Below are 144,179 nucleotides of genomic sequence, written 5' to 3'. Positions count from 1 at the left end.
GGCCGCCTCTGAAACATCATGAAGGACTTCCAATGGCTGGCAAGGGGAATGAAGGACTCTGGTCCTCGGCGGTTGTAGATCTTTAAAGGCCAAAGACAACAGATTGGACTGAGCCCAGGAGCAAATTGGTAGCAAGAGAAGCCAACAGACAATCTGCACATTGCAGCTGAATTCTGGATCAAACACTCGGACTGCCTTCAAGCCCCTTACGATAATCTAATCTTTGGGGTTTTTTAAGTGTCCCTCTCAGTGCTAGAAGTATTTGTTTTCTGTGAAAATGCTTGATCTGTTTAAAAAAATAAAAATGCTGGAGGTGGCAACAGAGGAGGACAGGAAAACTGGTTTGACTGACGGCGAGTGTGGCTGTGAACTCGAGAAGTGGGTGTTTGGCTTAGCAGCCAGTCACTTAGATCTCCTCAGTTCCCCAGGAGCCTTTTTAGTTTGTAAGGCTAATCTTATAATTCTCCCCCTCCCCTTGCGTGTGGGAGAGCAGTGCACACTGGTGTAAAAGTTCTGCAGCCCCTGCCTTCCTACGTATCGCGTGCACGCGCAGAGTGCACAGTCCTTGTGTTAACTACAAAGTAACTGAGACATAGACAACAATCTTCTCTTCTGTATACCAGGGGTCAGCAAACTTTTTCAGCAGGGGGCCAGTCCACTGTCCCTCAGACCTTGTGGGGGGCCGGACTATATGTTACCTTGATTATGACCCACATTTTGGGGGGGAAAAACCTTATTGGGACCAACCCCAACGTTGCCCAAATGTGATTTTTTTGGGGGGGGTTGTTCCCTCATACACCCACGCTGCATCCTTTGCGTTTTACGTGTTGACAGTTATTGTTTCTCTCATAAGGCAGGCTGGGGGGCTGAGGTAAGCACGCCATTCCTGTTCATAGCTGTCAACCGTCCCTTATTTGGCGGGAAACTCCCTTATCCCAGCGACGTTTCCCACTGCTGTCCCTTATTGATGATGTCCCTTAAATTTCCCGGGTTTCAAAGGAAGCAGCTCCTCTCCCTCCCTCCCTACCGGCCAGGGAGGAGGGAGGCTTCAACTGGGTTGCTTGGCTGTGTTGCTCACCCAGTAAGGAGTCTAAGAATGACTGGGGGGTGGAGCTTGCATGCCCTGTGCTGATCAAATCAGCCGCGTTGCCTGGGGACTCGCCTTTGCTCAGCGCTTCCCAGCGGAGAGGTGACGGTGGGAACCACTGCTTGAGGCTTCGTTTGGCTGCTAGCTGGGCTTTCTGCCTTTGGCTCGGAGGGGCTCGGAAGCTGAACATACCTGTGCCCAGAAAATCCCTTATTTTGGCTGCTGGTCCCTTATTTTCGAGGCTGCTGGTCCCTTATTTTCAAATCTGTAAGTTGACATCTATGTTCCTGTTAGCCCTGGAGAGCGTGTGCGCATGCGTGGGTGAAGGGAAAAGCCGTTGGCCACGCTAAGTCAGGCTGGCACCGCTCAAGCAAAAACGTTCTTTTCCCTGTGTGAGGGAAGACGAGGCGGCAGCGGCTATTTACCTTTCCCTGGCTCACACCGTGTAGCTAACAAGCGGCCTCCTCAGCAGAGCGCAGAATGGCTTCAGAGTGCAACCGCCCAGGTGCTCCCCGCTTCCTCTGGCGGGGAGCACCGCCGCCACAGACACCTGCGGGCTTCACTCCCAAGGTGCCTCCGAGCCCCTGCCCCACAACCGCCCTTCCTGAGGTCAGTTGCCAGCAGCTCCATGGTGGAAATCTGAACTGTGACTCCTTTTCCTTCTTCCCCACCCTGGAAGAAAAGATTGCTGCGCATGCATGATGGATGAATAAGGGGCTTGTCTCGAGCAGCCGCCTGCCTCACTTTTGACCCCCAAGCCTATCTGAGTCGCAAAAACCATCGCGCGCATGCGCTACGGCCACTGCCTGGATTCCCAGACCGTCTGCGGGCTGGATCTAGAAGGCAATTGGGCCTGATCCGACCTGCAGGCCTTAGTTTGCCGACACATGCTGCATACTAAGATGGGTGTGAGCTGTGGTGTGTGTGTGTGTGTGTGTGTGCATCTGTGGCTTCCTCTATTACTCTTTTAAAAAATCCTCACTACAAATAAAGATTTTTTTGGCCTCTTTCAAGATGCCTCTTGTGTGAATCTTGACTGTAACACTCCTCTGCGTCGGTGTTGTCAAAATCCCAATTCTAAGGAATTTCTCCCACTCTACGTGGGCTTCTAAATGTCACGGAACATGACTCTAAGCAGGAAAGCATGTCCCGCAAGCACATACTGTACAAAGAGAATCATAGAATCGTAGAATTGTAGAGTTGGAAGGGATGCTAAGGATCATCTAGTCCAACAGCCCCCAAAATGCAGGAATATGCAGCTGTCCCATTCAGGGATCGAACCTGCAACCTTGGCGTTATCAGCACAGGTCTTTTACAGTGATGCATGCTTTGCTTGCAAATTATAATCACATACCACTGCTTTTTAATTTTCCTTTTCAAAAAGCCCTGCCCTACAAACCATGTTTTTTTAAAATATCATTTGCATTTTGCAAATGCCATAGCAGTTTGCACAGCATGGTTATTGCAGTCCTATCCATGTCTACTCAGATGTAAATTCTACCAAATTCAACGGGGCTTACTTCCAAGAAAGTGGGGATAGGATCGCAGCCTAAATATCTGAGAACCTGAGGAGTCTCCACTGTGCAAATTTCTCCCATCCCTGCTTCCCAGGGAGTTGCAAAAGATGATAGGTGTTATGTAGTGTAGTTCACCCTGGGCCAACAGGGGGATACTGTATATAGTTTTCACTCAGGTCTGTAGATAGTTTTCACTCAGGTCCGCATCAGTTATTTTAGGTGGGAACTCTGGGCTGTTGTTGTTACAATGTTGACAGCCGGCTGCCTATAAAAGCAGGCCGGCTGAGCTGTTTGCAGTCAGTTCTATTCCAGCTTACAAAATAAAGAGCTACTTGAAGAAATCGCTGTGCCGGCTGCTATGTCAACCCACTACTTAATACTGGCGACGAAGTTGGGATGGATGGACATCAGAGCACAGCCAGATGCGGCCAGCCTCTGAACTGAGCTGAATCACTGAGCTGAATCACAGAGCGAAATCACTGAGCGAAATCACTGGGCAGAACCAATTCAGAGGTGACTGTTCTGGCTAGAGCACCGTGTTCCATCCATCGCCCTTCACGCCGGCATCGGAATCATGGCTTCACTTGTGCCTCTACTGCCGTTTGCGCCAGCCTCTGAATCATGGGACTCCTACCTCGCTCGGTTCGACTGCTACCTCCAAGCCAACGAGCTGACAGCAGTATCAAAGGATCGGAAGCGGGGCCTATTCCTCAGCCTCTGTGGGCCTGAGGTGTTTGAGACGGCCCGAGCATTGGTTGCGCCTGAAGCAGTCCAGGCAACACCATGGGACACGATCCAAGAGAAGCTCCGCAACCACTACGCACCAAAGCCGTCCAAGATTGCTGCCCGCCATGCGTTCTACCACCGGAACCAGGCAGAGGGGGAGTCAATCAACAACTACACCACCGCCCTGCGCCAGGCTGCAATGCACTGTGAGTTCCGAGACTTAGACGATGCCCTGATGGATCGAATCGTCTGCGGGGTCCGGGACATCCATCTACAACGGCGTCTCCTAGCCAAGCCAGACCTCACGCTACAGAAAGCCATTGAGGAGGCTGTGGCCTCAGAAGCTGCTGAACGCTCCGCCCAGGAGATCCGCAAGTCCAGCAGCCCGCGTCTTGCTAGGGAGCCAGTTCTGGTGCATCATGAAGAGGCCAGCAGTGATGAGGCATCCTCCAGTGAAGACGATGACGTGCACCAGACAAAGCGGGAGCGCAGGAAGTTCCAACAGAAGTCCAAGGGCCAACCGGAATGTGCCGGCTGCGGAGGCAACCATTCCCGTGCCAAGAGTCGAGGCCTGCACCACCGGCAGCTAAGGGACACACCTGGGAGACGCCAAAGACACCCTGGTCGAGGGTGCACATCGATCTGGCTGGCCCCTTTCACGGCCGGACCTTTATGGTAGTGGTGGATGCCTATTCCAAATGGCTGGAGGTCGCCCTGATGCCCTCCACCACTACCGAAGCTGTCATCCGGGTGCTGCGAGGCCTGTTTGCAACACATGGGTGTCCTGATGTCCTTGTCTCTGACAACGGACCGCAGTTCACGTCAGGCACGTTTGAGCGCTATCTTTTGGGACTGGGCATCCGCCATGCCCTAACGGCACCCTTTCATCCATCCAGCAACGGGCAAGCGGAAAGAATGGTGCGCTCGGCAAAAGAGGCACTGGCGCGCCTGGACCGGGGAGACTGGCATGAGCGGGTCGCCGAATACTTGTTCGTGCAACACATCACCCCTCATGCGGCCACAGGGAGGAGTCCTGCTGAACTGCTTATGGGCCGCCGCCTCAGGTCACCGCTTGACCGGCTACACCCGGACTTTGCCGTGGCTGAACCCCCAGGCTGTGCCAACACGCCACGGTCATTTGTCCCAGGAAACCAGGTCTTTGCCCGGAACTATGTGGGGGACATTCCTTGGGTGCCAGCCACAGTAGTGGGAGTCACTGGACCTCGCTCGTACCAGGTGGCACTCGAAGATGGACGCTTGTGGCGACGGCACATAGACCAGCTTAGGCGCAGGGTTGGGAACTTGGACACTACCGAGGTGCCCCCAACTGCGCCTGCAGCTCCAGAAGAGACACGTACAGATGGCGAGGCCCCACCTACACCTCCCTCGCAAACTGCCAGCGTGGAGCCGAACCAAGCCGCTTCAGAACAGACTCAGACCACTCCACTTGCGGAGGCTCCACCCACAGCAGCGGATCCAGGGGAGTTGGTTCCAACGCCACCTAGGGTCGCACCACAGCCTCAGCGAGAACTGTGTGGCCCTCCGGACTTGGCTACCAGTCCCCGGCGGTCTGGCAGAGTTTCCAAGCGCCCAACTTATTTAAAGGACTATGTTGTTGGACATGTATCACTGTTGGTCTAAGTATGGGAAATGTAACCGATATGCTTTTGTGCCTAATTGAACCATTACGCGTAGTGCTGTATATAAGGAAACCATTACGATTGTAACTAACGCCTTATCTCGGTGGGGAGGGGTGTTATGTAGTGTAGTTTCACCCTGGGCCAACGGGGATACTGTATATAGTTTTCACTCAGGTCTGTAGATAGTTTTCACTCAGGTCCGCATCAGTTATTTTAGGCGGGAACTCTGGGCTGTTGTTGTTACAATGTTGACAGCCGGCTGCCTATAAAAGCAGGCCGGCTGAGCTGTTTGCAGTCAGTTCTATTCCAGCTTACAAAATAAAGAGCTACTTGAAGAAATCGCTGTGCCGGCTGCTATGTCAACCCACTACTTAATAATAAACCTCAAAGACCTTGAAATCTCCAAGAGTTGCAGTTGTCAGGATATTTAATATGTACCAGGGGGCCTTTTCTAGGTCAGGAAAAGGCATTTCACATTCTGGCACCTTCCTTCTTTTGCATCATTTTCAGCGTAGGCATTGGTCATTATCAGGAAGCGACTCCCCCAGTTTACAGCTGGCAACACCACCTGTGCCAATCTGATTCCAGCCAAGATAACCAGCCAATCATGCCCAGAAGGAGACAAGGAAAATGGACTTCGACTACAATCCTATGCTAGGGTTGCCATATGCCTGGGAAAATCAGGACATATAGCAACCCATGTCAGAAGTCTGTATTTTGCCAAATCTCCTTTAAAATAGCTCAAAAAAACCCTTATCCTATGTAGACTTAGCTGGGAGTAAGTCCCATTGAACTCTATGGGGCTGACTTCTCAGTAAAGATATCTAAGACTGCCCTGTTACTTGCTTGCACGTTTTCTTGGAATTTTATTTCTTTTCCAAAGTGGTATTTTGACTAGTTTTGCAAAGCAGTTTGCTAATAAATTTCAGAGCTTATAAAGGAGAACTAGCTTGCCTACCCACCTGTTTTATAACGCTGTTCCATGTTAATAAATAGCTGTCCGAACCAGATTACCTGGGTAAATAAATGATCTAAACCTAGAAGACTGGGAGATAAATGTGGTGAATTGCTGCCAGAGTAACATGAACAGAAAGGAGGAATGCTTGCTCATATCAAAATGGACATTCAAACTTCTTGAATGGTACTTGTATCTCCACGTTAAACTATATATATGTTCCATTCATTATGAATGGTGTATGCAATCTTCTCCTTTTTCCAATTTGTTATACTTGAAATCTATCATCTACAGCAAAAAGAGCTTTTTGACTCGCATACCCTCCAACAGGGACACGGGTGGCACTGTGGGTTTGCTGATCAGAAGGTTGGCGGTTCAAATCCCCGCGACGGGGTGAGCTCCCATTGCTCGGTCCCAGCTCCTGCCCACCTAGCAGTTTGAAAGCACGTCAAAGTGCAAGTAGATAAATAGGTACTGCTCCAGCAGGAAGGTAAACGGCGTTTCCGTGCGCTGCTCTGGTCTGCCAGAAGCGGCTTAGTCATGCTGGCCACATGACCTGGAAGCTGTCTACAGACAAACACCGGCTCCCTCAGCCTGTGAAGTGAGATGAACACCGCAACCCCAGAGTCGTCCGCGACTGGACCTTTACCTTTATTCCATTATGATTATGATTATGATTATTTCTTGCCCATCCAATTGGGTTGCCCCAGCCACTCTGGGCAGCTTCCAACATATATATAAACATAATAAAACATTAAACATTAAAAAAAAATGACCTGTACAGGGCTGCCTTCGGACGTCTTCTAAAGGTTGTATAGTTACTGATCTCCTTGTCTTGGGAGTCACATAGCTCTATAACCCTCCAACCTTTCTCTGCTGAAAATAGGGACATCCTAACGTAAAGCGAGACATTCCAGGATCAAATCAGAAACTGGGATGGCTTCTGTAAATCTGGAACTGTCCCTGGAAAATAGGGATACTTGGGAGTGTCTGTGAAAAGTCTCTTGAGGTGGGTGGCCTCTCAAAATTCTCAACCGGCAGATTTGGAGAAGCCATTTTGGCTCAGCACTAGGAAGTCCTGTTGGGCTAAACAGTCCTGGGATTGTGCTTGAAATCAGGAGTTTGGATCCAAAGGTGGCACACACACCATAAAGCACGTTTAAAGCAAATGACTTGCCTCAAAGGACTCTGGGGGCTGTGGTTTGTTAAGGCTGCTGAGAATTACAGCTCTGTAAGGGACGCAGGTGGCGCTGTGGGTTAAAGCCTCAGCGCCTAGGACTTGCCGATCAAAAGGTCGGCGGTTCGAATCCCTGCGGCGGGGTGCGCTCCCGCTGCTCGGTCCCAGCGCCTGCCAACCTAGCAGTTCGAAAGCACCTCCGGGTGCAAGTAGATAAATAGGGACCGCTTACCAGCGGGAAGGTAAACGGCGTTTCCGTGTGCGGCTCTGGCTCGCCAGAGCAGCGATGTCACGCTGGCCACGTGACCCGGAAGTGTCTCCGGACAGCGCTGGCCCCTGGCCTCTTAAGTGAGATGGGCGCACAACCCCAGAGTCTGTCAAGATTGGCCCGTACGGGCAGGGGTACCTTTACCTTTACCTTTAAGTTGCCAATCAGAAGGTCAGTGGTTCGAATCCCCGCGACAGGGTGAGCTCCCGTTGCTCAGTCCCAGCTCCTGCCAACCTAGCAGTTCGAAAGCACGTCCAAGTGCAAGTAGATAAATGGGTACCGCTCTGGCAGGAAGGTAAATGGCGTTTCCATGCGCTGCTCTGGTTCGCCAGAAGGGGCTTGATCATGCTGGCCACATGACCCGGAAGCTGTACGTCGGCTCCCTCGGACAATAAAGCGAGATGAGCGCTGCAACCCCAGAGTCGGCCACGACTGGACCTAATGGTCAGGGGTCCCTTTACCCTTTACCTTTAAGGGGTAAACTACAGTTTCCAGAATTCTTTGCGGGAAGCCCTGTGCTTTCAGTGCATTGTGTATATGCAGCCTATAACCCATTGGTAGAAACTGTTGCGCAAGTGCTAGTGGAAGAACATGGGAGAAAGTATCTGCAACTTGCATCGCTGTGTGCCTGCTGCAACAAGCCCACAAATCATCCGCTGGAAAACAAGCTCATTGCAAAGGAATCCTTCATGTCTGGGGGTGCAAACCGTTCCCGATAGGAAGCTGCTTGCAGTAGCGACTGCCAAACCCCAAGCACAACGCGTTCCTTCCATTCTTTCAGAGAGCTGCTTTTAGTGTATTTTTGGTCTCTGTGGAAGCCGCCCAGAGTGGCTGGGGAAACCCAGCCAGATGGGCGGGGTACAAATAATAAATTATTATTATTATTATTATTATTATTATTATTATTATTATTATTATTCCTAACTCTACAAGTTGATGGTTCTCATATTCTTTGATCACCAGTTTTTGCCACTCCCTGTTTCTAACTGCAGTGAAGTTGAGGCTGTCGGCAGGGATGCTACCAAGGGGGGCAACACTTTGGGGATGGAACAAGGACACGGGCCAGCTCCCTTGTGCTAAAATTATGGTTTTAATGGGGGTGGAGTTTTAACTTGGGTAAGGGACGCGGGTGGCGCTGTGGTCAAAACCACTGAGCCTCTTGGGCTTGCTGATCAGAAGGTCAGCGCTTCGAATCCTCAAGATGGACTGAGTTCCTGTTGCTCTGTCCCAGCTCCTGCCAACCTAGCAGTTCGAAAGCATGCCAGTGCAAGTAGATAAAATAGGTACTGCTGCAGCGGGAAGGTAAACGGCATTTCCATGCACTCTGGTTTCTTTCACAGTGTCCCGTTGCACCAGAAGCGGTTTAGTCACGCTGGCCACATGACCCAGAAAGCTGTCTGTGGACAAACGCCAGCTCCCTTGGCCTGAAAGCAAGATGAGCGCAGCATTGGCATAGTCGCCTTTGACTGGACTTAACTGTCCAGAGGTCCTTTACCTTTTTCTTTTCTTTTCTTAACTTTTTAACTTGGGTGGCTTTTATTTGTTTGGGGAGGGTTGTTTTTTAAACTGTTCTTAAGTGTTATATGTTAATTTGTATTTTGTATTTTTTTGGTTTTATACGATTCTACAGACTTTCAAATGTGTTTGTGGGATGGGAAGGTTGTTCTGTGTTTTGTTTTGTTTTAACTATTTACTTGTGTTTGTAGCTTGTATTTTTATCCAGTGAACTGTGCTGAGATCTTGTGAAAAGGGTGGAAGGAGGAGGAGGAGGAGGAGGAGGAGAAGTGCTTTTTTCTAAAAGAATGTTTAGGAGTACTCTTATTTTGACTCAAGAAAATCACTATTTTGTAGTTCAAATTGGGGAAAATAGATACAGTAAATGGACAAAAGTACAAAGATTCACAAAATGTTTAGGAGTATGCGTACCTCTGTGTATCCTCAGAAAAAAGCACTGATGATGATGATGATGCAATGTTTTCTCCACCAGCCCTCCAATGCCCACTCTCCCCTATCCTCAGGAGCTGGGAGCTAATACACCCCAGGTTTTGGAATCCAGAGAAAAATTAGCAACCTATTCCATGCAAACAGTTATGCAAAGGGCAGGAGCAAATGGAAGAACTCTGGATTTCTGTTGATGGTTTTTCCACAACCCTCCGAAAGTCCGAAACAGCCCTTATATGAGTAGATGAGGCTTTCTATTTCTAGAAGAGCACTTTTGGACCGAAGCCAGAATGTCTGTCTGTTCAAAACCAGCTAAGTATACGAAGAAAGGGAGAGGAGGTGTGAAAAGCATTGGTGTCACTGTTAGATTGCGATTGTCTAAGGGCAAATATATATGTTATAATTAGGGGAGATTGTGGGAAGATTATTATTTTTATAAGTTATTGAAATCCCAAATGTCAGCAAAGGAAAAGGTGAAAAATGGCAAGTTAACATCCCCCCCCCCCAAGGAACTGGAACTCTTAGATACCAGAAATGGCTGTTTCTGGGTACCATTTCCAATTGAGTCAATGACACTTCTACAGTGCCCTGTTTCAAATGGTGATACTTTGAATTTTGATGATTATTTCCCACTCTTTCCTCAAAACTGCAATTGTGCTCCTCTAGAAAGAGGACCTTGCCGACAAAGGTCCGTATAGTTAAAGCTATGGTTTTCCCAGTAGTGAGAAGTGAGAGCTGGACATAAAGAAGGCTGATCCCCACAAAATTGATTCTTTTGAATTATGGTGCTCTTGAGAGTCCCATGGACTGCAAGAAGATCAAACCTATCCATTCTGAGGGAAATCAGCCCTGAGTGCTCACTGGAAGGACAGATCCTGAAGCTGAGGCGCCAATATTTTGGCCACCTCATAAGAAGAGAAGACTCCCTCGAAAAGACCCTGATGTTGGGAAAGATTGAGGGCGCAAGGAGAAGGGGACGACAGAGGACGGGATGGCTGGACAGTGTTTTCAAAGCTACTAACATGAGTTTGACCAAACTGCAGGAGGCAGTGGAAGACAGGAGTGCCTGACGTGCTCTGGTCCATGGGGTCACGACTAAACAACTAAACAAGAAAGAGGTAGAATATATACCGTATTTTTCCGTGTATAAGACATGGGGTTTTTTTTACCAAAAAATTAGGTTTAAAATTGGGACTCATCTTATACAAGGGTAGTGCTGAGGGATGTTTTCTTAATTTGGAGTCCCAAAAAATAGGGGGCGTCTTATACATGGGTGTCTTATAGACAGAAAAATACAGTAACTTTGGTTTTGACCATAAGTATTAAACTAGGTGTCAGAGCTGCCCGAGGTCCCAGCTCACAAAGGACCAACGCCAGTTTGTTACTATTTATAAAAGTCTTTATTGAAGTTCAGTTTCAATTTCAAAGCCGCGGCGCGCAGCTCTACGTCTCAAACCCTAGACCGCTGAAGCTCCGTCTGAATCTCCTCCCCCCAGACACCAGTTTAAGACTCTAGCCTTGCTCCACCTCTTCCTTTGCTCTTTCCTCCTCTGGGTCTGCCTGTCCGCTGGGGTCTTGCCCTTCCTAGACTCTTCTGACGCTGAGTCCCCTGAGTCTTCCCCCTGCCTCCGGCGGGCTTTAGGACCTGGTTCCCAATCCGGGTTTTCTGCTGTCCCGCGCGCCTGTACATTAGAACTTGGCGCGCGCGCCCAGCCGGCAACCTTCCTCCTGACCGTTACACTGCTCATGTCACTGCTTCCCCCTTCGGGGAGGCTAGCTGGACCTGACTTCCCCTCCATTCCCTCACTCTCCGATGGAGGCGTGGTCAGCCCTGACTCATCTTCTCTCCCTGCTGGAGGAGACGCTGGCCCTGATGCATGGGACTCTTCCCTCCCACTACGCTCTGGTGGAGGAGCTGGTCCTGATCTCCCGCTGCTGCTTTGGGAGTCCCCGCTGGCCCCTTGCTTCTGGTGCGTTCCCCCTGGGACCCCCCTTGCCCTGGCCATCGGCGCCCCCCTCTGGGAATCTTCTGATTCGCTGGAGAAGCTCATGGAATCTCTCGGGCCACTGTCATACTCCCCTACGCTGCCCTCAGATTCTTCCCCTTCGCTCTCCATTTCCTCTCTCCCCTGTGCCTCTGCTCCTGAGCCCCTGACACTAGGAATCCACAAAAGGGAAAAGTACTGAATGGGGATTTTTTTGGGGGGGGGGTGGCTTGTCTGTTAATATATGGGAGTGTTTTGTATTCTGTCATTCCTCTACATGTTTGACAGTGTTAGATTCAATGAAAACTTTATTATTATCATGCAAAATTATTTCCCCCCCAAGTCTGTGAGATGAATCGTTTCCTCATATTGATATACAGATTAAATAAATCTAAACTGACCGAGGACAGGTTGCCCTCTGTAGATTCATACACCAATAATAAGAGGATAACAGGAATAAAATCCCCCTTCCTACTTGGACTAGCAAGTCCTGCTGTGGCCAAATGGGCCTTTTCAGCAAATTTGTGGCAACAGGAACAAAGGGTACCCAATAAAACAGCTTTGAGGTTATGCTGGGTGGGCAAAATGATATAGCTGAGGCATTAGAGACCTTGACTAAACACGACTGCTTTACTCCTTCTCACAAAGTACGGTACCTCTTCTTCTTCTTCTTCTTCTTCTTCTTCTTCTTCTTCTTCTTCTTCTTCTTCTTCTTCCTCCTCCTCCTCCTCCTCCTCCTCCTCCTCCTCCTCCTCCTCCTCCTCCTCCTTAGTTTCCACCCCACCATTTGCTATTCAGAAAATGAAAATAACTAGTCAAATACTTTCAAGTAGGGTTATTGTTTGGATAGCACTATTCTAACACTATGTCCGTTTTTTTAATGTAAAGTAATGTATTTCTCATGGCCTTGTGAAAATCGTAACTGTAATTTTGCCGGTGAATCCTTTGTGTCTGGGTAGGATTGGAATTCTAGTCGATAACTCTTTGGTTTCTTTCCCCCCAGTAACGATCAAATGTTGGTGGTGAATCGACATGCGTTTTCAAAGTTGGCCAAGTAAAACTCAATAAAAATACGGCATGTGTCCTAACGTATATGGATTTATTCAGATTTCATTCTTTGAGGTACAATAAGATGAAAACATGACAACTCTTTATATTGACGGAAGCTAAGCCTTAAAAACCCCATCAGAAGTCTTGCATTTATTTATTTTTACAAGTTTTAATAGGTTTGTAAAACTTATCTTTTCTCATGTTAGATGAAAGTTTGTTATGTTAATATGTCTAAACACCAGGAAGAACTTTCTGATTCTCACAAGAGGTGGCAGACTCTCCTTCCTTGGATGTTTTTAAGCAGAAGTTGGTCATCTGTCATGTATGATCTAGTTGAGATTCCTGCATTGCAGGGGGTTAGACTAGATCAGTGTTTCCCAACCTTTTTTGGGCAAAGGCACACTTGATTGATGAAAAAAATCTCGAGGCACACCACCATTACAGCCCCGTGACGTCAGCACGCAGCGTCACACCGGGAGGGACGCACGAAAGTGTAAGTTTCAATTTTTTCCCCTCCCCCTTGCCGGGGAACCTCCAAGCTTTGGGGGTGGGGGGGGAGGAGGCAGCAAAGCGAGGGACTGAGGGACTCCTCCAACTCCTCCTCCTGCTCGTCCACGGCCGGGTAGAGCCGCTTGAGGCGCCGCTTGAGCTCCTTCTCCTGCTCGTTCAGGACCGGGTCGCCGCCGTGAGCGGAGGCGGCGTGGGGGACCCCGCAGGTCAGGGCGAGTCGGCTCGGCAGCTGCCACGACAGGAGCAGGGCGGGCGGCGAGGGGGTGGCTGGGTGGGGGAGATCCCCCTCGGATCTGCTCCCTCTCAGGCTCGGTCGGCGCTGTCACGAAGCGAGACGAGGCTGGAAGGCGCCGCTCTCCTCCTCCCTCCGCAGCAAGCGTGGCCTGGCGTGAATCAAATCGCCGCTCCTGTCCCGTGCGCTCAGGTGGGCAGCTCCAAAGGGGCGCCCGCGTGCGCCGGCTTGGGGTGGCTGCCCAAGCGCCTTCTCTCTCTCGCCTCCTCCCACGAGTTCGGGGTCAGCCTCCCGCTCCTCCTCCGCTTCCTCCTGACAGCCGCCAGGGTCTTTGGTCGCCGCAGCCTCCTGTCCAAGAAGCACCTTCGCCCAGGCAAGGACGCGCGCGGAGCTGGCGAGCGCCGAGGGGTGGGGCTCTCGCGCCCGCCTCCCGAACAAGAAATATACCATTGAACAGATTGTTTTGTAATCCTGGCGGGTTCACCAGCAGGTAATAGAGAGCCAGTGTGGTCCACAGTGCTGTGTTGGATTGGAGAGGCTTGTGTTCAAATTCTCATTTCAGCAATAAAGCTTCCAGGGTGGCTTCTGGGTCCGTTGTCCTCTTTCCTGGCCCAGCAAACCTCACAGAGCTGTTGAGAAGATGAAATCAGACATGTTTCTTTTTCACTGCCTTCAGCTCTTTCAAGGAAAGTGTAGCAAATAATTGTTGGGAGCAAAATAGACCGTAACGTTATCACCTGCACGCTGGAATTGATTTGCTTTTTTGCTATGTTATAAGAGGGACGCGGGTGGCGCTGTGGGTAAAAGCCTCAGCGCCTAGGGCTTGCCGATCGAAAGGTCGGCGGTTCGAATCCCCGCGGCGGGGTGCGCTCCTGTTGCTCGGTCCCAGCGCCTGCCAACCTAGCAGTTCGAAAGCACCCCCGGGTGCAAGTAGATAAATAGGGACCGCTTACCAGCGGGAAGGTAAACGGCGTTTCCGTGTGCAGCTCTGGCTCGCCAGAGCAGCGATGTCACGCTGGCCACGTGACCCGGAAGTGTCTCCGGACAGCGCTGGCCCCTGGCCTCTTGAGTGAGATGGGCGCACAACCCCAGAGTCTGGCAAGACTGGCCCGTACGGGCAGGGGTACCTTTACCTTTACCTTTATGTTATAAGAATTTTAATGTCTTATATATACAAAGACAAATATATAAATGTTCATAAATGTACCAAGCAAGCAAATACATAAATGTATAGACCACACGTCTGAGACCCACAGAAAAGGTCCTGAGACCATTTGTCTCTTCCAAATTGACCTCAAATATTCGGTGGCGCTGTGGGTTAAACCATAGAGCCTAGGACTTGCCAATCAGAAGGTTGGCGATTCGAATCCCCGCGACGGGGTGAGCTCCCATTGCTCAGTCCCTGCTCCTGCCAACCTAGCAGTTTGAAAGCACGTCAAAGGGCAAGTAGATAAATAGGGAGCTGGGCATGTTTAGCCTGGAGAAGAGAAGGTTAAGGGGTGATATGATAGCCATGTTCAAATATATAAAAGGATGTCACATAGAGGAGGGAGAAAGGTTGTTTTCTGCTGCTCCAGAGAAGCGGACACGGAGCAATGGATCCAAACTACAAGAAAGAAGATTCCACCTAAACATTAGGAAGAACTTTCTGACAGTAAGAGCTGTTCGACAGAGGAATTTGCTGCCAAGGAGTGTGGTGGAGTCTCCTTCTTTGGAGGTCTTTAAGCAGAGGCTTGAGCACCATATGTCAGGAGTGCTCTGATAGTGTTTCCTGCTTGGCAGGGGGTTGGACTCGATGGCCCTTGTGGTCTCTTCCAACTCTATGATTCTATGATTCTAGGTACCGCTCCAGCGGGAAGGTAAACGGCATTTCCGGGCGCTGCTCTGGTTCGCCAGAACCGGCTTAGTCAAGCTGGCCACATGACCCAGAAGCTGTATGCCGGCTCCCTCGGCCAATAAAGCGAGATGAGCGCCGCAACCCCAGAGTCAGTCACGACTGGACCTAATGGTCAGGGGTCCCTTTACCTTTATTCCTCTGCAAGGTCAAAGGAAATGGGAAGCCTCCCCATTGTTTCTTTGCTCACAAATCTTGTCTCATGGGCACATTTAAGGTATGAATAGGGTGAACCTGTGACCTGGATTCAGGAACTGAGTAGTAACAAAACAAAAGAGTGGCCAGGATGCCCAGGTAATCCAATCAGGTAACTGGGCAGACAGGATAAAAACAACGCACTCAGATTTCTGTTGTAGTCCGCCCCTTCTCTGAAGTAAGTATGATGTTTCTGGGGGTGCTCTTGGGCTCCAGGGTGGGCAGTTCAAAAGTCTATATAAGGGCAGGCACACCTTTGTTCTGGGTCTTCCTCCTTCCTGCGTGTGAGGGGAGCACCCTGTTGCAACAGCTTTAATGAAGATCAGGCTTACTAGCTGCTTTGAGTCTCAATACAGTGGTACCTCGGGTTACATTCGCTTCAAGTTACATACGCTTCAGGTTACATACTCCGCTAACCCAGAAATAGTGCTTCAGGTTAAGAACTTTGCTTCAGGATGAGAACAGAAATCGTGCTCTGGTGGTGCGGCAGCAGCAGGAGGCCCCATTAGCTAAAGTGGTGCTTCAGATTAAGAACAGTTTCAGGTTAAGTACGGACCTCCAGAACGAATTAAGTACTTAACCCGAGGTACCACTGTCTTCTCTGGTTGGCCTCTGTTATTTTCTCCTACTGATGGAAAACCTACCTAGGACTCTATAAGGGCTCTTGTGCAGTGGCGTAGCGTGGGTTGTCAGCACCCGGGGCAAGGCAAGTAATTTGCGCCCCCTAACCCGTGGATTTGCGCCCCCTAACCCTACCCCCCAGATGTTGCGCCCGGTGCGGCCGTCCCCCCCTGCACCCCCCACACTACGCCACTGCTCTTGTGTACCCCATAAGAGAAAGGGAGTAGTTTTTGTTGACAACAGCTATGTGGGAGGAATCCAAAGTATACTTTTATGGAGTGATTTCTGACATTTGTATTGTCTTTCGGGGTTAGGACTTTTTATATGTGTGAGTGCCGTGTATCTTTCCATACCTTCTGGAATGCCCCTATTTCCCTTGCCAGCGCCAGCGCTGCCGAGCTCAGGAAAGAGAATGAACCGGCGCTTGTCCTGAGTTACGACTGTGGCGATGGTTGCGGCATCTCTATGGCCGCCGCTGCCAGCCTCCTCCTTTGTACAGAACAACAAAACTCTGTGTTGCAAACTTAACACAACAAACAATACAAGCAACACGCAGACCAGTATACTAGATAGCACTGTAATTCTTATTGCATAACATACATGATTTAGTAACAAAATCTAAAATGTGTGCACTTGTAAATTCTCTAATATATTTGAAATCAATTGAACACACGTCTGTCAATCTTTGAAAGTCCGTAGAAGTATAATAAGTCTATGGTTGAAACAAAGTAACAGATGCTATCCTGTGGGCTAAGCGGTAAAACTTTTTAGGCGTTAATGGTACCGAAGTAGTAGGTGAATAACAATGGACAGTGATCCCAGATAATCTGTTTCGCTGGAATCTTCTTCAGCACAACCCATACATTAGAAAAATGCACAGGGAGCAGTGGTCATGTGGCTATGTATATTTTTCTAATATATAGCCACATGACCACTGCTCATTGTGTAAATAATGTATATAAGGCAGACATTCTGGGGGAACTTCCATGCCTCCTCACCGCTATGAGCTGAATAAAGAGCATGAAATCCACTCTCGACTCCTAATGTATTTCAATTTCTATACAAGTACAGTGGTACCTCGGGTTACATACGCTTCAGGTTACATATGCTTCAGGTTACAGACTCCACTAACCCAGAAATAGTACCTCAGGTTAAGAACTTTGCTTCAGGATGAGAACAGAAATCGTGCGGCGGCGGCACGAGGCCCCATTAGCTAAAGTGGTGCTTCAGGTTAAGAACAGTTTCAGGTTAAGAACAGACCTCCAGAACGAATTAAGTACGTAACCAGAGGTACCACTGTAATCCTAATCTATGAGTAGAAAGGAAGAGACCACCATGACTCAGCTCATCATTATTATCTTGCTTTTCCAAATCAACTCGTTTGCCTTCGTTATGCAGACCATTGCTACCAGTTCAGCATTCAACCAGCCTAACCAAATATCAGAATGAGCCCACGTGAAGCGGCTCCTCAGTGCTCCCCAGTGTCAGGGACTAGCAACAAAAATCCTTCCATTTTTCTCCTGCAGGCTTACTACAGTCTCCAAATAGCTTCAGCTCAGGCCCAAACACCACAATCTAACCCTTGAGGGGGTGTTAAAGAGAACACAATGTGTCATGCTGCTATATTTACCCTTGGTTAATTGTTAGATTTGCATTGGTGACTGGAGAGGAAGAGAAGGGCTCAAATGGGTCGTTGTTAAAAATGTCATGAGGAAAATATCCCACGAGGATTTCAGGGATAAACAAGAGCAGCCTCAGTCATATAACAAGATCGTCTACTGGTGATTGAGGTATCCGTAGAATGCATATTGGCTTCATAAACACGCATTTCTTTAAAGCACGATCAAAGCACATTCTTCTCCATAAAGAATTCTGAGCATTGTAATTTACCCTTCATAGAGTTGCAATGCCTAGAAGATTTGAACAAACTACAGAGCTCAGAATTCTTTACGGAATTTCCCCCATCCCAGAATATTTTTCTTTTTTTTCTTTCCCCCCGTAAATATTTTAAAATTAATTTTCCACAGTTACGTTTTCACAATTAAAAACAAAAACTAATTCACATTTCTACCAGATTAGATTTATACAAATACATTTTCACAAAACTTCTCTTTGAGATTCTTTGAATCTCTGGACTTCCCTCCATACCCTCTTTTGGTTCCTTATTTATATCAACCAAATTCTTGTGCATTTCCATACTTATATTTTTCCAATTATTATTTCTCTTATGGTAATTTTTTTCTAATTTTCTGCTAGTTGCAAACGTTTACTTCAAATCCTGCCAATATGTCATTCTGTTTACAGTATTTTTGCACATAAACAATGAACGATTCCCACTCTTTTTAAAACTTCTCGTTATCATAGTCTCTGAGCTTTGCCATTAGTTTTGCCATCTCTGCATAATCCATTAGCTTGATTTGCCATTCCTCTTTCGTAGGTCTCCTTCCTTCCATCCATCTTTGGGCTAACAGTATTTGGGCGGCTGTTGAAGCATACATTAGGACACAGGTGGCGCTGTGGGTTAAACCACAGAGCCTAGGACTTGCCAATCAGAAGGTTGGCGGTTTGAATCCCCGCAATGGGGTGAACTCCCGTTGCTCGGTCCCTGCTCCTGCCAACCTAGCAGTTTGAAAGCACGTCAAAGTGCAAGTAGATAAATAGGTACCGCTCCGGTGGGAAGGTAAACGGCGTTTCCGTGTGCTGCTCTGGTTCGCCAGAAGCGGCTTAGTCATGCTGGCCACATGACCCGGAAGCTGTACGCTGGCTCCCTCGGCCGATAAAGTGAGATGAGCGCCACAACCCCAGAGTTGGTCATGACTGGACCTAATGGTCAGGGGTCCCTTTACCTTTACCTTTACCTGAAGCATACACAAATATTTTCTTCTGTTCTTTAGGGAGTTCAGTTCCTATCAATCCAAGAAAAAAAGCCTCTGGTTTTCTAACAAAAGTTATTTTAAAGATCAGTTCATTATAAATCATTCCCCAGAAGCTTTTAATAATCTTACATTCCCACCACATATGATGGACTGTACCCTCCTTTTCTCTGCATTTCCAACACTTTTTAGAACTTGTTCTATACATTTTAGCAAACACATACATCTTTAAAGCACAATCTGAGCACCGTAGTTTACCCTTCATTAAGTTGCAATGCCTAGCAGCTTTGAACAAGCTACAGTGCCCGCAATTCTTTACAAAAAATTCCCCCACCCCAGAATGGATGATAAATACAAATTGTAAGACATGATTGTGGCACTAGCTCATCCAGGAAAAGTACGGTACTACTGAGACTTTCCCAAGCTCTTGTCTCTTTCATGACAAGTTCCTCGCTTGTGGTGCCTCTCCTATGTTTTGATGTAAGGATGAACATAAAAACTCAGATGGAATAAATCAATTAAAGCCTAGCCTGCCCACTGCCACGCAGCTCCACTGGGAACAGAAACTGTCGCTAGAACAATTAAGCGAAATTATTCAATGAATAAATTATAGACGAATCTCTTTTATTAAAGGGATAAAGAAGGATCTGTAGAAACAGGCAAGCAACTACGAACAGTAAACTTTTAATTAACTGCCGAGCCATTTGGAAATCATAGTAACAAAGTGTTCAGAACGCAAGATGTTCTGAACTTAAACTAAAGGAGAGGAAGGGGCTTTGGAGCCTTGAAAGTTCAATCAGCCCCCATATCTACAGTTTTGTAACCCTAACCCTACCCCCCCCAGCTAATGTTTGGGTGTTAGGCTGTTGGAACGAGATCTCTGTATAAATACAGCTTCTTTAAAAAATACTCTAGAATTGCTCACACCAACCACTCATGACCCACCTAACAGATGCAGCACTTTTTACTGAGTGAATGCAAGGAATCAGACAAATAGCAGGGAGGGCAAATGAATGGCTTAACCCTAGACATTTCTCGCTCACCAATCTCAATTCTTTTCCCCCTGTCCAAGTAACATAGTTATTGCTGGCCTATATGGCTTTCTGATCCCTAGAGGACAGAGCAAGGAGACTCTAATGGTTTCTCCAAACTCTTGGTATACCGATGTTGACCCACACAAGCTGCTGCCACACACACAAAAAGTCATCCACAATATCTCCACCCAATCCCCCCTTTCCCCAAAATAAAGGCAAAAGTATTAAGTAAAGAATAAATGTTTATTACAGAAAGAGACACAGAGTGTTCACTGTTGCGCTTTCTCTGTAGCAGAGTCCCAAAACAAAGGGGAAAGCTGTTCAAAGCAGCAAACACACCCTCCCGCCAGCCTGCGTATCATATTAACTGTGCTAGGAACTGTTTGTAGGTGTGGCCTTCAAGGAAACAGCTCTGAGCATGCTCAGAACTCAAGTATGAAATGGGCAGGACAATTCATCCGTCAATCATCTGTTGAATACCCCTGCTGCACATAGAGCCTTATGCAAAGCTTAACACATCAGCAGATAGGTGTTGTAATAGTGATGTTCCCTCAAAAAGGTTTTAGTAAAAACACAGACCTCTTCTTAAAAACAGAGCCTGATAAAACCTACGTCAAAGTTCTGCATATGCTTATTCTAACCAGTTGATCATGATTAGCAATTTTGTGTGTGTGACTAAAATGGCTGTTGTTTACCACACAGCTAGCTCCACGCAGGGATTCAGCAGTCTCCTCATTTCTCATGATCTTCATGTTCTCCACCCACAGAATGCCCATTTGAAGATGTTCTTCAGCATCACTTAATAAAAAACAAAAAAGGAATAATAAAAGCTACACTTCAAGCAGGCTTTATTCCAAAACAGCAGAATACTGAATATGACAGTGCATGCAAACAGCTTATAAAACAGTCTGTGCTAACCTCTTATACCAAGCAGATTGGGCCATTTGCAAAATCTCAATTTTCCCATACCCAAGACAATACTTATCTCTTTATCTAGCTGATTTGTCTTTATCCAGGTGATTCATGCTTCCTGTTACACAATCAGCCATACCCTGCAAACATATAATAGAAATATCAGCAGTTGCTAAACAACATATTTAATGTGAGCCATCTGCAATCATCTGCATGGACTCTAATCACTTCTTCAGCGCTCAGAAAGACAAAGAACACTTGCAAAAGCTGGTGGAAAGTTTCAATGATGACAAGGCATCCAATATCGGAAATCGCGCTGAATCGTGCCATTACTGGTTTCTTTTCCCCTGTCTGCCCATAACTGCATATTACTTAGGGCTCAGCTACATTAGTACTGAAATAGCGATCTGAATGCACTATAAACATGCAACACCAGATGGCACCAAAGAGCAGTCAAATTTAAAAAGTGATTTTTCATAGAGGTTATTCTTTTGTTCTAACAATCTAATTTCTAACTTAATTATAGCATGTGTTTTTCCTGTGTTTAGCTCTGCCCTTAATGCATGTGATTTCCTGGGTGCAGATGTTTTATGTATATATGTATGTATATGCAGTGTATGTATATGTATGTATACGCCGTGCTTTTGGGGGGGGACGCAGGGGGACGCGTACCCCTAAACATTTTATGAATCTAAGTTTGGCCTCATTGAGGATCAGTATTTCAATATGAGTAGGAAAATGAGAGTACCCCTAAACATTTTTTTTTTAAAAAGCACTGTATATATGTATGTACTTAACACTTTTGGGCCCAGAGACTCTCAAAACAATGAACAATGCAGAAATTTTAAATCCTTATAGCAAAACGTTTCAGCTTCCACCTTCGTCAGTTGCTCTGATAAAAAAATGATGCTGTTTCCAAGGTGGATGGAATGCTCAGAAGGGCTTAGAATGATAGAACCGCAGAGTTGAAAGGGACCCTCAGGGTCATCTAGTCCAACCCTCTGCAATACAGGAATCCCACCCACTTAGGGACTAGAAACTTGAACAGGCAATGAGAAATACTAAAAAAAAAACCCCAAAGAGAATAGATTGTGGCTCCTGCAGTCTCCCTCAGTCGTTTTGCTTCCAGGGCTAAACCATAATTTGGTTTAGTGTTATTATGTCCAAATTTGAGCTCGTGCCTTGTCTTTCTCCAGACAAGCCACAAGTGGCAGACCAAGAACGAACATTTTTTACAGGTTCTGGTTTTATTCTGGAACTAGACAAACCATCAGTCTGGGTTTGGACAGAGCACATTCAACCAAACCATGGCTTAGCCACAAGTAGCGTGGCAACAGTAGGAGCAGAGAAGGAAAGCGTCCGTTGCCACCCTCTACTCTGAGAATCTGACTGTTGGTTCATTCTTGCTAAAGTCTGGCTTAGCATTTAAAGGCAACTTGGGTCATAGTAAATTATGGAACAGCTCACTGAAGGCTGCTATGGTTTTCAGAAGGAGAAAAACACTCGTAATTAGTACCGCCACTCCCTCCTTCAGGAGTAAAGCATTAGGTGTTAAATAAAATGGTTCATAAAACATTGCAAGGACAAAACTGCAAATTTCCCAAACGTGATTTCACTACCAAGAAGCTGATACACGACTGAGAGTGGGTGGAAGCAGAGGGGTGGACAATCAGCATTGTGTTTTCTTAGTGACTATGAAAGAACAGCCAGCTAGGGTGATGTAGTGGATAAGGGAATGAGCTGTAAATCAGAAAGTTCTTGTTTCAAACTTTATCCGAGCTATGAATTTAGTGGGCCGCCTTTGGCGAGTCTTGGTCGCTCATAGCCACTCTTCTCCCCTGCAATCAGCAGTATGGAAATGCAAATACTGGCTTATCTTAAAGGGCAGTGGTAAGGATCAGTGATAGATTAAGCACTTTGAAATCCTATACTGTACACATCTGGGAAAAGTCACAGGGAGCTCTGTGGGGCTTACTCCCAGGTGGCATAACATGGGGGGGCTACAGGGGCGGTTGCCCCAGGTGCAAAATAGTTGTTGTTGTTTAGTCATTTAGTTGTGTCCGACTCTTTGTGACCCCATGGACCAGAGCACGCCAGGCACTCCTGTCTTCCACTGCCTCCCGCAGTTTAGCCAACTCATGCTGGTAGCTTCGAGAACACTGTACAACCATCTCATCCCCTTCTCCTTGCGCCCTCCATCTTTCCCAACATCAGGGTTTTTTCCAGGGAGTCTTCTCTTCTCATGAGGTGGCCAAAGTATTGGAGTCTCAGCTTCAGGATCTGTCCTTCCAGTGAGCACTCTGGGCTGATTTCCTTCAGAATGGATAGGTTTGATCTTCTTGCAGTCCATGGGACTCTCAAGAGTCTCCTCCAGCACCATAATTCAAAAGCATCCATTCTTCGGCGATCAGCCTTCTTTATGGTCCAGCGAAATTGTTAGGGGCACACAATGTCAACACCTGGTGCTGCCTCAATATAGCTGCTCCTTTCTGTCGCTGAACTCCGTTAAAAGGGCCTTCTCCATGTGAACCAGGAAGTGACCCCTCCAGATGACAGAAAAACTCTTCTTATCTCTGTGGCTGCAATCTTCTGGGTGACACGGGTGCCATTAGGCAGTTGAATGCGCATGTGTACTTCAGCTATTTCCCTCTCTCCCACCCTCTGTGTGGCCCCGGGCACTAGCAACCTATGCTATGCAACTGGATAGATTTGAAGCAAACCTGGAATGAACCCCTTTAGCACCACGGGGCTAACTTCCAGTTGTGCAGTGATGGAATTAAAATAGCACACAGAGCTTTGCTTTAGTATTGCTAAGTCTAGGCCAGAATGTCCTGCAGAACTGTGAAGATGCTTCTCCGTCGCTTGGGTGCAGGATGGAAAGATGTATGTGTGTAGAAACCTTTGATTTATATGTGGCTAGAACAGAAGGAAGAATAGCATCAATCGGTTCATCCACTTTTGTCTCTGGCCCTGACCAGCACTTCCATGTGACCCCCAGAATGTTCCCAGGATGGAATGTGGACTGGCAAAAATTCCACCCCTGTTGCTGACGCATTTGTAACATCAACAGAAACATTACATTCAGCACAGATGCTTGGATATGGAAGCTTCATTTGTGAAAATTCCTTTAGGTCTTGTCTAGATAATAAAATATCATGATTAGAACAGAAAGTGGTAGAATAATAATAATAATAATAATAATAATAATAATAATAATAATAATAAATTTATACCCAGCCCATTTGGCTGGGTCTCCCCAGCCATTCTGGGCAGCTTCCAACAGAATATTAAAAACACGATAAAACATCAAACATTAAAAACTTCCCTACAGGTGTCTTCTAAAAGTTAGGTGTTTATTTCTTTGACATCTGACGGGAGGGGATTCCACAGGGTGGGCGCCACTACCAAGAAGGCCCTCTGCCTTGTTCCCTGTAACCTCACTTCTCACAGTGAGGAAGCCGCCAGAAGGCCCTCGGAGCTGGACCTCAATGTCCGGGCTGAGCGAAGGAGGTGGAGATGCTCCTTCAGGTATACAGGACTGAGGCCGTTTAGGGCTTCAAAGGTCAGCACCAACACTTTGAATTGTGCTCGGATATCCCATATCCAGCTATAACATGGTTTGTTTTAGCACATTGACCTGACCATGGTTTCTTTGGTGCCAGCAAACCAGGATCTTGAAGTCAGAGTTTGAAGCTGGTTTGTGAAGCTCAGCTGCAGCTAAGCATAGTTAGCTGCTGTTATCACTGAATTCCTGGACCATTGAAAAGCCATATATGGGGCCATTGCTCTGCATTCGAGAGGCTGCCACACCAAGGAGCTGGGAAGGAACATATGAACTTAGAAAGCGGAATCCTGATCAGATCTGAGAGAAACCAAAGCAGACAAACAACTGAGAACGAGAAGCTGTGGTTTTGTATCGACTGACTAGTCATTAACTAGTCCAGTCTTGTAGATACACCCACAACATTTACCAGCCCTGGGGTGGGGTGGGGGACTAGCCTAAGTGCCCACGGTGTCTGTACTGATTGCAGCCAGCATGTAAACCAAGCTGGTTAGCATAGGAGCAATGGTTATATTTCCAAGCTGGGTGTGACATAAGAAACACCCTCTTTTCTGTGGCAGTAGGATGGCAGGACAAGGATGGAGAACTCTACCCCTCCTTTCCCAGGCAGCCGGCTCACCTGCATAGAATTTCCTGTTGCCTATGGGAACCCGGTGTGACAAAGATTTATATTGTTTGATTGTCTTCTGAAAATATCCAATACATTGTTGAATGGTGACACTAGCTGCTTTGGGCTTCCTTAGGGAGGGAAATCAGCCCTGAGTGCTCACTGGAAGGACAGATCCTGAAGCTGAGGCTCCAATACTTTGGCCACCTCATGAGAAGAGAAGACTCCCTGGAAAAGACCCTGATGTTGGGAAAGACGGAGGGCACAAGGAGAAGGGGACAACAGAGGACAAGATGGTTGGACGGTGTTCTCGAAGCTAACCAAACTGCAGGAGGCAGTGGAAGACTGGAGTGCCTGGCGTGCTCTGGCCCATGGGGTCACGAAGAGTTGGACACAACTAAATGACTAAACAACAACAACAAAGGGAGGGGAAAGTGAGATAAAAACATTGAGTGGTTCCCAATCTCTCCACTCTCCCCTCCTCCCACTGCAATGGACAGGCAATTGATGTGGGTTCTGGTTTTGGCGACGAATGCAAGTGGCAGCGTAGGTCAGGCAAGTGAGTGATTTTTGGCAATCCCTCCTAAAAAAAGGCTCCACACTCTGGGTCATCCTCCCCCCTAAAAAAGCTCAACAACTCTGGGCAATCTACCCCCATTTTTTAATTTGGAGTCCCCCAAAATAGGGGGTTCTTACACACAGGGATGTCTTATACACAGGAGGCATCTTAAACATGAAAAAATACAGTAAACGAAGACTCTGACTGTTGCAAACGATCAAATGCCAAAGGACAACCAAAGACTTGCCACGGCTGAAAATGAAACTCAGCATTTCTTCCAGCTTCGACTGGAAGGCGTCCAAGCACGTGATGATGTGGGAACCTCACTAACGCCAACCTGATTCCTACGCTCGGCTTGAGAAGGAACCCAGCTTTGCAGCGGCTTTGCAATAAGTCTTGTTTTATTCCGCTTATAAAAAGATGATGCTCTGATAATTACAGGCGGGATAAAGATCAAACAACGTCACGGGCGCTGTTCCAGCAGCCTCACATTCTACCCAGCATAGAGTAGGAGGCAGAAGCAAAACAGAATCTTCCTCGATAACCAATGCCAACATGTTCTGCATGTACCTACTTTACCAGGAAAGGCGAGTGTGCCACTGGGTTGTGAAGCTTCATCCGAGGTGTGAATTGTGAACATGGTTACCCAGGGTGACCATGGCTGTGCTGGGAATTGAGCTTTCACTTCTCGGACCTAGGTCTAACACAATCCATACCAGGACTCTTATGCCACTAGAATAGTCCTGGCTTCCAATGATGTTCAGTGAACGTTTTCATAGGGGAACAGTTACGGCCAGAGGTGCCAGCTTGCAAGATGTTGTGATGTCCTGATGTCGCATGTACGAGTATCGTGCCTTCCTCCTTATGCCGGGCAGAAGCTTCCTGGGTTTTGAGAAGAAGGCGTCAGGGCTCTGGCAGGATGCTAGAGCCCCCCTGCCTCCTTTCCAAGGCCAGGTAAGCTTTGGGTAGGTGGAAGAAGGGCTCTTGGACCCATCAGAGCTTTGTGCCTCCCTCTCTAAGCTGGGCAGAAGCTTCCTAGGCTTTGGGAAGGAGGCACCAGAGGAACATTAAGGGGACTAGCGTAGGGGGTCTGCACACGGGGTGGGTGGGGACCCGCTATGAATAAGTCATAAATTAGATTGTTATAACAAAAGGAAAGAAAAAACCCTATGTAAAGTCGGATAGACAAAGTTTTGTGCTCTACAGCGCCATCTGGTGCCGCATCTTTACAATGGAGTTTCAACTATATAACTGAGTCCCCCTAGTATACCGACCGCACACCACTGCTGGCTTCCACCAAAAAATTCTGGGAACTGTAGTTGGTTAAGGGTGCTGGTCATTGTGAGGGATTTGCTGACCGCTCTCAGCATCCTTGACCACCCTTGGCCACCCCCTTGACAACTGGGGGGTGGGCAGAATTAATGATTAGTACTTCAAAGTATCAAAATAACTGACCATTCGAATGCAAACGAATAAAGGAGGCTTAGTTTTTTGGAACAGCAAATGGTACCCGGAATCAGAGAAGCAAGAATGTTTGTATCTGGCAGAGCAAGAAGGATGCTGGTGATGTTGCTGTAGGGATAAGCTAGCGCGCTTGGAGAGGGGGCTGCTGTGCACCCCTCCACTGAAGACTCAAGGTTGTATGTAGGTGTCAAATAAACCACATATCATTAAGACATATTAGCCCCCATCGTGCCTAATTTCTCCAATGGAACATAGACTCTGCGTGAGAGCCCGGAACCGCCCCCTCCCCCCGGATTTCGCTACCATTCGGCAGAAAGTGGGGACGGCACCCAACTTTCGTAGCAATATTAACAACAGGGAGGGACACAACAGAGGAAATGCCGCAACTATGCCCTTCCAAACTCACTTGGTGGTTTTAGAGAGTGGATGTGAGCCACGTTTTTAATATCCTAGTGTTCTGATCATTCCACGGCGTTGTGGGAAATTTGAAATGGCAGATCTGTCTCCCATGGGGCTTGCCAATTGCCTGAGGGTGACAAGTGCTGGGGAGACAGAGTTGATGAAATATCTCACCCCCAGTGGCAAAGCGTCAAGGTGTCAAATGAGTTAGGGGCCTGTCTGAAGAGAAGGTAAGTGAGAAACCCGAATGAGGGCATATTATACTACAAAGTTCTATCAGTTTTGTTTCAGTTCCCAGTACAGTGGTACCTCAGGTTACATACGCTTCAGGTTACATACGCTTCAGGTTGCAGACTCAGCTAACCCAGAAATATTACCTCAGGTTAAGAACTTTGCTTCAGGATGAGAACAGAAATTGTGCTCCGGCGGCACGGCAGCAGCAGGAGGCCCCATTAGCTAAAGTGGTACCTCAGGTTAAGAACAATTTCAGGTTAAGAACGGACCTCCAGAACGAATTAAGTACTTAACCTGAGGTACCACTGTATTCTTGTGGGGGGTGGGGGAGTGCCATACCAGCTAAGTAGTATAAGCCACAGCTTCCCCGAAAAATAATGATCTAGATAAGTATGACAGGCTTTTCGGAATTCTGTTAGGTTTCCTTGCCCCATTCTCACAAAATTACAGTCCCCAGCAGGTTCATTAGGAAGAAGGAATGATGATTAAACCCGTTTATAGCCTTTGGCAGTGAAAAATTGCCAGATTATCTCTCCCCTTCCTTTGCTGCCCCCCGCCCCCGTAAATTGTGCAAGCAGAAATGAAGGATGTTTTTGCAATTGTATAAATGAAGTATGGTAATGCCATGGCTCTGATTTGCATAAAGTTTACATCTAATTTGCATGGTGTGTGAAGGAAGTTCCCAGACTGGGGGTCCTGAATATGGTGGTGCTGTGCTGAGACCCGTTCAAAATTGGCAGGAAGAAACCACATGCAGATCATTAAAAAGAAACTGAGTTTAAATTTGCAGGTTGCGGTGGGTGGCTGGGAAGAGATACACAGAGAAACGCCAACAGCAGTCGAGTCCAGCTCTCTTCATGCATTATAAATTTGTATCTTTGGGGAAAGCCCTGCTCTTTCTTGCAAAAAGCAAGAAACTGTAAGCACACTTGGCTAGGCAGAATAGAATTTCCTCTGCGATTGGAAACTGATTGCTTGGCTTGGAGGAGAAATTTGATTCCCTTCACAGCAAAAGGCAGACCTACCTATATTGCACTTTCGGATACAATATATAAAACAAAAGATTGTTAGCCTCCAAATTCTCCAAATTTCACATTGCAGTTCTCTAGCCAGGTAGGCCACTTTATGTGCACAAAACAGCATATTAAGGTAAAAGTACACACTAAAAGGGACGCGGGTGGCTCTGTGGGCAGTTCGAATCCCCGCGACGGGGTGAGCTCCCGTTGCTCAGTCCCTGCTCCTGCCAACCTAGCAGTTCAAAAGCACGTCAAAGTGCAAGTAGATAAATAGGTACTGCTCCGGCGGGAAGGTAAACAGCATTTTCGTGCGCTGCTCTGGTTTGTCAGAAGCGGCTTAGTCATGCTGGCCACATGACCCAGAAGCTGTACGCCGGCTCCCTCGGCCTATAGAGTGAGATGAGCGCCGCAACCCCACCGTCGTCCACGACTGGGCCTAATGGTCAGGGGTCCCTTTACCTTTACCTTACACACTAAAATGCATACAGTCGTACCTTGGTTTTCGAACAGCTTATTTGTTGAACGTTTTGGCTCCCGAATGCTGCAAACTCGGAAGTGAATGTTCCGGTTTGTGAACTATTTTTGAAGCTGAACGTCCGACGGGGCTTCTGCGGCTTCCGATTGGAGCTTCCTGCAGCCAACCAGAAGCCGCACTTTGGTTTCTGAACGTTTTGGAAGTTGAACAGACTTCCTGAACAGATTCCATTCAACTTCCAAGGTACAACTGTATATTTGTGAAATTACACACATGTATTCTATTGGAGAAATTGCTTCGGGGGGGGGGTGTTGAAACCAAAACATGCATGGGGGGGTTTCATTAAAATGCTGCTGAATTTTAAAATCGACTCTCATTTAGGAATAACAATAATCACAAACCGATGTGGAAATGTAGAGAATTGAACTTAAGATAGCAAGAAATGAAAAACTGAAAGAAACCAAAACGGATAGATTTGCTGGTCCCTACTGATTGAACAGGGACGCAGGTGGCGCTGTGGGTTAAAGCCTCAGCGCCTAGGACTTGCCGATCGAAAGGTCGGCGGTTCGAATCCCTGCGGCGGGGTGCGCTCCCGCTGCTCGGTCCCAGCGCCTGCCAACCTAGCAGTTCGAAAGCACCTCTGGGTGCAAGTAGATAAATAGGGACCGCTTACCAGCGGGAAGGTAAACGGCGTTTCCGTGTGCGGCTCTGGCTCGCCAGAGCAGCGATGTCACGCTGGCCACGTGACCCGGAAGTGTCTCCGGACAGCGCTGGCCCCTGGCCTCTTAAGTGAGATGGGCGCACAACCCCAGAGTCTGTCAAGACTGGCCCGTACGGGCAGGGGTACCTTTACCTTTACCTTTTACTGATTGAACAAATCCATGCATGTGGGAGATTATAAATACATTCAAGCATACATTCAATGCACACTTAAAATCTCACTCCAGACCTTCCTGGTCAACCCAGAGTGCAGCAGGTGTGAATGGCCCTCACTTCAAATTCAGAATGGTTGAAGAGGATTTATCTGTCTGTCTCTTTAGTTGTTGTTGTTGTTTAGTTGTTTAGTCGTGTCCGACTCTTTGTGACCCCATGGACCAGAGCACGCCAGGCACTCCTGTCTTCCACTGCCTCCCGCAGTTTGGTCAAACTCATGCTGGTCGCTTCGCGAACACTGTCCAACCATCTCGTTCTCTGTTGTCCCCTTCTCCTTGTGCCCTCCATCTTTCCCAACATCAGGGTCTTTTCCAGGGAGTCTTCTCTTCTCATGAGGTGGCCAAAGTATTGGAGCCTCAGCTTCAGGATCTGTCCTTCCAGTGAGCACTCAGGGCTGATTTCCTTCAGAATGGAGAGGTTTGATCTTCTTGCAGTCCATGGGACTCTCAAGTGTCTCCTCCAGCACCATAATTCAAAAGTATCAATTCTTCAGTGATCAGCCTTCTTTATGGTCCAGCTCTCACTTCCATACATCACTACTGAGAAAACCATGGCTTTAACTATACGGACCATTGTTGGCAAGGTAAAAGGTACAGGTACCCCTGCCCGTACGGGCCAGTCGTGTCCGAATCTAGGGTTGTGCACTCATCTCGCTTAAGAGGCCGGGGGCCAGCGCTGTCCGAAGACACTTCCGGGTCACGTGGCCAGCGAGACAAAGCTGCAGCTGGCGAGCCAGCACCAGCGCCGCACATGGAAGTTTAAGATTAAAGCTGTGGTCAAAATGGTTCATGTTTGGGGAGGGCCTTGTGTGTTGTGGGAACCCCCTGAGAGTGGAATGCATCATCAGAAACCATGTATGCAACTGAACTGTTGGGAAAGAATGAATTGTATTGTGTTCTTGGGCTTCAAAAATATTCTTTGTCCCTGAACCTCTTCCATGGAATGATCTTACCCCAGGGGAGATTGACTGAACAATTATTTAACTCTATATAAAACTAGAGAGAGAGGAAAGAGATTTCCAGATAAGATCTGTAGAGAAGATTATCTCGTGTAGCTAATTGATCTCAGGGTTGGGTTTGTTTTTGAAAAAGAGGCATGTCCCCGCTTGTCCAGCCTTTGGCTTGGAAGCCCTTATTGGTAACCATAGATAAGAGAAGGGAAGGCTGGCCGTCGTCATTCAGTGGTGAGGGAAAGGCACTCTGCACATGCTCAAAGGGCAAAGAGATCACACAAATAATAGCAGAGTCCTGACAATGAGTACCTTTTCCAAGGGCTAAGCAACTGTTGCTGAAAATAAAGGCTTGCTCTCAGACCCCCAATATAGGGTGCAAGCCCCTACTTGTTCCTGCTGCTCCTATTAGTAGGTCTATCTGTGGAATAAGTTGCCATGATTGTGCTAAGTTTCTGTTTGGGGCAGGAACCAGGACATAAAGAACTCAGGACCACCGAGTCTTATACTGTCTAGACCTACTGGTAGATTATTGGGTGATTTAACGTATCCCCCAACTTCCTTTCTTGTTCCCAGAAAACCCCTGCTCCACGCAACTCCTCGCGATCTGCCTGCCTAGTTTTTAAAAGGAACATTTTTTCCTACGAGCACAGCCTCCCCTTCTCCTGCTCCCAACCCGGACCTTTTTCCGCCCACATGGCAACTCTGTTTTGCACAGATGCAAGGATTTCTCTGGGCCAGGCCGCCAACACCTTTTGTCTTATCCCAGGTGAAGCCATGGCTTGGAAAGGAACTTAGCCTGCATTTTCCCACCGGCCTAGACTCTTCCCTTCAATGCTTCAAATGTTATCTAAACGCTACTTTAATTTCTACCATTTCACTAACAGATCCTGTTACAATAACAAGCTAAGAAGAGCCATTCTGAATCAGGACCCTCCAAATGTCCCAGTTTTCCAGGGACAGCTCCAGAATTATAGAAGCTGTCCTGGGTTCTGATTTGACCCCGGAATGCCCCTATTTCCCCTGCTAGGGCTGCTGCTGCTGCCAAGCTCAGGAGGATGAGCCAGTGTTTGTTTCAAGTGGTGGCAGTGGTGGCAGCTATGGCTCAGAGGACTTCTCCATGGCCACCACCGCTGACCTCCTCTCTTGGAGAACAGGAGAGGAGGAGAGGTTGGTACTGCCAAGGCCCAGCCCTTCGTGTTCTGCAGACCAGCTTAGCCTTAGATCTCAGCCTAATGCACTAGGAAAAAAATTCTTGAGTTACCGTAGGCAAAAAAAGCCAAACCAAAAACCCCCAACATTATGGATAATGAAAATGATGGCCTATGCAGAAATGGCGAAGCTGACTGGGCAAATCAGGCACCAAGAGGACAACAAATTTAGCAAAGAATGGCACAACTTTATAGAATATATTAAAGGTCACTGTAAACATTTAAAAAACGTCAGTAGGATTGATATATTACTTGTAATTTAAAATGATAACGGATAAAAAATGAAAATGTAATATTAGATAAATGCAATTAGATGCAGGAAAAAAGCAAGGAAAATTTTGGAAGCCATGCGACGGGTAGAGGTAAGTCTGGGGGTTCAGGGAACCCCATAAATGTATTGATATGTACTATGGTGTTGATGTAAGAGTGTGTGTGTGTGTGTGTGTGTGTGTGTGTAGAAAATGGTTTGTTTTTTTGAAAATTTGAAAATTATTTAAAAACTCTAAAAACTAGGTGCGTCTTATGGTCCGGTGCGTCTAATAGAGCGAAAAATACGGCAACTAGAGCATGCACCACTCTGGCGAGACAGTCTGTGGTCAGGTAGGGTCTCAGCCTGCATACCAGATGGAGCTGGTAGACAGCTGCCCTGGATACAGAACTGACCTGCACCTCCATGGACAGCTGCGAGTCCAAAATGACTCCCAGGCTGCGCACCTGGTCCTTCAGGGGCACAGTTAACCTATTCAGGACCAGGGAGTCCTCCACACCCACTGGCTCCCTGGTCCCCAAATACAGTACTTCTGTCTTGTCAGAATTCTACTTCATTGTGTTAGCCGCCATTCATCCTTCAACCGCCTCCAGAAGATCTAGCCACCAGGCAAATATATGGCAAAAGGTTAAGAAATGGAAATATTGTTAAGAAGGTGTAGTCATAGGTATGTCAGTACTCAAATCTGAAATGTTAAATTGTGTTATTAGTGTTATTGCGGTTTTTGTTGTAGGTTTTTTGTGGTTGTTGTTATTATTGAAAAAATGATTAAATAAATTAAAGAAAGAAAAAAATGGATCCCCAATTGCATGTTTAGGTTAAAAGCGGTATAGAAATTTGTGATTTGCTTGTGTTGTTTTCTGGTTTTGTGCAAATCTTAGGAAACAAAGTGGAAGTGGGAGATAGATACATTTTATTTATACCCCCACCTTCCATTCAAAGGGGATTCTTAGGATGTATCCCCTGTGTGCTTAAGCTGTGATCTACCTCAGAAATTACAGAAAGGTGAGGAGCACGAAGTACGATCTACCGGTATTTTGTCCCGAAGAAATAAATGCAGTCCTAGCTTGTTTATCTTAGCCTTGACAACTGTTCACATTTGTGTTTTTTTTGACAGCTTGCATCTCAACTGATGCATTCTGTATTCATTTACGGAATAAACCAAAATAATTAGCTTGTCTAATCAACAACACACAGGATTTGGTTTGCTACCAGACTTGTTTTCTTTCCTAATTTGCTCTCTTGTCTGCTGCTCTCCCTCTCCTGCCGCTGTCACTCAGACACTTTATTTTTACTACGAATTTCCACAGAAAAAGGGGGGAAAAACTTGTGAGAGATGATAGATTACCTCAGCTACCTCTTTTGGTCCTCTTAACAGTAAACTTCTCGCGGGGGTCTTACATTTTCTCAAGATACTTAAGTAGTGGATCCACCATTCATAAAAAATTTAATATCTTCCTCTCCTACTTTCTTTCAAATCTGTTTTTCAAATCTGTTTTAATTTTAATAGGCATCTTATTTCCAGTTTTAGTTCTGCATCTATCGATTTCTGAACCATGAAAATTTGGTGGGAGTGTGTGAATCAAAGGGGGGGGGAGAATAAGAATGGATCGTACACAGAATTAGAAAGCTAGAAATGCAAAATATGTGGTACCCATCACTATCTTTGTTTTGATTTTTGTGGATATGGAAATGAATTCTCTCCTGCTGGGATTCCCAATTCAAGGAGTGTGGGGGACACACCTTGCTGAGGCCAAACACATTTTTGAGGCGATAAAACTGCAGGACTACCTTTTATGAGAGACAGCTGACCTATCCCCTCTGCATCCTCCCAAATTTAGTTGACTAGAAGGCATTCCACACCAAGAAATGCCTTTTTATATTTTATTACATCCAGCAAAACTCATTTACACTGTTGAATTTATCTTAATACTGCCCACGATTTCAAATATACACAATCCCCCCCCCATATATTCAATAAACATTTCCCAATCTTTTTTAAACATATGTTCTTCTTGTTCTCTTATTTTATATGTTAGGTCCACAAGCTGTGCATATTCCAGCAGTTTAAGTTGCCACTCTTCTTTAGTTGGGACTTAGCTCGTTTTCCATTTTGGGGCTAACAAAACACGGGCCGCAGTGGTGGCATACATAAATAGCCTTTTTTGACACCCGGGAATTTCCGTCTGAATTATCTCCAATGAAAAGGACTTTTTATCCTGAGGCTCTTCTGACCTTCCATTGAAAAGAGTTTCTCTTTCTCCCTCTGTTGGTCAGATGTGCTACTGGGTATTTCTTTCCTAAAAACAGAGGGTGCAGTCCCTCAAATGTTAGCCCTAATTTTAGCAATTCAATGTGCCATTTGTTGGCGATAAGCTCTATTCAACTCAAATGGGATTTCCTTCTATGTAAACACATATAACCCCATAAGGCTAATTCTCACAACAATCTATCTATCATCTATCTATCTATCTATCTATCTATCTATCTATCTATCTATCTATCTATCATCTATCATCTATCTATCTATCTATATCTATCTATCTATCTATCTATCTATCTATCTATCTATCTATCTATCTATCTATCTATCATCTATATCTATCTATCTATCTATCTATCTATCTATCTATCTATCTATCTATCATCTATCTATCTATCATCTATCTATCATCTATCATCTATCTATCTATCTATCTATCTATCTATCTATCTATCTATCTATCTATCTATCTATCATCTATCTTTCTCTATCATCTATCTATCTATCTATCTATCTATCTATCTATCTATCTATCTATCTATCTAATCTATCATCTATCTATCTATCTATCTATCTATCTATCTTTCCAGTGATTTTTTTCTGGGGAGACGCAGTGGGAGGTCTAAACATTTTGTGAATCTTTGTACTTTTGTCCATTTACTGTATTTATTTTCCCAAATTTGAACTGTAAAATGGTAGTTTTCTTGAGTCAAAATGAGAGTACCCCTAAACATTTTTTTTAGAAAAAAGCACTGTATTTATCAATCTATGATCTATCTATCTGTCTATCTATCATCTATCTATCATCTATCTATCATCTATCTATCATCTATCTATCTATCTATCTATCTATCTATCTATCTATCTATCTATCTATCTGTGTTTGTATTTGTACACATACATACACACAAAAATACAACACGCTCTGAGGTCAGCTATACACTTTCTGTTCAAACAGCAAATGAAATGATAAATCTGCTTTTCAATTGTGCCACTTCAGGCTGCCCCAAATTGATGGAGGAGAATATCCCAAATTGACAAAAGCTGTCCATTAATCCATTTCAGTTGGGGACCAAAGGAGAGCCCTGTCTTCTAAAGCAGGAACATTCTGGAACAGCTGCAAATATAGTGGGGGAGAGAGAGAAGTTCTTGGTACCTGCAAACACGTCTGTGGCTTTTTCATAATTCCTGTCATGGCTTCTACTGTTCATAACATCGTTGCCATGACTCCCCTGTGGCTCCCCCCCCCCAAAAAAAAGTGTTCTGATGAACCAACAACCCCAGCGATAATTATAAAGTATTATTTCAAAATAACAGAAAGTCATTATTGGCACTTCATGAGCACAAAAAAGAGGCCTACTCTCATCTCACAGAGGTTGACAGCTTCCTTTGAGCATGTAGAGCTTAATCGTTAGGCTACCTCAACACATTGCGGCTAAACTATAATTCTAAAAAAAAAAGGGACATTTTCGAATTGCAATTATCTTTCCCCATCTTTAAAAGTGTTAGAAATGGAATTTCCAAGCACATGCCCTCAAATTATCAACAGCAACTACTGACACAGACATGACAATAATAAGCAGCTACAATTTATTAAAATGCAAATGTGGAAGTGCGATGCAGAGAAAAGAGCAGATATGTGTTGAAGGAAGACCAACGTTGTGTTGAAGAAAGACACACATGGCAAAGCCCAAGGAGCGGGCAATGTTGATTTAGATTTGCTTGTCAGATGCTTCATTAGAAAAGAAAAGAAGAGATACATAGGATAAAAATCAAGCATGTATTCTTGGGACACCGGATTATTTTTGTCACTGCTTTCAATGGATGCTGGATTTCATTTCATCAGTGCTCCCTGGAAGGGATGATTGGCAAAGACGTTCTGCCTCGGTCATTAACTAAGGTGCCAGTCTACAGGTTGAAGAAAATGCAGGCATAAATGCAATGGCCGCCGCTAGGTTATTGGTTGCTAAAAATTGGAAATCAGAATAAGTACCATCTGTGGCAGATTGGCAACATAATTTTTTTGAAATGACTGAATTAGCAAAAATGACGGCAACAATTAGAAGGCAATCTAACCAAAATCTCAAACAGGAATGGAAGCGTGTGGAGAACACATGATTAAAAGATGCTCCAACAAAAATTGATTGATATGTATAGACTGAACTCACAAAGTGAATTTAAATAGATAAATAAGAATGTATGTTTAATGATTAAGATACAAGAATACAATCACAATAATCAAGTTATTAAACAAAAATTAGGAAGTCACGCACGGATGGAGGGAAGACATAGGGTAAGACAAGAAGTAAGTAAAAGGTAAAGGTAAAGGGACCCCTGACCATTAGGTCCAGTTGTGACCGACTCTGGGGTTGCGGCGCTCATCTTGTTTTATTGGCCGAGGGAGCCGGCGTACAGCTTCTGGGTCATGTGGCCAGCATGACTAAGCCACTTCTGGCGAACCAGAGCAGCGCACGGAAATGCCGTTTACCTTCCCACTGAAGTGGTACCTATTTATCTACTTGCACTTTGACATGCTTTCAAACTGCTAGGTTGGCAGGAGCAGAGACCGAGCAACGGGAGCTCACCCCGTAGCGGGGATTCGAACCGCCAACCTTCTAATCGGAAAGTCCTAAGCTCTGTGGTTTAACCCACAGCGCCACCCGCGTCCAAGAAGTAAGTAAGAAATGACTAAACTGACTAAACTGAATGGTGGGCATTGATAAAGGTGAGTACAAGTAAATTGCATGTTGCTTCACCATTTTTCAAACTTCAGGGCTTGAACTTCCGTTTCTTGGAACTCCTGGAATGCTCAGCGGCAGGGAGGTCTCTCTTCAGAGTCCAACAGTAGTCAGCCATCATGACTGCGTCCCAGCGACCCTGATACCTGGTCTCCATCTCTTTCATGTCCTGATGGAATCTCTCCCCCTGCTCGTCACTCCTTGAACCCAGGTTCTCAGGAAACCGGTCCATATATGAAAATAGGTAGTGCATCTTGACGCTCATGTTGCAGCCCACGTTTCTGAAAGCAGTCAGCATGTTGTTGACAAGTTCTGTGTGGTTTCTGGCCTTATTGTTGCCAAGAAAGTTCTTCACTACCAGAACAAATGCCTTCCACGCTTCCATTTCCACTTCGTTCATTGAGTTTCTGAACTCTGGATCTCTGATGAGCTGACGGATCTGAGGAACGTCAAAGATGCCAGCTTTCAACTTCTCCATGGTCAATCCTGGAAAAGCCTGGCGCAAGTAAGTGAAGCAGTCACCATCCTTGTCCAGAGCCTTGGTGAACTGCTTGATTAAGCCGAGCTTGATGTGCAGTGGTGGGAAGAGTATTCTGTCTCTGTCCACCAGAGGGTCGTTGATGACGTTCCTTTTTCTGCAAGGCACCAATTCCTCCCGCACAGGCCAGTCCTTCTTCGTGTAATGCTGAGCACGGTCCCTACTATCCCACATGCACAGAAAACATGGGTACTTGGTGAAGCCAGACTGTTGTCCCAACAAAAAGTTCACCATCTTCAGGTCAACACAAATAAACCACTTATGCTGATCATAACCAATTTTCTCCAGCATATACTTCACCGCTTCATAGTTCTCCTTCAGTGTACTCGAGTGAGCTAGAGGTATAGAGGCAAACTGGTTGCTGTTATGTAGCAGAACACATTTCAGTGATCGCTTGCTGCTGTCAATGAACAGTCTCCAATCTTTGGGTTCGTACTGTGGCACTCCAAGCTTGAGTAGAAGCTGCGCAATATCTGCACAGTACACCAAGTCCTTCTCTTCCGAGAAAAAATGGAGGTACTCTTGATGCCTGTTGTGGAAGAAGCTGATGCAAGCACTGTCAGAGAGGAGGGTTTTTTCCTTCAATCTGGATGCCAACAGTTCGGCAGAGTCCTTTGACAAGCTGAGGTCGCGAACTAGATCATTCAACTCCTTTTGGGAAAATGGATGTGGAGCATCATCTTCAAGAACCACTTCTTCTTCTTCATGTCCTTCAACACTGGAGGCATCTTCGTCACTAATGTCAGGAAGTTCTCCAAAGATAGGCACTGGAATTTCATCACAATGAGCTACAGGACGACGTGCTGATTGAAGATCAGGATACGTGAGGCTGCTCCGGTTCTTTCTGTTGATCCCAGTCACATCAACAGTGCAGAAGTAGCAGTCAGTGACATGGTTTGTCGGCTCCCTCCAAACCATGGGAATTCCAAAGTTCAGACTCCTCTTGCCATTGGTCCACCCACGTAGAGTCTCGGTGCATGCCTTGCACACCATGTGTGGCGCCCAAGCTTTAGCATGGTCACCAAGTTTAATACCAAAATAACTTTATGCTTTGCTGCACCAATTTATGGAAGATTTCAGACTGATTCCTTTTCGACATAATCACCCAGAACTATCGGACCTGAATACTTCTTGTCATTAAAATAATCATTTCCAATCAAAACAATTATTCGACATGGCATTTTACCTCCACCAACTTCTGACATGTGGCCATAGCTCAAAAACTTGACCTGATTGAGCAAACCCAATGTGATTTTTGGATTCAGCGCATCAGATTCGTCCTAAATCAGCTGAAAAAACGCAGACAACAAATTTGTTGTTGACCAGTGTAATAATTCTGTCACTTTCAATTTTCACCCGACTGCATCACGAGAGGGACAGACATCAAGGCTCACACCACCATGTCAACATAGAAGGACCAGTTGCCATTTGCCTCCTCTGCTCTCAGATCTGTCTCTGCAGTGGCCAGTCCAGTTGCCACTCTTATTTTGTTTTGGGTTGTTTTTTTTAAAAAAAATGGTACCTGATTTAGCTTGCTTTCCTCTTCCCTCCCTAGTCGCTTTTCTTTTTATATCATGCCCATTAAATTGAAAGCCTTTAAAAAAGTCTGTGTACAGTACTTTCTCGACCCGTTACCATGATGAATGGAACTTTCAGACGAAATGCTAATAAAACATAACCGTAAACCCAAAGACAACTTTGCAATAATCGTTTTGGCATAAGACATACATTGTTTTGGGACAGATGACTGTGCATGAGTCTAATAATTATCATCATCATCATAATCATAAACCAACCTCACTTCTCACCTGCTTTGCCGGTGCTGCACACCCTGCCACATCTTTCTTTCTTTCTTGCATTTTAATCTTTATTATTTTACATATTAAGTCCCTTCACCACAAACAGAATGAAAGAAAAAACAGATCACATCAAATGCAAAGAAAATGTAACTTATAAAATATTTTTTTCCATATGTTAAGACTTCTGTCATCCTCTGTATGAGTCCTACGTTTCCTTGTTGACTACATATTTATATATCCTTTAACTTATTATAAATTCATCATAATCTTTGTAGCATATAACATTGCAGAAGTTAATCAAAGCATGTCAGAGATTTCAAATGAGAACAATGTTCTTTTAAATATAATCTGAATAATTCCCATTCTTTGTTGAACTTTTGGTTTGTCTGATTCCTGATTTTTCCTGTCATCTTTGCCAATTCTACATATTCAAATAATTTCACCTGCCAATCCATTTTAGTTGGTATTTTCTCTCCCTTCCACCCTTTAGCTATTAACATTCTCGTGCCAGTAGTTGCATACATGAATACCTTTCTCTGTTCCTTCGAAATGTCTGCAGCTATGATAACTAAAAGAAAGGCTTTTGGTTTTTTGATAAAAGTTAGTTTGAACATTTTTTTTGCTCATTATAAACAATTTCCCAAAAGTTTTTTATCTTCTTACATTTCCACCACATGTGTTACATTGTTCCCTCAGATTCTTTATGTTCACCAGCTTGCTTGGTGTAATGTACCATCGATAAAACTTCATGTTATTTTCTTTTAAAGTATAGCAAGCCGTGAACTTCAAGCCTTTTCTCCAAAGTCTTTCCCAAGATGCCATCTGTATCTTATAACCAAAATCTTTAGATCACTGGATCATTACTGATTTAACCTTCTTCTTCATCACCTCCCAATCCAACAGGAGCCTATACTTCTTGGAAAGTACCATAGTTTATCCTTGCTTTGTAGTAAGTCTTTCTCAAGTTTCGGTATTTCAGTGGTGAACCCTTTTCTTTTATCTAATTTAAATATATCATTCAACTGATGGAATTGTAACCGATCAGTTAAGTATTTTCTAATTTCCTCAAACTTTTTCAATTTTAATCTTTCAATGGTCTGGTTGTGCTGATTTCAGGCAAGATCTTGCCCAAAATGGGTGCCATCTTCTGCAAAATCAGCTCAGATAGTGGCGATGTTTCTCTGCTGCTGGCGGAAGCGGGGGGGGGCACCTGTGAGCGTGTTGTTTGGGAGGGGGCTTCTGCTGCCTGAGGCAGTGGCCTCACCCTGCCTCATGTACATTGGAGGAACATTGACCCATCACCAGTGTCAAAACAAGATTCTCCACTGCCAGTCTAATCTGGTTCTATATCTGGTAATTGGGGTAGGTGTGTGCCATCTTGTTGTTGGCCTCAGGCAGCAAAATGTCTTGAGCCACCTCTGCCTATGACGGATGGGACTTGGAGAGCTTGAGGGTCCCTAACACTGACTTAGATGAAAGGAAACTAAGGTGATTTCACAGTGGCTGCATGTCTGTAGCCAGGAGCTGGAATTTCTGCAAACTACAGCAGGACATAGGGAACTAATGGCTGCTATAAATCAGCACACACATATATCCTAGAATTTTCTTCTTCCAGTAAATAGTTCCTCTGCATTATAGGACAATGCTAAAATGCATGTCTAAATGTCTAGAATGCATCTCCCTTTTGCTTTCACATAGCCAGGCAAGCTGTTAAGTCCTCACAGCATCACAAGCAAATTATAGATGGCAGAATTTAGACTCAACATCAGTCTGTTGATTCCTTAGAATAATGTTTTAAACCTTCAGTGATCTGTTTGCAGGTTAATGTGCACTGATAGTAAGAAGGCCCAAGTTGCTAATTAAGAAACCCCTCCCTTTGTTTTGTTCTGCTCCTCGTGTTTGGAAGCAGCCATGAATCTCTGAAACAGACACACGTTATTTCTGGGAGGCAATAAACAATTTCGGAAGGAATTCTTCCTGACAGATCTGGAGCTGCCCTGGGGGCTTTCGCACAAAGTCAGCAGCAGTCTGTCACAACTGTCTGGCACCCAACGGCTCTGTTTCTGAGGAATGAGCAACCAACCCCTTTCATAATTCAAGTGGGTATCAAGACCCTGGCCTCTGTTAACGGCAGGACTGCAGCGTAGCCCTCATATTCACAATGGGAAGATGTTCTATGGCACCAGGGGCTCTGGCAGCGGGGAGCCACGTATACGATGTAGCACCTCCATGTGAACAGTATATATAATCCCCTGGGATTTATGTTGACTGCACTCCTCAGAGCTGTCAGTCAACATGTATTTATCTATATCCCAACTTTTGCCCTGACAGGGACTCAAGGTGGCTTAGGGATTAAAGAAGGGCAGCTGAAAACAAAGTGGGACAAAGCCCAATAAGTAAAAAAACAAAACAATTTAACATAAATAGAATTAAAACATTGTGTGTGTGTGTGTGTGTGTGTGTGTGTGTGTGTGTGTGTGTGTGTAAAATCAGTTTAAAAAGTAAGGTAAAGGACCCCTGGATGGTTAAGTCCAGTCAAAGGCGACTATGGGGTTGCAACACTCATCTCGCTTTCAAGCTGAGGGAGCTGGCGTTTGTCCACAGACAGCTTTCCGGGTTATGTGGCCAGCATGACTAAACCGCTTCTGATGCAACAGGACACCGTGATGGAAGTCAGAGTGCACAGAAACGCTGTTTACCTTCCCACCGGAGTGGTACCTATTTATCTACTTGCACTGGTGTGCTTTCGAACTGCTAGATTGGCAGGAGCTGGGAAAAAGTGACGGGAGCTCACCCCATTGTGGGGATTTGAACTGCCAACCTTCTGATCGGCAAGCCCAAGAGGCTCAGTGGTTTAGAGCACAGTGCCCACCGCGCCCCCAAAATCAATTACAATCAAACAGATAATACAATAAAAATAGCATGGTACCAGCCCTTTCATTAAAAGCAGTTAGTTCCCCAAAGCCTGTTGGAACAAGAAAGCTTTACCTGGTGGTGGAAAGACAACAAGGAAGGAGCTTCTCCAGGGAGGGAGGTCCAAGGTCTGGGAGCAGCTGCTGAGAAGGTCCTGTCCCACATCCCTACCAACCAAGCGTATCTGTGAGGGTGGATAAACCAAGCAAGGGGCCTCCCTTGAAGATCTCAGAACCTGAGCAGGTGTGCTGGTGTGAGGCAATTCCTAGGGTCCAACACTTACGCAGCCAATCCGTCACACATTCTGAGGTGTTGCTTTTCAAATGCAGCATTGGCCTAGCTACCCAGGCACTATAATGGACTACATCATCGGGGGTTAACCGAAGGAAAGAAACAGAAAGAAGTGAAGAGAGAACTGAGTGCCATCTGCAAAACGCTGCATTTGCATACAAATCTTTAGCGGAATGAATAGAAGCTGCCTAGGCCCAGGGCTTCATGGCTTCTATTCTCACCAAACATTTTACAACCCATTTCAAAACCGATGCTGCATCGCTCAGCTTTCAAATAACCTCTCATTGTTCCGCTCCAGCATTTCGCAAAGGGAGTGCAGCACCAGCCCACCTGAGTTATTACAGTAGATTAGGATAAGTGTTCCCAACAACAGAAGAGTCTTCGTCCTGGTATCTATTAATGTCAAAGAAAACATAAATTTTAGCATAAGAATACTATAAGGGTAAGCACAGCTGCCTATTTTCTTGCAAATCACCCTGTGGGTTTCCCCACCCCCAGCAAAAGGAACATAAAAAGCAAGCCCTGCGTTATTTTATCGGCAAAATATTTCCCTCTAATGTGCTTCCCAGCAAGAAATGAACATGTTGTGAAATTACTTGGCCTAATTTTAACTCTGTCGTTCAACGCAAGTCGTTTAACATTCCACATAAAAGGATTTGATGTATATATACCCATAGATGCAGATACACACACACACAAATACAAATACAAATATATACAGTGGTACCTTGGGTTACAGACGCTTCAGGTTACAGACTCCGCTAACCCAGAAATAGTACCTCGGGTTAAGAACTTTGCTTCAGGATGAGAACAGAAATCGTGTGGCGGCAGCGGGAAGCCCCGTTAGCTAAAGTGGTACCTCAGGTTAAGAACAGTTTCAGGTTAAGAACGGACCTCCAGAACAAATTAAGTTCTTAACCAGAGGTACCACTGTACAAGGACTCTCTTTTGTATTGCTTAATGCTACTTATTTTGAGAGTTTCATTCTTAAAATCAGGATACGACAGAAGGAACCCTCTCCCTGAAGTTGGAGGGGGATCTGGAAGGTGGTTAATTACCAGCGGTTGGTAAATTAAAGCAAAACAACAGCAGCAGCAGCAAGAAATTGATTAGGTAAGTACTGATTCCGGTGCCCAATTTTGTCATATAGGGCAGGCGGGGAAAAAAGACATAACCAGCAAGGCCTTCTTAGTTGTCCTTTACTCTTTCCTTTTCAGAAAACCAAATATTAAGTACCTGGGTTACAAAACTGCTCCGAAAAGTCAAGCCCACTTCCTTTGACGTTCACCTCCTACGAATGACACACAATCTAACACCCACCTACCAACCCTGAGAAACATCTACAAAACCTGCATCCACTTTCCTTCCAGCCAAAGATAAAACGCCCCGCAGCTCACAAAGCAAATATAACGAGCACTTACGTAAAAAGGAAGGGGGGGGGGAGAAACCAAGAGAGAGAAAGTCCTTAGTCATCAGGAGGCTATGCAGCAATTTCGCTTGCTTTTGTATTTATCTGTTATTATTCGCTTTCAAACGCTAAACAACAATGGGCAATATTTCTTTTGGTGGGAGAGCAGGGCTGAAACCATAATGGGAACACGGTTATTTGAAATGGAAGGGAAAGCCCAGCGGTGACATAAATCACTTCACTTCGTTCCAAAACACACCACCCATTTAGCTGTGGCAAGAATTGACTGGCTAGGCTTTGGATTCAACAACACATTAAAAAAAAAAAGAGGGAGATGGCAGCTCTCTTATGGACATAATGGACCAGGGTTAGTTGAGTCGTCATGGCGATTCAAGTTCCCCAACATCCAACCAAGTGTAGCATCCCGTTCCCCACAGTGGCCAATCAGATGCTTTTTGTGGAGCCCACTAGGAGATCAGGAGGGCAATAGCCATCTCCCATTGTTGTTTCCCAACAACAGGTATTTAGAGGCCTATTGCCTTTGAACCATACTGCAACCCCACAAAACAAAGGGAGGCTGGTAACTCCAGGGTCTTTTCAGTAGTGGCTCTTGAGTCTCATCTGGTCTCATGGAATCATAGAGGACCCAAGGGTCATCTAATCCAGTGTTTCCCAACCTTGGGCCTCCAACTGTTTTTGAACTACAATTCCCATCATCCCTGACCACTGGTCTTGCTAGCTAGGGATGATGGGAGTTGTAGTCCAAAAACAGCTGGAGGCCCAAGCCCCCTGCAATGCAGGAAGATCAGCTAAAGCATCCATGACAGATGGCCTCCCACCGCTGCTTAAAAATCTCCAAGGAAGGAGAGCCAACAACCTCCTGTGGGTGACTGTTCCACTGTCAAACAGCTCTTCCTGTCAGAAAGTTTTTTCCCTGAATGTTTAGTCTAAGGTTACCAGATTTTTTCCAAAGAATCCGGGGACACTTTTTCTTTTGAAAAGATAATTTTATTTTTTAAAAGTTATTTAAAATAATAATAATTAAGAAGTAATATATTCTCTTCTGTGGTCTCCTCTGTCGCACAGCCTTCCTCTGCACCCCGGCCTACTATCTTCGAGTGCTAGCTGCCGTGGAGTAGGCTCGGGCTGGACCTGGGTTCGGCCACGTGTCCTTGCCCTCCTGGTGCTCTCCTACCTCTCCTCCTCAGTGGCGGTGACAGCAGTGGTGTAGCAAGGTCAGGGCTCCCCTCTTTTTTCTCCTTCCTCTTTCTATCTCTTCCTTCTCCTTCTCCTCTCCTCCTTCTCCCTGCGTCGGCTCCGGGGTTTTCCTGGCCCCTGAGCGCCACTGGGCAGTCGGCTGGGTGGCCAGGCACTCTTGTTCCCGGCTCAATTTGGGTCATGGGGGGGCGTCAGCAGTTCCCCCAGTTGACGCGCTGGGCGTCCCTGGTTCCCCCTTGGCAGTGGCAGTGGCAGCAGCAGTCTCAGCAGCTCGGAGCCATCCTGGTAGCGCCGTTGGCTCTGGCTGGCTTCAGGAGCTGCTCGCTGCCGTGGCCGGAAGTCCGCATATGATGTGTCTTGTGCCGTTGAACCAATCACACAACATTCATTTACTACTAATAAATCTACAACACTTAAAATATAAATCCGGGGACATTAACTGAAATTAACAGGGACGGATTTTGTCCGGGGACAGATTTGTAAATCCAGGGACTGTCCCCGGGAAACGAGGGCATCTGGTTACCGTAGTTTAGTCGGAATCTCCTTTCTTGTAACTTGAAGCCATCGGTTCAAGTCCTACCCTCCAGAGCAGGAAAAAAGAAGCTTGCTTCATCTTTCATGTGACAGCCCTTGAGATATTTGAAGATGGCTATCATATCTCCTCTCAGTCTCTTCTTTTGCAGGCTAAACTTAGCCAGCTCCTTCAACCGTTCCTCATAAGGCTTGGTTTCCAGACCCTTGATCATCTTGGTTCTAGCCTGTCAACACCCTTCTTAAATTGCGGTGCCCAGAATTGGACACAGTATTCCAGGTGTGCTCTGCCCAAGGCACAATAGAGTGATACTATTACTTCCCTTATGGGACACGGGTGGCGCTGTGGGTTAAACCACAGAGCCTAGGACTTGCCGATCAGAAGGTTGGCAGTTCGAATCCCCATGACGGGGTGAGCTCCCATTGCTCGGTCCCAGCTGCTGCCAATTTAGCAGTTTGAAAGCACATCAAAGTGCAAGTAGATAAATAGGTACCACTCCAGCAGGGAGGTAAATGGCGTTTCCATGCGCTGCTCTGGTTCGCCAGAAGCGGCTTAGTCATGCTGGCCACATGACCCGGAAGCTGTACGCCGGCTCCCTCGGCCAATAAAGCGAGATGAGCGCCACAGCCCCAGAGTCGGTCACGACTGGACCTAATGGTCAGGGATCCCTTTACCTTTACCTTTATTACTTTCCTTGATCTGGACAGTAGACTTCTGTTGATGCAGCCTAGAATACAGTTAGCTTTTTTTTGGCGTCATACTTATGGTCCTTCTAGCATCTGGTTAAGATGCTTCTGTTCAGCCAAGCTCTTACTTTACTGGTCTTTAAGAAGAAATTTTTGTTTCAATGGTTCTTGTACTTATTTATGTATTTTAGGCATATTTACTAGGAAATATGCCCCGTTGAAGACTGCGGAGCATGCATAGGATCGCATTGTTAATTGTTTTACTTCATTGTTTCTGTTTAACTGGAAATGTGTTGTTTAATATTTCATTTTATTAAATTGTCTTTGAGGTGCTCTGAGCACCTTTAAATAAAAAATAAATCAGAAAAGTGAAGCAGGAGGAGGATACATAATTCAATTTGCAACTGTGGCAGATTAAGCCCGGTGTGAGAATTTCCGTATTTATATTCCTGTACTTTGAAGTCTTCATTTTGAATACTTGGAATAGACTTTGTTTTACTTCAGTGTATCAGCTCACCAGGCAGCTGCTTTCTTTAGATAACTGTGTGTCTCACCTAAGAAACAGGATATGCGGGGACATAGATTAAAAAAAAAAAAAATCCAAACCAAGTTATTTTATTTTACTAAGCAGGAATTAATAATGATAATAATAATAATTTTACTATTTATACCCTAAAGTACAAAATAAAAAGGAAATTGGTACAGTCATAGCATCATGGCACTGTTTACATTTTGATAGCAAGCCTTTTCTTTAATATAGGTTACAGAAATAATAAGAGGTCTTTCCAGTTATGGCTCCCCACCTGTGGAATGCCAACTTCTTTTTGGCACCAGGTAAAGAATTACCAGGGACGCAGGTGGCGCTGTGGGTTAAAGCCTCAGCGCCTAGGACTTGCCGATCGAAAGGTCGGCGGTTCTAATCCCTGCGGCGGGGTGCGCTCCCGCTGCTCGGTCCCAGCGCCTGCCAACCTAGCAGTTCGAAAGCACCTCCGGGTGCAAGTAGATAAATAGGGACCGCTTACCAGCGGGAAGGTAAACGGCGTTTCCGTGTGCAGCTCTGGCTCGCCAGAGCAGCGATGTCACGCTGGCCACGTGACCCGGAAGTGTCTTCGGACAGCGCTGGCCCCTGGCCTCTTAAGTGAGATGGGCGCACAACCCCAGAGTCTGTCAAGACTGGCCCGTACGGGCAGGGGTACCTTTACCTTTACCTTTAAAGAATTACCTTTTTCTCCAATCCTTAGATGGGGTGTAGTGATTCTGTTGTATTGTTAATGTGCTGCACAGCTTTCTATGACTGTTCTTGGGATGGAATGCTATTATTATTATTATTATTATTATTATTACCCATCCTTGTCCCTGGATGAGTTACAGCAATTTAAAAATGCTGTTTATGTTTTTAAATGTAAGTCATTTGGGGAACTTCTAGCTAGCAAGCAACTAATAAGTTTAATTATTATTAATAGTAATAATAGCAACACGTAAAAAATATGTGATGGCATACCAGACCCACAACCACAGAGAATTTTCCCATAAAGATAAAACGGTAAGTTGCAATGCATTTTCCAAATGTTATCACATTTCTTTTTTCATGTCCCAGCCTGATTACAATTAATGCAGCAATTTTCTTTGATTTTGATTAAGCCCCTATTTTTACCATTAAAGCGGGGTAAGTTTAGCAACATTTAGTGGAGACAGATAAAATACAAACAATTGCTACTTTAGAAACCATATGTGGCTAGACGTTACAAAGACGTGCTATCAAAAATCTCAAGTGCTAATTAATTATACTTTCTGATATGTGTTTGGAATAAAGTGGGATTTCACATTTCTCTCGCTTTGAAATACTGGCTCGTGAGTTTGAAAATAGCCGAGGAGCTTCAAGTTGCTTATCTGAGAAGAAGGAATCTTGGCAGAAGCAAGAACTTGCTGGTCTGTCGTGCTAACTGTTTCTCTTTAACAAGGTCAAGATAAGTATTTCAAAGCTTTCATTATTTGTGCAAGAATAGACGCTGTGTCTGGTTTGGGTTTAGGGGATTTGAGCGTCTGAGTTAATCTGACACCTGCTTTGAGACTGTCTACCATTTTCCTGCCAAACAAGCTGGAAAAACCTGTCACACAACATAGAGAACAGCTTACAAAAACAAAGCCTCACCCGGAATATTTATATTTTATTTTTTTCAACTTTATATATTTGATTTTCCATAGAAAAATTTACACTCACACCACAACATATTATATAAAAGCAGGATTCTCACGAATCCTCGGAACTTCCCTCCTCCCCTTTGTGGTTCTTTTTGTTAAACCTTTCTTACTGCATCTTTTAATAGTCCAAAATTTTATATCTCCATTATATCCATAGTCCTTGTCAGTGCTTTTTTTCTGAGGGGACGCACCCCCCCCCAAACATTTTGTGAAACTTTGTACTCTTGTCCAGCTACTGTATTTGTTTTTCTCAATTTGAACTATAAAATGGTGATTTTCTTAAGTCAAAATGAGAGTACCCCTAAACATTTTTTTTAGGAAAAAAGCACTGGTTTTTGTTACATTACAAGTGTTATTGCAATCCCGCTAACAATTTTAACTGTTTACAATGGTCTTTAAGGTAAGTTATAAATTTCCCCCATTCCTTACTAAATTTTGGTCTTCCTGATTTCTGATTTTTCCAGTCATTTTTGCCATTTCAGCATAGTCCATCAGCTTGATCTGCCATTCTTCTCTGGTAGGGACTTTGTCTTCTTTCCATCTCTCTCTCTCTCTCTCTCTCTCTCTCTCTCTCTCTCTCTCTCTCTCTCTCTCTCTCTCTCTCTTACTGAATACTTATATTTTAACTTATAAGAGCCTCTTTCTTCCAAAATAGTTATTATTTATTGACAATAGCTTCCTGGCTTTGTCTTAACCTGCATAACCTAGTTGGAATGTTATTCTACAGGTTAAAGTTTTCCACAGAGATGAGGGAGCAGCAGATGCTTCAGATGTTGTTCGACTATGGTTCTTATTGCCCTTCACCATCAGCCAAGCTGGCTGGGCGCTAATGGGAATTACAGTGACATTGTTATAGAAAAACTGCTTCCTTTCTCTTATGGGGTTTTGCAGAGCCCATATAGTATAGAGTCCTTAGGTGGGTTCCCTATTGGTAGGAGAAAACAGAGGCCAACCAGAGTATATTGAGAAGCAAAGCGGCTAGTAAGCCTGATCTTTATTAAAGGAACTGTTGCAACAGGATCCCCACTCACCATGCGCAGTACAGAGGAGAACCCTGAACAATGGTGCGCAAGCCCTTATATAGACTTTTGAAATTGCCCACCCTGTAGCCCAAGACCCCCCCTCCCTGAAACATCATACATACATCACAGAAGGAGGCGGTCTACAGCAGAAAGCCTGCCTGCCAGTATACCTGATAATGGTCACTGATTGCATTACCTGGGCAGCCTGGCCGTTCTTTTGTGATGGTTAATGCTTTAGTTCCTGAATCCAGGTCACAGGCTCACCCTACTTATGCACAAATACGCCCTTAAGACAGGATTTGCAAGCAAAACGACAATGGGAAGGCTTTCCCCATTTGTCTCCCTTACTGCAGAGGAATATTTATGGTCATTGGGAGAGTCAAAATGGCTTCAGGATTGCTCTCCCATACCATTTCAGACACATGGTTCATATATTTAGATATGTGTGCATTTGTGAATATTTATCCTGTATTTGAGACCTTAAAATTCTTATAACAAAATCTAGACGTCCGCAGTTCCACCACCTCTGTCAATATAGGGATGATATAGTAGTGAAGTCCCACCCCCTTAAATGTGTCCCTTACTTTCAATATACCTGAAACCACTCTGCCTTTTGAGAGAATGGAGTAAAATATTGAGAAGTAAATAAAAGAAATTTGTCAGGAACAGCTAATCAACTGCAACAATCAGGAGGAGACTTCTGGTTTGTCAACTAGGCTGAAGTGACCTAATCATTTGGCCTTTATGTCCACCTCCTCAGATACACTTTATCATGATTTCCCCCTTGGCATTTGCTGACACGAAGAGGGAAGTGTTATTTTCCAACACCCGTACAAGTACTGTGGGACAGATTGCCAAAAGTTCAATATGTGGGGGATATTTTTGTATCTCAAAGCCTCATTTCCACCCATGCAATTCAGCGACGTTGGAGATGTTTTGTGCCCAATTCCATGCGCCTTTCGTGCTTGCTTGCTTTGTTTTTACAGTTTGCGACTCCTGACATGGTGGTACTTCTGCCGAGCGGCGCTGAACTTCCTGCCTCGCCGTTTTTCATTCCTAAATGTTTGCACTTTGCTATCAATGCGATCTGCAGTAACTGTCAGAGAGCTCTCAATTAAGAGGAAAATGTAGCTCTAGGGGACGGTGGCCTATCAAGAACGATTAGAAGGCTTTGCCTGAATTCCAAGGCAGGAGCTCCATCAAGCAGTTTATAATAGCTGTAGGAAACTGGCTTATGTCTGTACAGAGTTCCTTGATAAACAGGCTTCTAAAAGTAGCAGGAGAGCCTTAAGAGTTGATTCTTCTCCAATAGGAACAGAAAACATTACAGCAGGGATAAGGAACTTGCGGCCACTCAGAAGTTGTGGGACTACAACTTCCATCATCCCTGATGATTGGCCATGCTACAACTAATTTTGGACTCACAGCTGTCCATGGAGGCGCAGGTCAATTCTGTGTCCAGGGCAGCTGTCTACCAGCTCCATCTGGTACGCCACCTAAGATCTTACCTGCCTGTGGACTGTCTCACCAGAGTTTTCTCTAGTTATCTCCCACTTGGACTACTGAAATGTGCTCTACGTGGGGCTACCTTTGAAGGTGACCTGGAAACTACAACTAATCCAGAATGCAGCAGCTAGGCTGGTGCCTGGGAGTGGCCACCGAGACTATATAACACCGGTCCTGAAAGACCTACATTGGCTCCCAGTACGTTTCCAAGCACAATTCAAAGTGTTGGTGCTGACCTTTAAAGCTCTAAACGGCCTTGGCCCAGTATACCTGAAGGAGCGTCTCCACCCGTCATTCAGCCCAGACACTGAGGTCCAGCTTCAAGGGTCTTCTGGCGCTTCCCTCACTGCGAGAAGTGAGGTTACAGGGAACCAGGCAGAGGGCCTCCTTGATAGTGGCACCCATCCTGTGGAACGCCCTTCCATCAGATGTCAAGGAAATAAATAACTGTACAACTTTGAGAGGCTATCTGAAGGCAGCGCTGTATAGGAAATGTGTAATGCTTTGTTATGTTTTTATATATGTTGGAAGCCAGTGAGCTGAGCGAGGTACAAATGATGATGATGATGATGGTGGTGGTGGTGATGATGATGATGATGGATGGGGACTGAGGCAACATCTGCCTCAGATTTCCCAGCTCAGCATGAGAGCTTCAATAGCAATACTCTCTATTTTTCCATGTAATATGGACTTAGGAGTACTGTTCCTTGGTGGGTTAGTTACTTCCACATCTTAGACAAACTCTTGTGCACAAGAAATGAACAATTGTTTCTTCTTATAGGTTTTGAATTATCCAAACAATGACTAACATCAGTGCAGGTAAGAAAAGAAAATACTTTAAATTTTTATAATCTACAATACTATGTTATTTATCTTATAGTGCAGTGCATTGATTATTGCTTTCATTTTATGGATCAATGGTCTCGTTAGATAGTAAAATTCATGTTAAATTGCTGTTTTAGAGGTTGTTTTTAAAAGTCTGGAACGGATTTATCCATTTTGCATTACTTTCTATGGGAAAGAGTGCCTTGGTTTTGGAACAGACTTCCGGAATGGATTAAGTTTGAGAACCAAGGTACCACTGTATGTTTCTTGTCCATTGTAACTATTCTGAGTTTTCGAACACCTGGCAAAAAAGCTCTTTATCGCCCTCACCTGGTAGTTAATGGAAGAGAAGCTTGGGCATCTTCACTGCACATTGCACAGCAATGAGTGATTCACGCATTCTCTGTTTAAAGTGCATATCTGCTACCCTCTGTGACCCACATGGGTGGAAATAATCCTGGCACTGATAAACACCCATGGCTTGTAGGACAACCTGTGGGGGTTTGTGAAAGTGATATTTACCAAGCTGGCAAGTTATTTTAATCCTGACGAACAGGAACAAGCCACAAACCTTTTCAAGGCAGATTTGAACATGATGAGAAAGTGGAACGATGTCCAAAAAGAAAGGAAGTGCTAAGGATCATACGTACCACAGGCAGGTTACATCTGGAGGGCCATATCTGACCCATCTCAGTTTTAAAATTGATTTTGAAGTTAGGATTTCCAGCTTTTCAGCCAACCACTATAGCTGTGCCCTTCACAGTGGGTTGCAAACATATTGCAGGTGATATTTTATCTCCATGCAGTGAGTGAAAAGATTTACCTGCTGATTTGTGAAGATCGAACTACTGCTAAATGCAGGAGAGCTGGCCAGGCTCTGTCCATTTGGTAACTTTACTCGAATCTTTTTATTTGTGAAGCTCCTCCTGGCCCTGGCAAATTATAATTACAGATACCTATTTATCTACTTGCACTGGTGTGCTTTCGAACTGCTAGGTTGGCAGGAGCAGGGACCGAGCAACGGGAGCTCACCCCATCGCGGGGATTCAAACCGCCGACCTTGTGATCGGCAAGTCCCAGGCTCTGTGGTTTAACCCACAGCGCCACCCGTGTCCCTAAGTTAAACCTGCCTCACATGAATTAGCAATGATGTTTGGAAGTGTGTAAACTGCTTTGGGGTTTTATGTGAACCACGTAGAGGTTTTTGGGGGATTAAGCAGCATAGAAAAAGCTGTTTAAAAATAAAGCCTTGTATTTCAAAGTTATTGAAATACAATTAATCAGCTAAATATCAGAGCGTTACCTTCAGAGTTTAAGTTCATCCGATTCACTCGAAAATGGTGCCAAACACCTGCAAATGGTGCCAAACACCTGCAAATGGTGCCTGACCCGCGGATCATGGTTTGACCAACCAAACATTTTGCCAAACAAACCTCGGAGGGAGCTTGTGCCAGTGTTTGGATCCACTTTCGTGTGAATCGGACGATGTTGGGTTTTAAATCTTGACGCCATGGTTTAGGGCGCCGCAGGGATCATTTTGTAGGGCACTGTGAAACGTGTTGTTTTAACCTCTAAACGTTGCAGTGAGACTCGTGTCAACATTTGCAGCCGCTTTGTTGTTTTTTTAAATGATATTTTATTGAGTTTTACAAAAATTAACAACAATAAAATTAACTAAAATCACAAAAAACCAACAAACACACACATCAGAAATACAAACAAAAACACAGAATAGAAAAAGTAAAAACATAAAAAAGAAAATTCAACATTAAAAATACCCTTCCAAATCTTATTTTCTTTGCTTCCACCCGCCTTCCTTTCATGTATTCCACTTTAAAATTTGTTCAGCAAATATCATGTTATTCAAGTTCATCCTTTATCCTTCCCTTTATACTCTTACTTATCTTAATCACTAGAACCCCTTCATTTCCTTTACAATGCCCTTAGCATTCATAAATTTTCAATGTTTTTGTAGATAAACTTTAGACTTCTTCCAGTCCTCTTCCACCTGCTCCTCTCCTTGATCTCGGATTCTGCCGGTCATTTCCGCCAGTTCCATATAGTCTATAACTTGCGTCTGCCATTCTTCCAGAGTGGGTAGATCTTGTGTCCTCCAGTGCTTTGCGACGAGTATTCTTGCTGCTGCTGTAGCATACATAAAAAAGGTTCTATCCTTCTTTGACACCAATTGGCCGACCATGCCCAGGAGAAAGGCCTCTGGTTTCTTTAAGAAAGTATACTTAAATACTTTTTTCAGTTCATTGTAGATCATTTCCCAGAAAGCCTTGATCCTTGGGCAGACCCACCAAAGGTGAAAGAATGTTCCTTCCGTTTCTTTACATTTCCAACATTTATTATCGGGCAAATGGTAAATTTTTGCTAGCTTGACTGGGGTCATGTACCACCTGTAAATCATTTTCATAATATTTTCTCTTAAGGCATTACATGCCGTAAATTTCATACCGGTGGTCCACAACCGTTCCCAGTCAACAAACATAATGTTATGACCAATATCTTGAACATTTGCAGCCACTTTGGAGAGAATTGAATGACATCAGAGTTAATTGAAAACTCATCAGTTACAGTTGCAAATGGCAACAAAATATCTGTGCAAGGAAAAGGAGCAGGTTCGCTCAAGTGTGTGGCAAGTAGAAAAACTGTTTGTAAAGAAGTGAGAGATGGAGTTTACTTGCCCGAATTAACAGTTTGCTGAGTGCGACAACCCTGACCAAGCGTGGTTTTAATGCAAATTTGAATCACAACAAACGTGGTTGCCAAAGATGGTGTTTTGTATGGACAAATTTTTGAAAACAATGGATCTGGTGGGGTGGTGGGGCTTGTGTGCTTTGCTCCGGAATCAGGATTATAGCAGACCTGCAAAAAAGTGGGGCATATAATATTAATTATTATATTATAATATTATATTAATTATATTATATTATATTATATTATGTTATATTATATTATATGGGGTGTGGGGATCTAAGTGGATGAGCTACTTGTCCTCCCTCAATCACTTATATTCCTAGGAGTTTATGGGTGGTGTGTTTTAGCTGGGTAAAGGTAAAGGTACCCCTGCCCGTACGGGCCAGTCGTGTCCGACTCTGGGGTTGCGTGCTCATCTCGCTCTAGAGGCCTTGAGCCGGCGCCGTCCGGAGACACTTCCGGGTCACGTGGCCAGCGTGACGAAGCTGCTCTGGCGAGCCAGCACCAGCGCAGCACACGGAAACGCCGTTTACCTTCCCGCTATAAAGCGGTCCCTATTTATCTACTTGCCCTTAAGAGTGCTTTCGAACTGCTAGGTGGGCAGGAGCTGGGACCGAAAGATGGGAGCTCACCCCGCCGTGGGGATTCGAACCGCCGACCATACGATCGGCAAGTCCTAGGCACTGAGGTTTTACCCACAGCGCCACCCGCGTCCCTTTTAGCTGGGTATATAAATTATAAAAAAGAAAAAGAAGAAAAGGTTTGGTGAGAGGAATGGATATGAAGTCTTGTAAAGTTGACCTGAATAGTGAAATATCCCAGGTGGGGCTTGGTAGCTTGGGAATCAGGTGTGTGATGCTTCAGCTGGAGAAGGCTCAGGTGAGGGTCAGATGCCTCATAAAGCCCAGAGGATATAATCCTGGCCAGACCTGCGTCTCATCGTAGGACATAAAATGAGCCCTCAGCGCCCTAACCCGCGGGGTCACAATTTCACCTAAATCCCGACATCCTCCGATTCACTCAAAAACGGTGCCAAACACCTGCAAAAATGAGCCCTCAGAGCCCTAACTCCACTGTAAACCAGCCCAGATTCATGTGTGCAGCTGGACCCTGCGGTTTCAATCAGTTCAGCTCTATGTATTCCCCAAAGGGTAAAATTTGGCCTCTTGACACTCAGTTCTATGTATAAACACGGACTGATCCTGCCTGCGGTCACAAACACAACATACATAATGCTGAAAGCACTTTATTAATTGCATCATTCCATGTGTCACATATTAATTGCAGGCAAATTAAAGAGCAGAAACAACCTCTGCAATAACGGTCCCTGGAGATCTGCCTTCTAGCTTTTCGAGTGTTTAGCCTGCAAGAGTAACAGCGCAATCCTACGCTTATTCACTCAGAAGCAGGTCCCACTGGGCGCAATGATACGTATTCCCAGATAAGTGAATGTAGGCTTGCTGCCTTGGGGGGGCGGGGGGCACACCATTTGTGGTGAGGGCAACAGCAAGTGAAATGAAGATGAATCAATGGGGAGGAGGGCAGGGCTCCTGCCCCTTTCATCCCCCAGAAGTAGCTGTATTGATCTGTTGCAGGTCAATTGGTTATCTCCCGCTTGGACTACTGCAATGCACTTTACGTGGGGCTACCTTTGAAGGTGACCCGGAAACTACAACTAATCCAGAATGCGGCAGCTAGACTGGAAACTGGGGGCAGCCGCTGAGACCATATAACACCAGTCCTGAAAGACCTACATTGGTTCCCAGTACGTTTCTGAGAACAATTCAAAGTGTTGGTCTGACATTTAAAGCCTAAACGGCCTCTGCCCAGTATACCTGAAGGAGCGTCTCCACCCCCATCATTTATTCCGGACGCAAAGGTCCAGCTCCGAGGGCCTTCTAGCAGTTCCCTCACTGTGAGAAGTGAGGTTACAGGGAACCAGACAGAGGTCTTTTAGGAGACATCTGAAGACAGCCCTGTTTTTGATGCTTGATGTTTTATTGTGTTTTTAATATTCTGTTGGGAGCTGGGGTATAAATAATAATTTATTATTATTAGGCAAAAAGTTCCCTGCATTGCAAAGGGGTTGGACTAGATGATCCTTGGGGATCCCTTCCAACTCTGCATATTTAATGATGAGACGGGCCAAAGGTCACCCAGTGAGGTGTCAGTGGGGATTCCCCAGGGCAGTCCCGGGATGGCCCTTTCCTCCCCGTTTCCTGCCTCCCTCTCTACCGCCTCGGGGCGCGTTTAATTTCATAGCCTTGAACTGCTTTTCCCAAACTCCCCCTGCGATGTGAGATCTCCTCCTACCGCCCTCGAGGAAGCGACTTCCTTCCCCCGCGGTAGGGAGGAGCGCCTTGATCTCCTCCGCCCCCTCCAGCCCCGGCTAGCCGATCCCCCATCGCCAGGGCGCCACCAATGCGCAATTGCGCGCACAACATAAGCGCTGGGCAAGTCGGTTCTCTGCATCCAGGCCTCGGCCGCCGCGGCTCTCGGCGCTTCCCGAGGCATCGCTTTGTTCAAACAGCGGCGCGCAATGCAGCTGGGATCCGGTGCGACCCGGCAGCGGCTGCCGCCGTATTTGGTGCTCCTGCCGCTGCTGTGCGCCCTAGCGGCGGTTCGGCCGGTCCGGTCCGATGGCGCGCCGGCATTGCTCGCAGGTAAAGCGGCTGAAGGCTGAAGGTTGGGCAGCGATCCTGAACTGCCTTTCTCAGCTTTGGGTCCCTAGAGGTTGATGGACTACAGCTCCCATCGTCCCTCGCCACTGGTCCTGCTAGCCAGGGATGATGGGAGTTGTAGTCCAACCAAACCTCTTGGGGACCCAAGATTGAGAAAGGTGGTCGGATTTACATCTGAGTAAACATGCATCCGATTCAGGGCTAGGCTGCAGTCCTAGGACCATAGGAGCCAACTCCGAGGGGGCTGAGGTCCCTTTGCCCCCCAAATATTTGTGGGGGGGGGGGGACCGGGGCACCCCGAAAGTAGATGGGCCTTGCCATTCAAATGGTGTGCTTGTGCTGCGTCATGTTCAAGTGGAGCAGGGCTTATCTGGACTTGCCCCCCCCTCCAATCTTGTATCCAAATTGCCACTCCTGCCTTTGACGTTGGGGGCAGGAGAAGCTGCAGTGCTTCCAGACGTTGTTGGACTAATGGGGGTTGGACTAGATGACCCCTGGGATACCTTCCAACACTATGATTCTTTGGTTCTGATGGTCCACAGGTTCCCCATACCTGCTACTGCCATTTAGTAGGAATTTATGTAATTTGTGTAAACATGGGATAGGCTCCTGTGTTTACTTTTTCTCTCTGGTGGTGCATTCAGTACTTTGTCTTGGCAGTACTTTGCTGCCCATAAATATTCCAGTTGTGTGCAAATGTCAATCAACCCTTGGCCTGTGATCCGGTAACCAAAATATGGGAGACTAAATAGCTTCATGGTGGTGCTGTGGTCTAAACCACAGAGCCTAGGGCTTGTCAATCAGAAGGTTGGTGGTTCGAATCCCCGCGACGGGGTGAGCTCCTGTTGCTCAGTCCCAGCTGCTGCCAACCTAGCAGTTCGAAAGCACCTCAAAATGCAAGTAGATAAATAGGTGCCGCTCCGGCAGGGAGGTAAACAGCGTTTCTGTGCGCTGCTCTGGTTCGCCAGAAGCGGCTTAGTCATGCTGGCCACATGACCCGGAAGCTGTACGCTGGCTCCCTCAGCCAATAAGGCAAGATGAGCACCGCAATCCCACCGTCGTCCACGACTGGGCCTAATGGTCAGGGGTCCCTTTACCCTTTACCTTTATGTACATGGTTGTGTGAGGCACCCTGTGATCTCCCATCCACACTACTGATCAGAAGCTCTGTTAACCGCAAGCCTAAATGGCTGGTATCCCCTCAAAGTCTCTCCCAAAGTTTTGTGCTGGTTTGTAACTTTGAGATTCAGTTCTGCATCATCAGATGCTTCAAAACAATTCTCGGGGCACAATGATCTTGATATATGTGTCAGCTTGCATTTCTTAGCAAAGAAAGTATTGATCTGATGTGTAGAGATCTTTCCTATTCTAATTAATTCAAAAGGCTTCTGGAGAAGCTTCTCAGCATGATGTTTGAGTACAGCTGGTTTAAACTGATTCTCTTCTCACCTTTTCTGTCAAGGTCATGCTGACTATAAAAGCAGGGCCAGAAGGAGCCTGGGTTTCACTTTCTATTTCTCTTCCTTCTGCTGAGGTGTTCCGAACATAGTATACTTAGTGTTAAAGTTTAGACTTACTATAAGTTATTGTAAGCTTAAGTTAAGTCTGCTGCAACTGGATTTCTTATGGACAGTGCCAATCCTGAATGTATTGGATTTGTGGCCACTCTGCTCATTTGGCTTCAGTAGCAGCAAAGCTCTGCTGGATGAAATACAATTGCCTCTGGTCTATTGGGGGGGGGGGGGAATGCTGCAATGTGTTGTAAGTTTTTACTCTGCTAACTATACATTGGAATCTACTCTGGATCAATATTGGGTAGAATCCCATGACAATATGAACTTGTGCCCGAGAAGGGTTGGCTGATGTTACGGAAGACTTCGAGCAGTGGTTCCCAAATGGTTTGGTATGGTGACCCACAAATCCCAATTTACCTAATATGCATCCATTTATTGTCATTTGAAATTAGACCTTAGGTCAGGGGTCAGCAAACTTTTTCAGCAGGTCCACTGTCCCTCAGACCTTGTGGGGGGCAGGACTATATTTTGAAAAAGAAAAGAAAGAACAAATTCCTATGCCCCACAAATAACCCAGAGATGCATTTCAAATAAAGGCACACATTCTACTCATGTAAAAACACCAGGCAGGCCCCACAAATAACCCAGAGATGTATTTCAAATAAAGGCACACATTCTACTCATGTAAAAACACCAGGCAGGCCCCACAAATAACCCAGAGATGTATTTCAAATAAAAGGACACATTCTACTCATTTAAAAACACGCTGATTCCCGGACCATCCACAGGCTGGATTGAGAAGGCAGTTGGGCCGGATCCAGCCCCCGGGCCTTAGTTTGCCTACCCATGCCTTAGGTCTTTGGCAGTTGCTGGGTTCATGCATTTTAACTGCAAGCTTGCCTGTTGTCAAGCAGCATGTGTGGCACCAAAGCAAAAAAAAAAAAAATGTTATGGCCCTATTAATGTGGAATTTGTCGAAATATTTACAGTACTTCCAGAGTCATTTACACTTTAGTTTGTGCGGTGGGTGCTGCGTTTAGGGATACTTATCAGCCAAGGAGAGCAATTTAAAAAGTAACAACCCCTTCACTAATGAAATCAGTAAGATGAGATCCAAATATTTTAATCTGTTCAACTGCTGTTTCCAGTCATGTTGCAGTACCAGATACAGTGGTACCTCGGGTTAAGTACTTAATTCGTTCCGGGGGTCCGTTCTTAACCTGAAACTGTTCTTAACCTGAAGCACCACTTTAGCTAATGGGGCCTCCCACTGCCGACGTGCCACGATTTCTGTTCTCATCCTGAAGCAAAGTTCTTAACCTGAGGTACTATTTCTGGGTTAGCGGAGTCTGTAACCTGAAGCGTCTGTAACCCGAGGTACCACTGTATGCAGAAGCTGAATGCTATTCCACAGTAGCAAGAGCAATGCATCTTCTCATCTTCAGAAACACTCTCCACACACAGATCTTATGGCCCCTGGGACCTTAGAATTGTAGCCTGAATTGTGTAGCATGAATTCAAGTTACAACATGAAAAGCCAGTTCCAGGTTTACTTCCAGCCTTATAGTGGGGCTGCAGGCCAGGCAATTGCACCAATGCAATTTTTTATGGGCTGCATGCCTGCAGCCTAACACAGTAAAGCACATTGGTCTATTTTTTGCTGGAAGGGGGGAGAGAAACTGGAATCATATGATTCTGGCCACCTGTTGAGGATTGGACAGGAAGACTCACAACAGCTTCTCTGTTTGAACAGTCTCAGCGGTAAGAATTTGGGGGTTTATCAGTGGATTTTGCAGTGCCAGCATATCACACCTATTAAAAATACGCTGCCAATCAAGGTTTGTAACTGGGAAAATCGGTGTATACTGCAGATTACATATAGCAGCAGGAAAATGTCCGTGCGACTTGCATGCATCTCCAGACTTTGTGACGCCTTCTTCTTTCTCCGTCTAGAGAAGAACTGTAGGCACTTGGAGACGATGGACGTCAGCCGTAGTTCAGAACCGGCTTGCTACTGCTACATTCCGCATGGAAAGATACAGCTGAAAAATATTTGGTCAACTATTCAGGTACAGCCCCAGTCCATGACTCATTCATCCCAAGGGAACGTGGTGACTGTTCTTCTCCCTAAAGAATACAGTTCTCACGATGGAAGACTAATGTATTGGAAGACAACTGCCACATGTTGGCGTTCGGAAATGCCAGTATGGGTGTTGTGTAGGAGAATATGGGAGGTGTGACGTGCTTTCCTTTCTATTGTGGGTAGGGAACTTTTGTGACATATCAACACCTTTCTTTTGAGTGGGCCTCTTTGCAAGACAAGCGCAGGAACAAATGTAAAAATCAGTGACAGCATATGGTATCATAAATATTTCTCAGCAGCGAGTGTATCTCTCTAACAGCAAAACAATACATCGAGAGGAAAGGCGGCAGCAAGAATCTTAGTATTCTATCCCAACCAAAGTGCACTGTCAGACAAAATTACTAGAATTTACAGAATTAGCAAAGATAACGGGAAGAATTAGAGATCATACAGACCAAACGTTTATTAGAGAGTGGGATATTTACAGAAAATATCTTAAAGAGCATTGTAAAAATGTGAATTCTCTGGCAGGCTTAGAAGGACCCCTGCAGAAACACAGAAAATCTTATAGAATTAATGATACAGGATAAGACTGGAGTGATAACGAAAAGTGTGTTACATAAAAGTAACCCAGGACCCTCGATGGTGTGACTGGAAGTCATAATAAAAGTTGTGTTGCAAGAAATCCACTTACTTTTTGGAATTTGTATTACCTTTTGGTTTTTCGTTAGTTGACTGTTTTTTCTTTAAAAAAAACCTAATAAAGCAATAAAAAGAAGAGGAAAGGCAGATGTACAGCTGAATCTGCTTTTGGGAGTCTTTGTTGCAGGTCAGCGAGCAGAAATTTTGGACAATGGGATTTAGGGCGTTGTGTTTAATGGGACTTAACTTCCCAGTATATATATTCTGGTACGCGTCTTAAGGTTGAAATCCCAAATTCTTTCCTGGGAGTTCCATTGCACTCAATAGGACTTACCTCAGACAAGATATGTACAGGACTGCACGGCATGTAGACATCTCCACTGCAAGCCTAGGTTGATTTTGTACTCAGAATCTTGGGAATTTTAGTTTTGGGGAGGGAGAACTGCCCCGTGCCACAGATCTAAAGTTCCCAAGCTCCTCTGGAGAGACAGAATGACTGATAAATCAGTTTGTTGGATAGATCTGTCCCTCTGGGCTCAATCAGAGTACCTTCAACACATAGACTTTCTGAAAAGAGCGGGAACACGGAATAAGCATCTCCCACTTCTGGGTAATATAGCGATGTGGCTCTCCAGATATTGTTGGACTCCCAACTCCCATGAGCCTCTGGCAGGATGGCCAGCGATCAGGCATGATGGGAACCATAGTCTAGCAACAAGCGAAGGGTCGCAGCCTACCTATCCCTGCTGCAAAAGGCGATAGCTCTCCACCCCCAAGGTATTTTGATCCAAGGTTCTCTTCTTCAGCTCTGCTATTTGCATTAAGAGAGAACGGACGAAAAAGAAGGCTTGAAAATCAAACCAGCTTATCCTGGTCCCTCACCGAAGCCTTATTGGGGCATGCCGCTTGTACGTAGCTCCTACACGTGAGCAAGGAGAAAGAAGCACCTTAAGTTGCTCCCCCTCTATTTCTATTCTCCTCCTGCTCCACAACTTGGAAGCTGAAGTAGGAACCTCCACGACTTGTGGAGCAGAGACTCCATGCTTCAGATTTCCCCCTCCAACCTCTGGAGGTTGCTGGAAACAGTGGCAGGGGAGAGTGCTGTTGTGCTCAGGTCTGCCTTGTGGTCGTGGAGCTTCCCAGAGGCTTCTTCTTTCTTCTTTGGTGATCACTTGTAGCCGAGTAAGATTGTCTTCCATGAACACGGTTTTAACAGTGAGACCGTAAGTGACTGTGGAGGCCAGTTCTGGACCCACACATCCTTCCACAGTGGGGACGTTGGTTTCCAAGCGGGAGTTGATCATGGTGTGGATTTGCCAAGCGTGCCTTCCTCTGAACACCTTTCTCCCTTTCGTCCCGAGTTTGACCTTCTTCAAAGACCACGACACCTTTGGTAAAGTCTGTTCTCCAACTGGAGCGCTCGCAGGCCAGTGTTTCCCAGTTGTTGGTGTTTATACGACATTTTTTAAGATTTGCCTTGAGAGAGTCTTTATACCTCTTTTGTTGACCACCAGCATTACGCTTTCCATTTTTAAGTTCAGCCATGTGGTTGGCCGCTGTGAGAACAGGACGCTGTTCTCAACAGGCCACTGGCGAGATCCAGCAGGGCTCTTGTTGCTGTTTTGTGTTCTGCTTCTCTCTTATTTTGCACCCTCCAGCTCGTGGAGGGTGATGGAGATAGCAGCACAGGGGGAAATGGGGTTTAGGACATTCATCCCAATTCACTCTGCCCCTATGCAGTCAGATCTATGATTATCTATCTATCTATCTATCTATCTATCTATCTATCTATCTATCTATCATCTATCTATCTATCTCTATCGCGAGTGGTGCTGTGGGTTAAACCACAGAGCCTAGGACTTGCCAATCAGAAGGTCGGTGGTTCGAATCCCCGTGATGGGGTGAGCTCCCGTTGCTCGGTCCCTTCTCCTGCCAACCTAGCAGTTCGAAAGCACACCAAAGTGCAAGTAGATAAATAGGTACCACTCCGGCGGGAAGGTAAATGGCGTTTCCATGTGCTGCTCTGGTTCGCTAGAAGCAGCTTAGTCACGCTGGCCACATGACCCGTAAGCCCCTCGGCCAATAAAGCGAGATGAGCACCACAACCCCAGAGTCGGCCACAACTGGACCTAATGGTCAGGGGTCCCTTTACCTATATCTATCTATCTATCTATCTATCTATCTATCTATCTATCTATCTATCTACAACTCCCATCATCCCATGTCATTTGCTGCCCTGGCAGGGAATGATGGGAGTTGGAGTACCAACAACATCTGGAAGGCCGCAAATTCCCATCCCTGCTATAGGCAAAATCAAATTGGAAAAGCTATCACAGAGTTTCCCAAACTTGGGTCTCCATCTGTTTTTTCGGACTACAACTCCCATAATCCCTGACCACTGGTCCTGCCAGCTAGGGGCGTCGGGAGTTGTAGTCCAAAAAACAGATGGAGACCCAAGTTTGGGAAACCCTGAGTTATGTGATTGTTGCTCATCCCTGCTCTGTTATTTCCTCCTGTCCTAAGCCGAGAGGAATAATTCAGGTATCTTCTTTATAGGTGAAGATAAGCAGCTCCGAAACATTTGAGGTGATGTCCATCCCAGAGGAACGGAATTGCCAAAGCTCTGAAAATCTGCTTGCCTTTTTCAAGTGCCTGTTTAACAATATTTGGCATTCGGGCGTGTCTAATGAAACCACCATATCAGCGAGCCTGTATGGAGAGAAAACCTGTTTCTGGGTGCAGCCTATGAACAAAGCACCCTTCACTGTACACACAAAACTAAACAGTGAGTCACTTTATTTAATCTGTTTGTAAAGTGCGCTTGTGTTATTGGAAGGATGCACAACAAGGAAGCGACTAGCTTAAAAATGAAGCAATGTGGACTTTCCTCCATTTTTTCCATTTTCTTCTGTTTTAGTGTTGGATCGGACACTCTTTCTGCTGTTTCTCACTGGCATCCTTCTCTTTCATTTTGCGCATAATCTGAGCAGGTGAGATTCGGCTCTGTTTCACTGGGTGTATCCCTTATGACTTTAACTTGCTGTTCACGAAAAAAGTGGTGATCCGTTGGCTGGAAGAAAAGCACTTGGGTTGCGGTGTGGAAGAGGCTTTGGAGACATAAACCCTTGTTAGTGGGCACAGGGAAAGGTTGAGGTCTTCTCTCCCATGCACCACTTTTGCTCTGAAAAACCAACCACTCGTCTCTCCCTGTATATATATGATCAGGGGAGACCTGTGCCTTAAATATGTTGGCTTCTACTGCACAGAGTTTGATCCAGAGTTGCAGGAAATCTGTTTGCACAGAGCTTCCCCTTTCCGTCACACACAATTTGATCTAAGAAACATATCGTAGCCGTGGCAGTTTTTGAAACCTTTTTGCAAACAGTGTACCTGCTGGGGAGAAACAGCTAGACAGCTCATCCATTGAGGAAGAGAGAGATGAGAGACAAAAAAATAGCTAGCCTTGCTCTTTGGCTTTCCAGCCTTCCATGTTGAGCAGGTAAAGTCTGAAGGGGGAGCGTTATACCTGTTTGCTTGAACACAGGGAGAAGGCTCCGTACGATTGGGATCCTTGCATGGGATGGTTGGAAATGGAGAGGGTGGGACTGGTGGATTGGAGTCAGCCAGTCACCCCACGCCTCTAACTTATGTAAATATTTCCCAAGCAGAGCTTAGGAGGAGGGAAAAAATGGGGGTTGTGAGCTGAGACTATGCAGGGACCCAAAGAGAGAGAGAGAGATTGAGGATGCTCCCTATGGTATATTTAGGGAAGGTCAAATAATGTGCTATGTATAAGTATCCTCGCCCATGGGTCTCTAAAGTTTTAGTAAAATTGTGTGTTTTTGCATTTCTGTGTGTCTGAAACCACCTGTCCATCCACAAAAGTTCTAACAGCACCCCTCTGCTCTCAAAACAGGAGTATCACATTCTATTATTCTGCTGGAGTCACATTCGGTGTCCTTGCCACTCTAGTCTTTCTCCTTTTGATGCTTAAAAGATTTATTCCCAAGGTGAGTGTACCGCTGACAACATAAAACAGGCTAGATAAGTATATCGATGCTAAACTCTGCTTTTCAATGTCAATTTGCTTTTCATCCCAAAAGAAATGATGTTATCGATGTAGGATTCCTTTAAACAGCAACACGTCACAGCCAAATTTCTGACATGATTTGTGCAATTAATTATTCTGTCCTTTCAAGAAGCTCCTCTGAAATAATGGTTCTTTCCTTCGTTCCAACCTCTTCTTGGAGGAACCTGTAGCCCTGCAGACATTGGTGGACTTCAACTCTCATCAGCCCTGCCATGATAGCAAGTCACAGAATCATAGAATTGTAGAGTTGGAAGGGATTGAACCTGCAACCTTGGCGTTATCAGCGCCATGCTCTAACCAACCGAGCTAATCAACGATCAGGAATGATGGAAGTTGTAGTCCTTCAATGACTGGAGGGCTTGGCTTAGTGGACGAGTCTAAGGCAGGAGCAAGTGGCAAATGAAGCCTTTGTATAATTCTTGACATAGTTTTGTTTTTCATCATGGGACACACAATTCTGCAAACAATAGCCTGGTCGCTCTAGCCTGGAAGCCCAGTGTGTGCTTTGCCCCTGAACCCCAAATCCCTGGCTTCATCTACTCCATGGGTAGGCAAACTAAGGCCCAGGGGCCGGATCTGGCCCAATGGCCTTCTAAATCCAGCCTGCGGACGGTCCGGGAATCAGCGTGTTTTCACAGGAGTAGAATGTGTCCTTTTATTTAAAATGCATCTCTGGGTTATTTGTGGGGCCTGCCTGGTGTTTTGACAAGAGTAGAATGCGTGCTTTTATTTAAAATGCATCTCTGGGTTATTTGTGGGGCATAGGAATTCATTCATTTCTCCCCCCCCCCAAAACAAAAATATAGTTTGGCCCCCCACAAGGTCTGAGGGACAATGGACCAGCCCCTTGCTGAGAAAGTTTGCTGACCCCTGGTCTACTCCATCCTTCAACTTCCTGCGTGGAGTAGGAAATTATCTTACAATGCCCCTTCAAAGCTTCCCACTCAGGGTGGATGCTCAGAGCAGATTTTGTGCGTGCAGCTTCACCTCCCCCTTCATGCAACTCCCAGCAGCCCACAACCAGCATGGCCAATGGGGCAGAGATGATGGGAAGTTGCAATCCAGTAGCTTCATCCTGGTATTAGATTGGGGAAAAATATTAGCAAACTGCCAGCATATTTTACGTGTGACTTAAAGGGAAACGGCAGCAGGAAGTTTGCTGACATGATTGTGACAGCTCTGTCGCACATTCACACAGCCTTTAGGAAATGTAAGATGTTCCTGTTCACTTGACTTCTGATTTATGAGACGGTTGTTTGAAACATACTGTTGGACTAATGACCTGTGTTTTGTGTCAGATTTTTATTTGGGGGCAGGTAAGATTGTCGTATCTAGCAAACAGTGGTCCCCTTGCACATGAACCTATATGTACACTAGTAGCCAAAATTGTGGAAGTATATTTCTGAGGTTTGATGGTTCATAACACCACTTTTTAGGGGGGGAGTAATACCATAAAATTATATATCAATGGAAATATAATTTAATGAAGAATGTAATGCAACAAGGTTTGTTCAATTATCTGTATTCTATCAAAAGTTATAGCCAAATAACCAAGAAAAGGAGTGTTTAGAGTCAATCAGGTGCCATCTTGTTTTGGCAATGATGGCTCATAACACTACTTTTTGGGGGGAGCAATACCATAAAACTATTTATCAATGGAAAGATAATTTAATGAAGAATTATATATCTTTCCATTGATATATAATTTTATGGTATTACTCCCCCAAAAAGTGGTGTTATGAGCCATCAAACCTTGGAAATACACTTTCTCCAAGTGGTTTCCACAATTTTAGTGTATGTACAAACCAACAAGTTGCCATTTTTGTTCATCTGCCTCCCTTTTTAATCTTCTCTCACCATCGTTAGGTAAGCACTTTCTGGATTTTAATGAGCGGCTGCTGGTTCTCTTCCCTCTATTTTCTTTACATGTGGAAAGAGGATTTGAAATGGCTGTGGCATCACTGCACGCACTATGTACTAGGTAAGAGAATGAATAGAAATAGAAAACTGAAAGTGAACATTAGGCTGTGTCACACAGAAAGCATCTCATTCATAAAACAGAAAATTTCTAAAATGGCACTTTGCCCTCGAAGGTTTTAAAGTTGCGGCCACTGGCTTTGTTGACCTGTCATAGTTAATGGTTCCCTGTGAACGCAGCAATATTGCTTATTTTGCTCCTTGCCGCAATATCTAAGAAACGTAAGAGAAGTTCTCCTGGCTTGGACGCAAGCCAGGTTTGTTCTTTTTAATAAGACTGTTTGAGCATATTAGACCAATCCTGGTCCGACTGTACTGGCTACCAATTAGTTTCCGGGCCATATTCAAAGTGCTGGTTTTGACCTATAAAGCCTTAAACGGCTCAGGACCACAATACCTCAAGGACCATCTCTTCCCATATGAACCTACCCGGACCCCATCTTCTGAGGCCCTTCTTTGTGTGCCTCCTCCCCGAGAGGTCTGGAGGGTGGCAACACGAGAACGGGGCCTTCTCTGCAGTGGCTCCCTGTCTGTGAAATGCTCTCCCCAGGGAAGTTCGCCTGGCGCCTTCATTATACACCTTTAGGCGCCAAGCAAAAATGTTCCTTTTTAACCAGGCCTTTGGATGATCTGTTTGACATCTGATACCCTTTAAAATGTGGCTCTTTTCTGGGTGGGTGGGGTGTTATTGGGTTGTTGTTTTTATTCTGATTATAATGTTGTGATCTTTTTTGTGAACCGCCCTGAGGCCTCTGGGTATATTATTATTAATAATAATAATAGCAACAACAAGACGTTCAGCATCAGCTTTTCACAATGGCCAAACAGAGATCTATGGGAAGGCTGTAAGCAGGACATGAGCACAACTGTACAGTGGTATCTCGGGTTACATACACTTCAGGTTACAGACTCTGCTAACCCAGAAATAGTACCTCGGGTTAAGAACTTTGCTTCAGGATGAGAACAGAAATCCTGCTCTGGCGGCACGGCGGCAGCAGGAGGCCCCATTAGCTAAAGTGGTGCTTCAGGTTAAGAACAGTTTCAGGTTACGAACAAACCTCCGGAATGAATTAAGTACTTAACCCGAGGTACCACTGTACTCTCCTCTAGCTTAGCACTACATCTAAACTGCGGGTCATTGTTTTGTTTCACCCCAAACCACAACCTGTAACCAAAGTTTGCACTTGTCTTACTGATTGTGGTTTGTTTGGATGTAACCCTAACCCAGCGATCGTGGTTTGTTTCTCCCTGGCAATAGCAGGAAAGAGCAAAGGGGGTGAGACCAATAGGGTCCCAGTAAACCATTGCCCACGGTTTACTGTGACGAGCAGGGTGCCCGGTAAACAATGGCCATTGTTGTGGGACCTTGCAATTAAGACTGAAATCCTATGTACACTTACATCAGGGGTAAGCTCCACTGAAGGCAGTAGGGACTTGCTTCCAGTAAATAGGGAAGGTATCGGGCTTCGTAATTGAGCTCACTTCAGTTTCTTTTTAAAGTTGTGTCCAAATGAGATGCTAAAATCTTCCCTTAGTTTTTTTTAAAAAATGAATGTGCACCTCAGGTTTTTTTATTCACATAAAGAGGTTATGCCGGAAACTGAATGTGTGAACTTGCCCACAGGGATCTCTTTATTCCACGAGGTGGAAAGCAGACTTTGCAAATAAATTTATCAAAATGATTAGCTCGCCTGCCTTTCGTACGGTCACGTGCGACATTGCACCACCACGGAAGCTCCCTTCCAGTCGAAGCCATTTTGCCTGGTCTCCTAGAACTGATTCTTAGAAATAAGCTAAGATAGTAGAGTTCCTTCCTTGTTGATCTTTGTATGGTTTTGTCGTTTGCTTTTCCAGGGTATTGCCTGATAGTCGGATCCATCAGTTTTGGTTTTTGTCACAAGCATGGGCCGCTCAAGAGTGAACAGAGTATGAACCTTCTGATGTGGACGCTACAATTTATAGGCTTGGTTTTCATTTATGTTGGCATTTCCATTCCAGCGGTTGCCTATGCAGTCATTGTCGCCATGCTGTGTTCAAAAATCCTGCATTATCCTCTTAGAGTATTCGGCTTCATTGGCAGGTTAGTATTCTTTTGGGCTGTTAAACCACTGCATGAACAACCCCCTTTAATGGACATGTTTCCTCCCACTGTGTATGGAATGCAGGATCTGCCCACATGTATTGGCTTGGATCACATCACTTAGGAAATATTATTTTTATTGGCTCTGGAGAAAGCATGGGTTGGGTGGGAGTTGGCCATCCTCTAATACGGGCCTCCATCTGTTATATTCTATGTATACCTTGGCAGTATGCTTCTCTTGTCGATAATACACAAGATTGCACAAACACCGCATTCTAAAATAAAGCACAAGTGCACCTTTTCCAACACATCTTCCCTTTGATGGCATCCCTGTTAAGTGCAGCTGCTTTCACGACTCGCAAGAAGGGGCTGTTTGTTTTCCACTCTGCCTTTTAAAGAAGGTGCCCAGCAAAGGATGTCGTGAGTTGTTTAAAGGCAGGTGCTGTTTTAGCACACATATAAAAATAGGAATATTGGGCAGGAGCCAGTGAATAAGCTCTCTTCACAGAAGGACCTTGGCTTCCACAATGGGGCTTTCACTCAACCTCTCTGGCCCCTGTGCCTTCCCCAAATTGGCTCCAGAGAGGGTAATAAAATTATTATTATTATTATTATTATTATTATTATTATTATTAGTTAGTTAGTTGGTTAGTTATACCCCGCCCTCCCCAGCCAAGACTGGGCTCAGGGCAGCTAACAACCAATAATAAAAACAAGTTGATTAAAATACAACATTAAAAACAAGATTAAAATACAACATTAAAACAATTAAAATATTAAAGAACATTAAAGAAGAGGACTTACCCCATTCAGATGGAACAGCCAACGTAGCACCATGTTGAATTCCTCCCCAAAAGTCAAGCAGTATTTTAATTTTAATTAGATTAGATTAAAATATAATTGAAAAGTTAATCGGTATTTTAATTTGCAAATGCAGGGCTAAGGAGAAGGGGAAGTTTTGCCTTGTAGCATTTGTTATTTGAAAACATTCCTTCCTTCCCTGTTCCCTAGTGTTATATATATGGTCTGCAGCCTGGTGGGGAGAGCACTGTCTTGTTTAGGATCAATTACAAACAAGTTCTGATTCCCCCTTGTCACACACTTTTTTTGTATTTCAAATCCACGGGGCAGCATTCGATCCGCCAGCTGTGGTCTTTTGTTTTCTCCTTTTCAGAAAAGCCAGCCGGCTCTTCACATCAGGAAAGTTGGAGGTGCGTTACCTGACTGAAGAAGAGTATCGGGAGCAGGGTGAACAGGAGACCCTCAAGGCCTTGGAGGACCTACGAACCTTCTGCCGTCGCCCCGATTTCCCTTCGTGGGTAGCAGTGGTGAAGCTGCAGTCGCCGCAAAGGTAGGAACTTTCTTCTTTAGGCCAATCAAAATTTCACAGAATAGCATGCCAGCTTTTGAGTTCCACAGAACTCTTCATCAGAGTTCCACAGAACTCTTCATCAAAGCAGCAGGGGAGGTGTAAGTGGGGATCTTAGCTGATGGCAGTGCCATAGGCCTGCAGCTGGTGAGAGTCTTGAGGCGGAATTTATTCACAAAGTAGCTTTCTAAAGGAAAAGGGTGGCTTTCCCCCAAAGCGAGTCTGTATGAGAAGGCTGTTAAGGAAGCATTCATTTGCTTTAGGCCAGGGGTGCGGGGAAGCTGTGGCCCTCCAGATGTTGTTGGACTACAATTCCCATCATCCCTATTGGCCATAGGGCTGGGGCTGATGGGAGGTGGAGTCTAACAGCATCTGGGGGCAAGGACATCGGTTCCCTATCCCTGGTGTAGGCTGAATCTAGGAGCTGTTTACTAAGCTGAGTTGTTGTTGAGTTTTAATCAAGTTATAAAATGCCCTTCTGCAACAGGATTAGTATTATTTTGGGAGGGGGGTGTTGGGAGAAAGTTTTATTAACTTTTCTCATTGCAATAAAAAACAAACTAATAACGCACACAAAAAAGCGAAAGAATAAAAGAACAGAGAAAAGGTCGTAGAGACAGGTAAGTACAGAATCCTCTCTCACAGATATATCTTTTGTCCCATACAGACAAGGGTGTGTCCTTCCAGCTCATAACTGGGGGCGTCCCTCTCAGCCACTCACCCATTTAGGGAAATTTTTAATGCTTGATTTTTTTATCGTGTTTTTAATATTCTGTTGGGAGCTGCCCAGAGTGGCTGGGGAAACCTAGCCAGATGGGCAGGGTATAATTTTTATTATTATTATTATTATTATTATTATTATTATTATTATTACAGTGGTACCTCTGGATGTGAACTGGATCTGTTCCGGGGCCCCGTTCGCATCCTGAAGTGAATGCAACCCGCGTCTGTGCAGGTCGCGATTTGCCGCTTCCACGCATGACGTCATTTTGAGCATCTGCTCATGCGCAAGCGGTGAAACCTGGACGTAATGCGCTCCGTTACTTCCGGGTCGCCGTGGAGCGTAACCTGAAAACACTCAACCTGAAGCACATTTAACTCGAGGTATGACTGTATTATTATTACAGTGGTACCTGGAGTCACATACGCTTCAGGTTACATACGCTTCAGGTTACAGACTCCGCTAACCCAGAAATAGTACCTTGAGTTAAGAACTTTGCCTCAGGATGAGAACAGAAATCGCGCCGCGACAGCAGGAGGCCCCATTAGCTAAAGTGGTGCTTCAGGTTAAGAACAGTTTCAGGTTAAGAACGGACCTCTGGAACGAATTAAGTACGTAACCAGAGGTACCACTGTATTATTATCACTACTACTACTGAGAGACTTCCCCTTCGCTGCCTCTCACACAGAGACCAAACATCACCTTCACCCGCGTGCAATTCTTACCCAAATTCAGTAAGATAAAATAATTAAGAGAAATATAGTAAAATACTTAGAGAGAAAATAAGAATGGTAACAAAACAGAAAGAGATGGAAAGAAGGTTGAGAGCAACTTCCTACCATCTATCTGTTACTTGTGCCAGCAAGTATTCCTCATCATAGTCCAGGTATCATGTATAACTGGCGACCAGTGCTAGCTTATGCTTGCTTTGCTCATTCCCCCCCCCCCACTTGAAATGCAAAGACACAAACGTGTCTTGAAAGATGTGGGAGATATTGCCGGTGCTAAGTACGCAGTGGGTGTGGTGGACGAGAGTTTCCGAGCGGCACTTTTATATATAGCGCTTTATGACATAGCTGTCAACCGTCCCTGATTTGGCGGGAAACTCCCTTATCCCAGCGCTGTGTCCCGCTGCTGTCCCTTATTGATGATGTCCCTTAAATTTCCCGGGTTTCAAAGGAAGCAGCTCCTCTCCCTCCCTCCCTCCCGGCCAGGGAGGAGGGAAGCTCCAACTGTGTTGCTTGGCTGCCCGCCCCGCCCCCCTCCGGCCTCCTCTCACCAGCCTCGGCCCCCAGGAGCCCCTCCCCGCTGGGACTGAGGAACCTTGAGAGGAGAGCGAGGGCAACCCTAGAGAAAGCAGTTCAGAGAGAGGAGGAGGAGGTGGAGGCATGGACAGGTGTTCCAAGGGCTAACCATAGAGGGGAAAGCGGAGGCAGGACCGCAAGCGCTTCTCCCATAGATTTGTAGTGGTAGACTAGCATAGATGGTCTCATCTGCGGGTTTACTTCGGGAACTATTTCCACCCCCCCACCTTCCGGCCCGCCGGATGGAACTGAGAGCTGCAGATGGAGCACGAGAGAAAAGATACAGAACTGCAGCAGCATCTTCGTAGCTTGGACTTCGTTTTGCGCGAAAAGTGGTTGCTGCTTGTAGTTATTTAATTGCAGTGTTTCATCGGCTGGTGTCTTGAGCAGCAACCTCTGGAACCGAAGGGCTAAAAACCACCGCTGCTCTCCCATATTATCTGGTCCCTTTTAACTTTGTATTTCAGCTGGTTGACTAAAATCCCTTATTTTGGCTGCTGGTCCCTTATTTTTGAGGCTGCTGGCCCCTTATTTACCAATATGCAAGTTGACAGCTATGCTTTATGATCTCTCCTGCCCCACCCCTAGATTTGCAAAATTTGTCCTGGGGCTTCCGCACGTGTCGCCTGAAGAAGTGGCCACCCACGACGAGCAGTACGGCTTGGGAGGGGCCGCCTTAGAAGAGCAACTTTTTAATCCAGAGGCCGAGGCGGAGCCAGACCGCCAAGCGGAGCCCTGCGAGGTGGATGAAAACCCCAAGGAAGAGGAACAAAAGCAAAACTTTTTCAGTAAAGATGTTCTCTGAGTCAGACTGTCTGGAGGTAGCGAGGGAATCGCACCGCAGTTTTGCAAGTGAGTGAGAATTCGCAGAACGGACCTTGGAAGGTTCTGCTTTCTGAACTGCACTGCAGGGGGCAGCCAAGATTTTCCGAAGGAGTCTCTTCTGCCGCTTCAGGTCTCTTTTTGCAACCTTTTAAGGTTGCAGAGATTTATCGGAGAATGCGCGTGCTCCCCAAAGGTACTGGGTTTAACCAGAAGTTCGACAAGGCTTTTGTTTTTTATTCCGAATCAGAGGCTTGCAGGGAAATCTCCTCCCTGCTGATTATAAAAAAAAGAGGACCACTTTTATATGGTTTGTTTGCCTGATTGTCAAAAGACTCAACTTCTGGGGTGCTGAGCTCAGAAAACGAGGAAGAGTTTAAAGCCTAATAAAAAACTATTTTTTATTATTTTCGAAAGGCGAGGATGAACCAAAGTTGTCAGTCTTTGGTTTTAAGATGGTGCTGATGTTTAAGAGGGAGTTGTAGCTCTGCTGCAATTATCCGCTTCCCTATTTACATATCCTGGTTTGGAATAAGTATGTATCCTGTGGTAGAGGGAGGGCAGAATTTCCACTACCGCATGGTGTGTGTGGAAGTCCACAACATCTTACGGGCCCCGCATCCATTCAACTGTGGATACAAGGCTTGCCTCCCCAACTTTCTACTGAATATCTGGATGTCTAGGGCAGCTCTGGGCAGGCCAGCAAGTGGGGTCTTGTTCTTCCTTCCAAACATACACCGTGGGGACTCTTAGGGACACAGTCCCTACCAGAGAAGAATGGCAAACCAAGCCAACGGACTATGCTGAAATGGCAAAGTTGACCGGAAAGCTCAGGAACCAAGAGGAAAAGAACTTTATTCACCGATGGAACTTTATAATAAAGAATGGGGGAAATTCACAACTTATTTAAGAGACCACGGTAAGCAGATGGAAACATTGGCAGGGTTTTGGTTTCACTTGTAGTGTAACAATTGTCATGGAAAATATGGAATGATGTGATAGTTAAAGTGTCTGGAGAAGATGCAGTTTTAAACGATTAAAAGGGGACTCCAGGGAAGGGGTGAAGTTCAGAGGAATCTCTATATATGGATCTGTAATTGATTTTTAATTTTTTTTGGTAATTTTGTATTGTAAAAAGCAAATAAAAACAATTTATAGAAAAAACATACACTGTGGCGTAGAAGTGCACAGCTTGGTCTCTGGTTTATCACAAGTGGTGTTGAATGTTTTATTTTAAATAAAACAAGCTGTCTGTATATCACATGCAGGATGTGTTTTAAATTCTCTTAATGTACTTTTAATCTTTTGATGGTAGCCGCCCAGTGGCTGGGGAAACCCAGCCAGATAGACGGGATAAAAATAATAATAAATTATAATTATTATGTGATTGTATGGAACTAATAGAACACTCCGCAAAGGAGCATTTGATATGGGTTAGGAGAGATTCTTGTAGGGGTGGGGTGTGCGATCTTGAGAGCTTTTGATGGTGTGTATTCAATATACTGCATGCTGAGCCGATCCCTTTATTTTCCCTTTCTCAGATGGATAATCCGGTTCAAAGTTTTCTGCCTCACAAGGATTATTTGCAAAGCTAAAAAAACGAAGGGAAAGATATAGTTAAGTACATCCTGAAATCTCAGGAGCCTGGGGAGGGGGAGAGGAAAGAGATATCACAGCCAAGATTCAAATCAGTACGAATGGCTACGCTGCTCACGCAAGACAGCTTTTAAAGCTGAGCTCTACCGCCCAAGGGGACTTCGAAAGGCAGGGGCTGCTCAGGCACATTCTCTTAAAAGTAGAGGAAGCAGAAGCATGAGCCGGAAGACTCCCAACGCTGTCGCCAGGAGTGGAGTCTTGCAAAGCGCATCTGTATCCAGCAACAGCCGAGGATGCAGAGCAGAGAGATTTTGAATGGGCAAGGAAGCGAAGGTGATATTCTGCCCTCTCCCTGTAGGGCTAGAGTTGGGATGGGTAAACGGTGGGTCTGGAGAGCAGCAGACATATCATTTTGTGCTATTAAATACCAAGGATGAGCAAAGTGGCTCCCCAATAAATAAATAAGATTGTTTGTTGCACAAAGGTGCCTCTGAGTCGTTTTCGGCGATTAATGAATTTCTGGTGAATGAGGCACAGGGGTGCCAACTATAGGGAGCTCTGGGTATCCAAGCTCCCACAAAATTTTTGTTGTGGGTGCTCAGCAGCCGCATCACAGGGCCCCCAACACAACATCCGGTGTGTTGCCTTGGGAAACACTGGAAGTCACGTCTGCAAGACCTCGGAACCTGACTTCTAGTGGCACTGGAAGTCAGGTTCCAAGGCCAGGGGGCGCGTGTGATGTCATGACATCACATCGCAGTGTGACATCATGACATCACGGGCACCCATAACATGGAGCCCAGGTTGGCTCCCCTAATGAGGCTATGCAAAAAATAAAAAAGCAGCTGTGTCCCTTCATGGTTTTTCCATTTTTTAAAAAGCACACAATCCCACTGTCCACAATTTTAAAAGTTTACAGTCCCACTGTCCATAAAAATATAGTTACCTGTGCCAAATCCATGCAGTTGTATGAGCCTGAACGTAATAATAATTGAGCCTTGCCAGAGATCTGTTTTACATATACAGTGAAATTTTATTTCTCTCACTACATCTTAACAATTTCACAAATACGAAAACCCGTGTATGGTCTCATCGCCCGCGTGTAAGGAAGGAACAGGTTCAACAGACAATTCAGACGTGTAAACGTTAACGCGTAAGCTCAAAGCGTTACAACGCAGCTGCTGCACATTAAGGTGTTATTGGCAACGTTAGCCATGTGAATCTCTCTACGAATTAGCTAAAGAGAGGGTTTAATATTTTATTTTTAAACTGTTTTTAGCCTGTCATCTGCTTGGTTGTTTCCTAACCTCCACACACACGTACCCCAGCTGTAACATAATAAATACAATTCTGATTCTCTCTCTCTCTTTTAAAGGACACTTAAACAAGTCATGAGAAATTTACAGTACATTTAAGTGGAAGTGCAAAAAAAACCAAAACACTTATCAACTACTCTCTGTTGTTTGGTCCCAGGTGTCCACGTCTAGATTCTGTAAGGCTTATGCATTGGGAAGACCCCATAGTATTCCATGCGGAAATCTGAGGGGCTCTTTTGCCTTCCTCACAACCTAGCTTGAGGTATTCCGTTACGTGGTCTGCATTCGAGCCAAGTGTGACCCCCACGCAGCTTTGCCTAGAACAGATCTAAAAATTTGACATGCTTCCTTGTAAGCAGCTTTCGCCAAGCCTGGAGCCCCACTCCAGCCTTTTGGGACTACAACTCCCAGAAGTCTCAGGGTCACACTGTTGTGTTTGGGGCTGATGGGAGATGTAGTCCAAAACACCTGGGGGGTGGACACCAGGCTGTACATTTCCGTCCACCTTTTAAAATGATTGATCGCCTGCGGCCATCGCTTGTCTCGATTACATGGAATGGAATGTCTCTCCCCGTCGCCAACCAAAAGCCATTTCAGGAAATGAATCTTAGTATACAGGCTGGTCTGCCCAGGGGTGTAAGTGCTGGGGTGGGGGCAAACACAGCCATTTGCCACGTCGCTTGGCTGCCAGAAGACAACAGTGTTTTGGTTCTGTGCTGCCTTTCAGTATGAGGGCAACCCTGCCCGTTTTAAGCAGCTGTTTCTCAGGAGAGAAAGCTTTTAGCAACCCTCTTGAGCCTCAAGGCTTCGGCCTGGAATAAATAATAATGTTAATAATTTTATTATCTATCCCCCACCTGCCTGGCTGGGTTGTCCCAGCCACTATAACGTTTCTTTTCTCAGCTATAATCGGCAAAGGCGGGTTCGACTAACATTTGGGAAACATGAAAAGAAAAGAAACATGAATCTGCCAGTATATTTGACAAGCAACACAAAGTGTTGTCGCGACAGCTCAAAACGTACGGTGCCGATTTTTCATTTATGTAAGATGGCTCTCCTGTCATTCCAGCTATGTTTATATTAATGATTTCACCTTTTCCTAACCAAGAACCATTAGGAGTTGTGTCCCACCCCTTTTGGCAGCCCACAGGCACTTTAAATGTACCCCACACATCGAGTGGGGAACTGGCAGTCTGTCCCCCCCACCCAAAAAAACCCATGTTGCTGGACTCCAGCTCCCATCAGCCACCGCCCATGGTCAGGAATCATGGTATGTGTAGTCCTAGCAACATCTAGCGAACCGCAGGCTCCTCACCCCTGCTATAAATAAATATAACCACGCCCCCCAATAAAATAAATTTCACACTATCGTGAGATAAAACATATTGGTCCTGATCAAGAAGTAAAGCGGCCGAGCTCACAAGGATCCCCTCTCTTGCACCAAACAAAAGGTGCTGTCAGAACGAACCACACGTGAATCCTGTTATGGGTTTTCCCTGGCAAGACCTGGGTGTCCCTCAAGTCCAAAAACGGATTCTGACATCCTATGTGAGCTAGGAGAACAGCCATCGGTCCCAGATGTGCATATGTGGCTCCTGCCTCTGAGCATGAACGCAAATACCCCATAGCTGACTACAACAGGGTTGGAAAGGAAAGATTCACCTCCACAGACTGTTTCTCCCCGCGTTGGGTTGGGTCAACAGGGTCCCATATTCTCACAAACGGAACAATTGCAGTCAAGTGGGGGGTTGTATGCATACCGCCAAACCTACACAACACAAACACAAGCCCTAACCCACAGCCTCGTAAACGAAGGGTTGTAGGCAGCCAAATAGTTTTGATTCAGTCTAAATGCCCTTACCAATTCCCTGCAGCCTGGCCAGAGAGCAGTGAACAGCAACCTGGCCAGTTCAAAAGGTTCCAAGGCTCATTTTTAACACAGAACTCAACTGGCCCAAAGCTATTCAAAGTTCCTGAAAAGTCTTTACAAAAGACAGAATTCTAAGCCGCTCCTTCATTTAGGTATTTAACTAGCGTAGTCTCTCTCTAGAGTTTCAGTAGTTTATGCATCTCTCCTTGGGAAACTAATATGCCTCCCAATAAATTAACATAGATTTAGGGTGGGTGGGTGGAGAGAAATACCTATGAATTCTCTTTTCCCCTTCCCTAAGAACTGATTTTAAAAATAATAATAATTCATTGTCTCAAGCAAGAGAGAATGCAAGGCAGCATTCCTCTTTCAGAACCAAAGCAGACTTTCACAAATTAAATCCAATACCAAGTTAGATTTCTGTTTTGTTTACGCACAAATGGACCCCAAACCTCGTTCCCGCAAAGGTTGAAAAGCGTTTTGTGTGGAATATTTTAACTCTAGTTAGTTATTTTGACACCGGCCTCTTCTGGCCTAGCCTTCCTAGGTTTTTAGTCCTTCCTGCCACAGGCCTATTGGGCTTTGACACAGAAAAAGGCCTTAAATATTTAAAAATGCGTGCTGTGTCAGGTTACCATCGCGGAGATGAAGGGAGCTGCAGTTTCAAGCTTTTCGTTTCAGCATTCCTCTCAGCTCCCCCCCAAAGAGCAGGATCCAGTGCAGCAAGATGACGACAGGCAGCAAAGGCCTATTCCTGCCCTGCCTCAGGAGGCTGAGCGCTGCAATCTGCAGGAGCTGGGTCTGGATCGGTGCAGCCTGGGCTGAGATGAGTTTCAGGAGCTGCCGTAGATACAGAAGTCTCTGCAGACGCATCACTGCTTTGATTCTGAGGGACGCTTGGTGCAGAGTCATGACTATTGTTGGCTTTCTAGGAAAGAGAAAGGATCCCATGTAAAAATGCATACTTGCAGTTTTCCCGCTGCTCAGGAAAGCGCACATATTCTTCTACTGCAGGTAAGCCAGGCAGCCTTGTCAGAACAACAGCAGCAACGGAAAAATCATACATAGCACAGCACATAAGCAATAAAAGCAATTATGGGGAAGCGCGATCATATCCAGGTAAAAACGTTGGACAGCAAGATGTCAAAAAAAACTTACCTTGCTTATTATCTTTTCCTAACTGCTCTTCCCCAAGAAGCATGCATGAAAAAAACTTGTTGTATTTTAAGGCAAAAAACGTTCTCTCGAAATGTTACATAGGCAATAACGCAGCACATCCCTACGGCTCGTTAACACATTTTGGCGCTCCTGTGCACATACTTTGCTTGACATATTTTCCATGTAATCCTTTGCATTAGCGCCACAGCGAGTTAGAGTTTGCTATTTCTGGAGCTGAGCTATGAATATTTCAGGAGACTTACTAAGCAGCAGGCCATTTTCCTACTCATGAAAAAAAGTGGGGGGGGGAGGGGAGATTGTAACATTTTCTCAGGTATTTTTAACGAGTTCGTTTCTACAATATGCAAACATAAAGCTAAAGCTAAAAGTTAACACGACCCCCCCCCCAAATCGAAACACTAAACAAATCCCACAGACCATTGCGGCCTAATTGGAACATGGGAGCAAGCTTGTGCATTCAGATCTCCCTGCTAGCTTGGGTCCGATGGCTGCAAAGGGGCCATATTCTTTCCTGACTCTAATGTGGGTGACATCTATCATTCAAGGGCTGAGATGCTTCTCCCTGGGTGCTTTAGATAGTAGTGGAACAGATTCTTGTGCAAAAGTATCAATGAGCTATCATTAGTGCCAACCTCTGAAGGGACATATTTAGTCTCATTTTTAAGACAGCTGCTCAAATGCCTGCTTTATGAGGCAGAGACTCCTCTTGATGACAAAACTAATAATTTTGTCATTAGCCGGTTAAGCTGCTTGTGAAGATCTTGGTGGAATTAGAGGCCAATGTTGCTTGAGTGTAACAGCACATTAAAGAAGTAGTTAGTACAGCGTACTTTCAGGCAAACACACACCAGGTTTCTCAAAACTTTGGATTCAACAGCACTGTTGATAGGCTCCCCCACTGCCTTACAACAATGTGAATGTTTTCCTTCTTTTGTTGCTGAAGCCTGCCTGCAAATTACTGGTGGAATTGGGTAATTTTAGACTCTGGCCTTGCAGAGTGAGGGGAGCTCTATAGATGGCAATATCTAGTCACTTATTTCAAAATGCAATGGCCAGCCATGTTGTGTTTGGGGGCCCCCCAGGACTTTTGCCCCAAATTTTGGCCCCCGTGCATCATTGCTGCAAATCACATAGGACAGGCTTCCTCAACCTCAGTTCGCCAGATGTTTTTTGGCCTACAACGCCCATGATTCCTAGCTAGCAGGACCAGTGGTCAGGGATGATGGGAATTGTAATCTCAAAACATCTGGAGGGCCGAGATTGAGGAAGCCTGACATAGGAGGCTGGCTACACCTCGGTCCAAAGTGGGGCAATGGACACTGTCAACAATCCAATTACTTGATCACAAATATGTACCTGATTAACCAGGAGATTCTCATTAGTTTGGGGGGGGGGTTCCTTTTTAAAAAGTAAATTTTTTAAAAGTGATAGGTGCTATCTTATAAGAAGCATCCTCTCCAATGTTGAGAAGGGATCATGCGTTTTCTAGGGTGCACATCAATTAAGACAAATACAGTCGTACCTTGGTTCTCGAACGCCTTGGTACTCATCTGTTTTGGCTCCTGAATGCGACAAACCCGGAAGTGAGTGTTTAGGTTTGCAAATGTTTTTTTGGAAGCTGGATATCCGAGGCGGCTTCCGATTGAGTGCAGGAAGCTCCTGCAGCCAATCGGAAGCCGCGCCTTGGTTTTCGAACGTTTTCAGAAGTCGGATGGACTTCTGGAACAGATTCTGTTCGAGAACCAAGGTACGACTGTAATGCTATTTTCTTCAGATTCTTTTTCCTTGCACACATATTTATGCATTTTAAGATTCAGTGAATTAAACATCATTTGATTAACCAACTAAATATAAATATATATATATATAAAAGATCAAGTCAGTGAGAGTCCATATTTAAAGGGAACCCCATATGTGTGTGTGTGTGTGTGAGAGAGAGAGAGAGACAGAACCTTCTTCCCAAAATCCAGGTACTTTTAAGACTGGCTTTGTTTCCAGCCTTGCTCTGCATCAACCTGCCGCAAATATTTGATGCTTGGAGGTTGCATAGAGCTGTTGTGGCTAATTTCTACTGATTATCTGCCCTTTCCAAGAAAAAAGAAAAACACCAAAAAACCCACCCTTGTAAGATAGACACATTATCTCCTCTTGTGGTAAAGCATTCCGTAGATTAAATCTGCGGTTGCACAAAGCAGAACTCTCTAGTCAGTATTCAAGCAACAGCTAATAAGTTTTGTTGAATAACCACAATCGGAGGAGCTCCCATGTTGTATATGGAGACAACCCGCGGAGTTTATGGGCTCAAGCCCCCAAATAAAACCTTCTGGGGCTTGTATTGTTTACCTCAAAGAAGAGAAAAGCACCGCAAGCCCCATAATTCTTCTCCAGAACCCCCTGTGTACACCACTCACAGATTGCCCTAAAAACCCCAACGGACAGATCTGCGTGGTTGAGATACCCCCATTGCTATTTCTTTTGGAATGCAAAACTTAACAGCTAGGAATTGAGGGAGGCTTCCAAGAGACCTTCGCCTGTCAGGTAAGCACACCTGTCAAAACAGAAGAATAAGCTAGGAAATGAGTTGAGCCATTTCCCACTTATTGGATGGGGTTGCCCGTTTCTCTGCTGTCCGAATTAAGAAAGGGATGGCAGGTACAGTGGTGCCCCGCAAAACGAATGCCTCGCAAGACGGAAAACCTGCTAGACGAAAGGGTTTTCCGTTTTGGAGGTGCTTCGCAAAACGAATTTCCTATGGGCTTGCTTCGCAAGACGAAAATGTCTTGTGAGTTCCTGTGGGGTTTTTTCCCTTTCCCCCCCTTTTTCCCAAGCCGCTAAGCCGCTTATCAGCTGATCCGCCAAGCCGCTAAACAGCTGATCCGCCAAGCCGCTTATCAGCTGATCTGCTAAGCCGCTTATCCGCTAAGCCGCTTAACAGCTGATCCGCTAAGCCCGCTAATAGGCTTGCTTCGCAAGACGAAAAAACCGCAAGACGAAGAGACTCGCGGAACGGATTCTTTTTGTCTTGCGAGGCACCACTGTACCAATGACAATGAGGCACCACTGTACCCACCCCAATAATGTTTCCTTGGAACCCTAAAAACCACATATCCGATTTCTCCTCCTATAAACACCTTTTAGGCAGCAAAGCGTGGGTTACCTGCAAAGGCTGGTTCTCGAGCACCTGGTTGCTTTTGGAGAGCTGGACCATTTCCTTGATCTGATAGAGAGCATAGGCGAGAGTGACCCAGGGGGAAGAGCTGACACTCCAGGCAGGCTTGTTGACGTCTTCCTGCTCTTCCTGGTGCTTTGTTTTCTTGGGAGGAAGCTTGGGCTCTGGCCGAGGCATGATATCTTCCGTCTGTTGCTGTACCAGGTCAATGGTGGCTATGGGCACAGGGCTGGAAGGCACTGGGATCCTTTCGGCCAGCATGGTTTTTTCTGAAGTTCAAAATAACCATTTGAAAGGTCAGTATTCGTTACCATGCAGCAGGAGTCGGCAAGGTTTACCTCGCCTGGGCCGGTTCACTCCAGCGGAGATTCTTCCGTGGGCCTGATCGCGTGCGCGATTTCCAGCATCTGCACATGTGCAGCGTGCGGCTACTGGCCGAGGGGGCGGCTCGGTTCAGGGGCAGCTCGTGGGGTGGTTAAATGACCCCCGGGGGCCGCTTGTGGCCCATGGGCCCAAGGCTGCTGACCCCTGCCGTACAGGGTGGATAAAAATCAATAAACAAATATAAAAAATCAGATTTTTTTAAAAATGTAAATCGGATTTTTAAAATACAATGCTTTTGGAGGAAAAATATTTCTATAGATAAGTTTTCTATTTAAGTTACATTGCAGTCCAAGGGCTATTCATCAGGAAATAAGTTAAGTTTTTCATGTGTGCTAAAACCCAGTCTTAAGGGGTTTTTTAAAAAATAAAATTGTTTAACCGCATCAGTAAACAAACATGGATACATATGCTACAACGTTATTGTTTTAGTTAAATAAATTGTTTAAATTGTTATTAAGCAAATTATTATTTTTCTCCTTCCAATAAAGTACAGAAGAAAGGTTGTCCAAATATAAACAGTTACCTTATTAAACCTCACAATAATTTCATAATGATCGGTCTATGTATTTCTAATAGTATAACCAAATCAGTAATTTCTGATAGAACTGTAAAAACGGCTCTGAAAATTTATTATTCCAAAAATGAAACCTTCATCTGATTGTAAATATTATGCTTACACTAGCAAGAATGAGTCTTTCTGTAAAATAAAAATAAAAAATGATTTAAATCAAGTCTTACGTGTTCCCTGTTCAGGGAAGTTTTTAACGTGTGATATTTTACTGTATTTTTGGTTTTATGGAAGCCGCCCAGAGTGGCTTATTATTACTGACTAGTGAATTTAAATCGTGATTTAAACCAAATCCACCCTGTTGCCCTCTAAAATTTACTTCTGAGCAATCAAGGGCACTTTTCAGAACCCCCAAACCCTTAAGCTCTGTATGGAAAGAATAATAGAATCCATTGTTTGATGATTCTTTCATGGAGAGGGACACACTTAGTGCAGCCCCCTGTGATTGTCAGGGACTGGGCAGAAGAGGAATGGTGGACACCGCCTCCCCAGCCTGACCCTTCCAGGGAGGAGGAAGAGGAAGACAGCACAGGGGTTTGAGGAAGGTCACAGCTCAGAGGCAGATGAGGGGGAAAGTTGGGGAATAATGGGAGAGGAGGAAGCCCCGGGGGTAACCAGCTGACGGACACAGTGTAGCTTGCAGTTGTGGTAGTCCAAAACACCACAATAGCTTCCCTGCGCCCTCTTGCTGCTAAGAATAACTCAGATCAGGGGTCAGCAACCTTTTTCAGCCGTGGGCCGGTCCACCGTCCCTCAGACCGTGTGGTGAGCTGGACTATTTGGGGGCGGGGGGTGAACGAATTCCTATGCCCTACAAATAACCCAGGGATGCATTTTAAATAAAAGCACACATTCTACTCATGTAAAAACACGCTGATTCCCAGACCATCTGTAGGCCGGATTGAGAAGGCAATTGGGCTGCATCTGGCCCACGGGCCTTAGGTTGCCTGACTCAGATAGAGCGCTGTTTTCTTACTGCAGCTCAGTTTATCAAGAATCTGCTCATGCTTTAAAATGAATTATACGTAAGGTAGCAAGACAAATTGAACTATGGGGCAGTGCTTATCCTTAGCAAGCTCTTTCACTCTTAGAACCCCATTCCCACGGACATCCAATAATAATAATAATAATGATGATGATGATGATGATGATGATGTCCAAATGCTGCTGTCTTTCCCTTGTCTCTGGATCAGTTTGTCTTGTAGACAGAGGACCTGACATTTTTGCTTATTAAAGGATGGCTTCTATTGAAAAAGCCCCTGTGTACCCAGCATGGAAAGTTCTGCTTTAAACAGAAGAAAACATGAGGTCATTTAAAAGTAAGCCTGGCCCTATAGCCTTAAGGTTATGACTCGAGTCAAATGATCAATGAGACGAAATGGGCACGAGAGGGAAAGAGTTCAAAGCAGATGAGGAGATCACCCCAAGAGGCAGAGGAAAATGCTGTTAGGTTGGGTGCCTCTGAATGCATGGGAATAATCTACCTACCTTCTTTCTCATCAGGAACTGCCACCCACTGGATCAAAGCAAAAAGCAATAGGATCACAAGACAGGCCATTCCTATCCCTCTGAATGTCGAAGCAGCTCCTGTGGAGAGAAGCAGGGAAGAGTGAGACCCAATTCAATCATGCAAAGAGCGATTTCTAGCCAGACTTGTAATGAACTAGAGGGACCAAAGGTCTAGCTCAAAAGTAAGGCAGATTCGCATCTTTATAGGTATATATATATATGTACCTTATTTTTTGCTCTATAAGACACACTTTTCCCCTCCTAAAAATAAAAGGGAAATGTGTGTGCGTCTTATGGAGTGAATGCAGGCGGGAGGCTCTGTTTAGCGCTCCCTTTAAAGAGCCACTATGCTGCGATCCTGCTGGCCGTCCTAGCTTCTTGCTTTGCCGCGCGCAGCCTCCCCAGCCCAGGAGAGGCTGTGCACGGCTATCCCATAAGCCAGGGTAGCCAACAGGATTGCTGCGCAGCGATCCCGCTGGCTGTCCTGGCTTCTGGGATTCAGAATATTTTTTTCTTGTTTTCCTCTTCCAAAAACTAGGTGCGTCTTATGGTCTGGTGCGTCTTATAGAGCGAAAATTACGGTATCTATCTATCTATCTATCTATCTATCATCTATATCATCTATCTATCATCTATCTATCTATCTATCTATCATCTATCTATCTATCTATCTTCTGATGCACCTCTGAGTAGACATACACAGGATTGCACTTTTAATGTGGTCTAAACCACTTAGACCACACCCTTTGGATGAAAACATTAGGAGAGAAGTTGTAGGAGCATTTAAAACACCATGGCTTGGATTTAGAGTGGAACTATGGCGTGTCTAAGGACGCGGGTGGCGCTGTGGTCTAAACCACTGAGCCTCTTGGGCTTGCCGATCAGAAGGTCGGCGGTTCGAATCCCCGCGGCGGGGTGAGTTCCCGTTGCTCTGTCCCAACTCCTGCCAACCTAGCAGATCAAAAGCATACCAGTGCAGGGAGATAAGTAGGTACCACTGTGGCAGGAAGGTAAACAGCGTTTCTGTGTGCTCTGGCTTCTGTTGCGCCAGAAGTGGTTTAGTCATGCTGGCCACATGACCCAGAAAGGCTGTCTGCGGACAAAGGCTGCACCCCATAGTCGATTTCGACTGGACTAAACGATCCAGGGGTCCTTTCCCCTTCCCTTTTGGCATGGCTAACTTAAAGTGAATAAAATTTGCTCACGATGCTCAAAGCATTGAATTTATGCTAACAGCTGGCAGGCAGGCTTCCTCCTCTGACCATGCATGCATGATTAAAGTTCTTCATTTGAATACAACTGTTAAGGCCTTCTTGGTGGTGGCGCCCGCCCATCAGATGTCAAGGAAATAAACAACTACAGTGGTACCTCTATTTAGGTTCACCTCCGGTTACGTATCCTTCAGGATACGTACACAGCAAACCTGGAAGTATTTTTCCAGGTTTCACTGTGCGCATGCACAGAAGCGCTAAACTGCATGCATGCGCAGAAGCGGCACCTCCGGTTGCAAATTCCTCAGGATCCGACCGAAGCTCCGGAATGGATCCTGTGTGCAACCAGAGCTAGTACAGAGGTGCCCCACAAGATGAATGCCTCGCAAAACGAAAAACGCGCAAGACGAAAGGGTTTTTCGGTTTTTGCGTTGCTTCGCAAGACGAATTTCCCTATGGGCTTGCTTCGCAAGACGAAAAAGTCTTGCGAGTTTGTTCGCTTTTTTCCTAAAGCCGCTTGAAGAGGCGCAGTTGTAATGGACCGTGCTTCGCAAGGCGAAAAACATTGCAAGACGAAAAGACTTGCGGAACGAATTAATTTCGTCTTGCGAGGCACCACTGTACTGTATCTGACTTTTGGAAGACATCTGAAGGCAGCCCTCTTTAGGGAAGTTTTTAATGTTTGATCGCTTTATTATTAATAATATTCTGTTGGGAGCTGCCCATCCCAGATGGGTGGGATGATGATGATGATAATAATAATAATAATAATAACAACAACAACAACAACAACAACAACAACAACAACAATAACAACAACAATAATAATAATAATATATTGTCATTATTATTATTAGGTGTTTTGAAGATGACAGGTAAAAGAAATGTCTTAAAGATACAGGTCCTTCTAATTTGGTGTGTCAAGTATCCACACAATTTCACACATAACACAACCCCCCCCCAAAGAAAACACAAGCATGATATCAACATTTGGCTAACATAACTTAAGCATAGGGAAGCGAAGGGCTGGGAAACATTTAATAAAGCAGCATCCAAAATGCATGAAAGGAGAGCAAATTGCTAATGGAACTATCCAACATGTTTCTCTTACCGAAATAGTTGACCAGCACTCCTCCAACCATTGCTCCGCACCCTCTGCCCAGGCCAAGGTGGAGGCCCTGCAGAATACCCTGAGCGGAAGTTCTTAATTCGGGAGGAACAGCAGCACTTAGGTAGGAAATGCAAGCTGCCCAGATGGCTGCATGGGTCACACCTGCAGAAAAGGAAGATGTTTCAGAATTCAGTGCCTTATGCTCCTGAAAATTGTTTTTTGTTTCTTTCTTCTTCTTCTTCTTCAGCCAGATTCAGGTTGTCTTGGATGAAATGGGTTTTAGGCTTCATGGACAGAAGTTGCTTGCTTACTCTACTGGATGAGATGAGGGAGTGTGAGACCCTGTTGATTCTCTAGGGCAGGCATGGCCAAACTTGGCCCTCCAGGTGTTTGGGGACTACAGTTCCCATCATCCTTGACCACTGGTCCTGTTAGCAAGGGATGATGGGAGTTGTAGTCCCAAAACAGCTGGATGGCCAAGTTTGGCCATGCCTGCTCTAGGACTTTTGTCACCAGCAACCATGGTATCAGTGTTGATGGGCTGTCTGGTTTAGAGGTGGGAGACCCTGGTTTTTAATGCTCCCTTTTCTACTTAGATGGCTAAATGCAGAAGATGGTCTGGCGGATGACCCTACAGCACTTATGCTATGGACTTCCCCATAGAAATCCATTTTATCACCAATTCTACTCAACATCCACATGAAACTGTCATGAGTCTGGGGGTGTGAGGTGAGGCATCATTAAGATGCAGGGGGCACCAGCTCTGTATCTCTCTTTTATCAAATCAGGAGAGGCAGGGGCTGTTTTGAAACAGTGCTTGGGAACAGAAGGACTGGATGAGGCCCGATAAACCGAGACTCGAGCCAGACAAAACAAAGGTATGGTTAATGGGAGGTTCATCTGCCTAGTTAGGCGGCCTTCAAACTGTTATGGATGGGGTTGACCCAGTCTCCGGCGGTGAGGCGGAAGCAGGAGGCCCTATTAGCTAAAGTGGTGCTTCAGGATAAGAACAGTTTCAGGTTAAGAACGAACCTCCAGAACGAATTAAGTACTTAACCCGAGGTACCACTGTAATATAAATTTCCAAACGGCATGTTTTTGGGAGGGGCTGCTTGCTCCTTGTTGCAAGCAAATGCTCTCTTTAACTGTTTTCTTCTTTTTCAAAACCAATTTTGGAAAAGGAACTATTTCCTATTTTCAAAACTGCAGGGTCAGAAAGGCTAAAACAACAACAACCCACAATTCGGTTCCAATCTCATCAATATTGTAAAAGATTCACATGTAATTGGTGTGTACACTAATTTCAAATCAGCACTGCTAAGCTTCAGCTGCCTGCGATTCTTGTTGCTAGAAGGGGGACCCAGCTATTATTACATTCTGAAATGCATTAGATGCAAACTAGAGTTATCCGGGTTTCTAATTCATTGATTCCGAGAGTCAGGTCAAAGGCTGCCAAGGCGTTTCTGCTGCTGCCTGCAAGGTGACATGCCTTTGATCTCAACTCTACTAGTTAAAACTGTACACACAGAGAGAGAGATAGCATAAATCTGCAGTTACAGCTCTCCCATTAAAGTTTACTGCCTTGTTTTGCATCGCCTGTGCTTTTAAGTTTATACATCAGGCTTAACGTGGCATAGGCTGCTTTCACGCAACTTTAGTTTATCGAGAGCACCTGCTGTTTCTCTACAGCATTCCAACCGTCACTTAACAAAATGTCAAACATGTCAAAATGTCACGATGACAAAGCACAGGGACGCTTTGCTGCTACTGCCTTGAGCCAGATATATATAAGGAACGCCATTCGCTGGGCGAAAACCTGTTTCGACTAATCATGTCTTTACAAGCTGTCTTTACTTAACTGTCAGGTGACACCGCCTTCTCCACCCTTGGCGCTGGCAAAAGTCCCAGGTAAATATCTACTTTGGCCGTTAACTATCTGTGGCCTTTTAGAAGCAAGTGGGATGCATTTAATGTATTTCTCTTTCCTCTCGGTTTTAATGGGGGGGGGTTGCTGTCCATTTGTATGGTTGTTATGTCGCTCTGGATTGCCCCGGGCAAGATCAAGTGAGAGACAAATTTAATAACAAAATTAAAAATACTTCTGTGTCACAGATCCTGAGAGACCTGCATTGGCTCCCAGTACATTTCCGAGCACAAGTCAAAGTGTTGGTGCTGACTTTTAAAGCCCTAAACGGCCTCGGCCCAGTATACCTGAAGGAGCGTCTCCACCCCCCATTGTTCTACCCGGACACTGAGGTTCAGCTCCGAGGGCCTTCTGGCAGTTCCCTCACTGTGAGAAGTGAAGTTACAAGGAATCAGGCAGAGGGCCTCCTTGGTAGTGGTGCCCGCCCTGTGGAACGCCCTCTCATCAGATGTCAAGGAAATAAACAACTATCATACTTTTAAAAGACATCTGAAGGCAGCCCTGTTTAAGAAAGTTTTTAATGTTTGATGTTTTACCGTGTTTTTAATATTTGGTTGGGAGCCACCCAGAGTGGCAGGGGAAACCCAGCCAGGTGGGCAGGGTAGAAATAATAAATTATTATTATTATTATTATGTTACTGCTACAGAATTAGATCAGAAGCCTCATTAGCCAATTTTCCCTCAAGTTGGATGATAAGGATAAGAGATTTCATGAGCTGAGACACAGGGAAGCTAGTTTGGCTAGAAGCCATGTGTCTCCAATGAGCCCACATAGTTTTGATCATATAAACCAGGAATGGGGAGCTGGTGGTGCTTGAGATGTTGCAGGACCTCATCTCCTGCAAGACTCAGTCAGTACAGTGGTGCCTCGCAAGACAAAAAGAATCTGTTCTCTTCGTCTTGCGGTTTTTTTGTCTTGCGAAGCAAGCCCATTAGCGGCTTAGCGGATCAGTTGATAAGCGGCTTAGCGGCTTAGCTGATCAGCTGTTAAGCGGCTTAGCGGCTCAGCGGACCAGCTGATAAGCGGCTTAGCGGACCAGCTGATAAGCGGCTTAGCGGATCAGCTGTTAAGCGGCTTAGCGGCTTGGGGAAAAGGGGGGGGGAGGAAAAAAACCCTGCAGGAACTCGCGAAGCAAGCCCATAGGAAATTTGTTTTGCGAAGCACCTCCAAAACGGAAAACCCTTTCGTCTAGCGGGTTTTCCGTCTTGCAAGGCATTCATCTTGCGGGGCACCACTGTATGGCCAACGGTCAGGAATATTGGGAGCCACAGTCTGACAACATCTCATATAAACATTCCTAGCTACAGCCCATATATTAACACGGACTCAAAAGTCTGTGCTCAGGGGCAAAGGGGCTTAGTACATCCTTGGTAACTGGTGCATTGAGAAGCCGTGTCTGTTGCAAGGAACGGAGGCGGTCTCCTTGCAGAGATTTCAGTTTGGTAGACGTGGGACAAGGGGGATGTGAATGGAAAGCCCAAGACTCGTGCCAAGTACTAGCCCCAAAGGCACAAGCCCACCCCACAAATACACACCCAGCCAGATACACAAGAATTCCAAACACAGCCTGCAAACAGGCTCCAACAAATGGCACTTGTGTGAACTGCAGCCTTCAAAAACCTCAATGCCAATTGGAGGGAATAAGGCAGGATAGCACCGTGAAGTCTCTGTGGAAGCAGCATGGGTGGTGAGCGTAACTGAACAGTGCAAAAGGACTATGCAAAGTAGAGAGGATGGCAACTAGGCATGTTCAGAAACATACCAAGTAATTTGCAGAAGCACAAAGAGTAAGCTAGAGCATAGGAGCAGCAAGCCAAAGACTAGACAGGAAGCTACTGTACTTTTCCGTCTATAAGACGACCCCATGTATAAGATGCTCCCTATTTTGGGGGACTGAAATTTAATAAAATGGGGGAGTTGGCTATATTGCCAGAGTTGTTTGGGGAGGGTTGTTTTTGGGAAAGATTGTGCAGGGTTGTTGGGCTTTTTTGGGGGGGGGGAGGTTGCCCAAGGTTCTTGAGCTTTTTGTGGGGGGGGGGGGAGAGAGATGCAGAAAGTCACTAACCCTAAAGACAGGAGCTCAGAATTGCTTGAATTGCAGAAGCTGACAAGTGTCTGCCCATTCGCAAACACAAGCTGGAAACACCCAATTGCCGCAGTGTCAGCCAATCCAAGGCAGCCCTTGACGCAGCAACCAATCACCTGCCCAATTAACGCAGGAGCAGCCAATCCAAAGCAGCCCTTGACGCAGCGACCAATCACCCGCCCAATTAACGCAGGAGCAGCCAATCCAACGCAGCAACCAATCACCTGCCCAATTAATGCAGGAGCAGCCAATCCAACGCAGCCCTTGACGCAGCAACCAATCACTCACCAAATCGCTGCTTACAAGCTGCAGCTCACAGCTGCAACCAATCACCCGGTCCCCAAATACACTGCCCATGTATAAGACTAGCCCCGTTTTTAAACATTATTTTGGAGTAAAAAAAAACCTCGTCTAATACACAGAAAACTACGTCCGTTCTTCCCAGCCTAGCCTATTGCGGTCTGCTTTGACCGGCAACATTTCTTCTGGGTCCCTGGCAAATGTTTCCCCCCGAATCCTTGAAAAGCGCCGATAGCAGGGACTGGTCCTCAGTGCCACTGAGCAGCAAGACTCCTCCCTCCCCTGAGATCATTTGAAAAGGCCTTGCATAAAATGCTCCAGTCCTCATAGCTGCTTCTCAAGGGCATCTGGAAATCATAGAGATGGCATCGTTTGGATCTTGCGCGTATTAAATTACATTTCATTATCTGATCGCTTCTGCCTGAACAGAATGTACCTAGAAATGAAAGGGAGGCAGCAATGAAGGGAAGCGGCTGACTCTCAGACGGCAACTGATCTCATTCCACGGACGAGGAAAACTCCCACTGATTTCATAAGGAGCCCAAACGGCACGCTCTGTGGGCATAAATAAAGGGCAGCAACTCAAAGGAGAACAGCTTAGGAGCTGTAAAAACGGATCTGGAGCCATACGCAATCTCCTGGATACTTTTATCGCTCCCACTTGAAAATAAGTAGTCGCATATCCAAGGGAAATGTTCGTATCAAGTTCAGGAGAAAATAATTATTTCTATTTACAAGGCCAACATTCTTAGCTTGAAGGCTCTCAGCGTGTGTGTAAGACAAAGACAGCTTCTGCCACAAGGGATTTAAGAAGGAAGGACACGTTACAAGGGAAAATATACTTATGTGTGTGGGCCCCCGGAACATAACCCCCATGTTATGGGGGGTGGGGGACGACAGACGCCTGCAATGAAAAATCAGGGCACATATTAAGGGCCATTTGCCATTTTCTGGTGAGGTTCTATCACATCCTGGCAAATTCATGTTGTAGAATTAAAGCTGATTTAGTGCTCTCAATCAACAAACCTGCTACTCCTCCCAAACGGAAGTAAGGCATGCCATGTAACACCAACTGTCCTGGGAGTCCAAGGGAGGAGGGAGGAAAATAAGCTGAGATTCCAGGGGAAGAGGGAGCAAAATAAACTGGGATTCCAGGGGAAGAGGGAGGAAAATAAGCTGAGATTCCAGGGGAAGAGGGAGGTAAAATAAGCTGGGATTCCAGGGAAAGAGGGAGCAAAATAAACTGGGATTCCAGGGGAAGAGGGAGGAAAATAAACTGGGATTTCAGGGGAAGAGGTAGGAAAATAAGCTGGGATTCCAGGGGAAGAGGTAGGAAAATAAGCTGAGATTTCAGGGGAAGAGGGAGGAAAATAAGCTGAGATTCCAGGGGAAGAGGGAGGAAAATAAACTGGGATTCCAGGGGGAGAGGGAAGAAAATAAACTGGGATTCCAGGGGAAGGGGAGTGGGGGAATAAGACAATCCGAGGCACCTGCCCCTGCAAGAAGGTCCTCTTCCCCTCCCGCCTCCCACTGCCAACTGGGCCATCTACCACCAAGTACCATGTCAAAAAGATGCCAGGAGATGGAGGGAAAGAGGGGAAGACAATGCCTGGCGCCTGCTCCAGAGGGTGTCCCCAGAAGATCCTAATGATCTGATTGCTCTGTACAGGGGTGACCTGCCCAGCAGGTTTCTTGGTCCCAAACTGTTTAGGTCTTTAAATGTCAGCAGCCGTACCTCGAACTTGGCTTGGCACACCAGTCCAGATCTCTCAGCCATGTGCATAAAGTTAGGCACTGGCAGCTTCGTTTTACAATAGCTGCTGCTATCCACCATGGGAGGTGACCAATGCATGGACCACCATGGCAAGGTTAGCTGCCACACTAATGGAAGTTGGAAAATGGGGAGCCTGAGCCACTGAGATTCACTTCTATTCTGGTTTTGTACACTCCAGCGTTCTCTGAATGCACAGTAGATAATAAATCTTGCAATAAAGAAAACAGTGACATTGATCTGGGAGTTTCCCCCAACCTTGGGTCTCCAGCTGTGGGGGTTTTTGGACTACAACTCCCATCACCCCTAGTCAGCAGGACCAGTGGTCAGGGATGATAGGAACTGTAGTCCGAAAACAGCTGGAGATCCAAGTTTGGGAAACGCTGATCTAGGAGAACACCCCTTCCAAAAAATAATAATGCACCTGCTCCTTGAGAGGGAGCGCAAGTCTGTCCGGTATAGGTACACAATTCAGTTCTCAGACCTGGGAACCGCACCTCAATTGTGTGTCCACCTGGCTGGGATTCAGTTGCAGCCCATGACTGCACCACCATTCAGATTGCAGATTGAAGGGCTGGAAAATCTCATAAACTGTACCAGCAACCCCCATGCCTACTTCCTTTCCCCTGGCTTCTGCCTTCCGTCTCTTCCCTGAGTGTTTTCTGCCTACACAAGATGAAAACAGTCATCAAAATAACTTTCTCCGCAGCTGATTCGATTTCATCTGGGTGTGGAGGCAAGTGTAGGTTCCACCCACCCACCTCCAGCAACTCCCATGCGCTGAATTCTTCCCGAGCCAATTAAAAGCTGTCATCCAGTTTGGAGGGTCGTTAACACGTGCAGCCGGGCATATTCAATGCGCGTGAAATTGGCAGCGCTTGCGCAAAGAGAGACATCTCAGCGTTTTGTTTGTCTAAGTCAGTGATGGCCAAACTTGGCCCTCCAGCTGTTTTGAGACTACAACTCCCATCATCCCTAGCTAACAGGGCCAGTGGTCAGGGATGATGGGAATTGTAGTCCCAAAACAGCTGGAGGGCCAAGTTTGGCCATCACTGGGCTAAGCGCAAGCCAAGATCTCATGGTTGGAGAGGAGACCTGGAAAGTACAGTACCATCTAGAAACTCAGAATCAAAAGTGGCAGGATGGGGGGAGCAGCAGCAGGAGTCAAATAAAGGGTTCCTGTAGCCAAAAAGGTGTGTGTGTGTGTGTGTACATGCACACACCCAAGGCCAAGTTCCTGCAAGCTACCCCATATTTTTCTTCTTGAGTCAAACACTCTTCCGTTCTGGCCCTTGCTGCCTTAACTACAGTGGTACCTTGGTTCTCAAACTTAATCCGTTCCGGAAGTCCGTTCCAAAACCAAGGCACACTTTCCCATAGAAAGTAATGCAAAACGGATTAATCCGTTCCAGACGTTTAAAAACAACCCCTAAAACAGCAATTTAACATGATTTTTGCTATCTAACGAGATCATTGATCCATAAAATGAAAGCAATAAACAATGTACTGCCGTCACACAATCAATCAATCAATCAATCAATCAGTAGTTGAACTGGATTCCACACAGTCACACACACACAAAAAAAGAGCTGCAAAAACGAAAACGCAAAATCAATACCAAAAACAGACAGACCTCAGCTTAACACTCAAAACAGAAGTGTGGCACTCAAATTGGAAGCGTAATACTCAAAACGAGGCATGTTTGGCTTCCGAAAAAAGTTCGCAAACCGGAACACTTCCAGGTTTGCAGTGTTTGGGTTCCAAGCTGTTTGAGTACCAGGACGTTTGAGAACCAAGGTACTACCGTATTTCTTGTCTAGGTTGGTTTCAGTGTTCATTATGACACAGTTGCAATTCAAACGAACAGACAGATTAAAGGAATTTGTACAAATGAGGACTGATTATTCTGAGCACTGAGTTTTGGGATTGAATGTGTGAGTGCAATTTTTGGGAATCGCAACGTGTTTTGGGATTTGCAGCATGTGAGTGCAAAACTAACAAGGTTATGTTTATAAAACGTCAAACAGCAACTCTTGTGTGAAAAGCACCATTAGAAAAGTCTTCCCCAACCTGGTGTCCTCTAGATGTTTTTGGGCTAGGACTCCACATCCTCACTGACCATGCTCTCTGGGGCTGGTGGGAGTTTGGAGTCTGACAACATTTGAAAGGGCATTCTAGGGTGAGGAAGCGCTGGCAAAATATCTTGAAAGCCCAAGTCATTTTGCTTCTCTTTGCATGCAATCTGTCCAGTTATTTTCCACACCAGTCATTTCTTTCCAGACTTCATTGACCTTCATCATGATTCACAAAACGTCACTGATAACTGGGGAACACTGAAGAGAACCGGTTATTCCTAAACATTTACCTGGGTGTTTTTGTTTTAAGATCCAATGCTAAAAAACAATGGACTCCTTTCTGTTGCAGAATGTGAGAAAATCAGAAAATTTCAGGGATATGAATGCCTTCTAGACAGGAATAGGCTGAAGTCTGCCAGCAACAAAGGCTTGTTTGCAGAAGGCACAAGCTTCCGTTTGAGCTCCTGTCCCCTTTGTTTAGGGATCAAGGTGTGTTCTGCCATTTCACTGTTTGCTTAGGTGAAAAGCCACAGAATTTGAGGTCAACTGAAGAAACCACCTCCAGATATTAAACTTGCACAGAGCTTTTTTAAAAAAGGATCCCTTGGGTTATTTACTGATAGGTACAAGAACATAGACGGACTTTTAGCTCATCATGGCCCAGATGAAGAATTTATGTACCTGGTAATGATGCAACCCAGGATCAGAAGTACACCACCTCCTTACCTTGAAGAACTTCCATAGGCAAAACTGTCCAAGCATTTTCCAGGTAGGAGATGTAAATGTAACGAGCTGTGTTACAAGCAAGGCCGATATACAGGACTCTAAAGGTAGGAAAGAAAGAAAACGACATGGGCTAGTTTAATGTTTGCCATGTCTTGCACATAGTAACAAACAAACAAACAGTTACTAGGCTGGCTTAGAGCAATTTTCTGGCAGTTTTATACAAGGTAGAAGTTTAAATAAATGAATGTAAAAAAGGTAAAGGACCCCTGACAGTCAAGTCCAGTCACGAACGACTCTGGGGTTGTGGCGCTCATCTTGCTTTACTGGCCGAGGGAGCCAACATTTCTCCGCAGACAGTTTTTCCGGGTCATGTGGCCAGCATGACTGAGCCGCTTCTGGCGAAACCAGAGCAGCGCACGGAAACGCTTCCCGCCGCAGTGGTACCTATTTATCTACTTGCACTGGTGTGCTTTCGACCTGCTAGGTTGGCAGGAGCTGGGACAGAGCAACGGGAGCGCACCCCGTTATGGGGATTCAAACCGCCGACCTTCCGATCAGCAAGTCCTAGGCTCAGTGGTTTAGACCCAGCTACTGCTCTATAACAGTTCTTCCCATATAGCTCCTTTTCTGAGATATTGGTTCATTGTGCTTCCTTGCATTAATATGGACCCGGCCATTTTCAAGTTAGGAATGACCGCTCTCTCAAGTGATTTTTTTAAAAAAGGGGGGGCAGGCAAGCTTCAATGTTAGTACTGTCTCCTGCCCCCACCTCCAAGACTCTTACAAAAAAAAGAGGCTGCTGTGTTTCATGTACCGAACTGGAGGAAGGGAAACCAGGTCTCTGCAGAGGAATCAACTTAACCATTATGCAAAGGGAGATGTGTAGTTCTATAGTGGGGAGTGGGGGGAGTGTACAGTCTGCAAAGGACTGAAAAAAAGTAAGATGAAGCATGAATGAAATGGTCAGGAATTGTTACCTAGGAAGGTACCTTTCCTACACTTGCCACCTTTTGTTTCTAAAGAGTTCCTTGGGGCCTGAAAGGTTCCTCCCTACCAGTGTGGTGTAGTGGTTAAGAGCGGTAGTCTCGTAATCTGGGGAACCGGGTTCGCGTCCCTGCTCCTCCACATGCAGCTGCTGGGTGACCTTGGGCTAGTCACACTTCTCTGAAGTGTCTCAGCCTCACTCACCTCACAGAGTGTTTGTTGTGGGGGAGGAAGGGAAAGGAGATTGTTAGCCGCTTTGAGACTCCTTAAAGGGAGTGAAAGGCGGGATATAAAATCCAAACTCTTCTTCTTCTTCCGCAAACTAACATGAAGACTATAACTTTCAAAAAGTATTGAGAGCCCAGTGTGGTACAATGTTCTAGGGGAAAGACTGGGACCTGGGAGACCAGGGTTCAAATTCTCACGCCCCCATGAAGCTCACTTCGTGATCCTTGGCCAGTCACTGTCTGCCAGCCTAACCTACCTCACAGGTAGGTTGTTGTGAAGATAAAATGAGGATTGGGGAGAGGCATGTACACTGCCACCTTGACCTCCTCTGAGGAAAGGTGGGGTGTGAATGTGAAATATATAATAAATAAGAAGTTAGAAAGCAAGTACTGTCACTGAAAGGGGATTTGCGAATACCTGGATCACCTGAGACAGAAGAAAAGCAGCTGCAAATGTGAAAATCTTTAATAAAAATTTCAAAAACACAACTTTTAGCCATTATGTGCTGACAGCTGGTTGGCATGGAGGAATTGTATTATACAGTCATACCTCGGGTTGTGAACGTGATCCATGCGGAAGGCACGTTCACAACCTGCAGTGTTCACAGCCTGAAGCGCCGTGTCTCCACATGCGCATGATGCGATTCGGCGCTTCTGCACATGTGCCAAAACCCGGAAAGAACCCGTTTTGGTACTTCCAGGTTTGGCACGGTCCGCAACCCGAAAACTCGCAACCCGCAGCGTTCGTAACCCGAGGTATGACTGTATGAGGGAGGACACAAATCAGCCAGTGAAAAAGTACAATTAAGCATAACTAGTTATGCAGGGTTTTAAAAAAAATGTTTTGTTTAAAAACGTTTCATAAAATGTATTTGGGAGGTGGCAGAATGAAATATTTTAAAACTGTTTCCAGTTCTTTAGAGACACAGTTTATGGCATTCACATGCTATTTACACATTTCTCAAACTGAGATCGATCCAGCTCTGGTAGTCTCTAAGTTTATAGCATCTCAAGTGTCTAGTGTAAACAACAGACTAGGAAGCATATCCAACCAGTTACCCAAGAATGGACTCTTTATTTGCTTGTACTCATTGCTAACGAAGCCCTCCGAAGAAGACGATAAAACACTTAGCAAAATTCCTGGCTAAACAAGGTGGATACAATACATAATCAGTTTCATCAACTGAAATTAATTATTTTCAAACAATTCATTTGTAGCAAACGTCTCTTCATTAAAAAAAGACTTCTGAAGTTAATACTGGAATATTCTAGAATACTCAGACAGCAGCCACTGATAATCATAATGCCTATGAATAACCGGGCTGTGACCTTCGGGTATAGGGTGGTATATAAATAATAATAATAATAATAATAATAATAATAATAATAATAATAATAATGTGTCAAGTCACTTTTAGATGTATGCTTGCCAAGACTGCCTTTTTGTATACATTGACCCACTGTGTGCAGGAGAGCTTTCAATTCTTTTTTAAAAGAACAACATTTTCTCTGGTGATATGTAGTTCAACTATTGTGAGAAATGGAGGATGAATTATTCACTCCCCCCCCCCCCGGTCATTTCTGATTTATGTGCATCCCATAATGCCCTTGTTTACTCAGCTCTTTTCTATCTGCAGAATTCCAAAGGAAGTCCGTCCGAAGAAATAATTTACACACACAAAAGAGAAAAAAGCAATCGGTCAAATATTACTCTATGCAGTGCTATTTTTCTAGAAAAAGGAGTGCCGGAACTCACGCCACCCTTGTTCTCTTGCAGTACCTTGGTTCCCGAATGGCTTAGTTGTCAAACAAATCGGCTCCCGAACGCCGCAAACCCAGAAGCAAGTGTTCCGGTTTGCAAATGGTTTTCAGAAGCCGAACGTCCGACATGGTTTCTGCTTAAGTACAGGAAGCTTCTGCAGCCAACTGGAAGCCGTGCCTTGGTTTTCAAACGGTTTCAGGAATCAAACAGACTCCTGGAACGGATTAAGTTCGAGAACCAAGGTTAAGTACTTAATTCGTTCCAGAGGTCCGTTCTTAACCTGAAACTGTTCTTAACCTGAAGCACCACTTTAGCTAATGGGGCCTCCTGCTGCCGCCACGCCGCCGGAGCACAATTTCTGTTTTTATCCTGAAGCAAAGTTCTTAACCTGAAACATTATTTCTGGGTTAGCGGAGTGTGTAACCTGAAGCGTATGTAACCCGAGGTACCACTGTAATGGCAATGGTGCCCACCTGAGAGGTGCCAGAACTGAGTTCCAGCTGGGGAAAAAAGCCCTCTGTATTCCCTCTGTACAGTGGTACCTCGGGTTACATAGGCTTCAGGTTATAGACTCCGCTAACCCAGAAATAGTGCTTCAGGTTTAGAACTTTGCTTCAGGAGGAGAACAGAAATCATGCTCCGGCAGCGCGGTGGCAGCAGGAGGCCCCATTAAGCTAAAGTGGTGCTTCAGGTTAAGAACAGTTTCAGGTTAAGTACGAACCTCCGGAACGAATTAAGTACTTAACCCGAGGTACCACTGTATTCCCAAAGAAGTGGCTATTCATTGTTGTCCCTTGCCTCTTTGTGAATCTGCTGAACTACAGATTCACATTCAGTTTCCTGCAGACCCAATTCATTAGCCGTATCGCATGGCTACGTTCTTGGCGCGTGGTTCTCTCCTATGTCATAAATAATACTACCCCCACCAATACTGTCAAGTCTTACACAAGTGTGCATCCTTATTTTTTTTAGATTTCAGGCAAAATATATTGAGCGGTCTTTGTGTGTCAAGGGCATTATTATACCTGCACAACTCGTATTTCTGTTACTTTTCCGTTCCACCTTTTCTGGTTCTTCTACATTTCTTTTGTATTAGGATAGCTTAAGTATATGCAAACACCAAGTGTGACATGATTTCTAAGAGGGCATAATGACATATGCTGTATCTATCCCATTTCCAAATAAATGATTTTTTCGTGCCAGCAATAAACAAATGTGGTTTTGTTTTTCCACATGTTGCGCTTAGCTTCGCATTCCAATAACCATTGTCCCAATGTTGAGCCATTTTCTGAAATGACTCCAGGCCTGCATTAGAGCTAAAGATTTTGAAATATTGTTATCATGAGAACATTCCAATGTGTATTTGTTTTCTAGCATACGTTTGTCACCTTCCATGGTGGAACATGTGGAACTGAATGAGAAGAAAGCAATCCCTATCCTTTTTTTGCAACTTCAATATGCTTTGAAACCTTAGCAGCTTTCTGTCCATGCGCTCTACGTGGGGCTACCTTTGAAGGTGACCCGGAAACTACAACTAATCCAGAATGTGGCAGCTAGACTGGCGACTGTGTGGCCGCCAAGACCATATAACACCGGTTCCTGAAAGACCTACATTGGCTCCAAGCACAATTTAAAGTGTTGGTGCTGACCTCTAAAGCCTAAACAGCCTTGGCCCAGTATACCTGAAGGAGCATCTCCACCCCCAGCGTTCAGCCTGGATACTGAGGTCCAGCTCCGAGTGTCTTCTGGCGGTTCCCTCACTGAAAGAAGTGAGGTTAAAGACAACCAGGCAGAGGGACTTCTCGGTAGTGGCACCCGCCCTGTGGAACGCCCTCCCATCAGATGTCAAGGAAATAAACAACTATCTGACTTTTAGAAGACATCTGAAGCCATCCCTTTTTAGGGAAGTTTTTCATGCTAGATGTTTTATCACTATTTTATCATTATTATTAAAATTCTGCTGGGAGCAGCCCAGATGGGCAGGGTATAAATAATAAAATATTATTGGCTTAGGGCATGAGACAACCTTAATCTCAGAGTCATGGGTTCAAAGCCAATGTTGGGCGAAATATTTCTGCTTGCAGGGGGTGGGGTCAAGGGTCAAAATCCCTTCCAGCTCTACAATTCTAAGATTCTATGGTTCCCAGGTGGTTTGCTATCCAGGCACTAGCAAGGCCCAAACATGTGTGCCATCAAACCATAACCAAGATCTGTTACCTCATTCATTTCTCTTTTCAGATCATGAACGGGTAAAGCAGAAACAGGAAGCCCAATATGTGATAGTCTTAAGTGAAAAAAGAATGCAGCTCGCCACGTAGGAACATAAGATGTTTTTCATCAAGTCAAGGCCATTGGTACATCTAGTTCACTGCGCTGAGTGATAGCGACTCTGAAGGGTTTCAGAAAAGGGGATATTCGCAGCCCTACTTGGAGGGATTGAACCTGGGATTTTTTTCCCCATGCAAGCACATAACTCTACCACTGAGCTACAGAAATCCATTTCAACTATGACGTGGATTGGTGCAATCTTGCTATTTGCTTGGTTAACTGCCAACAGCGTAGCCTCCTGATGAACATTGCTATGAACAGCAAACTTTGAAAAGGTTGCTCACAGGAGCAAGACGGTTTGAGCATATTAGATTGATCTTGGTCTGACTACACTGGCTACCAATTAGTTTCCGGGCCCGATTCAAAGTGCTAGGTTAACCCTATAAAGCTTTAAACGGCTCAGGACCACAATACCTCTTTCCATATGAACCTACCCGGACCCTGAGATCACCTTCTGAGGCCCTCCTTCGTGTGCCTCCTCCTCGAGAGGTCCGGAGGGTGGCAACATGAGAACAGGCCTTCTCTGCAGTGGCTCCCCATCTGTGGAATGCTCTCCCCAGGGAAGTTTGCCTAGTGCCTTCATTATACACCTTCAGGTGCCAGGAAAAAGCGTCCCTTTTTAACCAGGCCTTTGGTTGATCTGTTTGACATCCTATACCCTTTTAAAACGTGGCTCTTTTCTGGGGGGGGAGGGTTGCTATCGGGTTGTTTTTATTGATTATATATGTTGTGATCTTTTCTGTGAACCACCCTGAGACCTTTGGGTACAGGGCGTTATATAAACTCAATAAATAAATAATATAAATTAAAAATACACAGTACACATATCTCTATAACGACTCTAAAGTGAAACTGTATTTAAATGAAGAAAAAATTGAATTCTTGCAGCGGGGCAAGCTTCTCATAGTATGGTACCTCCGATTCGCCAACCATGCACTTTCTCAGCTGCTAGAGTTACCCAGACTGGAAGATTATTGTATATTATGTTGCTACCAAAAAAATAAGATAAATAAGCAGCGAGTGACCTACCTCTGTGCCCCAGAATATTTTGTTACCTAAGGCAGAAAATCTTCCTCATTCATTTGGCAAAACAAAACGGTACGCATAAACTAATTCAAAGATGAAAGGTCATAAATCTATTTCCTGGGATGTGGGGGGGGGGGAGGGAGTGTTATGTTGGAAATTTGAACAGGAGCAGATTAACTTTGTGGACCAAACATTTCTACTACATCAGAAACCAAAGTTCTTTTAAAGCAACCTCCCCAAACCGGGTTTTCTTAATGGTGGCATTGCTTTAAAGGCATACTTGTGTTTTTTCTAGCAAAACTTGCAAAAAATGACAGTTCGGTCATTAGTTTTGCCAGGACTTTCCCTTGAAAGGTACTCTTATTTCATTTATGGCAGCATGGCAGAGAGATATGGAGTCTATGTGATGTCACCCTGCATTACAGTGCTGTCCGGGGTAAAGTCCCAGCTGCCAAATATTTCCCCTGCGGCAGCTTTTGAAAGATCATCTTTCAAGGTTAGGGACTGGGAACTCTATTTGACCCCACCGACGGTTATTATCCATGCTATGGAGAACAATGTGTTTGCGCCAGTAAAATCTAAGCCTGAGGCTATAATCCTATACCCACTTTCCTTTGAATAGGCTTTGTTAGGCGATTGCAAAAGGGCTCACTTCTGAGTACAGTACTCACAGGTTTGCACTGTTAAGGTACATGTGGCTATATCCAAGTGAATTGCACTCAGGGTGGGGCCCACTGAAATCACGCCAAATATGATTCAGTGGGATACAACTCAGGCAATTCCAGCTGGTCCACTCACAGCCTTACTTAACAGCTGGTTTGCATGCATGTATTTCTTGTGTGGTTACTATAAAAAGGTAAAGGGAACCCTGACCATTAGGTCCAGTCGTGGCCGACTCTGGGGTTGCGAAGCTCATTTCGCTTTCCTGGCCAAAGGAGCCGGCGTACAGCTTCCGAGTCATGTGGCCAGCATGACTAAGCCACTTCTGGCGAACCAGAGCAGCGCACGGAAACACTTTACCTTCCCGCTGGAGTGGTACCTATTTATCTACTTGCACTTTGAGGTGCTTTCGAACTGCTAGGTTGGCAGGAGCAGGGACCGAGCAACGAGAGCTCACCCCGCCATGGGGATTCGAACCGCTGACCTCCTGATCAGCAAGTCCTAGGCTCTGTGGTTTAACCCACAGCGCCACCCGCGTCCCTATACATTAATGTAAAAGGTAAGGTTTCCATGTGCTCTGCTTTCCGTAACATTGCACAATAAGCGGTTTTGTCATGCTGGCCACATGACCCAGAAAAGCTGTCTGTGGACAAATGCCGGCTCCCTTGGCCTGAAAGCAAGATGAGCGCCAAAACCCTATAGTTGCTAGTCGCTTTTGACTGGACTTAACCGTCCAGAGGTCCTTTACCTTTTATACGTTGATGCATTTGAAAGTCTGAATCATTTACCCCACCCTGTTCAAAACATCTCCACAGTGTCTGGTTTTATGCCAAATAACGGCTGTCACCAAAAGTACAAGCCTTTCTCATGCAGTTTTTGAACTGGCTTCAGGTTGACAGTTGTCATGCAGATGAATTTATTAATCTGTAATCCTAACAGTGGATGGTACCATGTTATGCGGGAGAAATAAAACCATCAACAGGTTAAAAGGTTTTCTTTTTTAAAAATCCAGAAAATACTGGGAAAATCCAGAAAATGGCTCCTCAAACACTGACGTATCTAATAGATCAGATATAATAATACTGAACATTTACATAGTTCTTTTAACCATTCAAAGAATTTCACAGGTATATTCAAATATAACCCTTACAAGAGCTCTTTAAGCTAAGTTATTATTATGCTTCAAATTGCACATCAGAGGAATGAGGCTTAGAGTGGCTTTCTTAAGACCACCTAGTTCAGTTTTGCCACATATGAAATTTGAACGAGGGACTATCCCAATTCACACCTTAAGCTATGTAGACACGGTACATTTTAAGGCGCGTACACACCCACAAATAATTTTGGGAACTGTAGTTTCCCCCAAAAGAGCTGCAATTCCCAACACACTTAAACTCATTATTCTTCCCAGGGGGGGGGGGGACAGAGGTGCTTTAAATGTATATACAGCTTCACTCCCCTGGGCTGCAATCTTAAACCCACTTACTTGGGAGTAAGTCCCACTCACTTTAATATAACTTGGTTCTTTGTAGATATGCTTAGGACTGCACCGTTTTGCCATCACAATTCTTTTGCACCTTCAGATGCGGCAGCAAATCTTTGGCTCTCCAAATGATTCAACTCCCAGCAGCCCCAGGCAGCATGGCCAGGAATCAGGATTGACAGGAGCTCTAATCCAGCAACATATGGAGGGCCAAGGTTTCCTTGCACTATTACATTCGTACCTTGGATCCTGAATGCCTTGCGAGTCAAACATTTTGGCTCCCAAACGCCACAAACCCAGAAGCGAGGGTTCCGGTTTGCGAACGTTCTTTGGAACCCAAATATCCAACGGGGCTTCCGATTGGCTGCAGGAGCTTCCTGCAGCCAATCGGAAGCGCGCTTTGGTTTCCAAATGTTTTGGAAGTCAAACGGATTCCATTTGACTTCCAAGTTACGACTGTATTGTCAGAACTCCGTTCGACCGAACTGATAAGGCTCATCTTCCGAATTGCCTCCCGACGATTAATTGACGACCTGATCCTTTGATAAGGCCTCAGGCACGTCGTCCCAGCAGAGCTTCAAAGCAGCACGGAAGGATGAGATAGTATGAGCTACATTGCTATGCTTTATTTTCTAGCTACGCAGAGAGCAAAGAAATATACATCCTCTCCCTGTGAGAGCAGAGAGCAACAGAACAAAGGAAGAAAGGAAACCACTAACGTCACATCCCGTCTCCCTTCCCGTGAGACTTGAAGGTCTCTGGAATGTAAACAGAGTCCTGTGACTCCCAGCAGCTGCTCAGTGATAAGAACAGAAACTAACATGTATATCTATGCTTGGCGCAACACTGACTACGGCTAGTCAACTTCCACCATACCGTTTGCTTACCTGATGTGTCCAATTAGCTCGATCAACTTGTGGCTGAAGAAATACGCGGTCAGTTCGGATACGTGACTCAGGACGGAGCAGACCCCGAAGAGAGTGGTGGTGCCGTTCAGGTCCTCCAAGTGCCAGTAAAGGAAGGTGAAGACAAATCCGTACCCAAAGCCCATGAACCAAGCCACAAAGAGCACGGAGCCATATTGGATACTGCAGAGCAGCTTTATCAAGTCCCAGAAACTAAAGGAGGGCGACTGGCTCGTGTCACTCGGGGTCTCGTTGGAGGAGTCGTGGGAGGAGTTCCTGTCCGCCTGGGAGACGTCCCCTTCTTTGCTTTGGTTCTCCTCTTGTTTGTAGTGGTTGTAGTGGAACCGGAACTGGGTGGCCACGATCAAGGAGAGCGTCATCAGCACGCCAAAGACGATGAAAACAATCCTGTAGTTCTTGTACTCCGGGGCTTTGCAGCCTTGCCCTTCGATGAGCACATCGATGCGGGTGGCGTCGATGCCGATTCCTACGGAGAGCATGGCCAGGCCCCAGCCCAGAGAGCCCCACATGCGCTGCAGCCCGTAGCGATCTCGGTGCTTGCCAAGGTACTGCAGGGTCACCGTGTCCACAATCGTGACCGAGGAGGCGCTGAAAAACTCCCCTATGATAACAACCATCAGGATGAGCAGGAAGATGGCCTCCACTTCCTGGTGGTCGTAGACGAGAGTGGCAGCCCCGGTGGTGGCAGCGGGAGGCACCGTTGGACGGGTCAAATTCCCCAACGACCCGGCAGTAACGATGCCTTTCGGAGTACTGGGAGTGACCACGCTCTCTTCGGCCCTCAACGCGTTCCGCGTGGTCAGAGGGAATGTGGTTTCAGGAGGAGTTGAGCTCACCGCCGCCAAACTATAAGGAGAAACGTCTCTTTTCCTCCGGCCCTCCGGCGATGCAGCCCGGGCGGTAGGAATCGCCGAAGGAAGGGAGACGTTTTGCGTGGTTGTCGTCGAGAGGTGGCTGGCGTTGGTGGGAGAGACTGGCGGCGGGAACTTTGGTACACACCTTAAGGTAGCCGGTTTGACGAACCCGATTCCCAAATTGAACAGCACCCAACACAGGAGGGAGAAGAGGAGGACGACTTTCCCTTTTTTGAAGCGGTCCGCTACCACGCCCCAGAACGGAGCGCTGCAGAACTCAATGAAGTACCTGATGCCCACCAGCAGCCCACTCTGGCTGGGCGTCATGCCCAGTTGCTTGTAATACACGGGAAGTAGCGGGTAGAGCGAACCGTAAGCAGCATAAAAGAAAAAATAAAAGACTTTGGAGATCAGGAGATCATTGTTCACTTTGACACAGTGCTTTTCGAGCCAATCCAGCTCCTCGTCCGGAATGGTGGTGGTGGTCTCTGTCGAAGGTGTATCGCTTTGGGTTTGGGGGTCTGGCTCCTTCGAAATCCCGTTGAAAGGGTCAGCGAGCACATACTTCCTCTTTTGCTCCTCTTCGTCATCGGTTAAAATGGCTACTTTGTCGTCGGCTGCCATGGCTTACTGTCAGCATGAGCTACGTGCCCAGATCTCCAAACTTTAATTCAAGTAGCCTGTGGAAACACACAAGAATCACCACGGTTAAAACACCATGCTTGAATACAGGCTAAAATATAGACCAGGGATGGAGAACATGGCAATGGCCAGACGTTGCTGGACTACAACCCCCATCAGCCCCAGCCAGAACGGCCAAAAGTCATGGATTTTGGGAAATGTAGTCCAATAATTTCCAGGGGGCCATAGGCTCCCCATTATGATATACTCATTTCCTATGGAATAAAATATGTCTTTTATCATTTATGGCTACAGTTCAGGATCTTAAACAGGACTTTAGGACTGAACACAAACGTATTAGCCCTTACGTACAGAGATACGGCAGCAATGAATAACTCATTTTTTTATTAACAATAACAAAGGAACTTTGATCCTTCCTACAGTAACATAAGACCCTTGCAACATTTGTAAATACAGAACTAATAAACGTCTGCATGAAATTGTCAAAAAATCTCTAGTTCTTATTATACGAATGACAGTACTCCAATAAGGGAAGGACAAAGGATTATTAAAGATAGATACAGTACCTGCAGTGTCTCGATGAGAAATTAATGCCAAGGTTATTTATGTATCATTAATTACCATATTTTTCGCTCTGTAAGCGCACCAGACCATAAGACGCACCTAGTTTTTGGAGGAGGAAAACAAGAAAAAATATATTCTGAATCTCAGAAGCCAGAACAACACACAGCGATCCCTCTTGCTGTTCTGGCTTCTGGGATAGCTGCGCAGCCTGCATTCACTCCATAAGACGCACACACATTTCCCCTTACTTTTTAGAGCAAAAAATACGGTACTTATTAAATTTCTGTTTCTGTTTCTGTTTGCCCACCTTCCTTCCAAAGGAGCCCAGCGCAGCAACCAACAAGGGATAAAACATTAAAATCACCATTAAAAAAATTATTTTAAATTTCTTTTAAACAATTTCAATACAGAGGCAGTCTCAACCTAGATGGCTTATTGAAAGAGAAAGGTTTTCAGTAGGTGACGAAAAGACAACAGAGATGGCACCGATCTATTATATAAATTCAATTAATAATAATAATACTCAACAGGGTAGGTGCTACCACACTAAAGGCCCTGTTCCTACATTTTGTAGAATAGACCTCCTGTTAAGTTGTTATTCACAGGAAGCCATACTGTGCAGAGAACGGTGAAGGGATGATATGATCTTTCAGGTATGATTATTTATCAGTCAGGAAGAATTTTATGGATCGACTGCAAAGAAAGCTTGCTCTAATTCTTTTGGAGGGATGGCATTACCTCTTGGGGGTACAACCCTCTGTGCCACATTGAAGGCTGTTCTGGAAGATACCACAGAAGCAAGGCTTATTAATAATATCAGTGAGTCTCAGGTTGGGGCCTGATTTATTTATTTTTAGTGACAGTTAACAATGTTGGCTCTGCTTCTACAAAACCCACAGGTGTTCAGTACCTGAGGGGGTGGGTGGGAATGGGAACAGGCCACAGAATTCATACTATAAAGGGAAGAAATGAATCGTGCTAAAAAGTGAGGGAACAGTTCCTAGCAGGGTGGATAAAAATCAATGATTTAAAAAAAATGGATTTTTTTTATTTAAATGGATTTTTTAAAAAAATCAATTTTTAAAATTTAAATTAGAGTTTTAAAATTAAATGCTTTTGAAGGGAAAAAATCTTTCTAAAGATAGTTTTCTATTTAAGTTACATTATAGTCCAAAGGCTATTCATCAGGAAATAAGGATTTGTTTTAAGTTTTTCCTGTGTGCTGAAACTCACTCTAAATTTTTAAAATTTTTTAAAGGGTTAAACCACACCAGTTAGCAAACATGGATACATATGCTGTAATGTTTTTGTTTTAGTTAGATAAATTGTTTAAATTGTTATTAAGGAAATGATTATTTTTCTCCTTCCAATAAAGCACAGAGGAAAAGTTGTCCAAATATCAACAGCTAACTTATTAAACCTCATAATAATTATCTATGTACTGTATTTCTAATAGTATAACCAAATCAGTAATTTTTGATATAAAAAATGTAAAAACTGCTCTGGAAAGTTATTATTCCAGAAATGAAACCTTCATCTGGTTGTAAATATTAAAATTATACCAGCAGGAATGGTCTTTCTGTTAAAAAAAAAGAAAGATTTAAATTAAGTCTTAATGACTAGTGATTTAAATCAAATTCACCCTGGTTCCTAGAAACCTGGGAGGGCTTTTCACCTCAGGAGAAGGGTGCAAAAGAGCCCAGGTCAATAAGCATGCAGCTTTCGTGAGCTTTTTCAGTCCTTTCCACATTCCTATACAAAATGACTGGATCCGTACTTCTTGGACTTTTGGGCACATCAGAAAAATCAAAATGGGAGACGACTATTCAGAATGCCCTAGTAGAACAGCCTCACAGCCGGAAGTACTTTGTGCAAATATATCGAAAAGATTACAGTTCAGACGGCGATGAGAGTCGGGAGGCAATTAAAAGAGTTAACGGAGGCAGAATCACACATAAACACACTGCGGTTTCTTTCGCTGTACCAAGAGTGAAGCTATGTCTAGTAGATGAAAAGTTGAACAAGGTCTGGGTTCAAATGCCACTCTTTGGTTGCTGTCGCATTCATTTTCTGAGGAACCATTGCAAAAAAAGGGAGTGTGCCCATAGGGACAAACTTCCTGTTACATCAGACTCAATTAATAATAATAATAATTTATTTATACCCCGCCCATCTGGCTGGGTTTCCCCAGCCATCCTGGGCAGCTCCCAACACAATATTTAAGAACACGACGAAACATCTGACATTAAAAACCTCCCTAAACAGGGCTGCCTTCAGATGTCTTCTAAAAGTCAGGTGGTGGTTTATTTCCTTCAAAGCCTGACTCTGCCCTCCTCACAACCACAATCCCATGAAAGGAATGCCCAGATAGGGCTACAGCCTCCCCCAAACTCCATAAAAATCAAAATTTCAGAATACGTTTTCAGGGCCAGAGCCCACAGTATCCCAAAGCCCCTTATGAACATGGTCAGGTTAAAATCAGTTTCAATTATGATGCAGCACTTGATACCCTGATGAGATGAATGACGCATTATTATGAAGTCCAAATCCAAAATCCGAATAGATTTTGCTGTACTATCCAAAATCCGTGGCAAAACCATGAAGCCTATACCGCTTCTTTTTAGATTAGATCTACGTGTTTTAGACACTAGATCCTTCCTCAGTTCTTCACAAGATTGGTCAATAAATATTAGGCCAACAGATCAGTCAAATATGGCTCAAATACTGAGTCAGGTGTTGTTGTTTTTTTAAAAAAAGCATTAACTTTATTAGAACAGCAACAACAACAAAAAAGAATTAGTGCTTAAGTCTTCAAGGGCCTTGGTTTTTCTGCCAACTCCTTAATAGTAATTTGAAACAATAAAATTAGCTTTTATAACATCATAATATGGGAATGTCATCGAACTGGCAAGCTTTCTGGAGATGGAGTTTGTATAAATTAGTTTAATAACAAACCAAGAACCGATGGCAATCTCTTCACTAGTATTATTATGGGATGGGCAAAATGAAGGCGGATTGGATAAAGTATTGATTCTATTATTTTTTTGTTAGCTGCCTGGATGTTTATCGCAAGACATATTTAAAAGAGCTAAATAAGGACGGTAAAATCTGGCCTATGGCTACTGATGACAAATTAACTCAAAAATTAAGATATAGTAGAGTAGAAAAATATGTAATATTCATTTTCAACAACTAGGCAAAAAAAAATTATTTTATGACAACAATGTTTAAATGCCTCTAGGGAAATATGGCACTATTTGGAATTCTTAATAACTCTTCAGCTTCAAGTGAGAATACCATAAAACTCTGAGGACAATATCCTGATATTACAAATAAAACATTTTATTTTTATTTTTAGAAAGGGCATACTACTACCCTCCATTAGCAATAATTATCCTTCTCCCCAGGGACTGTAAATGTAACAACCCCAATTTGTATTGTTTGGGTATGTTTAATTTTAATTCAGTTGTATGTTTTCTGCTTCGTTTCCTTATTTCGTATATGTTATAAGTTAATGTTATGTGTTACATAATAATATGTTTCGAATAAATAAAAATAAATATTATGATGAATTCTTTTTACTTTCCACAGCATTTCTATAAATGCTAACCATTTACCGAACATTTTTATTTTATACAGGAACACCAGGTCAATCTATCATTTCCCAACCTGGTGCTCTCCAGAAACTACAATTCTCTTTAAATTGTTTTTGCACAGCCATGTCATGTTTGGACTGATTAGAGTTGTAAATACAGAAAAACTTCAGTGTGCCAGGTTGCAGAAGCCTGGCCTATAATTGCATGGTTTTTTGTTTTGTTTTAATGAAATTTAAAAAGAACAGAAATAATGCAAAATACAGCAACCATTTTAAAGGAAGCTGAAAAAAGCTACACCACGGTATTCTTGGCTTTGTAGAATTTTTGCGAAGAGTTGACTGCAATCAAATATTAAGTAGTTAACTAACTGGTCAAACGCCAATATTTGACTGGTCAATTGACCAAATGAAATTCCTTCTATAGATTCTCTTAGAAAGCTAAAACTACTGAGAGTTTTGCTCAACTCTTCCAGGAAACCATACAGTTTCTATTTTGTAACATCTACCCTGGTTACCGATGACAGTGTGGTTTTCTACATGCGCTGAAATACAACTCCCTAAACCTCTGAAGAAATGACTTCTCAGAAGTTTCTGTAAAGGGACTAAAAAAATTAAAGGAATACAGTCATACCTCAGGTTGCAAACGTGATCCGTGTGGGAGGCACATTCGCAACCTGCAGCGTTCACAACTCGCAGCGCCACATCTGAACACACGTGTAACGCGATTCAGCACTTCTGCACATGTGCAAAGCGTGATTTAGCGCTTCTGCGCATGCACTGAAACCCATAAGTAACCCGTTCCAGTACTTCCAGGTTCGGCACGGTCCATAACCCGAAAACACACAACCTGCAGCGTTTGCAACCCGAGACTTGAGTAGAAACCCCCTGTCTTATTTTAAAGCAATTATACATTATACATTTGTGAATGAGCTCTTGCTGCTAAACCTAAGTCACTAGTTCCATAATAATCATAATAATAATAATAATAATAGTTTATTTATACCCCGCCCATCTGGTTGGGTTTCCCCAGCCCCTCTGGGTGGCTCCCAACAGAATATTAAAAACACGATAAAACATCAAACATAAAAAACTTTCCTAAACCTAAGGTGAATATCAGATACAGAGTGAGGTTGCCTAAGTTGTCTTAATACCTGCTGTGCAAACTTTTCTTTGCAATGCATGCATTTGCATAACTGTGTGGGGTTTTCTAATGAAAATTCAGGATTTGTAAGGATGAGGCAAGTTTAATCGCTGGAACAATCTTATTAACAGCAAATACGGTGATACTGAAGTTTCTGATTATATATTTATTTATTTTATTGCACTTCACCAGAAGGTGCTTTTTCTTACATTCTAGGTAAAACCAAACCTTGCAGTCATTTTCACCACAGGCAATGGGTGGGGGGCGGGAATGCCCACCATCACTGATCTTCATCCTCAAGATCAGGGGTCAGGAATCTTTTTCAGCAGGGGGCCGGTCCACTGTCCCTCAGACCTTGTGGGGGGCCAGACTAATTTTTTTTTGGGGGGGGATGAATGAATTCCTATGCCCCACAAATAACCCAGAGATGCATTTTTTTAAAAAGCACACATTCTACTCATGTAAAAACAACAGGCAGGCCCCATAAATAACCCAGAAATGCATTTTAAATAGAAGGACACATTCTAGTCATGTAAAAACACACTGATTCCCAGGGCCAGATTTAGAAGGCAATTGGGCCGGATCTGGCCTCCAGGCCTGTTTGCCTACCCATGGCTCAAGATACTAAAGTAGCAATATCTCTTATCTACCCCGATTGCCCTGAAGTTTAGGTCAGGTTGAACCCAGCAACTTAAAATGCACAGTCAACAAATATTTGCCTTTTGAACTTATCGATTTCCAGGTGCCTTTTGGGCTTACTGGTTGCATGCGGATGAGCTCCAACAGAGAGCTTACCCCCCTCCCCCAACATGCGAAACTGTCCCTTGCACCTTTCAGAGCTGCTGAGGTGACAGAAACCGAGGAAGCCTGGTGAACAGCAACTATGGGGGGAAAACCCAGAAATGGTGCTGTTTAGCTAGCACACCTGGCCACCCGCAGAGTCTTCTGCAAGAGTAAGCAGTGAAGGAAGAACTACGCCAAGCAAATGAAACCAGTGTGCATTACTAAATGTCAACCGGGCACTGACATCTACTTAATAAAAGGGAGCACGTGTTGCAGTATGTGTAAATATCCGTATGGAAGGAGCAAAAATTGGGACCAGCACCACCAGGGACGGATTTAGGTTTGATGAGGCCCTAAGCTACTGAAGGTAATGGGGCCCTTTATACGTCCAGCTGTCCTTTGTCAACAACAAATTGTTGCTGTTCTTGTGTGTGTTGAATATATGGTAATTTATGGACCTACAGTCGTACCTTGTTTTGCAACCGGGATCCGTTTTGGAGTCCCGGCCACTAGCCAAAAAGAACGCAGGGGAAAGGGCCGCATTTGCGCATGCGTGCGGAGCTGTTTGTGCTTCTGCGCATGCACAAGCGGCAAACCCGGAAGTAACCCATTCTGGTACTTCCAGGTTTGCCGCGGACGTTCGCCGGAATGGATGCTAGACGAGGTGGACGTTCGCGGAGGTATTACTGTAATAGGTATCTAAAGCCATTTGCTCATGTTGCCATGCAACCAGTCCATGCAGAATGTAGGCACCCTATATATAGAAATGAGCAAACCAGTGATATTTTAGGGAGCAGGCTAGCAGGCGGGGCCCATTACTTGCATCATAGGAGCCTACACAACACAAAACACTGTTGCTGTATGTAGGTTTGTTTATCTTTATCTTATATTTCGGAAATGTACATCACTGGTTTTTTTCCTTTAAATTTTTTTGGGGCCCCCAAGAGAGTGTGCCCCTAAGCTATAGCTTGTTTAGCTTATACATAAATCTGGCACTGAGCACCACCGACACTTAACAGCAGAACCTAATATTCACATGTTAGTTTTAGATGATCCTTGAAGGGACTTGGAAGCACAACCTTGTTGACTCAAAAGGAAGTCCCTGCGAGCTCTGTAGGGTTTTCTTCCTAATATACTTGCTTCAGACTGAAGCCTCGCTCAATGGAAATAATTATACCTTGCTGCTTACAATGGTAGTGTAGCCTCGCTGAAAGTCAGCACGATCACACCAGCACAAATTATCATTCTTAAAGAACCCGACCTCCACTCTGGGCTTAATTCCTAACAAATAAAAAAGAGTTTAAAAGACAGGTTTATGGGCCGCTCGGCTTTTAGGCTTCCAGAAAATTAATTTCCCATCTGAACTGCCATTACGAACGGTCTGTGTTATAAAAGCACTGCTGTTCATTAGCGCAATCATGTGGGTCTTTCTAGCAACACACACAAATCCACAAGTTAATTGATTCATGAAAGCCTACCTTAGCTTTGACTTCTTCAAGCCACCAGTGTCTGAAATTTAGTGATTTGCCCATCGGCCAGTACTGTGACATCTATTATTACCTCACAGCCTACCATCTCATCCCCCCATTTGCCTCTGGTCAGTGGGTACAGGTGACTTGTCAGGTTGAAGGGAGGTATGAAGTCAACAGCCCCTTAGGCGAGCTTGACCTCCAAGTACATGAACCACAAATGAGATGATCAGCAGCGCTCACGTCATGACTTTTTAAAAAAATAATTAAAATTAAAATTAAATATCAGTCACCAATTAACATGCCTACTCTCAGGTAACTGGGTATAGGATTGCAGCCTGAATAAATGTTGCAGCTTTACTGACTAGATTTCGGAAAAGCATCTCTCTTTAAAAAAAGGTTCTCTGTTTTATTCAAAAAGGGGAAAAAACAGGGGTTTATAAGTGGCACAAAATAATATTTTAACCAGAGACAGGAACTGGAATATAGGAAATAACCCTGGTGACAAATGCAACATATGTCACACCGGGTTGGATATATTTTACGATATTGCTGCTAGATTGTTTTCGCAGCCCACCTAGGCTTCGCACAGCATTTTACAGCATTGGTGTGAAATTAAAGTGAGAAACTTCTGGGAACTCGCAGGTGGGACTAGGTTATTTTCTTAACCACCAGTTTTCATCCTAAGGAAATGCTTCAAGCTAAATCAAGATAAGAAAAGCTCTTCCCTGCACGTTAGGAAATACCTAAAAGTTACAACACAGCCAATGGCGCTGCCTCTAGCAGGACTGGATGGAACAATTATGCATGCAAAACTGCCAAGGGTTGAAGAGAAAGCTTGAGGGAAATTTTCCACCCTAAACAACAACATAGAGCATAATCCCAGCGAAAGGCTCACATTATAAAGGGGTGCAAAAGAGGTAGATCAGAAATAAAAGCATCCATTTAAACCATTTAAAGGTTCAATTTAAACCCGTGTCAGAAACCAGCCGGCAGCAAATCACACTGATCAAGTTGGAGTTAATTAGCAAGAACATGATCTGCACAGAATGGGTGGAGTGTCATGCCTAATGAGCACAGCAGTTCATCCCCAGTAGGTCTTGCCCCCATGAAGCAGTTGCTTTTTTTTCCTCTCAAAAATTTTATTAGTTTTCACAATATTATAAACAAACAAACACACAAGACAAACAAACATAAATCATAGCCTTATTGAAAATTACACTTATTAACTTTGTTAAGTGACTTCCTCTCTTCCCCTTGGTTGAATTTCATTGCATGTCCTTTTAACGGTTTTCCAAATCCCAATTCTTATGAAATTTAACTTAAACATTAACATCCTTAAATCTTCACCTTATGGAATTAAACATATTAATTCATCACTTAACATAAATAAAATCTTACGCCAATTAAGTATCTGCAAGCTATTTTCAGTTAATTTAACTTAACAAATTTAATTAGATAATCATTAAATTTATTCCACTCTTCCTGATACTCCTCCTCCTTCTGGTCGCAGACTCTTCCGGTTAGGTCGGCTAGCTCCGGGGGCGGGGGGGGAGTGGGTTTTCCACTTTTCAGCTAACAAAATACAAGCAGCAGTTGTGGCATACAAAAATAATTTAACATCTTTCTTGGGCAATTCCAAACCAGAAGAAAGGCCTCTGGTTTCTTTATAAATGTATATTTCAACTTTTTTTCAATTCATTATAAATCTTTTCCCAGAAGTCTTTCACCTTGGGACAGGTCCACCACATATGATAAAAGGTTCCTTCCTTTTCTTTACAATTCCAACATATATTGTCACAATTATGATATATCTTTGCTAATTTTATAGGAGTCAACTACCATCTATACATCATTTTCATTATATTTTCCTTTAACAAAGTACATGCGGTGAACTTGACCCCCTTTCTTCCACAATCTTTCCCAGTCCTCAAACATTATGAAGAAGTTGCTGAGACAAAGTCCCCGCCTGCCCACAGCCGTCTAAATTCCCTCCTCTCCAGGGCTTTTTTGCAAGCAATCAGAGACTGTGCCTGCTTGAAGCCAACCTCTCCTCCACCCTTTTCATGCCTTTTGTGGTTCTGGCAGATCAGAGGGAAGGGAGACACCCTGACTCTTCACCAGTCTGACTCATCTCTGCTTCTTGGCCTCTCTCCTCCCTCTTCAGCTTCTGCCTCCGATTCTGGACTTCTCTCTGCCACAGACTCTCCGAACTCACTAAGCCCTGTTACCTCTTCAGCTTCCAAACCTCCTCCCATTCTTCTCCCTCTTATCACATATTGTTGTCCTACCACCACATCCTGGGCTGTTAGGAAACACCCTGTTTCCCTCACCCAAGCTACAATTCCCTGAATTCCCTGTGAAGAGGGGCCGATTGTAAAACCACTCTGGAAACTGCAGTGCTGTGAAGGGAACAGCACTTTCCTAACAACTCACAGCACTCCTAAAAAACTACATTTCCCAGAATTCGTTTGGGGGAAAGCCAGGACTGCATCAGAGCACTTTCACTGAATGGTCCAGACAGTGTTAGAAACTGAGATACGAAAGCTAGGAGCTAAATGGCACCTTAAACCTGGCTTACAGGTGCCACAGCAGAATGCCTAGGCGCACTATTTTAAATAACAAAAATACAAAGCTGAAAATGAATGAACTGCATTATGTTCATTTTTCAAATGGTCTAGCCCTTCCCCTGCCCTCCCCTAATATTCTTAAGAGGGTCTCTTCTCCAGTCAGCAGACAGTAGCTAGAAGTGGGGAGGCAGAAAAGGGTCCTCTTTTCCTTCCACTCTGAAGTTTTAATCTGAAATCTTAGGTGCAGCACTGCGCCCAGAAACTGCTCGCACTAATGAAATACCCTGTTGCAAAATGCACCCAGAACAATGAAAGTTTCGAACGCTGGGTGCAGATGTGGCCTTAGCCTTCAACAATCTAGGATGAGTGGTAGCTACTTCAGGAATAATATTTGGCGGAAAAACTGTCCATCATTCCTCTTCAAAACTTTAGGCTACAGGTGGGGGACCTGTGACTCTCTAGGTATAGCTAGGATTCCAATTTCCTAGTGTTGTCTATTCCCAGCGCTTGCTTGGTCCCCTATCCCAAACGCATAATTGCAATACAACAGGTAATGACAAAGAGATTCTCCAGTGTCTCTCCTTCAAGAAAAAACACCATTCAGCAAACATCCGGACTGAAATGCCAATTCAATGAAGTTGGAACCACAACACTCACAAATGTGAACTGACACGGCCAGTTTGGTCAGTCTTCCTAATCATTTTTTAAAAAATATTATGTTAATTAAAAGAGATACAACCTCCTTTCAGCCTCATGTGCTTGTTTTCAAAACACTCACAAATGACTCTAACCTATTGACTTCTGATGCCCTGCTGAGCGGCAGGGGGGGAAGCCATCCAGCTTGTTAAAAATAAAACTCATTAGGGCCGACCTATTTGAACGTTGCGACAATAAAAAACGCTACAGTGGCTATTATGCAGCTAAAATAAAACCAAGGTGGGTGAGTGTGATAGTGAGAATGCAGGCAAAGTCCCATGAAAGTGTTTTACCTTTGTGCACAAAAGCCCTCCGATATTTTAGCTGCTTTTACAAGCAACAACACCACTTTTGCAAATGACACCGGTAACAGCAAGGATGACACACAGAGAGATGTTGTTTCCTTTTAGTAAACGCAAGCGCACGATTGGCTGCCTCTCTCTAACTAGCCCTCTCTTCCCATGTTAACAACCGCCCAGTTGCTTTTGCAACGTTTTCTCTTTCCACTGGCAATTACATTTGCGGAAGTCCCCGGCAGGAAAACGCCGGCTCCCTGGCACATCACAAAAACAAAGAGGAGTCGGGTTTATTAACAGCCCCGCTGTCCCTCAAACATCCAGAGGACCTGGTGAAGCAGTGGGCAATGATGCCCGTCTGATCATCGTCTTGTTAAATAATTTAATTTTGGTACTCATTTAATGTTTTGGTTTTTCCAATTCTCCCTCTGCACTTAAAACTTAAGCACTTAACACAGAAGCAGAGGGCCAAGGATAACAGCAGCAGGAGCAATAAGCCAGAATTCAGGCACATAGAGCTTGCATTGTCATTATTATTATTATTAATTATATTTGCATATCGTCCTTCATCCAAAGATCATTGAGCGGTTCACAACGGAAAAAGACAAAACAAGCACACAAATTGTGCGTAGAGCGTAACACCAGGACTGTACACACCTGACCTGGAGGCAGCTTCCACAGCACTCGGATGAGTTTTCCTTTTGAGGAGACAGTGGGCAGGCTTCATATATTGACAGGAGCTTATTAACTCCCGTGTACGTCTGTGCGTGTGAATTCTACCACTCTGCCCTGTGCTGCGTTCCCATGACATATAGTGAGGCTTTCAACGCATGTCAAATTATTTTCTAAGGAACAAACACCCATCACAGACACACCACCCACCCAGGGAAAGGGGTCAAACCATCAAAAGGTGTTGAAATTTTGGGAGGTTGGATAGCTCCAATGGAATGGTCTCTTAGGGGTGGGGGTGTACATTTTTATTTTTATATTATTATTACTTTGTCAAAATAACAAAACAAAACAAAAAGGAGCCCGTCCTAGAGTTAAGTGCCAGGGGTCCCTTATTGGAAGGTACGGCCTCCGCAGATTACTATTTCTCTTTCACACGGAGAGAGACACACACACAAATCCGTGTTCCTCCACGCCACACCTCTGCCATTCCAATAATAATAATAATAATAATAATAATAATAATAATAATAATAATAACAACAATAATAAACCACAGAAGCCAACTCCAGGTGGCCGTGGGTGTTCCGGCACCCACAATAATATATTTGTGGGGACTTGGCACCCCCACCCCCCAAAAAAAGTCAATGGGCAAAGTTGCAGGCATCCACAATCTTCGGCCTGGGAGGGCACCTATGTTCCAAACCCACAGAAGGAGCCCACCCTAGAGTTTGCCAGGGGTCCCTTATGGGATGATATGGCCTAACCAGATCACTATTTCTCTTTCACACGGGGGGAGAGATTGATTGATTCGGGTTCCTCGACGCCACGCCTCTGCCGTTCTAATAATAATAATAATAATAATAATAATAATAATAATAATAATAATAATAATAGCAGCAGCAGCTGGGGAGCAGCTCCACCCGCCAGCCCTTCCCTCAGCCTTTTGTTCCTTCTCCGCAAGGCGCGAGGGCAGCGCGCGCCTCTCCGCGCTCGCCTTCGCCTTCGCCGGGGAAGAGGAGGCGGAGAGGCGGGGAGGGGCGCGCGGAGGCAGAGACTCACCTCGGCTCGGCGAGGGGGGCGCTAGGCTCGCTAGGCGACTGCAGCTGGGGGTTGGGGCGGCGGCGACGGCCCTGGCAGCGTCGGCGCCTCGAGTGCTGCTGCTGTTGCTGGACGGCGGCGGCGGCGGATGGCGAGCGTGGCGCACCATCTCCTGCTCGCCTCGGCGCGTCTGGCTGGCTGGCTGACCCCGGTCGCGCCCCAGAACACCGGCGCCCTACAGGGCCCGCCTCCCCGGGCTGCTGCACGCTGATGCTGGAGGAGGAGGAGGCTTCGCCGGCTGCCGGAGCACCGCCTCGTCCGCCCGTCTCTCGGGGGACCCGCCGGGGAGGAAAAGGCAGGACCCAGGCGCGCCAGGTGCAGCCCAGCCGCGCTCCGCCTTCGCTGCGCCGCGCCTCTTCCTTGCGCAGCTTTTCCTCCTCCTGCCGCTCTTCCTTACCTTCCTCTAGTCTAGAGTCTAGCGGCTCCTTCTTCTTCTTCGCCTTTTCCGGGTGTTTATAATATTTTTCATCCATCCAATTTCATCCACAGGGCCTTCTTTTCCCCCCAAATTTTTTCATTAGTTTTCACAATATTATAAACAAACAAACACACAAGACAAACAAACATAAACCATAGCCTTATTGAAAATTACAGTTATTAACTTTGTTAAGTGACTTCCTCTCTTCCCCTTGGTTGAATTTCATTGCATGTTCTTTTAACGGTTTTCCAAATCCCAATTTTTATGAAATTTAACTTAAACATGCACAAGGCCTTCTTTGAAGGTATCACATCTCCACACTGGTTTATAAAGCTTTGCTTGTTGTCATGATTGACAACATAGTCCGACTCGGTGAGTGATCCACGGGAGAGAAAGCGGGAGCTGATGGGTGTTTGTAGCCCTTCAGATATGTAAAAAAAGTATGCTTTCTTTCTAAAGGTATTGTGGAATACTGAACTTAAAAATAAAATAAAAAAACCAGTATTTTTTAAACATCTTTATTGAAAGTTCAAAATGTACATAATGCACTAAGCATGGTGAGATGTAAATGAAAGGAAAAGAGAAACAGAAGCAGTTTTTTAAAACTGTTTTACAACAGTATTTTTACAAAAAGATATAAACGTAGAGGTTTGTGGAATTACAAAAGATGCAAGGCCTCAAAAAGACAAGAAAGTGAGTTTTTCTGTGGAATTCATTCCATAAGTGGGGGGCCACCACTAAGGAGAAACTCCACTGGCAACATTTCTCAGATACATTAGCCCCTCCCCACGGAAGGTCTTAATGTGTGGAAACAGATGGTTCTTTGAGTATCCTAACCTGATCTAAACCATGAGTAAAGGTAAAGGGACTCCTGACCATTAGGTCGAGTCGTGGCCGATTCTGGGGTTGCGGCGCTCATCTTGCTTTATTGGCTGAGGGAGCCGGCATACAGCTTCCGGGTCATGTGGCCAGCATGACTAAGCCGCTTCTGGTGAACCAGAGCAGCGCACGGAAATACCGTTTACCTTCCCGCTGAAGCGGTACCTAATTATCTACTTGCACTTTGACGTGCTTTTGAACTGCTAGGTTGGCAGGAGCAGGGACCGAGCAACGGGAGCTCATCCCGTCGCAGGGATTCGAACTGTCGACCTTCTGATCGGCAAGTCCTAGGCTCTGTGGTTTAACCCTTAAACCATGAGTAGAATCATAGAATTGTAGAGTCCAACCCCCGGCAATGCAAGAATCTCAACACATGGTAATTTAAATGTTACTTCTTTTTTTTAGTACTTTGCATTTGACCAAGAAAAGGACTGGGAGCTGTCGGCATAGTAAAGAGGTAACATGTTTAAAACACATAGCCCCTCAGTTAATCTAACAGTTGAGCTCCGTAGTAAATGAACTTTCTGAACTGTTTTCAAAGGCAGCCCCACAACAGTGCACTAACAGTAGTCTAATTTGGAGGTTACCAAGCCCAGATAGCTAACCCCAGGCTACGTTTGTCCAAGTGGGGTGCACTAAGGCCCAAAGTAAACATTTATTTGATAGGCAGCATGCAGCTAGGTATCTAGATTTTTTCTGACTTAATTACACGCAGAGGGGGGAATCCTTATCAGGAAGGCAGTGCGAGGGAAGAAGGGAAGGGCAATTGTTTCCCTTCCCACCTTGCATGGCTAGAAGTTGACGGGATGAGATAGCCAAGAGAGACTTTCCCCTGAAGCTTCCAATCTGCACACGGTGTGTGTGTGATCACGTTGGAGAGGTAATGACAGTTGGCTGATAATTAGAAGCACAAGGTGCCCGAGTAGTATCATTAAGTGAGAAAAAAATCCAGGCACATAGCTTCCAGGTTCGGTTTACTGAATGTTTGCATTCAAGGCTTCTGGTAACAAAAAAATGAATCAAGTCACACCTGCTCCCAAGCTGCAGATCTATTCTATGTAGTCCTATGTAGCATAGAATGAACACCACGTGCTTAGACAGACGAACTACCCACCCAGAATATATCAGTCTTGATTGGATACAGGTTCAGATTACTGGCTCTCATCCAGACTACAGCCTGCCCATTTCCCTGTGCCTGGAATGATGAAAGCAGGTGGCATGGAGGAATGTTTGGGTCCCCAATTTTATTCCTATTCCTATTATTATTATTATTATTATTATTATTATTATTATTATTCCTATTACTATTATTACTATTTCCTCCACTTTTGAGCCATTTTAGGGAACATGCTCACAACCATAGGGTTTTTGTATTTTTTTAAATAATTGTATTAATTTTTCTGTTTCACAATTTAGAAAATTTGTTTAAACAACCTTAAAATAGCAATGACTTCCCTTCTTCCCTTTCCATGGTTCATTTTGCATGGCATAAATCCCTACATATTTTACATAAACTAAACCATTCAGTGTTCCATTATTACTTCCATCAAAACTTATTTACACTGTTGAATCTATCTTAATGCTGCCAACATTTTCGAGTGTACACAATTCCCCCCCCATATATTCAATAAACATTTTCCAGTCTTCTTTAAACGTATGTTCTTCTTGTTCTCTTATTCTATAAATTAGATCCACAAGCTGCTGTGTTCTAAACCACTGAGCCTCATGGGCTTGCCAATCAGAAGATCGGCGGTTCGAATCCCCTCAACGGGGTGAGCTCCTGTTGCTCTGTCTCAGCTCCTGCCAACCTAGCAGTTTGAAAGCATGCTAGTGCAAGTAGAAAAATAGGTACCGCTCTGGTGGGAAGGTGTATGGCGTTTCTGTGTGCTCTGGTTTCTATCAAGGTGTTCCATTGCGCCAGAAGCGGTTTAGTCCTGCTGGCCACATGACCCAGAAAGCTGTCTGCGGACAAACGCCGGCTCTCTTAGCCTGAAAGCGAGATGAGCACTGCACCCCATAGTCGCCTTTGACTGGACTTAACCGTCCAGGGGTCCTTTACCTTTTACCTATTCCATCAGTTTAAGTTCTCATTCTTCTTTGGTCGGAACCTCACTCGTTTTCCATTTTTGGGCTAACAAATCACGGACCGCTGAAGTGGCATACATAAATAACCTTTTTTGACACCTGGGAATTTCCATCTGAATTATCCCCAACAAAAAGGACTCTCTTTTGTTGTTGTTTTTTTTGAAAGGTGCTTTTAAACATTTTTTTTCAATTTGTTATAAATAACCATAGAGTTGCTCCTCTCCCTGCATTTTCCCCTGCTCCTCGTTCAATACTAATAAAAAGTGTTTTTTCAATCTCATTTATTCTCACTTCAATGAACACACTCCCATTTACTACCATATTCCCATATTTGGGTAGAGTCAGGTGCACAATGTTGACCGTAATCCATATCTATCTTGTTGTTTCTTAGGAGGAAATACTACATTTTTCTGCATTTCCCCCAGCTTTGATCCGAATTGAGAAAATGATAGACCCACCTGCATTTTAAGACAGTAATGTGTAAAACATTCTTATTCGATTAATCACGTTGCTTCTCACAAGTCCTTCTGTGGATAACATTTTTTTCAAAGCAATGCTACAAAAATAATGTTTTTTTGGGTTTTTTAGTTTCCTTTTTACAGTGCTTCAAGACTATTGCTGTTTTTGGATGGGATTCAGCCGCACACTGGCAAATTCAAGTTGCGCAATTAAAACCGATTTGGAGCTCTTGCACAACAACAACAACCCTCACACAATTCACCCCAGACTTTTGCAGTAAGGAAAGTGACAGGAAAGTGCATTGGAACGTGTGAGATAACAATTGCTTAATGCAATGTTTATCTACTTGCACTGGTGCGCTTTCGAACTGCTAGGTTGGCCGGAGCTGGGGGAGAGCCATGGGAGCTCACTCTGTCGCACGGATTCAAACAATCGACCTTACGATTGGCAAGCCCAAGAGACTCAGGGGTTTAGACCACAGCGCCACCCATCTCTCTGGAGTAGGCATGCTTACTGTACACATGCACACCGGAAGATAAAACACCTCATAACTTGCTTTTTCTCCCATTGCAAATCTCAGCCCATGGGCACTCAGACACCATCTTCTCAGTCCATCGGTGGAAGTACAGTGGTACCTCGCAAGACGAATGCCTCGTAAGACGAAAAACTCGCAAGACGAAAGAGTTTTTCGTTTTTTGAGTTGCTCCGCAAGACGAATTTCCCTATGGGCTTGCTTCGCAAGACGAAAACGTCTTGCAAGTTTGTTTCCTTTTTTGAGCCTTTTTTGAGGTTTTTGAAGACTTTGGTGATTTTTGAAGCTTTTCCAAAACTTCTTTTGCAGCAATTTGGTAAGTTAAACTTTTAAAACTTTTTTGGGGGGTTTTGGATTTTGGGTTGGAATCCGTGCTTCGCAAGACGAAAAATTCGCAAGACGAAAAAACTCACAGAACGAATTAATTTCGTCTTGCGAGGTACCACTGTACTGTAGTTGCAAAACGTCATGGCACAATATACAGAGGGGTACCAGTTGGTCCTTAAAGATATGACTGGACTCGCTCTCTTTGCTGCCACAGACTAGCTCTTCTGGAATTTGTCTCTGAGAAAGGGCAGAGTTTGCTCTATTTGTGTAGCAAGCCAGAGACATCCACCCTTACTAAATAAACGTTGGGAGCGGCTTGGTTGCCAAGGAAGGATGGTTGCTGGTTCCTTGCCTAGGATGTTGGGTGGTGCTGTGAGAAGCAGAAAATAAGCTTTGTTTTCCTGGATAGGAAGTGGCATTGTAATACTGGGTGGTACGGCAAATGAAAGCTGTGCTACACAACTGTGGGTTGTACTCACACAGCATCAGCTACCAAGGGTGGTGCTCACATAGAAGCCCATATGTCCCGTGAGACGGACAATACAATTGTTAATTCCTCCACCGGAACCTGAAATATATCTGTCCTTTGTAAATGTGAGGAGATGGCTCTGCAACAAGGATGGCTGGGGGGGGGGAGAATTGTAGTAGTCAAGGTGATGGCATTCTGTAAATCTTCAAATGCTTCAAATGTTAATGAAATATGAAGGCCAGTTGTTGTTGTTTTTTTAATAAAGAACTGGGTTCTACCAAACTCAGGCGATTAAACGCCACATAAAGGATATTGTTTTGCCCATTGTAAATGTCATGTATTCAGTGGTTTGTGTTTGCCTGAGCTTGAGTCTGGACTAAGGATTCTGAGCTCCTGTGTTCCGATTCGATACATGATGTCCAATCACAGAACATTTCAGGATTTGGGCCTCTGCCATTGGTCCTTGAACTCTGAGTTGTGATTTGCAGCTTGGAAGTTTAGACAGCCAGTCATGTTGGGAGTGGGAGTGGCCCATGCTTTCAGGAATGTATATAAGCAGTTGCTTTGCCCCTGTTTCCCAGTTATGTAGTTCAATAAAGGTTCTTGCTGTTATCACCGTGTCTTGCCTCATGGGAACCCACCTACACTTCAGTAAACATATTTTTATCATACAGAAAGGTGACTTAGCTGCGTAGACGTCATAAATTTAAAGCACATTGCTTTCTCCAAAAAAATCATGGAAACTGCAATTTACAGAGCTATACAGAGCTAAAGAATTCGACACCACTCTTAAAATACAGTTTTATACAGTTTATATAGTTTTATTTCTATAAAATACAGGGGTGGGAGGGTGTGGTTTGAATGTGCTTTAAATGTATTGTGTGTGTAAAGCAGGAAGAATTCTACTCCTGGCTTTTCTCACTGCAGTCCCTCTTTGCCGTTTCTCTTTAGTTGTTCTTACCAGCTCATAGAGCTTACTCCGTATTTCCATGCAAGAGAGGCTCAGGAGGAAGGCTGTGGGAAGGTGGACAGGGGTCAGAGCTAGTGTGTGTTGGCAGAACTGCGTAGGAGACTGCTCTCTACTTCATTTAGCTCAAATCAGTCCTGTTCATTATTCATGCCATTGGCATTAAATTAGCAGGTGGCACTGTGGTCTAAACCTCTGAGCCTCTTGGGCTTGCTGATCAGAAGGTCAGCAGTTTGAATCCCCTCAACAGGGTTAGCACCCATTGCTCTGTCCCAGCTCCTGCCAAGCTAGCAGTTCAAAAGCACACCAATGCAAGTAGATAAATAGGTACTGCTCCGGCGGGAAGGTAAACGGCGTTTTCGTGTGCTCTGTTTCCATCACGGTGTCCCGTTGCACCAGAAGTGATTTAATCATGCTGGCCACATGACTCGAAAAGCTGTCTGTGAACAAACGCCAGCTCCCTTAGCATGAAAGCAAGATGAGCGCTGCAACCCCATAGTCGCCTTTGCCTGGACTTAACCGTTATATGAACAACAACCTTCTTTGGGTATATTTTCTTTCTTCTGAAAATGGCCACTTGATGTGGAAATCTGTGGTGTAGAAAGAGGGCGTTTAACCCTTTCCACATCAAAATCCCCCCTTAAGCTGCTATGATTAGCCCAGCCGTTGCTTCCTCCAAATGACCGATGGAGTTGTAGTTTGGTGCTGGTGTTTAGTTCTATCTGGCTCAGCTTCCAAGAAATACTGTTCTCCCCAAAAAGCTATTGTGGGGGTGGGGCTAAATTAAGCAGCAGCTTCAGGGGAGCTGTTTCAGCAGAGAAAGGGTTAAAGAGCTGCACCCCACCCCCCAGTCCTCCAACCTGTCCTCTGCTGTAGCAGGTTGCTTTTTTTTTGCAAAGCCACAAAATCTGTCGCAGATCGCTAAGGCTGCACATCATCTGGTCCTTAGAGAAGTCTGAAATTCAGATTCGATCCTTGTATGAGACAGCTGCATATTCCTGCATTGCAGGGTTTTGGACTACATTCTCCTCAAGGTCCCTTGAGGTCCCTATACAATTCTATATGATATAAACTTGTAGATACGGCTTCAGAACGCAAGCTTCCTGGTGTCAAAAGCAGAAAACGCCTTTTGAAATATTAATTCGGTCTTATTGATTAAATCTTTAATGGATGTCCCGGTTTATAATTATAGAAGCAAAGTGAGAGTTGCCACGAACCTCGGATTATGACATCAATGAATGACTCACTGTGCAATCCAGTGCTTGGATCCTCAGTAAGTCATCCCCATTGAGTTTAACGATGAGGCTTACTTCCTGGTAAGTGGAGGAGGTAGGACTGCAGCCTCAGTTACTTTTGGTTTGCTAGCTAGCGGGCAGAAACACTGGAGGAAAAATGGACATGTTCGTGGGAGGAATAAGCATTTGCCAGTTCAATTGCCTGATCCACCTCATATAAACCAGCAATTATTTAACCTGGAGGTGTTCAAAATGCCTTCATAGTGATTGCAAAAGTCCATCTTGCAAAGAGGCACTGAAGCCATTCAGGATTTTTCCTTCGTAAGAAACTTGAGGACACCTTCCACTTGAAAAAAATGGGCAGCAGGACCAGCATCAAAGGTCAGCATGGCTGCGCATCTCCCAGGGATCGCACCACCCTGGAGCTGCTCCTCCTCTTGTTCACCTGCCCCTTAGCTCTCTATCCCAGACAACAGTGGCAATGCGAAGGAAGTTGAGTAGGTGCCACTTCCTTCCTGGCAAGTAAGCCAGTGGGAGTGATAATGAGCCAGTAGCAAGCGACAAGGGCAGCGAGGAGGAGGCAGACTCACCCAAGGGCAAAGGGCTATGGAGAGTGTCTTGACCAAGGGCTGCCCAAAACCTGGAGCAAACATTGATGAGCAGGCTGTCCTGATGCGGGACGTGGGTGGCGCTGTGGTCTAAACCATTGAGCCTCTTGGGCTTGCCAATCAGAAGGTCGACAGTTCAAATCCCCGCGACGCAGTGAGTTTCCATTGCTCTGTCCCAGCTCCTGCCAACCTAGCAGTTCGAAAGCACACCAGTGCAAGTAGATAAATAGGTACCACTGTGGTGGGAAGGTAAATGGCATTTCCATGCGCTCTTTTTTCCGTCACGTTGTCCCGTTGCACCAAAAGCGGTTTAGTCATGCTGGCCACATGACCCACAAAGATATCTGTGGACATACCCCAGCTCCCTTGGCCTGAAAGTGAGATGAGCGCCGCAACCCTATAGTTGCCTTTGACTGGACCTAACCGTCCAGGGGTCCTTTTTACCTTTACCTAATCCAGGCAGGAATGTGCTTTAAACGTGTGTTGAGCACACAACAAAATTTCACTAGTTAAAATCTAACAGTTAAATATTTTAACTCTTAAATTTGGCTGCCACCTTTTCCCCACTGGCAGGGCTCCTGTGCTATATATATGATATATATATATATATACATCATGTCATTTATTTATTTTTGTAACCAGGAATGATTTTCCCATTGAATTTATCCAGTATCTAGGAATATAGATCAGTGGCTGGCGTAAGCGAATGTTAGTAATGGGTGGAACTTTGAAAAGGGGAAGAATTTGTCAACTGTAAGGGCATACAATTTAATAATAATAATAATAATAATAATAATAATAATAATAATAATAAATTTTATTTATATCCCGCCCTCCCTGGCCAGAACCAGGCTCAGGGCAGATAACAATACAATGACTGGAGGCAAAGGAATTATTATTATTATTATTATTATTATTATTATTACATCTCTTTAAAATATTTTAAAGGAAAATGTATTGTAAAGGAGACATTGTGACAAATGGAATTCTGCAAGTGAACAGGACTCAAACAACAAATTATTTTGAAACCCAGATTAAGGAGGAGTATTTTGAGGGCACATGGGTAATTACTAACATTAAATCAGAAATAACATAAATTTATGGGGCAGTGGAATAAGGACAATTTGGGCACAATATTTGGAAAACTGGATTCCCGCCTCCATTTGTTTCACATTCCAAAAAAAGCTGAATATAAAGGAATGTAAAGATTGCATTTAATCCCATAGACGATAAAAACAGATGAATTGCTGGAAAGCTGTTAAAAGGCCCAGCAGCTCAGCAGAGAAAAGGTTGGCAACCCTGTTTTTAAGTTGGGGCTTCGTTTTAGGGCACCTGTTTCCCTAACCATTTCAGCAATTGTGCTAATCCTAGATACCATCAGAAAAGATCCTATTTCCAGAATACAATGCAACTTTAGAACCTGCCTAGCTAGTTACTGAAATGAAAACACTCCAGACAGACAAAATGTAAACAAGGCAGAAACAGGCTATTTTTGGTTAAGCGGTTTTTTCCCCCTGACCTACCTTTTTAAATTAGGTTGCTGAATTATAGCTAGAAGGTGGGCTGCTCTTCCTTTGTTCCTACAAAAACACATTTGACTCTCAGGGGGAAAGAAACAGGACTACGCCCTTTGACATAATTTCAGTGCCTATATAGTCGTACCTTGGTTGACAAACGCCTAGCTACTCAAATGTTTTGGCTCACGAATGCCGCAAACCCGGAAGTGAGTCTTCTGGTTTGCGAACCTTCTTTGGAACCTGAACGTCTGACACTGCTTCCGCAGCTTCCGATTGGTTGCAGGAGCTTCCTGCAGCCAATCAGAAGCCGCGCCTTGGTTTCCAAATGTTTTGGAAGTCGAACGGACTTCTGGAACGGATTCCATTCGACATCTGAAGTACTGCTGCATATTGTAAACCACCCCAATCTCTGAGCGCTGTGAGATTCCAGGGATCCTGGACACTTACCCAGGGTTTATGTTTCCTTTTGGAAATGAGGCACAGCAGAGACCATGGTGTCTTTATGATGTATGGTTTATTTACACATATACACAACCCAAGCCTACTGTGGAGGGGTTCACAGCATTAACATCCCAAAAGGGTCTTGTTTCTCCCATAGCTGCAGCCTTGGATTCAGACAGAAATCAAGCATTGTGTTCTTCCTCTCCAGCTTTCAGCCTGCAGCTTTTCTTCTAGGTCCCATTACAACCAACTCTCAATTTTGGCTTTGTCCTATCTAAGAGAGGGAGGAAGAGCCCCACCCATTCGCTATCTTCCTCGTAATGTTGTTGTTGTTTGAGGATTTGCAGCGAAATTTCCCACACCAGTGGCAGATTTTAATTCCTTTGGCCTCATTCTGTTGTTTCTCTCTTCACACCAGTCGGCAGATTAGGATGGGGTGCAGCCATAGTTCAGCGAATCTGCCCCACACAACTAGTTCTGTTTGCTGAGCGCTCCATTTACTTTCCCCCACTTCTTCTGCTTTTCTTCCATTAAATAAAAAAGTAAAAATAGTTACCCAGCTAGACCGCCGTAGCCAATCTTCCCCTCCTGCTTTCCAACTGAACTCCCTTCCTAATCACATTTGGCCTTGCAAATTATACAAGGAAGACTTCCTCTAACTTGGCCCCCGTAACGTAGGGTTGCCATATTTCAAAAAGCGAAAATCCAGACACAAAAGTTGTTGAGCTCTTTTTGCAAATACTCCAAAAAATTGGATGTTTTGGACCTATTTTTAAGGAAATTCGTCAATCGGCTGGTCTGGGGGTGTGGCGTGTCCCTATTTAGGACCGGCGCGGCCGAGGACCGCCCTCTTTTCATCGCCACGCTACAGCTGATCGGGTTTTCTCCCTCCCCGCCCACCTTAGGTTGGGTTTCTCCAACCTTGCTATGGACTCCAGTTGGTCGCCGTCAAGGGGCCTGGTAGGAATTTTTCCATTTGGCAAATTGGCACCGGCCATCTGGTTTTTTTGCCTACCTCGTAGCAATCGTCACAACTTTCGGGGCATTGGCGGTTAGGCATTGGTAGGGGTATTGTTATGCGGATTACATGGGGGGAGCGCCATCACCTCCCCCAAAATCGAAGGGTAGTCCGGTAAAGGATTCCGGGGGGCGTGGCCTCGTCCTAAGCCTATGGAGGTGTGGGCCAACGGCATGCCCCCAAGCGGTGACCCGGGGGAACTCCTAGTTGACGTGCCTCAGCAGGAGTCCCCCTACTGGTGGTTAACCCTTGCCGGTCTTCATCCAAGCGGCCTGAAGCCGGTTAGCTGATAGGACCAATGCCTAAGCCAATACCCCTCAATTCCTGTAATCAATAAAGTTGTGGCCTAATTCGACCCATTAACCTTAAACTCTTGTGTCTTGTGTCTTTATTTCCCTGGGGGACAGGGCGGGAACTCGCCACGCAAGGTAACAACCCTGCTCTGTGCACTGCATATTATTACTAACTTCTGCCCTTAGAGAGTGCATCCATATTCTACTTTAACTAAAAGGGCATAGGGTGGAATTGCATCCTTTGTATTTGTACGGAGGATTTGCTCCACGGGCCTGCATAAGTCACCTGCCTCTGGGCTTTTGTTTTTGTCTGTGGGATGGGAAAAGACTCATCACAATGTGGTCGACTGTACTGGAAGCCTAATCCATTATTGGCTTTAGCTACCACTTGCATTAGAAAGACAAAAGGGAACCTGTCCTTAAATGGGGATGCAAATCAATTTACACATAGCCCGTTGATGCTAGAAATTATCATTAGGGACAGATGTTTATTTTGAACGCAGGAACGCATTGTAGGAGATCGCAGTCAGTGTTACCTGTTAATTAATTACTTATCCTAGGCCAGGGGTGCCCAAACTTTTTTCAAAGAGGACCAGATTTGATGAAGTGAACATGTATGAGGGCCAACCCAAGTTACAGTGGTACCTCAGGTTAAGTACTTAATTCGTTCCGGAGGTCCGTACTTAACCTGAAACTGTTCTTAACCTGAAGCACCACTTTAGCCAATGGGGCCTCCCGCTGCCGCTGCGCTGCCAGAGCACGATTTCTGTTTTCATCCTGAAGCAAAGTTCTTAACCTGAAGCACTATTTCTGGGTTAGCGGAGTCTGTAACCTGAAGCGTATGTAACCTGAGGTACCACTGTACTGAGCTTTTTTTAGGATTGAAGTTTGGGTGGGGGGGATTTTACTACCCCAGAAAATAAACTGCCATACAATTTTAGCGCAAAGTTGTTGAGCTTTCTTTAAAAAAAATACCCCAAAGTTGTTGAGGCCGGATTACGCCCCAGAAACAGACTTTAGACATGCCAGTCCTGGGCCATGCTTCTGTACTTTTTAATCACAGCCTCACATGGAGAAATGTAGAAGGTGAAGCTTTTCCTGGCATGGAAATAAAATTTGGGGCATAGAATTAGAGGGTGCCCTAAGGAAATTGGTGACCATGTTGGGTAAGCAACTTGCCTACAACGTCAGAGCATTTATTTAACAGATGATATATTTTACAGGTAAGGGACGGTTTTATACCTGGAGATTCTAGAGTGGCCAGCTGCAAAGGAAAGCAGGCCTCCTCTACATGTAATCGTTATGTAACTTGAAGAGGGGATTTGCCAGTTTATTTACAGCTTTTCATACTCCTACAATGGCTAAAATGTCACTGACAATCTGTAAATCAGTGCCCAGTGCAGGCAGAGTGACCAGGGACAACAAAGAACACAATGTCTGTACTCTTCATAGCTATGAAAAGGGAGGAATTTCATCAAATTATCAGCATTTTATGACAGGGTTGCTGTTCCTCCCTCCTTTGTTTCCTGCAGGTGTGCCTCATGCAGACATTAGCAAGGGGTGGGAAACCTGCCATCATCCAGATTTTGTTGGACTACGACTCCCATCATCGCTGTCCATTGGCCATGTAGTTCCAACAACGTCCAGTAGGAGGTCCTCCATCTACCACATTTATGTGGCACTCCCTGTGGGATAGACCATGCTTTTGCTCGCTATGCCTCAGCAATCCTGAAGAGTCGATCAAGAGCTGTCAGGACGATCTTGTTGAAAACACACACACACAGATGGCAGGAGAATGTCCTGTGTGATTTATTTTAGTTAGTAAATTTATCTACTGCCCTTCCTCTGTAAATCTCAGGGCAGTTCACAACATAAAAACACAAAATATATAATAAAAACGGGAACAAAAGGGAACAAGCCATTAACACCCGCTGCCTTCAAACTTGCTTTCTGTAGAATGGATATGAGGCAATTATAAATGATTAGTCCTAATTTTCCTATGAAATGTGTTTCTCAACAGTAAGGTGAATAAGGTTATTTTTTCCAAGGTGAAGTCTGGCTCCTAAGAGGCCATGGATTTGTTAATTCACTGTTTACCTAATGCAGACTAATACACAAAAGGCAGGACATACTATTTTGCCAGGCATATTATTGGACAATAAAGCCATATTTACTGGCAACATGCAGGTTGCCTGCAGATTAAAGTGCTCATTAATTTAAACTACAAATGGGATAAAAGGTTATTGCTAAATAAATAAGGTAAAAGGTAAAGGACCCCTGGACAGTTAAGTCCAGTCAAAGGCGACTATGGGCTGCAGCGCTTATCTCACTTTTCAGGCTGAGGGAGCTGGCGTTTGTCCACAAACAGCTGTTCCAGACCATGTCGCCAGCATGACTAAACCGCTTCTGGCAGAAGGGGACACTGTGATGAGTGCCAAGTGCATGGAAACGGCGTTTACCTTCCCGCTGCAGTGGTACCTATTTATCTACTTGCACTGGTATGCTTTCAAACTGCTAGATTGGCAGGAGCTGGGACAGAACAATGGGAGCTCACGCCATCACACAGATTCAAACTGCCCACCTTCGGATCGGCAAGCCCAAGAGGCTCAGTGGTTTAGGCCACAGCGCCATCCGTGTCCTTGCTAAGCAAATAAGTAGCTGGCTTGTTATGTGGCTTTTCAGTTAAAACCAATTTAGCCGAACAGGACTGAGAACATTTCTGATGGTAAAAGTAGAAAATTGCAATATAAACCAGTAAGCTTTGAAAAGTTCCCTGTTGGGACTCAAAGCAGTTTACAAAGAAAACTAAAAACCGCTAAAAACATGGAAACATCAACCATTAAAATACAATACAGTGGTACCTTGGGCTACAGGCGCTTCAGGTTACAGACTCCGCTAACCCAGAAATAGTACCCTGGGTTAAGAACTTTGCTTCAGGATGAGAACAGAAATTGCATGGCGGCGGTGAGAGAGGCCCCATTAGCTAAAGTGGTACCTCAGGTTAAGAACAGTTTCAGGTTAAGAATGGACTTCTGGAACGAATTAAGTTCTTAACCCGAGGTACCATTGTAAAACATAGATAAAATTAGAGCTATATACATATATAAAATCTTTTTAAAATTATATTATATATAAAAATATAATTTAATATATTATATTTAATATATATTGGAATATATTAAAATATTCCAATAATTGCAAGAAACATAAGCCATGCTTAGAATAAGTTAATGCTGTAGGCAAGAGAACTTACTCTAAGGCTGAAGGCTGAAGGCAAGAGAACTTACTCACAACTTCTAAGTCTACACCTAGTACAAATTAATTTTGTTAGACCTGGGCACTGCAGCAAATCTGTTCTATTTTAAATCCTTACTTTTTAATACATACAAATTATGCAGGCACTTAGGATAATTATTGAATCTTTCTGTCCTCTGGTCAGTCCTGCTTTTCCTGCTCCCAAACACATGTCAGTCTCAATTAATCAATGTGGAAAATTACGCAGAACACATGCAGAGCTGAAATGTGAAAGGATACACCTCTCTCCATCCTTGGCTCTCTAAAGCATTATAAAATAGCATTGGGTTTAATTTCTGCTTTCTGTGTCTTAAATTTCTCTCATCTGCACAAACTTTTTGAAATATGAAAGGACAGTCGCTAAAACATGTTTTTCCCCAGTCTCAAAAAGAGAGGACTTTAAAGGCTGCGGGCCCTGTAACCACTTGCTTAAGAGCAAGCCCAATTAGGACTTATTCCTGATGGGACATGCATTATAAGTATCCCATCTCTATGCAAATCTCAAACATTATGAGCAACTGGGCTAATAATAATAATAATAATAATAATAATAATAATAATAAATGTTATTTATACCCTGACCTCCCCGGCCAGCTCAGGACAGCTAACACCAGTAAAATTACAATAAAAACATAATGGGGGGGACAACCTAAAACCCCAATTTAAAATATAGGTTAAAATGCAGCCTCATTTTAAAAGTAGCCCATACATCAAAACAGTAAGGGGAGGGAAAACATAAGGGTCAGACTGAGTCCAAACCAAAGGCCAGGCGGAACAGCTCTGTCTTGCAGGCCTAGCGGAAAGATGTCAAGTCCCGCAGGGCCCTAGTCTCTTGTGACAGAGCGTTCCACCAAGTCGGGGCCAGTACTGAAAAGGCCCTGGCCCTAGTTGAGACCAATCTAACCACCTTGTGACTTGGGACCTCCAAAATGTTGTCATTTGTGGACCTTAAGGTCCTCCGCGGGGCATACCAGGAGAGGCGTTCTGTAGGCACGAGGGTGCTAGGCCGCATAGAGCTTTAAAGGTCAAAACCAGCACCTTAAACCTGACCCTGTACTCCACCGGGAGCCAGTGCAGCTGGTAAAGCACTGGATGAATGTGATCCAATGGCAAGGACCCTGTAAGGAGCATTCTGCACCCGCTGGAGTTTCTGGGTCAGCTTCAAGGGCAGCGTAATCCCATCCCTGGTTGCGTAAAGCTGCAATCCCATCCCTGGTTGCCGGAGATAATGTCCCATTCAAGTTATTGGATTTCATAGTATGCATAGGGCTTGCCTGCGACATTGCAACAAATTGATTTAGGCCCTCCGTAATAATAAACCTCCATTGTTCCTGAAGCTCCAGTCCTAGGCAAACATATCTGGGAGTAAGCCCCAGTTGAATGCAGTGGGACTCCTTTCTGAGTAAACATGCATAAGGTTGCGGTGTCAGGTGTTGTTATGTGTATTCACTTGGGAGTTGGCACCAGCGAGTTCAGCGGGACTTCTGTTGCGTCAATGTGCAGAGGATCTTACTGTAAGGAGAGTTTGTTTTCCAACTCGCCTTATGCCGTTCTTTATAGCTCTTCCCACACACCCTTCAACAATCTGTGGCTTTGTTTACAGAGAAAAGGGAGTGTGAGCCACTTGCGATGGTGGCTTGCTTGCTTGCTTGGGGTTTGGTTTGGGGATTATTATTATTTGCTTGGCCCCGTTTTTGATTCGGAACACAGGATCTCAGAATCCTTAGTCCAGACTCAAGCTCAGGCAAACACAGACCACGGAATACATAACAGGTGTGGTTCAGGGACACATTCCAGCCAGGCAAAATCACTTCAGGGGATGCATAAGTTCAGGGGTGGTGGAGAGGGCAGCCCAGGGAAGAGTCCTAAAATCCAACTAGGGGCCAGGAGGACTGTGAAACCCAAAACCTGCTCCTTTTCCCAGCTCTCCTTCCTCGTGCTAAGCAAACCTGGTTTCGGACTCTTCTAATTCCGCAGGGTTGTGGTGACCCTGGGTACATTTCCAAGAGAGCATCAGACAAAAAGCATCCTAATTGTTCATCAGTGTGAATTTATGCCTATCGGTGTCCAGCTAATGTTAAGCAAGCCGAGTTAGAGAGAGGGAGAGAGAGAGGCTTTGCAGCCTAGAACCGTATGAGTCAGAATACAGCGGCTGCTGTTCCGAAATGCTACCAGGCTAAAGTTGGGCAAAGATCCAGGAACAGGAATGCTGCAAGGCAGGGTGTGACAGAAATCCTGCCGCTCAAAATTAGCAAAAATAAATAAATGTCTGCGTACACTTCTTCCCTTCTTCAAAAGAATCACTGTTGGGTTTGTTCGTGATTACATTTAGATCCCTCTCTTCCTCCGAGGAGCTCAAAGCTGCAGAGTTCTCCCCATCGCCATTTTATCTTCAGAACAATCCTGTGAGGTAGTTTGGGCAAAGAGAATGTGACTTGCCCAAGGTCACCCAGGCTGGGTGGGGATTTAAACTCTGGTCTCCCAGGTCTGAGTCCAGCGCTCTAACCACTGCCCCACACTGGTCTTCCTCACTTGTTCCTTCCTCTCTTCCCAATTCCTGTTTCTGTTGTGTAAAAAGAAAAGAAAAATAAATATATATATTTTTTAAACTGTTCACAAATGTGTAACTATTGCATAACTATTTGTAGCTATGAGCTATGTGTAGCTATAAGTGGTTAGAGTGTCGGACTCCAACCAGGGCCATGCAGCTCACGGGGTAACCTTGGGTCAGTCACTCATTCTTAACATAACCTACCTCACAAAGTTGTTGTGGAGATTAAATGTGAAGGGGGAGAACCATGTAACCCACCTTGAGCTCCAAGGAGAAGAAAGGAGGGATATAAATGCAATAAATTAATTAATATGGCTTCAAAGATGACCATCCCTTAAATATAAATGTGGATTATTTATAACAGGTAGGGAATCTGTGGTCCTCCACTTTTAGCATTTGAGGGGTGGGGGAGGTACCAGTACTGTGTACCCTTGAGAACCAGGGGATGCGGGTGGCGCTGTGGTCTAAACCCCTGAGCCTCTTGGGCTTGCCGATCGGAAGGTCGTCGGTTCGCATCCCCGCAACGGAGTGAGCTCCTGTTGCTCTGTCCCAGCTCCTGCAAACCTAGCAGTTCGAAAGCAGACCAGTGCAAGTAGATAAATGGGTACTGCTGCGGTGGGAAGGTAAACGGCGTTTCCGTGCGCTCTGGCTTCCGTCACAGTGTCCCGTTGTGCTAGAAGCAGTTTAGTCATGCTGGCCACATGACCAGGAAAGCTATCTGTGGACAAACGCTGGCTCCCTCAGCCTGAAAGCGAGATGAGCACCGCAACCCCATAGTCGTCTTTGACTGAGGTTGCGGTACAGGGGTCCTTTAACTTTTTTTAGCCATAAGTACCCCCAGGAAAAAAAGTCACTGCTGACAATATAGGCCAGATCAAGGCTGGGGAGGGAAGTTGTCTCCCCTTTATCAATATAGTGGTACCTCGGGTTACGAACTTAATTTGTTCCGGAGGTCCGTTCTTAACCCGAAACCGTTCTTAACCTGAGGCGCGCTTTTGCTAATGTGGCCTCCTGTTGCCAACGTGCCACTGGCGTGCGATTTCTGTTCTCACCTTGGGGCAAAGTTCTCAACCCAAGGTACTACTTCCAGGTTAGTGGAGTTTGTAACCCTAAGTGTTTGTAACCTGAGGTATCACTGTACGTTGTCTAGCCTCAGGTTCTTCATACCAGCTACCGTGGGAGACTCATTCACAGTAGAATCATTTTCTGACACAAGTTTTGCTTCAGCTGTACAACTGATAATCTGAGAATGATAAAAGAAAGCTAGCAGTGGCTGTGTTGAATTCTACCAAAGGGATTCCAAATGAGCCAGATGGAGGAGCTCTGTTTTTAAGGGAAGAACAAGGTTGCCATCTGGGGTCTGCCGTGAGCATTTCCGAGACATAACAGCTGCTGGAGGTTTTAATTGAGCAGAAGTTTACGATGTAGGTTCTGATTTTGATTCTTCTTCCCGGCATGTGGATACTCTTTGGAAGGTGCAATTTTGTGCCCCAGATGGGTAAAATAAGTATCAGAACCACATAGCTACCAAAATTTTATGGGAATAGGACCAGCTGTGTAGAAGTGAGGCTGTAATACAGGATGTTGCCTTGCAGTGTTTTGGTCCTTCGATTTCACAGCCTGCTCCAGAGGGAGTCATTAGGACTTTGCAGGTCCAGCCCCAGGAACTATTTACTAGGGTGTTGCAGGGTTAAATCTCTCTTATGCTAACTAACATTTAGATGAAGTCGCTGGGCTAGATTCTCCAGTCAATTGAAGTGTGTCTTCATGAACGTTCCAGTATAGCATGCCCAACCCTATTAAAAATAAAATAAAATTTCTCTTTCCTATTTTTCTTTTTACAACGTTTCTACAAGAAAAATTAAATCTAAACAAAAACCAGCCTTCTCTTCAACTTCCCTCCCCTCCCCTCTGCAGTTTCTTATTTACTGCAAAACCAATTCCAACCTATTTGTGAATTTAATCCTTTTACTCTATGTAAGTTTTTGGTTTTTTACTGCTTGTGTTTATGTCAATCCTGCCAACGTTTTTGATTGTTTACAATTTGTCTACATATATTAAACAATTTCCCTGCCGTCTGTTAAAAAAGGTCTCTCATCTTGATCTCTTATTCTTCCGGTAAGTTTCAACATCTCTGCATATTCCATCAGTTTTAATTGCCAATCTTCTTTTGTTGGGATGGTTTCTTATTTCCATCTTTGGCATAGAATTCAAATGAGACATTTGATGGTACTTCTTGATAAGACAATATGGGAGTCATCTATTCTGAATGGATTATTATGCAGCACTTGAAAGCTTTTCAGTTTAGCTTTTTTCACATATAGGTTTTCAGGGGATGTGTGATTTAGGAGAGCTGCTGTATTCTGATGATGTGCTGTGGACAGGAGTGCTTTGATAAGAGATTGGCACATCCAATTTTGCTGCCTGAGTTGAAACAGAAGTGTGTCCCTCCTGCCACCGCCACCCCACCGCTTACTAGGGTTGTGCGAGAGAGGTCTGCAAGATCTCACTCATCGGGGAGCTGCTTTCTCTGGTGCTCTGCCTCATCCCCACCATATATAGGTTAATAGCTGAAAATCCCCTTAAAACCCTATTCCTGCGTATCATACAACCTATGTCAGCCATTAGCAACAGTTATTAATAGTACACAGATGTACAGTATGGTTTTTAATTTCTGTGTAGAAGCCAGCAGCACTGGACGCACTTCATTAAAAGATATATTAATACAATAAAAGCATTTATGTTCTCCGGTGTATTGGTGTCTATCTAATCCGCGGAAATTCCAGCACTGCGCACGCTCGTGCACACATACACTCAAAACTTGTAGGATGCCATTTGCATTTAACAGCTGCGTTGCAAGCAGAAATACAGCAGCTGCAACTTTCTCCATCATTGCAAGATGGGAAAGACCTGCTGTTGAATTTCTGATGCTATGAGAGAGTTAAAAGACATAGCTTTCGGGGGACTGGGGGGGGGGGGGACGACAGCCCTTTCAGTCTGTCCATGGCACGACTCTGTGATGCTGAGGCATCTAATTATAAGCCTGCATTTTTATCAAAGCTTATATATTTCAATCAAGGCTTGTATTTTAAAATGAGCTTAAAAAAGGATTTTCAAATGTTTCATGCCAGGCAGAAAACCTTGGCTATCCTCCTAGATAAGTGGCCCCCTGATTTATAGCAGGAAAAACAATTCTCAAAGTCGTTAAAAAAAAAGAGGAAATTACAGACTGAGAGCAAGGACACTGATCCTGCATGTTACCAGAAGATAAAAAAGGCTGAGAAAACACAATTAGGAATGGGCAAATAGTAAAATGATACCTTCAGCCTCTCGTTAAACCTTGAGCTAAATTTTCAAAAGCCAGGAGCAAATGGGGAAAAACATCTAGCTGGCTGAATGAGAGCATTTTTGGGAAATCTTTTAAAGCTGTTTCTTTCTTAAACTGAGAGAGTTAAAAAGGTTAAAAATGTTGGGAAAGGCAACTGGCTTGGCTGGAGAAGAAGCTTCTTCCTATTTTATTTTGAGGCTGGAGAGGAGGGTGAAAGGGGGAGGTGTAAACTAAAAGAGGCTTCTTTAAAAGCTGTTTTTCACTGAGTTCCTTCCTTTTTACTTTACAAAGGTTTTATTCTTTTAAAAGGCTACCTATGATAATGTATGAAATATATTAGCTTAAATATATTGGCTTAAATGTAATTATGCAAAGGATTTAAGAAATGCTAGATTCTTAGAGTCATATTGCAATAGGAGACCAGAGGGGCAAATGAGCCTAGCCCCCCTTGCCAGACAGGAGACGCCATCGAACACTTCTGATATATAGTTGTCAGGCATTTGTTTAAAAGACCCTCAAATGAAGGAGATCTTTCAATGATGATTAACTCAAGATCCTTGAAGATAAAAATGTAAGATTAACCATTTGTTTTAGAAGGCAATAGGGCAAGGAGGGCAAGAGGTGAGCTGGTAATTAAGATTCCATGTAAGATATATTACTACTTATTTGTCATTTATATATAGCTCTTTGTCTCCCTTATAAGGACAGAAGGAAGTGGGTGTATCTATTGTGATTGGTTCTAGCAAACAACCAATAGGAATTTCAACCAGGCTGATTGGACAGAGGCAGCCACAGGAGGAGCAAAGGGGGCTGGATTAAGGGAATATAAGTGCTGGCCAGAATGGCAGGAGGGCAGGCCAGAGCTTGGTAACCATATACCACTGAGCCTCTCATTTATTTGTCTGACAAATAAATTATTATTTTAATTTCTCTATTGCTGCGTTGAATATTTCATTCCAGCTAAGCGTTAACCACAAGCAGAGGTGCTACAATGCAAGTGTTGCACACACCATCTGTGGGCACTGCCAATGCGGCAACAGCTGAGTGGTGCAGCAATAAAACCACTAGAACATTCGCTTGTTGTATTTCGTTGGTGGTGAGAGAGATTGGTGGTGGCTTAGGGTGTGGTTGGTTGTCTTTGGTTGGCTGTAGTGAGAATTGTTTTTGTCTGTGAGCGGGTATGTGTGTGTGTGTGTGTGTGTGTGTGTATTTTTTAATCACCCATACAAGTAACACTGACACGAAACCCCACACATTCACGAAGTAGAATAACAGAAGCATAACCACCCGACCCCACCCAACTTACCATTTCCTCCCTTCCCTGTATTTCCCCCTCTTTTCTTCCTAATGGTTTAAACCAATTCATGAACCAATAACCTCCTTTTGTAGTTGACCTCTTCTGTAATGTTTTATTTTGAAATCTTTTAAGATAATATTTTAGTTTTCTGTTAATTGTAGACTCTATATTTGACTTTCTTCAGATTGTGTTATTGATGTTTTAATATTCTGTAAGCCGCTTTGAGATTTTTCTTAAAAATGTAAAGCAGTATAGAAATGAAATTATAGTGGTATCTCGGGTTACAGATGCTTCAGGTTACAGACGCTTCAGGTTATAGACTCCGCTAATCCAGAAATAGTACCTTGGGTTAAGAACTTTGCTTCAGGATGAGAACAGAAATTGCACAGCGGCGGTGCAGGAGACCCCATTAGCTAAAATGGAACCTCAGGTTAAGAACAGTTTCAGGTTAAGAACGGACCTCCAGAACAAATTAAGTTCTTAACCCAAGGTACCACTGTAATAATAACAACTTATACATTGACCACTAATAATGAACCATATGTTGTAGATATTACTCCACATTCATTATGCTATTTTTGTGATATACAAATGACACGAGAAAACTTGGTATACTTATATGTGTAACATTATTCTAGTTTATAAACCCCCACTCCCACCCCCAAAGAAAACCGCTAGCACATTTGCAAAGCTAAGCAGGGTCTGGTCTGGTTTCAAACTGGATGGGGGACTGCATTGTTGAGAAGGTTGGACTTAGATGACCCTTGGCATCCCTTCCAACTCTATAATTCTGGAGGCTGGTGGGGGCAGGAAGGTAGAGAGTCCTGGGAGGCGGAGATGGGAATCAGGGGGGAGAAGGGAGACAGTCGTTTATCAGAGAGGCCTCCAGGTGGTGTTAATGCCAAGAAACAAGGAGGCCTCCTACTTCATAGAGAAAGGGAAAGCAGGTGATGGAGAAAAATGTTTCTACTCGCTTCCCCAACAAGTAAGGCATTGTTCCACTTTCCGGTTTCAGGGATAACACTTCTGCGCGCAGCTGAACTACTGCGGATTAGGGCGGGGAAGAATCATGAAGTCGGAAGGCATCCCCATGGGCAGGGGTCAGCAAACTTTTTCAGCTGTGGGCCGGTCCACCTTCCCTCAGACCATGTGGGGGGCTGGACTATATTTTGGGGAAAAATATGAACGAATTCCCAGTGGCGTAGCGTGGGGGGTGCAGGGGGGGGCCGGCCGCACTGGGTGCAACATATAGGGGTTAGGGTTAGGGGGTGCAAATCCACGGGTTAGGGAGCGCAAATCCACGGGTTAGGGAGCGCAAATCCACGGGTTAGGGGGCACAAATTACTTGCCTTGCCCCGGGTGCTGACAACCCACGCTACACCACTGCAAATTCCTATGCCCCACAAATAACCCAGAGATGCATTTTAAATAAAAGCACACATTCTACTCATGTAAAAACACGCTGATTCCCGGACCGTCCGCGGGCCGGATTGAGAAGGCGATTGGGCCTGATCCGGCCCCTGGGCCTTAGTTTGCCCAGGGCCATCTAGTCCAACCCTCTGCAGTGCAGGAATGGCAACTAAAGAGTGGGCAATAGATCAACCTTTGCTGCAATATAATGAGAGTGATGTGGGGTGTGTTTTTTGGGGGGGGGTTGGCTGGAAA

General features: G+C 44.8%; 2 protein-coding genes and 2 long non-coding RNA genes across 9 annotated transcripts; 3 read left to right on the top strand and 1 right to left on the bottom strand.

Moving 5' to 3' along the window:
- Positions 1–57,232: 57,232 nt before the first annotated feature.
- Positions 57,233–75,082, top strand: NEMP2 (nuclear envelope integral membrane protein 2). Of its 2 annotated transcripts, XM_081890782.1 has the most exons (9): positions 57,233–57,604; positions 61,090–61,205; positions 64,418–64,646; positions 64,779–64,851; positions 65,778–65,871; positions 67,818–67,932; positions 69,783–70,008; positions 71,183–71,359; positions 73,991–75,082. In XM_081890782.1, exons 1-9 carry the CDS (start codon positions 57,481–57,483, stop codon positions 74,205–74,207), a joined length of 1,371 nt encoding a protein of 456 aa, XP_081746908.1. In that variant the 5' UTR covers positions 57,233–57,480; the 3' UTR covers positions 74,208–75,082. The 2 variants fall into 2 exon arrangements, with proteins under 2 accessions (XP_081746908.1, XP_081746909.1); XM_081890783.1 differs by lacking the exon at positions 61,090–61,205 and having other exon boundaries at positions 57,240–57,604.
- Positions 75,083–76,830: 1,748 nt separating this feature from the next.
- On the bottom strand, positions 76,831–120,874 carry MFSD6 (major facilitator superfamily domain containing 6). 4 transcript variants are annotated; one of them, XM_081917918.1, is made up of 8 exons: positions 120,758–120,874; positions 106,378–107,950; positions 97,021–97,118; positions 88,138–88,299; positions 85,795–85,893; positions 83,343–83,623; positions 80,165–80,186; positions 79,777–79,934 (listed from the first exon to the last, which is right to left on the bottom strand). In XM_081917918.1, the coding sequence occupies exons 2-8, from the start codon at positions 107,892–107,894 to the stop codon at positions 79,921–79,923; spliced, it is 2,193 nt and encodes a 730-aa protein (XP_081774044.1). In that variant the 5' UTR covers positions 107,895–107,950; positions 120,758–120,874; the 3' UTR covers positions 79,777–79,920. The 4 variants fall into 4 exon arrangements, with proteins under 4 accessions (XP_081774041.1, XP_081774043.1, XP_081774042.1 ...); XM_081917915.1 differs by lacking the exon at positions 80,165–80,186 and having other exon boundaries at positions 76,831–79,934; XM_081917917.1 differs by lacking the exons at positions 79,777–79,934; positions 80,165–80,186 and adding an exon at positions 76,831–77,948.
- Positions 109,355–114,270, top strand: LOC309363476. The gene is made up of 3 exons (XR_014165363.1): positions 109,355–109,461; positions 112,116–112,221; positions 113,955–114,270. It is a non-coding gene; the product is annotated as an uncharacterized lncRNA (long non-coding RNA).
- Positions 120,875–121,014: 140 nt separating the features above from the next.
- On the top strand, positions 121,015–134,471 carry LOC309363591. 2 transcript variants are annotated; one of them, XR_014165447.1, is made up of 4 exons: positions 121,015–121,111; positions 122,499–122,550; positions 128,125–128,248; positions 133,577–134,471. It is a non-coding gene; the product is annotated as an uncharacterized lncRNA (long non-coding RNA). The 2 variants fall into 2 exon arrangements; XR_014165448.1 differs by lacking the exons at positions 128,125–128,248; positions 133,577–134,471 and adding an exon at positions 125,218–125,263.
- The last annotated feature ends 9,708 nt before the right edge of the window (positions 134,472–144,179 follow it).

The sequence above is a fragment of the Podarcis melisellensis genome (assembly GCF_964234715.1).
Source record: "Podarcis melisellensis genome assembly, chromosome: 1".
Taxonomy (NCBI): Eukaryota; Metazoa; Chordata; class Lepidosauria; order Squamata; family Lacertidae; genus Podarcis; species Podarcis melisellensis.
Note: the sequence above shows the minus strand (reverse complement) of the source record. Positions and strands in the feature narration are given on the sequence as shown.

What these genes read in the sequence shown, in the direction of transcription:
- MFSD6 (XM_081917915.1), bottom strand. Translation starts at nt 107,894, where the DNA reads ATGGCAGCCGACGACAAAGTAGCCATTTTAACCGATGACGAAGAGGAG. An exon ending in GAGCTAATTGGACACATCAG is followed by an intron (nt 97,119 to 106,377) that starts GTAAGCAAACGG and finishes TCCTACCTTTAG; the next exon opens with AGTCCTGTATATCGGCCTTG. An exon ending in TCGAGAACCAGCCTTTGCAG is followed by an intron (nt 79,935 to 83,342) that starts GTAACCCACGCT and finishes TCTCTTTCCTAG; the next exon opens with AAAGCCAACAATAGTCATGA.
- NEMP2 (XM_081890782.1), top strand. Translation starts at nt 57,481, where the DNA reads ATGCAGCTGGGATCCGGTGCGACCCGGCAGCGGCTGCCGCCGTATTTG. An exon ending in TGTACACACAAAACTAAACA is followed by an intron (nt 64,647 to 64,778) that starts GTGAGTCACTTT and finishes CTTCTGTTTTAG; the next exon opens with TGTTGGATCGGACACTCTTT. An exon ending in CTGCACGCACTATGTACTAG is followed by an intron (nt 67,933 to 69,782) that starts GTAAGAGAATGA and finishes TTGCTTTTCCAG; the next exon opens with GGTATTGCCTGATAGTCGGA.